The 144179-nt window shown below is 36.3% G+C and overlaps 3 protein-coding genes and 2 long non-coding RNA genes across 11 annotated transcripts; 4 read left to right on the top strand and 1 right to left on the bottom strand.

Moving 5' to 3' along the window:
• The first annotated feature begins 66863 nt into the window (after window positions 1–66863).
• LOC128223631 (uncharacterized) lies at window positions 66864–69676 on the top strand. Its single transcript, XM_052932906.1, has 4 exons — window positions 66864–67000; window positions 68028–68124; window positions 68454–68531; window positions 69521–69676. Exons 1-4 carry the CDS (start codon window positions 66864–66866, stop codon window positions 69674–69676), a joined length of 468 nt encoding a protein of 155 aa, XP_052788866.1.
• An 807-nt stretch (window positions 69677–70483) lies between these two features.
• On the top strand, window positions 70484–71739 carry LOC128222695 (uncharacterized). The gene is made up of 3 exons (XR_008259208.1): window positions 70484–70590; window positions 70922–70971; window positions 71637–71739. It is a non-coding gene; the product is annotated as an uncharacterized LOC128222695 (long non-coding RNA).
• Window positions 71740–75894: 4155 nt separating this feature from the next.
• On the top strand, window positions 75895–77340 carry LOC128222694 (uncharacterized). Its single transcript, XR_008259207.1, has 3 exons — window positions 75895–75919; window positions 76232–76387; window positions 77156–77340. It is a non-coding gene; the product is annotated as an uncharacterized LOC128222694 (long non-coding RNA).
• Window positions 77341–79389: 2049 nt separating this feature from the next.
• Window positions 79390–101399, top strand: LOC128224815 (A disintegrin and metalloproteinase with thrombospondin motifs 19-like). Its single transcript, XM_052934876.1, has 17 exons — window positions 79390–79490; window positions 85692–85779; window positions 86266–86362; window positions 91987–92064; window positions 92880–93031; window positions 93320–93360; window positions 93685–93790; window positions 94223–94375; window positions 94705–94849; window positions 95615–95731; window positions 96224–96275; window positions 97587–97828; window positions 98867–98998; window positions 99245–99296; window positions 99880–100032; window positions 100302–100439; window positions 101203–101399. The coding sequence occupies exons 1-17, from the start codon at window positions 79463–79465 to the stop codon at window positions 101316–101318; spliced, it is 1890 nt and encodes a 629-aa protein (XP_052790836.1). The 5' UTR covers window positions 79390–79462; the 3' UTR covers window positions 101319–101399.
• A 194-nt stretch (window positions 101400–101593) lies between these two features.
• LOC128224846 (uncharacterized) lies at window positions 101594–140478 on the bottom strand. 7 transcript variants are annotated; one of them, XM_052934925.1, is made up of 13 exons: window positions 140317–140478; window positions 138985–139166; window positions 116335–116409; window positions 114541–114706; window positions 111909–111986; window positions 110937–111116; window positions 109662–109763; window positions 109236–109348; window positions 108260–108301; window positions 107448–107623; window positions 103478–103656; window positions 102895–102972; window positions 101594–102561 (listed from the first exon to the last, which is right to left on the bottom strand). In XM_052934925.1, exons 2-13 carry the CDS (start codon window positions 139159–139161, stop codon window positions 102407–102409), a joined length of 1521 nt encoding a protein of 506 aa, XP_052790885.1. In that variant the 5' UTR covers window positions 139162–139166; window positions 140317–140478; the 3' UTR covers window positions 101594–102406. The 7 variants fall into 7 exon arrangements, with proteins under 7 accessions (XP_052790885.1, XP_052790886.1, XP_052790890.1 ...); XM_052934926.1 differs by lacking the exon at window positions 108260–108301 and having other exon boundaries at window positions 140317–140476; XM_052934930.1 differs by lacking the exons at window positions 138985–139166; window positions 140317–140478 and adding an exon at window positions 135457–135480.
• Window positions 140479–144179: the final 3701 nt, after the last annotated feature.

Here is a 144179-nt window from a genome sequence, read left to right as displayed (position 1 = left end):
ACATTTAAATTATTATCAGTACGCCTTTGGAATTATTAAGTATTGTCAGCTAGATTGAACTTTTACTTCGTCTTTGGCGGTGAAGAATTTTAAAACTTTTTTTCTTAATATGACAAAATGTGCCAAATAAATGCGTGTTCACAAAGGCGAACGCCGCATTGATTGGATAGTAAATAATGGCCCTTCAGACCTTTGATAATGTTGAGATGGTAAGAATACGACATTTTTATACATATCTTGGTGTTTTTTTTCTATCAAACATCCAAAACGAAATGATCCAATTCAACAACACATATTTCAAAATATAATGCAGATATTTAATAATATTTACACAGCTGAGAAGGGTTATAAGCGTACCTACAAAACAAATGTATTTTTCATGATAATTCCGGATTAATGGGCAAGGATTCTTCGCATTAAACCGTTTATTAAACTCGAATTAACAAACAAATAGTGCGCATGCGTTACATATTAAGCCCTATATTTGACTCTCTTATTTACTTATAAAATAGTATAACAAATTAACGTTTAATACACAGGAGGCAGAAATATATTATTTTCTTGTATATATATATATATATATATATATATATATATATATATATATATATATATATATATATATATATATAATATTCTATATATATATACATATACTCTAGGCTTAAATAAACAAAAAATAATTTGTTTCTGCTCCCTGTGGTTTAATAGCAATGATGATGATGATGATGATAATGATGATGATGACGACGACGGTGACGACGACGACGATGATGATGATGATGACGACGACGACTATGATGATGATGATGATGATAATGGTGAAGTGGTAATATCAACCACTAATAAGTGGTAATAGTAATTGCAAAACGTGGTAATAGCAAACAGTAATAGTAATACGTGGTTATAGCAACTAGTAATGGTAATAAGTCGAAATAGCAACTCAAAATAGTATAAAGTGGCAATAGCAACTAGCTATATGCGGTAAATCAACTAATAATCGAAATAGGTGGTACTAGTAACAGCTTATAGTAATTAGTGGTAATGGCAACTAGCAGTAGTAATAAATTGTAAATGGAACAAGTAATAGTAATATGTTGATAATAGCAACTAATAATAATAGTAAGTGGTTATAGCAACCGGTACAAGACATAAGTGATCATAGCAACTAGTAATATTAATAGTGCTTATATCGGAAAGGGAATGTTTAATAATTTGTGGCAATTGCTATTATAGTAATGATGTTGATGATATTGGTTGTAATAGTGTTAATGTTAAAAAAATTGATATTTTCGGTATTATTTTATTTGTGTTGCTCTTTATAGTTAAAAAGTTATAATTAATAATATTATTACAGGTTTGGTATGTCTACTTCTGGTCCAATCAGCAAAGTCACAATGTGCCTACGAAGATATGAATGGCTACTTTTACACATGTTTGAGCAATATTTCGATATACACGGAGTACCTCTTTCCGTTTATGAATGACACTAATGCTGATGACATGTGCAAGTAAGTTCTAAGTAATTAAGGAGGTTTAGAAACACTTCGTTAATTGGTACTTGTACGTGTGATCATGCTTTTGTGCACAACGCCATCCAGGTATGTGTACGAAACTACATGTACGACAGAACGAGGAAAGTGATCTATGCGTTAACAAGGGCAGTAATGTCAAGAGCGTCCAGGTTTCCAAGCTCATTGTTTGGGGAATAAAATGTCCTCGATTTAGTTAAAGTTTACTAAATTACTAAGCGAAACCTATCAGAAAAGAAAGGGAAACATTTGCCATATAAACATTGTTTTCAATATGATAAAACGAGATTTTTTTTCGAAACGACCTTGTGATTATGTTATAAGTGAGACACGGTTAAGTCTTTAATTGAATTAGCATTTACGTAAGTAGTGACGAACCACATTCAAGACGCGGTTCAAAAAATGTACACCTGACATTACTGCCCTTGATTAAAAGCGGGTCTGCTAGTACAATTGTACAGATAAATTTTGCATACGACTTCTTAACGAAGCTTCTCACACAAGTTTAGGTACAGTGCTGCATATCCCTACTTGGGATAGAGCAGTGCTATATTTCCCTGTTCGGGAAAGAGCAGTGCTGTATTTCCCTGTTTGGGGTAGAGCAGTGCTGTATTTCCCTGTTTGAGATAGAGCGAAACATTTTTCTGTTAGGGAAAGAGGAGTGCTGCATTTCCCTGTTCAGGATAGAGCAGTGCTGTATTTCCCTGTTTGAGATAGAGCGCAACATTTTCCTGTTAGGGATAGAGCAGTGCTGCATTTCCCTGTTTAGGATAGAGCAGTGCTATATTTCCCTGTTTAGGATAGAGCAGTGCTGCATTTCCCTGTTTAGGATAGAGCAGTGCTATATTTCCCTGTTTGGATTAGAGCAGTGCTGCATGTCCCTGTTTGGGATAGAGCAGTGCTGCATTTCCCTGTTTAGGATAGAGCAGTCGGGATGGTACGGAATGCCGTTAGGGCTATCGCCTATGAATGTGTTGATCTCAAACGAGATACTCGAAAGTACGATGATAAAAACGCAAATTCACGAAACTACGATGGTGAAAACGCGACAGTACAATGATGAAAACGCGACAGTATGATTACGAAAACGTGATAATACGACAGTACGATGATGGTACTGGGATAAACTATAGTGTTTTCACCATCGTAGTTTCGCGTTTTCACCACCGCAATATCGTGATTTCGCGTTTTCATCATCGTGGCAGTGGCAGTAGCAGAAGCAGTAGTAGTCGTAGTAGAATAATAATTCATAAAAAAGACAGGTGCTTCTATTAGGTTTATATGACTTGGCGTCATTTTATTTCAGGATGTGTCATTCGCTTGAACGCTGCGCTTTTGTTAGTGTTTTTGTTCTAAACGACTGGAGAGCTTACGAGACGTTTCTTATACGCCTTTGTAATTGTCATTCAGTTGGTCGTTAATATGATCGTACATTTACAATAATGGCAGATCGTAAAAATGCTATGAAATGCACCCCTGCATTCGACATTTTGTCACATGGAGGGCAATTTTCTTCTCTGGGCATGCGCGCCGGAAGGCGATAGTACGATGATGAAAACACGACAGTACGATGATGAAAACGCGACAGCACGATGGTGAAAACGCGACAGCACGATGATGAAAACACGATAGTACGATGATGAAAACACGATAGTACGATGACGAAAACGCGACAGTACGATGATGAAAACACAACAGTACGATACTACGATTTTGAAAACAAAATCACGAAACTTCGATGGTGAAAACGCGACAGTACGATGGTGAAATACTGTCGCGTTTCACCATCGTTGTTTCGTGATTTCGCGTTTTCATCATCGTACTTTCAAGTATTGCGTTTCAGATCAACACATACACAGGCGATGGCTCTAACGGCATTCCGTAGGATAGAGCAGTGCTGCATTTCCCTGTTGGGATTAGAACAGTGCTTCATTTCCCTGTTTAGGATAGATCAGTGCTGCATGTCCCGATTCGGGATAGAGCAGTGCTACATTTCCCTGTTAGGGATAGAGCAGCGCTGTATTTCCCTCTTTGAGATAGAGCAATGCTGCATTCCCCTATTCGGAATAAAGCAGTGCTTCAATTCCCTGTTAGGAATAGAGCAGCGCTTCATTTCCCTGTTTAGGATAGAGCAGTGTTTTATTTCCCTGTTTGGATTAGAGCAATGCTGCATTTCCCTGTTTGGGATAGAGCAGTGCTACATTTCACTGTTAGGGATAAAGCAGCGTTTCATTTTCCAGTTTAGGATAGAGCAGTGTTTTATTTCCCTGTTTGGATTAGAGCAATGCTGCATTTTCCTGTTTGGGATAGAGCAGTGCTACATTTCACTGTTAATAATAAAGCAGTGTTGTATTTCTCTGTTCGGGGATAGAACAGTGCTACATTTCACTGTTAGGGATAGAGCAGTGCTGCATTACCCTGTTTGAGATAGAGCAGTGCTATATTTCTCTGTTTGGGATAGAGCAGTTCTTCATTTCCCTGTTTGGGATAGAGCAGTGCTGCATTTTCCTGTTTGCGATAGAGCAGTGCTACATTTCCCTGTTTGCCATAGAGAAGTGCAACATTTCCCTGTTTGCCATAGAGAAGTGCAACATTTCCCTGTTTGTCGTAGAGAAGTGCAACATTTCCCTGTTTGCGATAGAGCAGTGCTACATCTCCCTGTTTGCCATAGAGAAGTGCAACATTTCCCTGTTTTTCATAGAGAAGTGCAACATTTTCCAGTTTGCGATAGAGAAGTACAACATTTCCCTGTTTGCGATAGACCAGTGCTACATTTCCTTGTTTGAGAAAAAGCAGTGCTACCATTTTCCGTTTTAAATAGAACAGTGCTACATTTTCCTGTTTTCGATAGAGCAGTGCAACATTTTCCTGTTTTAGGTGGAGCACTGCTATATTTCCCTGTATGAGATAGAGCAGTGCTATATTTCCCTGTATGAGATAGAGCAGTGGTATATTTCTATGTTTGAGGTACAGCAGTGCTATATTTCCCTGTTTGAGGTACAGCAGCTATCTCCTGTTTGAGATAGAGCAGTGCTTCATTTTCCTGTTTGCGATAGAGCAGTGCAACATTTCCCTGTTTAGGTAGAGCACTGCTACATTTCACATTTTGAAATAAAGCAGTGCTATATTTCCCTGTTTGAGATAGAGCAGTGCTACATTTTACAGTTTGATAAAGAGCAGTGCTACATTTCCGTTAATAAGATATGTCTGTGTTACAGTTCCCTGTTTAAGATAGAGCAGTGCTATAGTTTTCTGTTTTGGATAGACCAGTGCTGCATTTCCCTATTTGAGATAGACCAGTGCTACGTTTCCCTGTTTGAGAAAAAGCAGTGCTACCGTTTTTCGTTTTAGATAGACCAGTGCTGCATTTCCGTTTGAGATAGAGCAGTGCTACATTTCCAGGTTTGAACAAGAGATATTGTGAGACATTTGTAAAACGCCTTACGAAATATTATATTACAGTCAAGGAGGATTATATACAGCGTTCACTTGCCTGCAATCCAACATAACCACATACGACTGCTATAACAACGATACCAAGTTTGCTGCGTTCTTTGGTGACGGATCAAATTTAATGACCGCCTACACCTACCTGTGCACGGAGTATGTTAATAATGCACGTAAGTCTTATTTCATTAACTCCCACAATGGTCGTAATATAGTTTACCTCGTGAACACTAAAAGTAAACAGCTTTTGTGCTAACTCGGTTATTGAAATAGAAAGTTATTATTGGTTTCAGTGTAAGATAGTTATATATTTCACTGAGTGAGCACCAACAGCTATATTGGCTTTCGGCATTCACGATGTGAAATATTGTGTGATCTAACAATAATAGGTTTAAAAAGGATATGTTTCATGCTCGGTGAAATATAAAGTTTTATCAGTGAAATAACAACAGTGAAAATATCAATTTTATGCTTTCACTGAAAACTAAGGAGTGAGGATATCAACTTTAAGAACAACGTTAAAATCCGTTGTAGTAACAAATGCTGCCCAAAAATAATATTCGATTTTTGCATCAGTCGAAAAAGGTATATTTGGAAATAAACAATTTACCGTTTATTAGAAACATGGTTATCCTATTTTTAAACGTTTTCTTGAACTTTGAAGCCGAATGTTCGATCGTTTGCTTTCATACAAACCAACAAAAGAAATTACAGACGAAAATTACTGCTCGAACATAAGTACGATGTTTTATCATCGCTTAAATATGTTTTTGAACTGTTTGTCGTTTTTACGAAGTTCAAGAAAATTCACACATTAAAGACAGATTAATTGATGATTTTTTTACCCCACTCACGACACAAAATTTGTCAATAACCTAGGTTTTCACGAAGATTTCCAAAATGACGTTATTAAAATTGTATCATATCCTTGTGAGCGCTGACATTTAATTTGGAAGTGAAAGCGGGCTAAAATGTAAACAGTGAAACTATCATATTGATATTTTAACTCCTTAAAATAGTGAACAATTTTATTTCACTGAAAAATCACTATATATTATAGATAACGATATTCGACGGGAACAAACAAGTATCCTCTATATCATGAATGAACCATCGCATAAAGCTGAAGGTCACAATATAGGCAAAAACAGAAACAAAAATAGAAAATCAAAAAAGTAATCCAATATAATGTTACATATATTTCGACCTGCCTCGATCAACCAAATCTGTAAAGTGTTCGTTCAGTTTATGCTTTGATTTATGCTTTGAATTCAGCCTCGGTTTGTAATTTTAAAAAATAATATCTCGTGAGTTTGGATCCAATTAAAGGGCATTATTTGTTTTGAAAATTCATTTCTTATCATGTATGTGCCAGGGTATATAAAACATGATTTTAGAATCATTTAAAAAATACCAATGAGGCTCTAAATCGCTCACATATTTTCAAACCATCGTAATGGTAAAGCAATGAACAAAATTACTATTTCGTTGTTTTGCGAAACAATAACGTTATTGTAGCACACGCACACACACACGCACACACACATGCACACACGCATACACACACGCGCGCGCACACACGCGCGCGCACACACACACACACACACACACACACGTGCGCGCGCACACACACACACACACACACACACATGCACACACGCACGCACACACACACACGCACACACACACACACACGCACACACACACACACACACACATTCACGCACACATACGCAAACATACACCCGCACACACGTACACACACACACATAAACACAAACACACACACACACGCGTGCGCAGGCAAGCACGCACACACACGCGCACACGTACGCGCGAACGCAATTACATAATATATGACAGCATCAAGCAGATTGTCGTGGATCCTTCTCATTTGTATTGTGGCAACTTAAAAAATTGTTTTTGCATTTTAGCCGGGCCATTCGCTTGTTCCTTACTAGTTGATGACTATTCCGTCAAAGGAAACGTATCCGACTTTGATTTCAACGTTGACTCCTTGGACAATTCCACGTTCACACTTGCTGACATTTGTTCGTAAGTTGTTCAATGTTTGTTGCAATACGTTAAAGTTGTCATAATGCTTGTTAAATGTCGATTAACCAATTGAAACACAAATACAAAATATTCGTTTGCCCGAATGCGGATTGTCAATAAGTGCACATTCGCCCAACTCAGACAAAGCCTAAAAGAATTACTTCGGTAAAATGGCAGCTATTCGTTCAGTAAACGGTTAATGGTTTGCTCAGAGGGCATGTGAAAAAATAATTATAAGGGAAATCGGTACATTTCTATAAGCTTTTAGAACTTAAAGGGACACCAGAGGTTCCCAAAATCGGCAAATAAAGTATTTTCTCAAAACAAACATAAAATTGTCAATACAAAATAATATGAGGCCTATAACATTTCTTTACATGATTAAAATAATATTTTGTCGCTGTCTCAGCTGAGTTTACCTGTTTAAACATAGCGCATACTGGTTTCCCAGTTTATAGTGTGTATATTAGGCATCTGAAAATCACGTGATAAGTACAGATGAACACACCGACGTTATTTTTAAATTTACTGGTATCTACGTGGTAGACGAACCAAGTAAATTTCGAAGTGGAAAAACACGCCAAAACTGCGAAAGATACATGTGTCGTAGGCGATGTGATACATCAGTAAATAAGATTCAATGCGTTGTACACAACGATATCAATTTTAAGAGTTTTTGCAACTTTTTTTCAGTTCTATCATTTGGTATCTAGTCTTATGAATATATGATTCTAAAGGAATGTTGAAATAATTCTTATGTTTACATAGTCTCAAAGTAGGACATTCAAAACTCTTTAAGTGAATATTAATGATTTAGACAATGACTCATTTATATGGTTAAAGATTAGTTTCGCATTTGTTGAGCTTATTTCAGACCAAGCTAGTGATAGGTTCAGTAAATAATACTAAATATTATGATGTGTTCAGCAATGGTGATTATTGGTTCATAAAGCTATTAGAACATACATAAAAACTATCGTTAAAAACATCGTTCATGTACCTGACAATACGTATAATTGACCTTTTATTTCGTTCTGATGTAAAAAAGCACTATATGGGTAAAATCAGAACGGTTTGTTACTTTGTTGGAGCATTTTGGCATGCCCATGCGGTATGCTGTTTTCTGGACATCATTTATTATATTAAAAATAGTTTGTTAAATAAATATAGGTACAGAATTATTCAATTTATCACCGAGTCTCTGGATAGAGCTATACGTTAGGACTATGACATTTTTTATCATTTGAAATGATTTATTGGGTAGGTAGATGATAAATGAACTTTATACCGGAAACTATTCTATACACTACTGTCATTGAACGACTGCAAAATAGGCCAATTCATGTCCAGTTTCATTAGAAACAAAAAGCAAAAATACAAACTGCATTAACTTCGCCTGTAATTTCTTAAGCCATTTAGTTTGCTAATGAGTAATAAAGAGCACAACCCTTCCAAATGATATCAATACGTAATGGGTCACTAGAAAAAAATGCCAATGGCTAGATGAACAAGACATACTTGTACAAACTTTTACATAAGCAACTTGCAATAATTATTGTTTTGTTTCCTTCAGCTATGCTGATACCCTGGTTGCTACCTCCATGTCGGATCTTGGTGCAGTTTGCGACAGCGCAAATTTGACAGTTTGGCAAACTTTCTTCGATTTTGTCACCGCGGCATGCAATGATTCAACAGCCTCTACTAGCGGAACCTCAACCGCCACTGGCGGAACAACACCTAGCGGAACCTCAACCGCCACTGGCGGAACAACACCTAGTGGAACCTCAACCGCCACTGGCGGAACAACACCTAGCGGCACCTTAACCGCCACTGGCGGAACAACACCTAGCGGAACCTCAACCGCCACTGGCGGAACAACACCTAGCGGCACCTCAACCGCCACTGGCGGAACAACACCTAGCGGCACCTTAACCGCCACTGGCGGAACAACACCTAGTGGAACCTCAACCGCCACTGGCGGAACAACACCTAGCGGCACCTCAACCGCCACTGGCGGAACAACACCTAGCGGAACCTCAACCGCCACTGGCGGAACAACACCTAGCGGCACCTCAACCGCCACTGGCGGAACAAGACCTAGCGGCACCTCAACCGCCACTGGAGCCACTTCCACGCACAGTTCTAGTACTACAGTACAATCAGGGGCTAGCAAAAACGCGGCAGCCAACATTGTATGCGGAAAACATGTCTTGGTGACAACATTTCTGAGCATGACTATTTTGTTGTGTATGTAATCTCTTCTGTGATAATTCGAACATCTTTGATTAATAAGCATTTGTTGAATTTTCGACTTTAGACATCTTATATGGCTAACGATCAATACATAAGTATTAAAAAAGAAGATAAGGAACGCTTATTCGACAAAATAGTATATACTAATTTTGTGTTTAAAATAGGTCAAAATGACCATTGATTAACAATTTCAACAAAATTAAATGCATATAACAAAATGACGAACAACTATTTGTTTAAAAAACTTTCAAAATACAGAGAAATAACCACACACTGGTTATTAGATTCCGTACCTTACATGTCTAGACATGAACTATTTTCTAGATCGAACATTTTGTGTACTTTTTCGGTTCAGCTTTACGGATTTATATTTTATCAAATATCAATTGACCTGTATATTAAGTAAATTAAAACGATAATTAAATGTTACATGTTACTCTTTTTGTTTGTTGTCACTGTGTAACCATTGAAAAGATATGTCAGACACAATCCCGATTTGCCTATTATTGTTTATATACAATGCATCTACTATTTCACCGTGTCATCACTAGAGCAACAGTCCCCACTACTTCACTGTGCCTTCACTAGAGTAGTTGCGCCATCACTACTCCACAGCGCCAACACTACCCTACTGTGTGTTCAATAGAGCTACAGCGCCACCACTACCACCCTGCGCCTTTCCTAGAGCAGTTGCGCCATCACAACTCTACAGCGCCAACACTACACAACTGTGCCTTCACTAGAGCAACAGCGCCACCACTACTCCATTGTGCCTTCACTAGAGCCAAAGCGCCACCACTACTCCACTGTACCTTCACTAGAAAGCAACAGCGTCACCACTACTCCACTGTGCCTCTACTAGAGCAACAGCGCCACCAATACTCCACTGTGCCTTCACTAGAGCAACAATGTCACAACTATACCACTGTACCTTTACTAGATCCACTGCACCAGTACTTCTCCACTGTGCCTTCACTAGAGCAACAGAGCCACCACTACTCCCCTGTGCCTTCACTAGAGCAGCAGCGCCACCACTACTCCACTGTGCCTTCACTAGATCAACAGCGCCACCACTACTCATCTGTGCCATCACTAGAGCAACAGCGCCACCACTTCTCGAATGTGCTTTCACTAGAGCCACAGCGCCACTACTACTCAATTGTGTCATCACTAGAAACAGCGCCACTACTACTCCACTGTGCCATCACTAGAGCAACAGCACCCCACTACTGCACTTTGCTTTCACTAGAGCAACAGCGCCACCACTTCTCGACTGTGCTTTCACTAGAGCCACAGCGCCACTACTACTCCACTGTACCATCACTAGAGCCACAGCGCCATCACTACTCCACTGTACCTTTTGTGGAAAAAATGACGAAGAAAACGGACTTTTGTACAATTCGCCAAATAGCGCGCGACGTTGTTTACTGACGTCATAAAGCGCAGTAATTGTAAATAACTAAAACTCGCGTTTTTTTACGATTATTCATTTTCAAATTCAATGAAAAGTCTTGCATACATAATTATATATTTGATTGCGCTTTATTGAAATGGCATAATATACTTTTCATAAACCATACAATAAAAGATATAAGAAGTGGCGCGTTGTTGCGCGTGACTCATCTAACATGGGGGTGTAAGATGAGTTTTTCGAGCACCGGTCACATGACCGGAAACACACGTCCGGTATGCAAGAATCAGTAATCTCTACAGTGCATTCACTAGATCCAATGCACCATCACTACTCCACTGTGCCTCTACTAGGCCATAGCGCTATCACTACTCCACTGTGCCTTCACTTGACCCACAGCGCCATCAGTACTCCACCGTGTCATCACTAGAGCAGCAACAGCGCCACGTGTACTTCACAGTGCCTTCAATATAACTCATGCGCGATCACTCTTCAACAGTGCCTTCACTAGAACCCAAGCGCCAACACTTCTCCACTGTGCCTATTCTACTCAAGTTTACTATTTATTCACCACATTTAACGAAACATTGCGCAGTCTACGACGCTTACATAACCCCGCATTCGGTCTTTTACCAGACAATGATTGAGAGTTTATTTTCCTGAAACACTTCGACAAGCCTTTTTTCCAAAACCACCGCCTTATGATAATAAGACGAAGACGGAACTCTTTAAGCATCATAGCCTTTTTCCAAAACCACCATCTAATGGAGCACTTGCAAAACATTATTTCGGAAACAGGTTTGAAGAAGTGTTTGAAGAAACCATTCACCTCATTAAATTCCGATAATAAGACGAAGACGGAACTCTTTAAGCATCATAGACTGCCCTTTGTTTCATTTAAAATGGCGAAGAAAAGAAAAGTTATCGTTGTTTTGAGTCATCATTTTAAGCAAAATGTTGCCTTCCGAAGAAGCATTTATGACGTAATTTATCACGTGGTATACACATACTGCCACTGCAAAAACATGTCAGTTCCCGGATTGCCCAGCACAAGAACGCTTATACCAGGTAAGAGACCACTAAATATTTTTCCTATATATTCTAAAGCTAACTGAGAAATTGCATACGAATTGTGACCAACAACAATACGCATGGATCTGGTTTACTGAAATGATTTTATTAAAAGTTAGACATGCAAATATAAGTAGGCACTTCCGAATTAGTGTTATTTGTCCACGTACGAAGTCACCATGTCGGAAAGGCATTTGGCGAGTGTTTGCATGGCAAGGGACCAGGTACACACCTGCATAACTGACCCATATACGTTAACATAAACTAGTTATATCTCATAAGAAATTATTACTGATTAAATTTTTAACGCAAAACTACAGAAACAAGCCCAGAAGTCGAGAGTTTAAACATTAACCCACAGGGTCAACGCTAATAACATGAAGCACAAAACACACACACACCAGAAACAGGGAACAACAACTTTAAACTCCACAAACAACACATTACATATATATCATGTTAAACTAGGAGTGTTTATCAAGGATTGTTAGCGGCTTCACTAAAATAAATTAGCACGATTACATATATAGTGAACCTTCACTCAAGGTAAGTATCTTTATATACAGCAGAGAAATCACTCGCAAATAGGCGAAACTCGTGGATTATTCAATTTTGCATTTTTTTATAGCGAAAGAGTTTGCCTTACAGAGTATGCAGATGTATTCAAAGCAAAGTACTTAAAATTAGCAATCAAAATAAAAGGGAAACAACCTTCAGGAAACAGTCAACAGTTTAACGTCTTAAAGGTTAGTCACAACTTAAGTTAACACTTTTTCAATCAAAGACTAAACTGTGTTTCATATGACATGACAATATATTATGTTAAATATATTCATTTAATCAAGAATATACAGATTTACGAAAATATGTATTCGATTATTGCAAAATATGTATTCACTAAAAATATTTGTTGACAAAGAACTATTTGTTCAATATGATAATATATCAATGTAACAATTATGTTACAATTATATCGAACGTTCAGTAAAATATTAAAATATGGTTCAAATAAATATTATGGCTATATTTAGCATCATGGGATAATACCTTTATCTTATAACAGCAGTTTTGATTGGTTAAGCCAAAATAATATGGCAGCGCAAAATCTAGTAGCTTGATGAGAGGAGCTCATACTTGTCCGTCTAGCCATAATAAATCATACGTTCGGCTAGTTGAATCGATTTATAATGGATTAATTGACTAATATGAACTCGTGTCATCAGAGTTGTGACCTTGTTTCCATGAATCACGTTATAATCGTGTAAGATGCAAAATTGAGTTCGGCCAGCCAATGAAATTCCTTGTTACAATAAAACTGATTTCATTTACGCATTTTAAACCCAATTTTCGTTTTCTACCTGTCACAAATGTATATACCTACTTCATAAAATTATACTGCATATTAATATTTCATTGAACAAGTACTTTTTTTGACATGCATCATATACCTTTTTATGTTCACAAATATTTTTGAGACAATGAATGCCATGTTTTTTTAGTTCTAGTCCATTACTATTTTCATTTAATGGATTAATTGAATTTTTTATACAAATAGGTTGTTTTTAGTTTGAATATATTTTTATCGAAAAAATATATATGACATAAATTATCCCAACGTTTGTCAAACGGAAGTCACAACTTACTATTCCACCTCCTTAATATTTAATAACGGTTCTATTTTAAGCTGAGAGCTTTGAGGCACCTTCTTAACCTTCTTGTACGTTTTATAGTACACATACATGGATAAGGATAAACAATCGACGCCTTTGAATCCTTATAATATTGATTATAACTGCATTGCGTATGCTTCCAGGGAAGAGTAATATGGTAAGGATCCCACAGGACGTTTGGAGTTTAATGGCTTTCTAATGGACGTTTCGGGGCGGCAGTATCGTTTCCGGCCCAGGAGACGTTTGGACGTTTGGATCCTAGAGGAGATTTTGGAACTTATTCACATGATGTCTTATGCTTAACCACGGAATAATAAGACATTTCAACAGCTTTTAACACCAGAAGGTGCTCAAGTCAAGATTAGGACTGAAACTATATTTCATCACGAAATATATTTTTAACATTTTAACACTGTTTTATCGTAACGGTTGTGACTCAAACACTTATAGTGACCAAGAACATTCAATGCTGCTGTACCAAAATCATTACCAGTCTACCAGTGAGAGTGTACATTTATTTGAACTTTACATATAGTGCAGTAACAGTATAATATAGTTAATAATGTAATATCCAGTATATAAGGTAAATACGATTTGCTGCTATTTTTGTTCTGTCAAGCCGGGTCGATGAAGCAGTGTGTGCTGGGGCATTGTCCATATGCAGTAAAAACTGATCTAAGTGGATGATAAAGAAATAACATAATAAAACGATTGCATTTTTGTCAACATATCGTTTCAATTTCAATTGGTATTAATAATAATAATAATAATAATAATAATAATAATAATAATAATAATAATAATAATAATAATAATAATACCTTCGCAAAGTAATCTGCAATGACCATTTGACCCTTAGGTAAAACGTGGCTAAGAAGCATTCCCTGTCTGTCCATGAACATGATGAACATGTACTTGGCTCCAGACTTGTTTACTCTGGCCTTTTCCGGGGCTGATGAAAAGGCTCTCTTGCAAAAAGATGAGTGTTGCTTTGTCTCCGGATCGTAAAACCATAGCCAGGTTTCATCGCTCGTAAAGATCTGGTTCATAAATTGTTCACCTTATCTTGCATATATTTGCAGAAATGTTTTTGAGTCACGCACACGTTTTTCTCTCTCGTCCTCACTTAACAATCGAGGGACACATCTCGCACACACTTTTCTCATGCCTAAATCGTCTGTTAAAATCCTTTGCACATTTCCGTACCCCGCCTCGACAGCGCTTGCTACACCACGGACTGTCAAACGGCGATCTCCTTCAATGACGTTCATGACCGACGTCACTAACGTCGTACCCCTCTTCTTATTCCATCCTCTTCCCTTATCGTCGTTTAAGGAATCTCGCACTTCCCTATACTATAGCGTTAATGCCAGCATATTAATGAACTGAACACAGGTTGTTTCATTTTCGCCTTGGCCATCATTTTCATAGCCTGTGTCGGAGTTTTTCCCAATCAAATGCCAAACTTGATCACCACTCGCGCTTCTACAAAGTCTGATGACGCCATATTGTATCCCAGACTGTGCTTGTAATCAAGTCAGAAAAGCATGCTGTGATAGATACATTAAAAGTTTGTAAACGTACATTTTAGACTGTGCGCCGACCGGGCGTTACTGTTATTTTGAAAGCCGTAATATTTTAATATTCATTTAATTTACAGACCTAAAATTCTTCTTGTCTTATTAAATCTCTTATAATATAAGCTATAACATATTTTAGTAAGGTTAACCCTCCGTCCGTCTGTCTGTTCTTCCGCTGATGACGTAGCTGTTTTTATTTCCTATTTCCGGTTTGTTGAGAAAAAAATCTCTGATATTCTTTTTTATAGTTAATTTTTCGCTCGTTTTTGGTGCAAGGATTTCATGAACAATAATCAATGAAGTTTTATTTGAGCGTCTATGTTCCAAAAAATAACGAAACACTTAACGGGGACTAATACATAACCAAATTACTACGCCGCCATATATTGAATGAATATTTGAAAGGTCGAACGTGTAAGCAAAACGAATGCGGATAATCATTGGATATAAAACACTTTTCTTAGTTTTACAGTGTGTTTAATGATACATGGGTATTCAGTCATCTCACTGCCTGAGACCAGTCTGTTTTGCTTGAAGACAGGTCGTTTTCCATGTAAAGAGTCAAGACCACGCTAGGTTGTTGACAAATTTTGAGGTGTGGGTGGGGTAAAATAAATATCAGTTAACCTGTAAATTGTTGTGTGAATTTTCCAGGATGTTTGTATTACGTATTACAACAAACAGTTCCAAATATATTTGAACAATAATTTAACATTATATTTATGTTCGAGAAGTTCTTTTCGTCTGTTTTTTGTTTGGTATGAAAACAAATGTTCGGACATTTAGTTTCAAGATCAAAATAACATTTGAAAAACGGAATAACCATTTTTCAAAAAAAGGGAAGTTTTTAATTTCCAAATATGTCTTTTTTTAAGGTATGTGAAGTTGGCTTGTACATTGTACATCGTAGTTCAGCTTGTAGTTCGCCAATTACAAGCTTGTAGTTTGGTATTCAGCTTGTAGTTCGGCTTGTACATTGTACATCGTAATTTAACATGTAGTTCGACGATGACAAGCTTGTATATCGGTATTCAGCTTGTAGTTCGGCTTGTATATTGTACATAGTAATTCAACTTGTAGTTCGCCAATTACAAGCTTGTAGTTGGGTATTCAGCTTGTAGTTCGGCTTGTGCATTGTACATCGTAATTTAACTTGTAGTTCGCCAATTACAAGCTTGTATATCGGTATTCAGCTTGTAGTTCACCCTAACTGCACCAGCATTCAAAATATTTGAATTACAAGCTTGTAGTTGGATATTCAGCTTGTAGTTCAGCCCAGATACATCAGCATACACAATATTTGAATTACAAGCTAGTAGTTGGGTATTCATCTTGTAATTCGGACAAATACATTAGCATAAATTATATTTGAATTACAAGCTAGTAGTTGGGTATTCATCTTGTAGTTCAGACCAAATACATCAGCATACGTTGTATTTGAATTACAAGCTAGTAGTTGGGTATTCATCTTGTAGTTCGGACCAAATACATTAGCATAAATTATATTTGAATTACAAGCTAGTAGTTGGGTATTCATCTTGTAGTTCGGACCAAATACATCAGCATGCATTATATTTGAATTACAAGCTAGTAGTTGGATATTCATCTTGTAGTTCGGACCAAATACATCAGCATACATTATATTTGAATTACAAGCTAGTAGTTGGGTATTCATCTTGTAGTTCGGACCAAATACATCAGCATACGTTGTATTTGAATTACAAGCTAGTAGTTGGGTATTCATCTTGTAGTTCGGACCAAATACATCAGCATACATTATATTTGAATTACAAGCTAGTAGTTGGGTATTCATCTTGTAGTTCAGACCAAATACATCAGCATACGTTGTATTTGAATTACAAGCTAGTAGTTGGGTATTCATCTTGTAGTTCGGACCAAATACATTAGCATAAATTATATTTGAATTACAAGCTAGTAGTTGGGTATTCATCTTGTAGTTCGGACCAAATACATCAGCATACATTATATTTGAATTACAAGCTAGTAGTTGGATATTCATCTTGTAGTTCGGACCAAATACATCAGCATACATTATATTTGAATTACAAGCTAGTAGTTGGGTATTCATCTTGTAGTTCGGACCAAATACATCAGCATACGTTGTATTTGAATTACAAGCTAGTAGTTGGGTATTCATCTTGTAGTTCGGACCAAATACATCAGCATACATTATATTTGAATTACAAGCTTGTAGTTGGGTATTCATCTTGTAGTTCGGACCAAATACATCAGCATACATTATATTTGAATTACAACCTTGTAGTTGGGTATTCATCTTGTAGATCGGCTTGTACATTGTACATCGTAATTTAACTTAAAGTTCGCCAATTACAAGCTTGTATATCGGCATTCAGATTGTAGTTCACCCTAACTGCACCATCATTCATAATATTTGAATTACAAGTTTGTAGATGGGTATTCGGCTTGTAGTTCGGCCAAGATACCTCACGATACATAATATTTGAATTACAAGCATGTAAATGGGTATTCAGCTTGTAATTCGGACCAGATACATAAGGGTTAATTTGCAAAAGCGTTTAATTAAACACTTTTGGCATAGAAGATCCTATTTTCGAATATCTAAATGTGCTTCCATGAATTTTACACTAGATCCTCTAGTTAGCAATGTTATTTTATGGTTATGACCGCTATAAATCAATAAACTTTTATTTCTGAAACATTTCTTTGAAGAAGTGTCATTTTCACCAAAGTCAAAATGAGGTCCATTAATCAGTCGTTTCTTCCACTTATTGCAAAATCATTCCGCATGACTAAACATGAGCGGCAGACAATACAACAAAACACACATTGTTGGTAATGTCCAAATGGGATTAAGATTAGAAGGTTATCTTTGCTACCATTGGCTGAACAAACTTCGAGTATTGTTAAATATAACTTAAACATTTGAGATGTAACGTCGACCGTCCGAGACATATTTATAGAAGAAAAATTCCGTATATTTGATGTAAGTACTTTTACTTTTATTTTGGTCTTGATTACAATATGAAATTAACATTAAAGTGTAATGAGGATAATCAGGAATTTCTATAAGAAAAAGGTACTTTAGCCTCTTATGCAGTTAAACCAGTTAATTGTATTAAAAATGATCGTCTTACCGGGTATATGAAATAAACTGTAAATGATGCCGATTGAAAATAAAACAATAATTTATGTGCAGAAAGAAATTCTTTGTGTTTCTGTTTGTACAATATGGTTAATTTGTTTCTATTTCTTTAGGTCCTTTGCACGAAGGAGTAGTTTTTGGCATCCACTCATATCGTGTTGAACACATTCCGGTAAGTGTTATCTTTGTATTTATGCACTAATCATTTGTATATTTTTGAAAGTTCTATAAGTGTAACTAAGACATTCTTTTTTTTCGTCATTATTTTTCGGACGTTTTACTGGTGAACTACGTTTCTGTGTAGTTACAATAACTGATACGGCGACACTTTCAGATGAGGTTTATTAGAGATAATGTGAAAAAGTACATTTCGAGCTATATGAAATTTCACAGTTTGGTTCAACAGTCTGAGCCCCATTAACGATCGAGTTATATGGATAACAAATTTTCCGTTTATTTTATGAGATTTTTGGGTCTGTATGTAAGAAATTCATCTGCTTTAAATATTAATGATAAATAAGTCAAAGCCCAAAATAGGTAAAAGCTAACAGCTAGGCGGGGATTCGCAACCGGAACCTCGATTTCAAAATACAAGCGCGTGTTGTCATTTTATTCTATTTAGAAATTAGAAATAATATGCAATATATTTGAACCCATGTTGAACTGGATGACATCAGCGAATCCACAAGGACAGTGTTGATTATCTGCAACGGTGATAATCCACCATATGTTATATTTTGATTTATGCTTCGGTCACATATGGAGCTGCCGCCGTAAGATTTTTTTAAAGAGAAACTCATCGTAGAAATCAGTGGCCGTACTGCCATCGGCTCATTTTTGTCCTGTTTTTATTTGAGCGGTCATCATAAATCTTGCGATTATCGTTCAGCTGTTGACGTCGCACAGTTTGAATTATGAATGCCGCCGTACGGACCCAAGTGATAGTGATTTTGTCTGGGATCAAGGAGGCCCGTGTCTCGAAAATGAGTATAACACGGAGTGTGAGTTTAGCATTGAAATAACTTAAGCATTAAGCCCATTGTTTACATAAGCAGATTAGAGATTATATTTAGTAATTTTCCATAAATATAATGATATAACGAAGCCTAAGTAAGTATATCTACCGATATGTAATAAAGGAAATTCAGCTTCTATAACAGGAGTGCTTATATCCTTGGGGTGAGAACGCCCATTTAGAAACACACACACACACACACACATGCACACGCACGCACGCACACACACACACACACACACACACGCACACACACACACACACTATTTGGTTAAGGCGTACTATATCCCGGATAAAAACAAATTGAAACAGCAGATCGTTATGATAATAATGACGCCAGATAGTTCTATGTAAACAACATGTTTTGTTTGCAAAATCAAGATGTGTTTTCAAAAACACTATGCCCCCGTAATGTCAGGAAAGTCGACGTTAACATGTAATAGATCAAAATTGTTTGAAATGACAATTTATCCCCTAAAATATTATAAAAAGTTAGGAAGAAGACAGCGAATCAATACTTTAGTTTTGACGAAAATAACTATATAGAGATGTAAAACAACGTCCTAAACAAAGATTATTTTCAATGAAACAAAGATCTACATATCTTGTATGGTTTTAAAATCTGCGGCTAAACGCGCGAACGAATATTTCATGTTTATTTATATTATACAAAAGTACTTGTAGATCTATTTTGTAAGATGAAAACCAAAATATGCTCTGATGAAAGTAAGGCCGGACTGACAGTCAGCTTATTGTAGGTTCACGATTTTTCACAATTGACATCGCCGATCAAATAGAACTCTTCCGACACCGCACAATCATATGATGAACGGAATCGTCTCGAAAATGGCCGATGGGCCGTGAATGCAAAAATTTGTCCCGTGTAATTTTCAGCAATGTGGCAACGTCAAAATGACGTTAAAGTATGGCATCAGAATTCACCTTAAACTTTAAAAAAAATGATAACTTATAATTCATTTAGCTGTGTGAAGTTAGCTCAACATACGACATTCGACATTCAAGAAGATCGAATATTGAGCTGGCACGACATTCGACATTCAAAAATGAATGTCCTGCTGGCACGACATTCGACATTCGAAGAGATTGAATGTTGCACGACAATGGACATTCAAAAGATGAATGTCTGGCTGGTACGACGTTCGACATTCAAGAAGATCGAATATTGAGCTGGCACGACATTTGACATTCAAAAATGAATGTCCTGCTGGCACGACATTCGACATTCAAAGAGATTGAATGTTGCACGACAATCGACATTCAAAAAGATCGAATGTTAAGCTAGCACGGCATTCGACATTCGACATTCAGAAAATGAATGACCTGCTGCACGACATCCGACATTCAAAGAGATTAATTAATTACAAATATTTCTTTCAGAATTAATATTTTATTATTTTAAAATACACAGGAGGGTAAATAAACGTTACTGACCAGAGGATACCAAATTCACGAAAAACTAAAAACCAATACAAAATATGAGTCAATTTTTAAATGCGTTTAAACGCATTTGGTCAATTGAACCCATATTTTCGAAAATTTGAATGTTTTACCGTGAATTTGACACAATATCATCCTGTCAGCAAAGTTATCTTAACGTTAAATGAAGATAATTAATCAGAAGAATTTTAATTCTGAGACAACTTATTAAAAAAAATGTCATTTTCACCAAAGTCAAAATGAGATTCAATTCATATCTGTCAACATAGCCGCCACTTTTAAGTTTGGCCGCGAAAAGTTTGTATTTTTGAGAACTAACTAAAGTACGAGCGTTTATTCCACAAATTGAATTTGTTTCTTTATCTTTGAAAGGCAAGGAATTACTAGAGCATTTATACACCAACAATAGCTTGAAATACTATTTAACTGCCATAGCAGTGAATGAAACGGTTGTGGTAGGGTAGAATTACCAAAAAGTCATTTATTTCTAAGGATAATCCAGGCGAATTTCACAACATGATGAGTCATATTTTAAACGCATACTCGTCGAATGTGATTTTTCTCACTCCTTTAGACAATGTACGCCGGCGAGCATCTATTGTTTTAGCTCACCTGAGCACAAAGTGCCCAAGGAAGCTTTTGCGACTGGTCTTTGCCCGTCGTTCGTCTTCGTGCGTCGTGCGTCGTTCTTTTCATTGTCACTTAAACGACATCTTCTTCTAAACTTCTGGGCCAAAGTGGATTAAACTTGGCAGTAATGTTCATTGCATAAAGGCCTTATAAATTTTTTCAAAGAATTCCATTCCATGAAGAACTCTGGTTGCCATGGTAACCGAAAGAAAAAAAAAACTTAAAATATCTTCTTCTCCGAAACCGCAAGGCCTAGGGCTTAGATACTTGACATGTAACATCATCTAGTGGACCTTTACCAAGATTGTTCAAATTATGCCCCTGCGGTCAAAATTGGCAAGGCCCCGGGGGTCAGTCGTTTTCTCTATGTGTATGTAGTAAAAACTTCTTCGAAAACCACCAAGCCTAAGGTTTTAATTTGGACCCTATGTGCAGTTGGAGATCTAGAATTGAACCTTGTTTTAAGCTTTCCTAGATTTTGACCTAGTCACCTTCTTTGTTATTTTACAGCGTCACCCTTGAAATTTGGACCATATGCACAACTTTAAATGTGGAATTGTACTTTAATATCACCTGACCAAGATTTTGACCTAGTGACCTACTTTCTTGTTTTACAGCTACAGCCATGAAATTTGGACCATGCGTATAGTTTTAAATGTAGAATTATACTTCGATATCAGCTGGCCTAAATCTTGACCTAATCACCTATTTTCTAGTTTACAGAGCTACAGTATTGAAATTTCTAAATATTAAAACTCTTTTAAACTACCTTTATCAGCCGCTTTTAACTTACGCGATTCTTTATGACTTCTCAGGTGGGCGACCCAGGGTCCTCTGTAATTCGGGACGTATAATGGTATACTGCTGTCCGTCCGTCTGTCCGTCCGTCCGGGCGGGCGTCTGTCAGCGGACAATTTGGTTTCCGCACAATAAACTTCAGTTAATTTAAACCCATTGGAATCATATTTGGTATGTAAGTTTATAATACTAAAATACAGGTCAAGTTCGATTTCGATTACAATTCATTCATTTATTGCGGAGTTATGTGCCATTGAATTGTTAATTTTGCGATAATATTTGGTTTCCACACATAACCTGACATTGCCTTAATCAAATGAATTTGTTTTTGATATGCAAGTATATAATGCTAAATTACAGGTCAAGTTTGGGTACAATCCAACAATTTTTTGCCAAGTTGCGTGCCCTTAGATTTTTTAATTTTGTGATAATATGTGTGTTCCGCGCAACAACTTTAGAAAATCGTAACCAATTTAAATCGTATTTGTTTTTGAACTTGCTTACTTATTCTGGTTATATTTTACTACTGTTGAACTTGCTATCCATTTACATATGAACTTTAAAGTACATCTTGTATTTGACTTTTGAAGCAATACACTTGTTACACTTGTTATGTGATTTATGTGAAATAATACTTCGCAAAATATTGCTGTTCCAATAAAGAATTCAGTTAAGTTGAACCAACATTGCATTTTGTGGCCAAGTTTTAAACCATTTAAAAGTTCTACAATTGCATTCTTTTGAACTTTGCTTCGGGCGGATTTAGCCCCGCCTCAACGGTGCTCTTGTTTAAACAACGTTTTCATAAACGCTTACCTACACTATTGCATATTGCAGTTTGATGACCATTTACTGGATACTGGAGACTTACTACGTCGTTGTACTATTGTGGTGAAATCTTTGGAAACATTTGGCGTATGTAGTTTCAAGGTAAGAATCAGATGTAAACATAGGTTCCATGCATGAAGTCGGATAGATAGTGACAAAAATATAGATAACAAGCTGGTACATGTTTTTCTTCATCCATCGGTACAATTATTGTTTTTCGATATTTGTGACTGCTTTCAAGAAATTAATAGCACACAAATTTTAATTATGCCCCCACCTCCTTCGAAGAAGCGGGGGTATATTGCTTTGCATTTGTCCGTCGGTCCGTCCGTCCGTCCGTAGACCAAACCTTGTCCGATCAATAACTAAAGATCCCTCAGGCCAATGGTCCTCAAACTTGGTGGGGAGGTTGTTCATGACTAGTAGATGACCACTATTGATTTTGTTGTCAGTAGGTTAAAGGTCAAGGTCACAGTGACCTTTATATCGAAAACGTTGTCCGATCAATAACTAAAGAAACCTTAGGCCAAGGGTCCTCAAACCTCATGGGGAGGTTGTTTATGACTAGTAGATGACCACTATTTTTTGGTCAGTAGGTCAAAGGTAAAGGTCAAAGTGACCTTGATATCAAAAACCTTGTCCAATCATTTACTTGAGAACCCTCGGTCCTAGGTCCTAGTGTCCTCAGACTCGGTGGGTAGGTTGTTACTGACCAGTAGATGACGCCTATTGATATTGAGGTCCAGGTCAAAGGTCAAGGTCTCAGTGACATTGTACATTGTAGGGTCAAGTTACCATTAAATTACAAACCTTGTTAAACCAATAACTATAAAATGTTGATCCTAGAATAACTTTGCAACTGCTGGACATGTGGTAGAGACTTATTAGCTTGCATCCGGTGGGGGCATACATGTTTCACAAACATTTCTTGTTCAGATAGTACCGATGGGTACAACCAATTGAGTTGAAGGTTGTTAACTATGTTTGCTTCAGAATGCTATCAGTCGTAACATATTAGTGAAACACACAGTTTTTTGTTACAGTTGACTTAAGTTTGATTCTCAGCCCTGAATTTAATATACTCAACAATTACTATTATACAATTCGATTCCTCTTGATAAATTCACTTCAAACATTTCCTGAACTTATGACGTGATTGAGTGTCAGTTTAACCAGGATAAGCGTGTGTTCCATAAAATACTAGTATTAGATCTTTTCGTGGACTATGATAATTGTAAAATAGAAATATAGAAGTTAACAAATTAAAGTTTCCTGTGGTATATTGACACATTTAGTTTACATCAATATATTTTGTATATTCCAGCCCCAAAGACGTATCCTAAGCGAAAACGCAATAAATTGAATGAGGTCCCCGAGATGGTCCAGTATGTCAGAAAGAGAAAACTTGAAAAAAGGAAGCGAGGCGCTATGGCCAGTATACAGGTCGGTGAATACAATTCAAACACTTGCTTCATGTCTGAAAGCCTTGAAACATTAAATTCTAACAAAGAGGATGCACCAAGCATATATGCAAAACAGAACCAAAGAGAGAAGCAAAGTTGCAATGACATGGATTTGAAAAGCAAACCTAAAAGAGTTTACAAACCTCATCTTCACGATGAAAACCCGACAAGAGATCATAGTGTTTCAAAAACGAAACAGAAACAAAGAGACAAGAAAAATAGAGATAATGAAGAAAATGTGAATTATATAGACTTAAGTGTTGAACAACATCCTGACAAAGAAAAGCCGACAAGAGAATACAGTAAGACAAAAACAATAAAGCAACAAAATGTCATGATAAGTCAAAGTAATGAAGAAAGTGTGACAAATGTAGGCATTGGTGTTGAACCACATACTGACAAAGAAAACCCGCAAGAGAACAAAGTAAAACTAAAATAACAAAGAAGCAGAGAGACAAGATTGGTCACGATAATGAAGAAAGTGTGAATTATATAGACAGCAGTGTTGAACTACATCCTGATGAAAAAAACCAACAGGAGAACCTAACAAGAAAAAAAACGAAGAAGAAACAAAGAGAGAAGATAAGTGGAGATAGTGAATAAAGTGTGAATCATGTAGACAACAGCGTTGAACTACATCCTGACAAAGAAAACCCGACAAGAGAACATAACAATACAAAAACGAAGAAGAAACAAAGAGACAATACAAGTCAAGATAATGAAGAAAGTGTGAATTATGTAGACAACAGTGTTGAACTACATCCTGACAAAGAAACCGCGACAAGAGAACATAACAAGACAAAAACGAAGAAGAAGAAACACAGAGACAATAGAGGTCAAGATCACGAAGAAAGTGTGACAAATATCAGAAGTATCAAACCTCATCTTAAACAAGAAAACCCTACAAGAGAACATAGTAAGACTAAAACAAAAAACAAACAAATAGTCAAGATACGTGAAGATAATGAAGAAATTGTAAATAATTCAGGCATTAATGTTGAACCACATCCTGACAAAGAAAACCTGACAAGAGAACATAAAAATACAAAAAGAACAAGAGACAAAGAGACAAGATACGTGAAGATAATGAAGACATTTGTAGAAATGCAGACATAAATGTTGAACCACATCCGGACAAAGAAATCGCGACAGGAGAACTTAAAAAAGACACAAAGGAAGCAGAAACAAAGATACAAGATAAGTGAAGGTAACGAAAAAAGTGTGAATAATATCATTATTGTTGAACAACGTAATGATAAAGAAAACCCGACAAGCAATATTAGGAAGACTAAAACGAAGGAGAAAAAAGATAGGATAAGTGAAGATAATAAAGAAAGTGTAAATAATGCAGACATAAGTGTTGAACCACACCCCAACAAAGAAACACCAAGAGAACTTAGTAATACAAGAATGACAAGGAAATAAAGAGACGAGATCAGTGAAGATAAAATGCACACTTCGGACACACGTGGACAGGACGCTCAGCTCAATACTGACGAAATTATTTTTGACTACTCAGAGCTACAATTTCATGACGAAAGGAACGATGGAAATCGTGACTTTACATTTTATATACCCAGCCATGTATGGGAAATCATCAAGCCAGAAGTAAAGTTATATGGCAGAAGACAGTTACCACGTAGACGACTGCAGAAGAAATGGACTGATGTATTTTCAAAGCATATAAGCAGTTTCTACCCAGGCTGCGTTTTAGCTTTCACGGCACACTGGGTTAAATCAAGTGGAAGCAGGAAGTCGCCGGCTCCATTTATTGGCGCTAGTGCTAAATGCAAGGGGGAAAACTGCAGTGGCCAATTCGAAATGAACATACCAAGCGAGGATATATGTACATTGTAGGGTGAAGGGAAACATTCAGCATGATGTATTTGAAGTAAATAGAAGAAACATAACTGGTCAAGACAGGTTTAAAATGGCCAAACGGATACAGCAGACCACCCCAGCTGTAGTCTTCAACGAAAATCTTTCATGTGCTTGCCCTGAGGAAATGGAACTAGGCAACTTTAGCAGTGTCCCAAACCAAGGTGTCCTACGAATGATGGTTTCAGAATTTCTAAAAAAGGAGGACATGCATTCTAACATGATAATTGAATTGCAAATTTTAAAGGAGAATGATGAATTAATGGGACACCCCTACATACGTGAAATAGGTCTTGATCCTCTAGTAGTATTAATGTTTTCGGACGAACAACTGAAAATAATCCAACATTAGTCATCGGCCAAAACATTGGACTTGTACTTTGATGCCACCGGTAGTGTAATAAGGAAAGTCCACGGACAGAAGAGGCCACTACTCTATTCACTTGTGGCAGAGTTACAAAACAGTGCGGTCTCTTTGGCTGACATGCTTACGACCCAACATACAATTCCAAGAATCAGTCACTTTTTGGGTACTGTGAAAAGACATCTGAGCCTTAAAGGGCACACTGTAAACAGTGATCATAACACTCATTATCCAGTTGGTCGAAAACTATTGTTATAATTAAGCCACATGCAATACCAATGGATATATACACTTAGACAACAGCTACCTCCAGCCGGCCAATCATAGGCCTGCAAGTGTTTGATAAATCTCGTACACAACTGTTTTTCTGTCGGATATTTCAACTGATAAATCTCGTGCAAATCGTGCACCTACTTATGTTACAATGACGTTCTTAATACTACAGAAATGTTTGTTTCCTGTGCTTTATTGACATTTTTCTCATACAAATGTATGGTATCGGACTGAGAAACAAGCAATACACTTTCTGTTGTCTAAGTCGGAAATATCAAACGGCTACTCGTGATCTATCCTATACTACATTCATAAACATAATCTTGAATAAAGACTGACAAAACACGGGCCGAATGTAATAGTTCGTATTTTTTTTTGTAATTCTTTATATCTGGAATAATAATAAGCGGATACTTCTTCATATTTGCAACTTGCATAACTTCAGTAATGTCTTAAGCCAATACTAAATTCTTACATTTGACTATTGTCACTATATTTTAGCACCTTTATTGTTCCACGGTTTGGCTAATCATAAAAATGAGGCACCTATACAAGCCAGTCAAGTTGTGATAACCATATATTAGATCAAAGAGACATCGATTAATTATAAGCCGAGTAAATATGACAATGTCAGATGTTGACAACTAAGACTCCAATTTAGTATTTAAACCCATGACTTCTCTCAGTCCAGGTTGTCATTTAACCTTGGCCAATAAACATTGGAAATTTTATTTGGGTACTTGTCAGTTATTTTATTAAAAGCATGAAATTAAATTAAGTTAATTAAATAGGTTAAAAAATGTTCTGAATATTATTGTTACAATTGGTTGCAAGTACATACTGTTGACCTTATATATATATCATTTGTACTTTATAGGTCATAAAAGTTGTGCTGTTTGTAGAGTTGTGTGATGTTCTATGTTTCTTGTTTGTGAATTTGTGTTCTATGTCTTTGGCGTTGCCTATTGCCACTAAACCGGGTTTATGTTTAAACCTTTTGCTACTGAGCATGTTTCTGTAGCTTTTTGCATATATATCTTTATCAAATACATTCATATTATTAGTACCTTTCTAATTACTAAGCGTTTTATTAAAAATATTCCCAAAATATTGTTAATATTTTTAGATGTCAAATATTCATACATTTACATCATTATGCTGATTTACTTTAATATTTAGTTTATTTGTGATTTAACCTTGGACAATAAACATCGAAAGCCTTATTTAGGTACTTATCATCTTAGGATGTTACCTAAGTTAAGTGCATTAATCAAATTGTTGTGGAATTAAGCGTTTATAAAAAAACAAGGAGTCATTGATATTCTGTAAATTGCTACTTGGCCGAAATCATGGCTACTTGTGTATGCTATCTTTTATGAGCAAGTGCTACTGGGAATGTACACCCTGCTCGAAATTACAACAACAATTGTTTATTTGTGCTACTTACTTATGGTGCTACATTGCTTATATTGCTGTCGCCACTGGCGCCATTTTATAATGTCATTTTATCGACATTTTCTAATTCGTCATGTTATTTCCTACTAAGGAGCGCGCAAGTTGTTTATATTGACGACATTGTAGAAATATGTACTTGTATATCAATTCGGTTTTCAAAACGGATAATCAATATCAGACTGTACTTTTATTTTACAGTCGAGTATTTCAAGAACTCTTAGTGAAAAGGAAAAATTGTACTGTGTCTTCAAAGATTATCAACATTGTTTTAATCGCATTGATCACTCGTATTTATGGCATAAGTTATTTAATGAAAATGTACGTACCAAGTTCGTTAATGCGCTTAAAGTTATGTATAATTGTGTTAAGTCGTGTGTTAGATGCAGGTCCTCTATGTCCCAGTTTTTCGACGCTTTTGTAGTGATCTGGGAACCAGTCACTTTATCTATTACAATCTATTTAAATAACCAGTCTAATAGAAGCCTATGTAGGGAACCAGCTAACAGGAAACAGACAAACTTCGATCGACGACGACTGTGACCTGACGTACATTAACATCCTGACTATCACTTTTTACATCCATCATCATCCTTTACAAGATTCCACGTTCGAGCTTATCTTTATTCAGGTATGTTATTTGGATGTTAGTTGATATGTCGGAATCACAATATTGGCGCTGCGACTTAAACTGGTGCATATTTCCTGCTTTTAAATAGTTGCCAAAAAAGTCTCAGATTTGTGGGTGGCAGCCATCTTGATTTTCAAATCATTTTATTGCAATTGTTGTTCAATGACATAAGAATACATTTGATTTATGTAATATTTATGAATCGCAATTGGTTTGAACCAAGTTTTGATATTTTTGTCAGTTATTTCAGGATTTAATATTCTGATACTTTCACTTTGAAATTTATCGGAACATGCTTCCGTTGTATTTTCAAATATGTTATTCTGTAATAACTGTTCAGTGTAATGTTGAGAATACATTGAATTAAGGAATTGCCTATGACATGCAATTAAAATAGACCCAATTATTTGGCCTTTTATATCAAAATTGGGAATTTTGATATTTTGAAATTTGCCGGGAGAGTTTTCAGCGGTCGGTGGAATTACCGAAATCCCCGTAAATACCGAAATCCCCTTGCATTCTCTGAGGTATATAGCGTTTTCTTTAATACGCCCGGATTTACTACTTTATTGTGTTCGAATGTTGTATGCCGTAATTGTTGGAGGTTGGAGAGGGATGGGGAAGCCTTGCGAGGAGGTTCTTACGCCGTTCCTTCAAAACTGCATTGTGTTTTAGTGGGTTGTATGATGTATATCTTGGTGGTTGGAGAGGGGTGAGGGAGTGATTAAACCCCGGGAACCCCATTCATATTTCTAAGTACATACACAAGAGTATGCAGTATGGTTTAAAACTGTATTGTGTTTAAGTGGGTTGTATGTCGTGGTTGAGGTTGTTTGGAGAGTGGTGGGGGAGTCGGAGGAGGGGGTGGTGGCTACGAAGAAGTCTCAAATTCTACTTTCACATATCTCAAGAGGGTAGGGTCGTACCTTACCGTATACAAAAGAGTATGCGAGGGTGTGTACGGCGATATTTAATACTTCATTTTGGTCGTCCTGTATGCCAAAATTGTTGGTGGGTGGAGGGGGGTGTGGAAGTCGGACGAGGGGGATGGCTAAATCCCGGGAAGTCCTTTTAATTTCATATATGTTAATGTTTTTACGACTAGTTCAATATCACATTTTATTGTGTTTGATTGCTATTCGTATTTTAAGTATATCGTATATTGAATGTTTTAAAGGTGTATTATTTGTTATTGATATTTCCTGTCATAAGTTATCCGTTTATTTCGTGGTAAAGCGCCTTTGAACGTGTGGTTAAAAATGGTGCTGTATAAGTTAATCGATAAATAATAATTGTGTATTGTGAACAAGTTGTGTGTCGAGAAAGGTGAATAATTGGTATCAAGCGGGAGTTGATTATATTCAAAGTCAAAGTCAAACACGGTTTATTCTCTCATACCATAAACATGGCAAATGAGGTCATATACAAAACATATATACATGGCGGCAGATATAATGTAAATTTCTAACTACAATTCATATGATGCCCAATACGAGTATCGGACGGTCATTCACATGAAGCCAGAAAACATTATAGTCAAATCACAATGAGGTTGTATCAATAGTAGAAATATTACATTTGAATCACTTGTACATAAGAAAAAGAATATCTAACAAGTGTGTGCCTAATTTATACAATTGTTCTTATGTGTATCATAACGATTTGTATGTGTCTCAACTGTTATGTGGAATCGCTTGGTATGTTTCATTGCACAATCTCGCGAAGAAAGAAATGCAAATTGTACAATTTCACATAAATACCATCACTGTACCTAAATAAGAATCATCAACATATTTTAACATTTGTCATGACAATGATAGGAAAGTGTATTTAATGAATAAAGGCTTAATATAAGATTTAATATCATAAAGCATACCATTTAAATTCATACATGAAATACTCGTCTCAATATCGATATGGACATGTCATTGTGAGATGTTGGTCCATGTCTGATACCTATCAGTAATGACACCCCGCTGTGACAGATTCTTATCGTGCGGTCAGTACTTGGAACCATACTGTCACTGATGACTGTAATACGATGTGTATTGAACCCCAATGGCGGTCAGGTTCAAAACGGGATGCTCCTGTGAACCAGAAATTAAATCTTGTATTTACACAAAGGAGTATTAGAAATCAACTTTAAATATTGACTTATAATTATAATAGTTTTGTTCATCCTCACCTGATGTGAATATTTTTTAAATGTATTTATGATTCTATTTAATATTATGTATAGCCTATGTCATACCATGTGTTTATTTATTATTCATTTGTGGTTAAGAAGATGATGTACGTTGTACAAGTCTTAATAAAATATCTGTTCTGTTCTATTTACACGAAGGTAACAAGTAAGAGTACGCGGTGTATGAGAGAAACATCTGAAGTCGGAATATTTATTTCTTAATGCAATGCAGTTCAAGAGTACATGTTTTATCAATTATATTCGTATTGTTCTTGGTATAATAATAGTACAATATAGATTAAGTGAATACATTTTAAGAAAAGCGTTGTCAGCATTTGCTTTTAAAAAGAAAGGTGAGGAATATTTGGGGAAGAGTTGAAAGCAAATATGGATTTTAAAATTGGCTAATTAAAGTCGGAACACCTTGAGAACGTGATATATTAAATTTCACGTGTTTGGTAAAAAGGTTCGATTTCGCAGTACCTAATGAAAGCGCTTGTTGATATATCAAAGTTAGAACCGTGTAATGAGTGTTTGTAGCAGAATTAACACCTTGGCATGGCTTGAGCACAATCCTCAGATTGTCAGTATATATAAAGGTGTGTTCAAATATATTGCATGTATGTTGTGTTCACTCTTGTAATTAAAAATGAAGAAAGTTGCAATTTTCGGGGACAGTCACGTCTGGCGACTAGGCGCATTCTGCAATGAGGACCTCAAGATGCGTTGTTTTTTCATGTTCACTCACTATGTACAGTAAAACCTAACTTCCTATTTAGTTAGCTTACATCGGCGATTATACGTGTTTGTTTCTAGTTGTCATATGACGACATGCCAATATACTCGTACTAAAAAGTTTTAGGATGATCAATCTGTGAGAGTGCAGCTTGTAGACTTTTTGTAAACATCTACTGTCACGATTTAATGACTCAACCTAATTAAGCGTACTAAATATTAGGTCTGAATGTACAATGATATATTATGTATTCATATGTGATGTTTAAGCACTTTGCACACTGTGAAATGTTACAGTCATAAATTGTGTAGTAATTCTATAATTGAAAGGCCGCATATATATTCTGTTTTGTATATATTATGTTTTACTTCAATTGAATATATACGGATGACAATTATTAAAACAATGTTGCAATGAGGTGAATTGAAAAGAATATTACAAAGGCAACGACTGTGAAGCCATTTACAATATTAAATGTATTTATTCGTTTAGGTGCCTATAGAGGTGCGTTTCTTTGGTGCGGGCGGGATGAAAGCTTCCAAACCCAAACCAGGACTTTTGAAACAGGTGAAGATGTACGGGGCGGACTTGGTGGTAGTGAGTTTGGGCGGCAATGATATCACAACTGCATCCGTACCGAAGGACATAGTGGCGGCCGTACTTGACATTGCCCAGGACTTCCTTGACAGTGGTGTATCTACCATCCTGGTGTTGGAGATTGGGGAGCGTGGAGCATTCCGGGACGGGTTGGGGTACAGGTCTTTTGCAAGCCAGCGCGCACGAATTAACCAGTTGCTGGGGAAGAGAGAGCTCGTTGAAGTTTTGCGGCTTCCCCACATACGTTTTCCAGCCGAGTTCATGCGGGACAAAGTACATTTAAATGAGAAGGGACTGAAAAAGTTGTTTTATAGAATTAGGTCGGCAGTGTGCCGGTACATGTAATTGTGCTCGTTTCATTCGTCAATAATGTTAATTTGTATCTGTGCATGTGTTCAGCATAATAAACATTGCAGGATTGCTTCTTAAAAAACTGTTATATGCCCGATTAAACACTTTTAATCTGGAATGCAGTTTGTCTTCATTTATTGTACTTTTGCCACTGACTACAGTCAAAGCAGTTGTGCGTGCGTGCGAAACCAATTTGCCGTACAGAAAGCGAAATCCCTCAGCTTGTGATTAATAACGCGATTTATTCTAGCCAAGCGTAATCACAAAGAAGTATGGTAGTAGCAGTTCACTGCCACAAAACCGATACACATTCCCTGCAATGTGTTGTTTTCAAAGACAGTTATATGAGCTGAAATTAAATCATGATGATTAAGAATGGGCGAATTGAGTGTATAATCCAGCTATTACTCAAAACAAGATGACGTGTCACCAGTGTACAAATAATATGAAAGAACATTGGGGAATATAGAAATGTATTTGTATAGGTCCTGAAGTATGCGACCATTAAGGTAGCACACCCCTAATAAAACCTCCACTCGATACTCAATGCTTTAGCCTGTAGTGTTAAGCACAGGGACTAAGAATATTTTGAGGGTTTCATGATAGTGGTTCGAATCCAGCCAGAAGCACATTGCAATATTTTTTTTTATTTTTTTTTTGGTTTCATTACCTAACATTTCTATACAAAAGTTCAAATTGTATTTTAATTAAAAGTAATGAGATAGATGTTTACACATATTAATATATTAGCTTCTGTGACGTTTTTTGACTCGCAATTACGGCTGAAATAGATGTTTGGCAGGCGCGTAGCTGCCTTTACGCCAAGACGCCCGGGCGTGCACATTATTTTCACGAGTTTACTTTTATTGAATAAATAAAAGTATTTTTTTTTAATAATTTAAACGAAAAAAGTGTGTAATACTTAAAGTAAAACGGCACATCAGGTCAATTACACGCCACTCTGGGTGACCCGGTCGATAACTGTGTCATACTATGACGTCACAACTAGTATGTCATCCACTACATATGAAAGTGACGTCAATATATTTTTAATATTTTATTAATTCATGGCGGTCGTCCTCGGGCTGTTGTAAAAAATGAAAAAAACAAAACCTATGACACTGGACAAAATGTTCAAGCGGATGTTTGAAACCGCGACAGCGACTGCGTGCCCAGAAGCAACCGGCACGGCACCTTCGGAGCATGCAAACAGCATGGACCTAGATCTATCTGCCACAGAATCTGACAGCACCAAACCTGGACAGGCTCAGCCAGTTAAGTCTACCCACAGTGGTCCTTCATATCCTGTTATAGCTACTGCGGCAAGTGGAGAACTTGAAGCAAAGTGGAAATGGTCGATATTGAAAGACACATGGACTGACTGCCATATGTTCAACTTTCCCTCAAGGTAGGTTGTGTTGTCTTTTGAATGCAAAAAAATACAATTAAGTGACACGCAGATTTAAAAATCCCCAACTCAAGTAAAAATTTAAAATGCAAATTTCCAGTTTATTTTCAATTATACTTCATTGCAACATGGCATGCTTGTGTAAAACGTTGTTTAACATTTGAGCATACACAATTTCATTGAAGTGTTGTGGGTACAAACCGAGAAATCTGCCTTTGAATTTATCACTCTAATTTGATATTTTCCTAAGAAGCTTTATGAATACGCCCCCAGTCTGACAGACCTTTAAATCTCGATCACGTCGTCGATATTAGTTAAGTATGTAACATATATGTTTAGTCATGCTTTTTACCCTTAGCCGGGCGGCTACGAAAATTGTCGTCTGCTAAAAATATCGTCTACTTCAATTTTAAATATCGTCCGATTTTCTTCAAATTTGGTATACCCTTTTTCTAGTATTAAAAAAAACTTGGATCCAGATGAGATACTCGGCGTCTGGTCTGGATTCAAGCTGTTTGAGTAAGCATGAATAGTCGCGAATAGCAGGTACAGGGTTAGGTAAACAAAATAGTGTAGACCCTAGTTGCATTATATTTTAAACATTTATAGGTTATGGTAGTTGCATCAAAAAAGAGCTTTGGTAAATTTATAATACAATTTACCGGACACTTCTTGGTGAAAACTGTTCCTTGATAGAAGTCAGAACCAGGTCAACTAATACATCTTTTGTTTTCTCTTTTGTAGAAGCATCCATGGGAAAATGAGAAAGCTGTCATCAAGCTGGTTGACAGACCACCCCTGGCTCAGATACTCGATTTCTACAGATGCCTTATTCTGCGCCCCCTGTTTCGTATTTGGACGGAAAGATGCGAAGGAAAAAACTTTCATCAGTACACCAGTGAAGGATTGGTCCAACCTAGCCAAGTACGTCAAGAGGCACGAATTAGCAGAGTCAAACCATCACAATGTTACAGCTATGGCGGAACATTTTCTTGATATACAATCAGGTAAGATGGAACCCATCACAAGTTCTGTATCGGACAGTCACAGACGCCTAGTGGAGCAGAACCGCCATATTCTCAGGAAAATTATAGAAGTAATCGTCCTTTGTGGTAAGCAAAATATCGCTATCAGAGGTAATACAGAAGAACGAAGCAATTTTTTAGCCATACTGCATTCAAAGGCAGCAGATGACCCTATCCTAGCACAGCATCTAAATGTTCCAGAAAATCGTAGGGCAACATACACATCGCCCGACATACAGAATGAACTGATCTGTTTGTGTGCTGAGCAGATACAGATCGAAATTGTGCAGGCATGCAATGATGCAGTCTGTTTCGCTCTTATAGCCGATGAGTCGACCGACAAGTCAACAAAAGAACAGGTGTCCGTGTGTCTGCGATTTGTCCAACGTGGAAGCGGTTCCCAGCAATTTAGAGTCCGTGAAGATTTTCTTGGATTTGTTCAAGCAAGTAGAACAACTGGCGAGGTACTTGCAGAACTACTCTTGACCTCTCTTGAAAATCATGGAATCGAAGTAGATAAGATGCGGTCTCAGGCTTATGATGGTGCCGCAAATATGTCTGGAAAGCACAGGGGCGTACAGGCACGAATTCGTCAACGGGTGCCGTCTGCGCTGTATGTACACTGTAGAGCCCACTGCCTCAACCTAGCAGTTATGCATAGCAGCAAGGACCCATGCATAAGGTCAGTGATGACAACTGTGCAAGAGGTAGGGTTTGCATTTGATTATTCGGCCAAAAGACTAAACTTCTTTGTTGATGAACTTGCTGCTGACCAAGACGCACAGGAAAAGCTGAAGAAACGCACCAAACTGAGAACTCTGTGTGAAACTAGGTGGACTAGCCGAGCCGATGCCCTCTCAACGTTCAAGTCAGCATACAGCGTTGTTGTTCATGCCCTTGAACAGCTACAGGAGGATGGCGATGACAAGGCAGGCCAACACTTGGCGTCGATCATGAAGTTTGACTTCATAATCGGACTGGTCGTTGCTGAGCACGTTATGCAAAGTACAGTTCCGTTGTCTTATCTTCTTCAGGCAGTCGACTGCGATTTGCTTGAGGCAACGCGAGAAAGTCAAACCCTCATCCGCCAGTTTCAAAACGAAAGGGCAGACCCTAATGTCTGGGAAGCATTGTTTCAGAGCGCTAAAGATATTGCAGCAGAATTTGAGATTGAACCTTCAATGCCCCGTCTTGCTCAACGCCAACGAAACCGGGCAAACCCACCGGCCAATGATCCACAACAGTATTGGCAGCGAGCTCTCTACTTCCCTTTCTTGGACCATTTGTGTCAAGAACTTAGCGACAGATTGATTGTGGCCGAGGAAAGATTCCGTGCACAGTACTTGATTCCATCCAAGTTGAACCTTTGCACAGACGGAATGGTGGATCTCATTTTTGCGGGGTATTCGGTGGACCTACCTCAGGGAAACCAGTCATTCCATAACGAGGTTAGGCGGTGGAAGGCTAGATGGCAATTGATGGATGAAAATGACAAACCAAGCACATTGGGTGAAACTGTAGCATCAACCAATCCGGATCTTTACAAGGCAGTTTATACAGTACTCACCATTCTTCTGACCATGCCGGCATCATCTGCTACTGCTGAACGGAGCTTTAGCGTTATGCGCAGGGTGAAAACCTACCTGAGGTCGACGATGCGGACAGAGCGCATGACAGGACTTGCCCTGATGCACGTATATCGGGATGTTAACATTGACATTGACCAGGTAGTGTCTAAATTCGCTGGAAGCAAAAGCCGAAGGCTTGACTTTGTTTAATGAATGTGTTCACAAATAAATAAATCAGATGTGAAAAGAGAAATTTGTTTCAGTATTTTAAGGCAATAATACGTTTCCAAAATGCGTCAGATGTCACCATTTACATTCAACAGTTTCAAAAAATTCCGGGGGGGCATGCCCCCAGACCCCCCTAGCACTTCGGCGGCTTCGCCGCCTCAATGGGCGTCCACATTGATTTTGATCCAGCTACGCGCCTGTTTGGGATTCACAAACTTAATTTGTTAAGAATGAGACGGTTAAACATTTCGATGTTTTGGCATAATGTTCTCAGAAGACAATTCTTAATACTAAACTACATGAGTATTTCAAGATTTCAAGTGTTGTTTTTGTCTAAATATCGATGCTCCAATTTTAGTTAAACTTGAAATGGCCATTTAAGTAAAGTATCATTATATTTGTTGCTGATGTGATCAATACTCTAAACTTCTGAAATCAAATATTTCTTCGTATAATTATTATAATTTTGCAAGAAATAATAAAAAGGGACTGATCTTGTCATTCGGGAGATGGTGTACGGTAATTCAAATTGAAATAAAAGTGCTTTTTTGACGGTAAATTTCTTTTAAATTCTGATTAAGAATCCAGAAAATGATATACTAAAAGAATTTAACAAGCTGATCAAAGTTACGGAAGATGTTAAGATATCACCAAAATTAGTGGTAACACTGCCAGAAATCAACCGTTTCATCTACATTGCTTCACTGGTACAACTGAGACCATGAGAAGCGGGTTATCTGAGTTTCCTAATACTTATTTTGAGTTTACTTGAATGATCCAGTTCTTTGACAATTACCAGCTAGCAGTACTGTAGACAGTTCCAACGTATGGGTTATTAATTAAATCGGATTCTCCATATCTTAAAAGTGTCAAAGGCTGCAAGTATGAATAATTCCAATTTCATTTGGGATGTAGCTGCTGAAATTGTCAAATACCGAAACTCAACAGTTCAAGACATCTGTAGCATAACTATGGAAAATACCAGTCGCTTATATAAATTGTAAACACCAAGGGGATTGGAAGACAGATAAAAAGCAATAACTCTTATTCGTTTCATATAATTTGCATATAACTCATTGAGTTTTGGCGTTTGTGCGTGGTGATTGATATTCAATTTTAATGTGATATAACCCAATGGTTAGGTCAAACTTTTACATTTAATTTTCATATAACTCATGTGTATGGGCGTTTATGCATGGTAATAAATATCACCATTGTTATGTGATATAACTAAATGGTCAGCTTTTTTTCAAGTGAGTAATACTCAATTGATATCTGTAAATATCAAACATTTCAAATTTATGGGATATCAACCAATGGTTCGGGGTTCTAATGGTTCTAAGTGATCTCTTAAGAAGTAATTTGTGAAGTTTTACAAATTAAAGTTCCCAATTGTTTGGGTGCATGTTTAGCTTTGTAATTATGACGTAAAGACTGTTTTACTATTTTAATATTTCTATGGATAACGAAACATCTCGAAAAATATAATTGGGAGGTGTGTGGTGATCTGGGAACCAGACATACTTTGATCGACGACGACTGAGACTTGGCACCAGACAGACTTTGATCGACGACGACTGAGACTTGGCGAACATTAACGTCCTGACTATCACCTTTTACATCCATCATCATCCTATACAAGATTCGACGCTCGAGCTCATTTTATTCTATTATATTATTTGGATGTTAGTTGATATGTCGGAATCACAATACTTCTTCCACCGGGGTGAAACAGGGGGGCCCCAGTTCACATCTTTTGGCGATGTTCTTTATCAACGATTTAGTAAATAATGTAAATCCAAATTTTCCGGGGGTGAATCACTAGAGATGATTCAAATATATTGACGGTTTGATGCTGATGATATGGTACTTTTTGCAAACTCGCCTGAATCCTAAGTCTAATGCAAAAAGATGTGAAAAACTATTGTAATATGTGGGGTCTTAAAGTTAATGTATCAAATGACAAAGGCGGCTATAATCTTTGAAAATGGTAGATCATCACATACAAACTTTAAACACAAGACAAGGCAGTAGAATTGTTAACTCGTTTAGATATTTGGGAATTAATTTGTTCCAGAACGGTAACTTTAATAGGTCACTCAAACTTATCGCTCAACATGCATCCTTCTCATAAAATCAACTTTTCCTTATATTAAACAACACGGAACTTCCCATTTATCCCAAGAAAAAACTTTGACGTCTAAGTGGGCTCAGTGCTCAATATTTCTGCTCAAGATATTCGGGGTATGTATGCATGCAGCCACTGACATAGAAATTGTTCATGTAACATTTTTGCGCTTTTTACTTAGCGTAAAATCTACAAACCTAAATGCCCTGTATGGCGAACTAGGGAGAGTACCAATGTCAACACACAGGACAATCAATCTAATTATGTACTGGAAAAAAGATAATTACTTCCAAAGACGAACAGTTGAATCAAAATCACCTATCAAGTATTAAGTGCAGACGACTCAAATAATAAAACATAGAAATAAAAATTGGGCAACTCACGTCAAAACTATTTTAAATGACCATGGTACTTCCGATATTTCGTTAACAAAAGCTATCGATAATAATACGTTAGAGATTATTAAAAATAATTATTAGATACATACTATCAAAGCTGGTATGCAAGCATCAATAAGTCACCAAAATTAAGAGCATACGCTTTATTCAAACACACTTTCACTAGAAAAAAATATACTTACATATTATCCATGAAAATAAATTTCGTACCGCTCTCTCATGATTTCGAGTTCCTGCTCACATATTAGCGACTGAGACGGGTAGATAATTTTAGCGGCAAAATATTGTTGCTAGGAATATTATAATATATATTATAATATATATAATATATATATAATTATATTTCAGGAATAATTTACAAAGTGCATGTATGCTAAAAATTGCACATGTTAATTATTACATGGTTTATAAAGAGTTTTTGAGGATAAATACGTATATTTAATACCTTTCCTCTATATTTCCTTTCAATGACTTACAAATGTCCCCAACACAATTTGAATATCCTAAAAATACAATGAAAACAACAGGGACAGTTCGAGAAGACAACATTGACCAGAGTTGACTAGGGGTGCTGACTGTTACAAATGCCCACAGTGGCATTAATGACACAACTGGATTATCGTAAATATACAATGATAACAACATGGATAGTCACATTAGTCAAAGTAACAAGTGTTATACTGTATATGCCTTAGGCAACATTAATGTGGCAAATACAGATGTAACAGACAGAAAATATACGAATATAAAAAGTACATTATTAAGGAAAAGCAATTAGAAATAAAAAATATCATGAATCAAGCCTCGTTTCAGAAATATATTGAAGTTCTTTTTGAAGTATTATGGATAACAAAATAAACCATGCAATACGTATATCGTTTCCAGTTTTAAGATAATAAACTGACACGAACAAGTTGTATAATGCGCCTTTCATACCAGCTGGACTGTTTCAATTTATTTTTTGTGCATACACCATTATCTTCATAACTCGATGAATCCCTTTCAGTTCGCAACGGTTTTATCGCAACGGTTTAATGCAACGGTTTTATCGCAACGGTTTAATGCAACGGTTTTTATCGCAACGGAAAATGTTGCGCGCACAATGTTTTACTAGCAGACCGTTGCGTAAAACTCGACAGGGCTTCATCGCTTAAGAGACATATCAATTCGTTTTGATATTTCCCCAAGATCGAAGAGTGTCTTATCTTATTTAATTGTTGTTTTTCTGTCGACCCAGAAAAAAGGCAGAAACATAGGAATTACCTTTTTGCGTCCATATATCACATGTCTATTTTTCATTCAAGCATTTTGGTGTTTATACTCAAGTTGTGTACAAACTATAATATAGATCTGAATAAATATTGAACATCAGCCTTGTCAAACTTGATAAGGCAATATTTACAACTTTTATTCTCTACTTTCTTCACATGGAAGTACTAATCGGCGTATACGCCCAGGATAGATACACTATAATTAATTATTACCATAGCAAAGACATTCAGAATTCTATACATTGATAATTAAAATATCATCATAATTCAGTGTTTTTGTTGGTATTTGAAACATTGGCGTTAATCGGCTTCGATAATGTCGTTTAAATGCATGCTGTAAATTAGAATTGCAATAATACAACAGCATCCGTGAAATGAATACGTGCCTAGCAAAGGTTTTTGGAGAATTAATTTTGGCAAATGATGAACTTGATGGAGAGTTTTTAAAGATTGTTAAATGCCTCTTATACTTGTACATGTATATGCGTGTATAATGCAGTAGCTATACAGTTAACAGCAAGCACATGTTTTACTCAAAAAATTACGCAGGAACACATGGAGTTTTTGAAAAGCACAATAGCATGGGCAGTAATGTCAGGTGCAGCAGGTTTCCTGGTTTGTTTGGGCTGGAAACGTCATCGATTCGATGAGTATTAGCATTGTTTTCGATATGTTTCAACGATATATTTTATTAAAGGCTTTGTGCACCGAATGAAGAAAGTGTATTGCTTTCACGAAATATTTTCATACAGACATAACTTTCAACTAAAACAAGCGTCATCGTAAACAAGCAATAGCTCGTTTCTAGGAAATATCGTTGAAGCATATAGAAACTGTGTTGAATAGGCCTTGAGAGTATTATTCGATGTAAAAACCGTGAGGATGGATGGCAAGAGAAGGGTCTGTAACCATTCAAACAAGGCACACCGGGAAACATACAAATAGTGAATAATCAAAAACGTGAATTCTGAAATTTTGTCGGCATGTTTATATATTATACAATCGTAAGTTTTATATTCATATTTAAGTTGTAGAACAGATAATATCAGTAGACATTTCGATAATGTGTTTTATCCTACATATTACACCATACACAAGAACATCGCCAAACACAACGGCAACATGTGTAAAGCCTGAAACCGTAACCTCGGCAATATTGTACCCGCCAAGTATGACTGCTACACCACCTTTGGTGTCAACACGGGACACCAGTTCTAGCAACACTCATGATACGAGAAATGACATGAAATATGTGAACTTTGTAAAAACAGTCATATTGGGAAAACGGGAGAATGCCGTTGCTTTCGTTGTAAAATAATGCGAGTACTATGTGCACCAACCGTATGTTGGTATTGTGGCGCCAATTAAATACGCCCTTGGGTTCTGTGAAGCTCTATATTCCTAAACATCTTAAACGATATAAGCATATTTTTACATTGTTCTTGCATTTCCGAAATACTCCGTTAAAAATTACAGGTAATTTTAAATAGTCCGACAGCTTGGTACTGATTAGCTTCGTGTAGAATGTTTCATACAAAATGCAAAAAAAGGCTGTTAGACAAAACATTTCATAACGAACAAAGATTGATTATAGCCCAGACCGTTCTGTGGATGGCACTCCCCCTAACCTCTGTGAGCCCTTCACTAAAATCTGGTATTTCAGCTTCTGTCTTGTTTTGTCTTGTATTGTGGAATCTTGCTGCTTTGCTAGAGTAACAAACACCGGCGTGAGTTCTACAATTTCCCGCATATTGCATTCGCTTCCAATGGCTTTATATGTAAATTTATGCAGTTAAATAACCTGTACATGTATAAGGATTCAGATAATTACTCAAATTTACTTACATGTATTCTAAATAATATCGAGACAAATATATTCTTAAAGGGACTTAACAATTGTAAACGATACAATATCGCGTGTGTATTATATAAGCATGGTAATATACAATACAACTGTTCTTTGTAATTTGACTTCTTTGTAATCTGCCTGCAGTGAATCCACGTCATACAAGTCATTGTATTCATCATATTGAACTTGGTACACACCATTCACGGCACCATCAACGCCCTTCTCAACAGACGACATGGTTCCCTTGTACCAGTAGCTGGATCCGTCACCCTCAATCCACTAATGGTTGATCCTCCGGCCAATACACTTCAGCTTTCTTTGTCTTGTCCTGTATTTTCTTAACTCATAAAAAAAACATGAAAATTGGGAAACAAAAGTAAAACATGTGTTTTTTGCTATTTTTTTTTCATTGACATGTGATGGTGTTAATTATATCTCACGATTTATGAATTATATATTAACCCAGTATCCTTTCTGTAAAAGGTGTAGCAGTTTGCAATCATATGTCTGATTATGATGGTTGTCAATCTGTGACACTGCTTTGTCCTGGTAAGTCTACGTGCTGTTCTTGGCTTCTCCTCTGATAAGTACCAAAGTTTTGTTGAAGTGCATGCGTTTTATGAATCACAGGGCATTTAAAATAAATTTATACCACAAATAAGTTTTATTCATCTTTAATAAATAGTTTTATGCCCCCCTTCAAAGAAGAGGGGTAAATTGCTTTGCACATGTCGGTCGGTCGGTAGACCAAAGCTTGTCCGAGTGATTACTCAATAAGATTACTCAATAATTCCTTGACGTATCGCCATCAAACTTGACATGAAAATAGGGCCTGACCAATAGATGACCCTTATTGGTTTAAGGGGTCAAAGGTCAAGGTCACATTGACCTTAAATGGTAAAAGGATTTTAAAGCTTGTCCGAGTGACTAAATAACATTGCCTACACCTATGGTAATCAAACTTAACATGGAGGCTGGGCCTGACAAGTAGACGACCCCTATTGCTTTAAGGGGTCAAAGGTCAAGGTCACAGTGACCTTGAATTCTAAAAGGTTGTCCGATTGGTTATTTGACAATGCCTGCACCAATGTCCCTGAATCTTAATATGGAGATAGGGTCTGGCCAGAAGATGACCCCTATATATTTTGGGGTTCATCGGGCCAAAGGTCAAGGTCATATTGATCTTGAATGATAAATGGTTGTCTGAGTGATAACTCGACAATGCCTTCACCCATGGCCCTCCAATTTGACTTGGGAGGTTTGGCCTGACCAGTAGATGACTCCTATTTATTTTGGGGGTCATTCCTGGACCTATGGTCATCAAACTTGACATGAAGGTTGGGCCTGACTAGAAGATCATCACTGTTGATTTGGGTTTCATCGGGTCAAAGGTCAAATTCACAGCGACCTTTAATACAAAAAGGTTAACAAAGCTTCTCCCAGTGATATCTCAACAAATACTGGACCTATGATCATCAAACTTGACTAGATGGCTGGGCCTGACCTGTAGATGACCCTTTTAGCTCGACTATTCGAAGAATAACATGGGCTATACTACTCACCCCAGCGTCAGCGTCGCCGCCGGCGTCCGTTTAAAGTTCTAGGACAAGTTGGGATTTTCACTTATAAGTCCAATACCCTTTTTTCAGTTGTCTTAATACCTCACACAGTTGTTCAAGGCTATCACATAATGAGGTTAGATAACTCCATATTATCTTTTATACAAATTATGGCCCCTGATTGACTATGGAACTTGGTTAATGTTTTAGGACAGGTTGGGATATTTATTAATAACTTCTATTCCTATCGTTCAATTAACTTAATACTTCACACAGTTGTTCAAGACCATCACACAATGAGGTTACATAACTCCATATTATCCTTAATACAAATTATGGCCCCTGATTGACTTGGGCTCAAGTTTAAAGGGCAGGTTAAGTTTTAAGGCAAGTTGGGATTTTCACTTAAGTCCAATACCCTTCATTCAATTGACTTAATACTTCACACAGTTGTTCAGGGCAATCACATTATGGGGTTAGATAGATGTATAGATGGTTTATTTTGAGTACATGTTCAATAAGCCACATGGCCCGAGAGAAAAACAAAATACACGATTTAACATTTACAAATGACATAGCAAGTGGAGCACGTAAGGCTTGTTTAAATTTTACGAAAGATTTTATAGGTAACGAAGGACATGATTAAAGACAACGTAATACATAAAGGTGCAAGTCGACATCATATACGGAGAAGGTGTTCATATACATATATTACTACGTACAGTGCCAACATAGTGCAACATAGAAATCTGAGAAAAGTGAACTTTTTACACATTATACATTTACACATTTTAAAAACAAAAATATTGATCTTCAATACATACAAATCAAAGGACAAATTTACCAATACATAAAATGAAATGTAAGGCAACATATTTTAACGAACAAAAACAAATGAAAAAAAAGGTTGTTTTTCTTTGTAAACTTTTTCTAAATTTAAAAGCCTTATCTACGTATGTGCATAACTTCCTGAGTTTAGAAATATTAGTACTTTCGAAGAGTTGTTTCAGTTTCAGTTTCAGATAACACCATATTGTATTCAAATGACTTAATACTTCACACAATTGTTCAGGACCATCACACAATGAGGTTACATAACTCCCTATTATCCTAAATACAAGTTATGGTCCCTGATTAATTTGATTAAAGTTTTAGGGCAGGTTAATCTTTAAGGGCAAGTTTGGATTTTAATAAAAAAAACAACTTCTATACCCTCCATTCAATGCGCTTAATACTTCGCAGGATTATTGACGACCATCTTACAACAAGCAACATAACTCCATTTTAGCCCTAAATACATATTATTGCCCTTGAATGTTTTTTTATTTATTTTTTATTTTCTTTTAATTTCTTTTGAAAGGCACATTTTTATATTTCTAACCACATTTTCATAAAGAGAAAACGAGATTTTTTAATGACTTGCGTCATTGTTTGGGCGGGCTGGTGTAAGGGCAGCGTCAAAGTCGCCTTATGTTTCGAATAATTATAGCTAGGTTTGACATAAAGAGACCAAACTTGGTATATACAAAGAGTTTATGGAGACCTTTTATGGAAATGCGTTTGAGGCCCCTAGGATTAAGGTCAAGGTTACTTTTAATAGAAAAAGGGTTGGTATTGAATAACTTAAGTAAGGGTCTTCATATTGGTACCAAATTTGGTATATAGGAAGAGTTTATAGAGACCTTTCCTGAGATTGTGTTTTGGGCCCCGATAGTTATGGTCAAGGTCAAGGTCGAAATAGATATATGGTTAGTACTGAATAACTCAAGTAAGGGTTGACATAGTGTGACCAAACTTGGTATATAGGACAAGTTTATTCAGAGTTTTCATGGATTGCCTTTTGGCCCCCTAGGGTTAAGGTCACTGTTATTAAAAATAAATTACCGTTTCAGTTTTGGTTGACACATACTGTGACCAAATTTGATATGTAGGAAGAGTTTATGGAGGTCTTCCATGGGATTGTTTGGGGCCCTTAGAATCAAGGTCACTGTTACAAAAAATAGAAGAAACAGTTGAAACTGAATCTCTTCTGCCAATCATTAAAAAACTGGTTTGGTCACATTGCGATTCTTGTTCACTTTTCAATTTGATTGTTTTATTGCTTTTGACAGGCACATAGTACATCGTTATTGAATTCTCTTCTAAGTCAAAGCGGCGTAGTCGAGCGCGCTGTCTTACGACAGCACTTGTTAATTCAAGGGGTCATCGGGTCAACGGTCAAGGTCACAGTGACATTGAACGCAAAAAGCTTGTCTGTGTGATAACTTGGCACTGCCTTTACCCATGTCCCTAAAACTTGCCTTGGAGGTCCATGCATATTTCATTTCATTGTCCAAATAATCCTGACATTATGGCGCTCGGAGAGGGGGGGGGGGAGGGGGGTAATGTTGTTTATTTATAAATTTTTGTACACTGTTGTTGTTTTTTTAATATTCCAAGTACATTTTATGCATGTATACATACATATTCTTCAATTCATAACAATGTATGGTTAAATATTATTAAGCAATCTATAGAAATACACATATAAAGACACATTAGTAACGTACCAATCATAAATAAATACTTCTACATGTATGATGGGGTGATTCGATATGCATACCCTTGGCAAAGCAGGTTTTCTAATCCCTGAAATAGTTCCATGTTTTGGAACTGCAAGTTCTGGAAGAAGGTGCGACTTGTAAAACCTGTTTGGTAACATTATTTTACAAAGTGAGCTGTCTTTGGATATTCTTTCATTAAACAATTCATGAAGGCGTACTAGCCTATCAAATAATTCACACCATTTCAATTCTAGAAGATAAGTATCTTCTATGGCCGAGAGTGTAAGATGGGTTCATCCCGACCCCAGCGTTTCCGCAAAACACCATGCGCGAGGGTTGGGATGAACGTTTCCTACACGAGCGGCTATGGTAGATGCTTTTTCTCCACCTCAGTTAAACAAAATTAAGTAAAAACGTATTGTTTTTGCTGGAACTCTTTTGTGCGTAGTGAAAATAAATGCGAATGAATATGTGATAGTTCGTGGTTGTCATAAATATGCGCGCAGGTATTCAGATAATGTTAATTGTGAACTCGGTCTTTAAATTGTTCTGAGGAGAGTGAAGCATTATGTCTTGAAAGGTGCGTGAAAACCTTTTTATGGTGACATTTGAAGCGAGAAATAATAAGCTATCTTAATATTGCATCAAGACAAGGTTTCTATGATGCTACAGACGACAGTCTTCAACAAGGGAGGCAATTACAATGTGATGACCATTACAAAGGAGTTCCATACGGGCGTTTTATCTTTGCCCGTGGGCAAGAAAAGAATTTCTAGCATGGTTAAATATTTGGATCTACTTATCTGAGGTGGGAGAAAAAGCATTCCTTAAACTTGATAATAACACTTGTTATTTTGCGGTTTTTTATGTTACCATCAACGTAATGTAAACAAAATTAATTTTCTGATTTTGCGGCATCATTTATTGTTGTTGCTTTTTGTTAGTTTATACTGAAGTCTTGATTTGTATTCACGCCCACTTATACCACAATTCCATCACATGATGCTGCAAAATTGGATTCCTTTATCTATTAACAATCCCGCCTGTTGACTGTCTTTCACAGCCTCTTAAAGTGAACATATTCCTTTTTAAATTGACGCAAAGCAATTCATTTTATTATAAAAAATTATTATTATTGATTGACCTACAAACAAATCTACCCATAGATTTCTTTCTTTCCACATGCCAATAATTAGTATTTAATTGTCCTCGTGTTCAGTGTTCTATACTTTTTATCAGCTTTCATCACATTCTTATCAAGAAATGATCATTTTTAACTGATTCCGGGTTTTTTTCTATTTGTTTTTAATTCTATACTCATGATATTTCTTTACTTGTTTAATCTGCCCTTGCGTTTACAATGTGTTGTTGTTGTTGTTTTTTCAATAATATATATTGCAAAACTACTTCATTAACATTGAGATGCAGGATTGGCACATTCAATTGTTGTACGTGACAACCCCAAACTGGAACAAAGTTCAATATATTCATATACACGAAACTATGCCATCTCTATTAATTCGCAGGTAACGAAGACCATACTTTGATTCACATGAAATGAATCCCTCATGAATTATGGTTTTGAAGTCTCATTCCAGTTTTTAAATCATTTATGATTTGAAAGTTCTTTTCCGTCGGTTTTGCCCAACTACAATTAAATTATATTTTGTTTCTAAAACTAATGCGTCATACTTTGGGTCTTGCACCAAAATATGAATTTATGAAATGGTGAAAACTTTTCTTTTGAGAATCAATTTAGGACCAATGTGCTTTAATTTTCCCTACATATGTGAAAATTTGAGAGCCTGCAATTTAAATATAATTTAATGTATTAAGTATTTGCATCCATAACACTCATTTGAATTTAATACAGAAAATTATACGCAAACGAGAAACGCCGCTATGCTACGAAACTAGAACGCTACAGTGAAAGGTCAGTAATACAATCGAGTAGTAAAAAAATATATATATACTATAAATTTCCTGCAAAAGTGTTGTTAGTAAACATGAAAAACAAACGGTTGTAAAAGGTAAGAAGTTATTGATAATGTCGTGTCGAAAGAAAAAAGTATGGTGGACCAAAGGAAACGGTCTCAAATACTTATGTGAAAACTACAGAAACCAGCTCAGTAGTAAATTGTTTAAAGATAAACCCAGTTTAATGGCACTGGGTAAAAGCCAAAAACAAAGAACACAACATCAAAAAATTACAAACAAGAAACATGAAAAACAGCACAAAACTCCACAAACAGCACAGTGCATACTTGAGATAATCTGAAAACTCAACAAATTTATTATCTTAGCCTGTTTTTTGTTTTGAAAGTATTTTAGGTTTTTGTTTAATTTATTGACATTTAATTTGATTTGATTTGATATTTGCCATGGCTATAAACAAGGAAGAAGGCGAAAAAATGGTCAACCAAGTGGACAAAATGCATTAATGAACATCAAAAAGAGACGTGAATGCTTCAAACAGAAAGTACTTAAATACACGAAAAAATATCAACAAATATAACAACCCTATCAAATTGTCAGAAAATAAGTTTCTTCCAATGGAAAATACTTCACTCAACTCGTGGTAAAGCGTTTACCTGTTTTGAACTTGAATAAATATAGATTATGTAGAATATCCGGGTTGAAATCATCAATACAGAAATCAAAATTGACTGGGAATAGAATAATGAATCTTTAACTAATAGAGCATCATGTTAGTGACATAACAACTTGTGTGTGTGTGTGCGCGCGCGCGCGTGCGTGCGTGTGTGTGTCTAAAGGCAAGGCATGTAGTTTAAAAGGGTATGTTACCTTTTGTTCTAATGGCAGAGACTAAAACATGTGGCAATTTAGTATCATAGTTGCACAGTGTCCACTTCAAGTTCAATGTTTCAAACAGTAAAGTTCAAGACAATGGTGTGAAAGAAATGCGATGTTCCAGCTCTCTAGGGCACTTTAATATCAGGTAGAGGTCCTGCCCAGTTAAACGAATTGCTAATAACGAATTGGACATTCCTCAAATGCATGAAGCTATGTTTTCTAGTGTTGAAAAATACAATAGGAAAGTGGGGGTTTAATCTTTTGTAAAATGAAATGAAAAGCTGAAAATGAGGAAAGAGAAAAAGCCATCATGCGAAATGACAAGCACGAGGGTGTTCCTGCAATAACAGTTGTATGTGATGATGGATGGTCCAAGTGTACCCTCAAACACACTTATAATGCACTCGGAGGAGTTGCTGTCATGATTGGTTCAGAAAGTAAAATACTTTTACATATAGGAATAAGAAAAAAACAGTGTATTATATGCTCAGCAGCAGCAAATAAAAATGTAGCCCCCAAAAAACATGATTGTTACAGAAACAAGTCAAGCACATCCCAGAGTATGGAGTCTGACATTATTTTAGAGGGTTTTTTGCAGGCAGAGAAAGAACATGGGTTAGGTACATGCGAATGATTGCTGATGGTGATAGCTCAGTGAACTTAAAAATTGTGGAATGTGTCCCAGTATGAGGTGGGCATGTATATATGTAAGAAAAGACTTAGAAAAGCTAGTTCAAGAAAAACCTTGTTATAAAGGGAAAGGAAAAGTTGAATTCCAAATACATTGTAAGAATAACTACAGCTATTAGGTGTGCAATTCGAATGAGATCTCAAGAACAAAATGCAAAACAACTCAAACAAGACATTACAAATTCAAGTTTCCATGTGCTTTGATATCATGACAAATGTTGTAGTTTCTGTAGGTCAAGAGAAAATGCAATTGAAGAAAAAAACTATGCGATTTTGCCATTCACTTGAATGATGAAACAGCTTTTCCACATAGCAACATGACTTTTGGAAAGAACCATCTGAAAATGATATGGAATCTGCAAGGGTAGCAGCAAAATTAGCTTTTAAAATTGATGACCTTAAATTCATAATTAGGGACGTTTCTGTTAATATAAAGAATATAGGTGCAGAGAAGAATGACCGCCTCATTGGCAATCTTACAACAAATCTAGCAGAAAACTGGATGGCCATTCGTGCTAAGTTTGATGGCGGTAAACAAATATACAGATGCCAGAGATGCTCGTGGGGGCTGTGGGGCGCATTGAGAAAACCATTAGGTCCAGCTTGGTCGCCAATGGTATTTCAAGAAGTAACGGGGTGTGAACCTGGATCTTATTTCTTTAACAATGCTCGCCATCCAGAAAAAAAAATCAGTTTCATGCAAGAAATATAGACAATCAAAGCAAGGCAAAAGAGGAAATTATCTTCAATAAAAACAAAGGCATAAAAAAGCAAAACTTGTTTATGGACAACCGTTAGATGACACTCCTGACATTTCTGCAACAGAGTTGAGTAAATGAGTAAAAAAAAATACACAGAATATTACCAATAAAAACAGGTTCAAACTTTGGTGCTGTGATATCAAAAAGGAAAAAAATAACAACTCAACTTGTCTTGTAAAAAACCTTGATTCAAATTTCAAGGGAAACATCTTCACTATCCGTGGCTTAAATCAGGACAATGCCATCAAAGAATATTCAAAATAAGAATGAAAACTGCCAGGTTGGAAAATGTGGATTAGTGATTTCTAAAAAAACATTCATTTTTGGCAACAAGCCCAGATGGACTAGTAATCGATGTAAATGACAATACAATCGGTTTAAATTAAATTACATTTATTACAAAACAAGAGATGTATGATACTTAAATTATAAAATCTACTATCAGATACAAGGACAACTTAGCATCCTTGATTAGGAGAGATGTGATTTGATTCTAAGGAGGACAAACCCCTATGATATGTTTGTTTAAAGAATATATCGTGATGTTGACATGTGGATTGTTATGGTTCCTAAATTGGAAGCATTTTACTTCAAGTTCATGCTTCCGGAATAAGCTAATCCAAGATATGACACTTCTACTGGCATCCGCAAACCGTGTTTACTATGGGTATGAATCCTGTTCACTGCATTTTTAGCTCGACTATTCGAAGAATAAGGAGAGCTATACTGCTCACCCAAGCGTCGGCGTCGGCGTCATCCCTTGGTTAAGGTTTTGCATGCAAGCACCTTTAAGTCAATATCACAGTAAATACATCATGTATTGCATTGAAACTTCATATACGTATTCCCAACTATCTAACCTCCTAAATTAATGAACTTAGATAACACTTATTTGAGTTTAATACAAATAATAGGCCTTTATTATTCGACTTAGAAATTCTGGTTAAGGTTTTGCCTGCAAGCACACATAGGTTAATATATCCAGCAAGTACTTGAGGTATTGCATTGAGACTTTATACAATGGCACTCAACCAGCCAACCTACTCAATTAACCAAGTTATATAACTCTAGTTTGCATTTAATGCAAATAAAAGCCCTATATTATTCGACTTACAAATTCTGGTTAAGGTTTTGCATGCAAGCACACAAATGTTAAAATCTCAGCAACTACTTGAGGTATTGTATTGAGACTTCATACAATGGTACTCAACCATCCAACCGACTAAATTAACGAAGTTATATAACTCTAGTTTGCATTTAATGCAAATAATAGCCATTTATTATTCGACTTACGAATTCTGGTTAAGGTTTTGCATGCAGGCACACAAAGATTAATATCTCAGCAACTACTGGAGGTATTGTATTGAGACCTCATACAATGGTACTCAACCATCCAACCTACTTAATTAAACAAGTTAGATAACTCTCGTTTGTATTTAATGCAAAATAATTGCCCTTTATTATTCAACTTAGAAATTCTGATTAAGGTTTTGCGTGCTAGCACACAGGTAAATATATCCAGCAAGTACTTGAGGTATTGCCTTGAGACTTTATTGAATGGTACTCAACCATCCAACCTACTTAATTAACCAAGTTATATAACTCTAGTTTGCATTTAATGCAAATAATAGCCCTTTATTATTCGACTTACAAATTCTGGTTAAGGTTTTGCATGCAAGCACACAAAGGTTAATATCTCAGCAACTTCTTGAGGTATTGCATTGAGACTTCATACAATGGTACTCAACCATCCAACCTACTTAATTAACCAAGTTAGAAAACTCTTAATGCAAAATCATTGCCCTTTATTATTCAACTTGGAAATTTTGGTTAAGGTTTTGCATGTAAGCACATATAGATTAATATCTCACCAACTACTTCATTTATTGAATTGAGATTTAAAGGTGCACTCTCACACCTTGAACTTTTTGACAACTTTTTATTGATTGTCTTTGAACGAGCCAATTTATGCGAAAATGCATTGAAGCCAGTGATATAAGACTGCTGACAAAATATCATATCACAGTTTTTCATATTTATGTTCAAAAATGGATGTTTTATGCTTTTTTATTAAACCGTTAGTAACGTTTTTAGCCATAAAACAGTAATTTTTCAACGAAAATATAAAACCCTGCTATCTGATCTCTTGTCAGCAGTCTTGAATCACTGGTTTGCAGATACTTACGCAAAATCTGTGAGAGTGCAGCTTTAATACCACGGCACTCAACGATCAAGCGTACCACATTTAAGTCAATATCTCAGCAAATACTTAGTGTATTGCAAAGAAACTTTAGACACGTCTTTCCAACTATCCAATCATCTTAACTAATCAAGTAAGATTACTTTATTTTGCATATAATGTAAATTATGGCTCTTTGTAATTTGTATCTCTGATGTTCATATATAATGAATTTACATTAAAAAGTTACTAGTCGCTTTGCATGAAACTATAAATTCAGCTGTGTGTGAATTCATGTGTTTGGACAGTATAGAATATATAATTATTATAGAGATAAATATAAAACATTATTTTCTTTGCCTAGTTTAATATTTCTGTTGGTTTAAGCAGTATTTCTTTGAATAGCTTGTCAACGTTTATTAATAATAATAATACAGAAAATGCTTAATAGTATGTCATTATTTAAGACATCATTGAGAAGCGTAAAGCCAGTACAAGGTTTCCGCTTAATTTGTGTTAAATATCTCATAAGTTTATGTACAATGAAAAAAATCAGATGTTTTGCCATGGAAGTACGTACGTAAGTCAATGTTTAAAAGGTCATGGGTTTTAATAACAAAATACCTTTTGCACAAAACTAAACCAGGGGAAATGGAAATAACTCATTTGTTTCTTTCAGCTCAAACTGTATTTCGGTGCACCAATCACATTATTGTTAACTGTGCACCCTTCTGAAGATATACTAGTGATATTGCACAGTTATGACATTAAATAGAAATAACATATTACGTGTTTTAATACATATACTTTTGTTGCTTTCAGAAGCACAACAACTTGAGTCTAACAATCACTTGTCTAGGTTGCTGGTGAAGATGTTTTCTCATCCACTCATCCACTGGTTATAATTGAGAGGACAGATGAAAACACTGAATGTTGCTCGTCAATATCCATTCAAAATGGATAAAATTTCACATTACTAAAAAAAATGAAATAATATCTTATTTGTTTTACTAAACTGGGAAGGTTAATTGGGTAATCACATTTATTGTATAAATGCACGTTTTTGTTTATAATACAACAATAAGAAGCTGCATACATAGGATTTCTTGTAACAGGGTAAATGTTTCAATTATGAAGTTATACAAAGAATGTATTACAATTTTACTTCGTATTACTTGGTTTAATTTTAGCATGTATGTTCCCGGGAATTATATCGTTATGCTTCATTGTATAGCCTATGATTGATTATATTGTAAAACATATGCATGATGATATAATCTTACAATGTGCTATACAAGAATTATATCATTATTTATTTTCAAACATAAAATATGCTTCAAATATTTTAATTCCTTTTCAGCTTATGGTCATTACCTGCTGTCAAACAAAGGTGCCCATACATACTTCGGAAATAGAATGATTTGTCCAGCATGCCTAAAAACATTCAAAAGGCAAAAAACTATGGACGAGCACACTTGCAACATTTGTTCCTTATGCGGGCATAAATTCACAAGGAAAGCAAATTTTAATAAACATCAGTGCTCTAAAACAAGTACATTTATCGGCTGCCATTGTTCAAAGCAGTATAAAACAGAAGCTAATTTAGAAAACATAAGTGCAGCCGTTGCCCACTCTGCGAGAAGGTGTTTTCTTCATACCAATTTTTTTCCCCATAAATGCATTCCAAAGTTGGAATCCTGTAGTATGCCAGAACAGCAGGCGAATGACATTATTACGGAATCTTCTTGCACAGCCCCAGAATCACTACATAGAGTCTCAAAAGAACAATTAGTTGCCGCCAAAAAATATATTGGTAATATACCTCATGGAAATATTGTAACTGGAGAGCACAAACCAGCTCAGTATTTTGAACCAGTGAGGTCCAGTTGGCAAAGGCATCAGTGTGAAATTTTAAATCTGTCTGGTCATGTGACATTTGACTCACAGTGTATTAAGAAACCTATTGACAGATCTTCAGAAGTAAAAAGTATAACAGGTGACGGGAATTGCTTTTTCCGCAGTATTTCATACATGGTTACTGGAAGACAAGCACATCATGCATTATTTCAATCTACGGTAGTCAAACATATGAAGGAAAATCCACAACTTTGTAGGGCATTATTTGATGGAAATCAGTCTGTGCACGAATATTTAAGAACAACAAAAATGGACTCTGATAAGACATGGGCAACACAGGTTGAAATTTTTGCTATGGCCCACCTTCTGAAGACAAACATATTTGTATACTCCCTAATTGAACATTCTAATACTTGTCAATGTTTGCAACATTCAGCAAATTTTATAGATACAAATTTGACATCAGCTCCTCAAAGTATCTACCTAAGTCACAAAAACAGAAATCATTACGAAGTTGTAATAGATGTTGGAGGAACATTATTCCAAATTCCAGACAATTACAAAGAAGAAAGTAATCTTTACAAAGAAATTAATAATCAAGTTAAAATGTTTCAAAAGAAGCAATATGGAAATAAGTCTGAAGAAGTGATCACACCTGACCAAGAACCCAAAAAAGATGAAAAATTATCAAAAAGGGATAAGAACAGATTAAAAAAAAATAGATGAAGAAATATGAATGCAAATAGAGAACTGGAAAATGAAAAAATAAGGGAAAGTATAAATAACAGAGAAAAAGAAAAGGCATATGCAAGAAAAAGACGGGCCTTAGAAGAAATCAGGAATGAGCAGAATGAAAGAAAAAGAGGAAATAAAAAATAGACTTGCAGAAATGAACATTAAAAAACAAAAGCGCACATTTGAAGAGTTTAGAAATGAAGAAAACAAGAGGAAAAGAGGCAGTTTAAAAGGTAGAAAAGTAGAAATTAACATAAAAAACAAAAAAGCGCATCTGTAGAGTTAAGAAATGAAGAAAACAAGAGGAAAAGAGGCAGTTTAAAAGGTAGAATAGTAGAAATGAACAGTAAAAAACAAAACCACACATCTGAAGAGTTTAGAAATGAATAAAACAAGAGGAAAAGAGGCAGTTCAAAAGTTAGAATAGTAGAAAAGAATATTAAAAAACAAAGGCGCACATCTGATGAGTTTAGAAATGAAGAAAACAAGAGGAAAAAAGGCAGTTCAAAAGGTAGAATAGTAGAAAAAAATATTAAAAAACAAAGGCGCACATCTGATGAGTTTAGAAATGAAGAAATAAGAGGAAAAGAGAAAATTTTGATAGTAGGTGTGTTGAAAGGGAAATCAAAATTCAGAAAAGACTTCACATGAAGTAAGAATGTTGGAAAGGAAAAAGAAAAAAACAAGATATAGCATATAGATACAAGGAAAAAGAACACAAACAAAAAGAGCTGACAGTATATACAGAGAAACTGAAAAGAAAAACAAACACAAGTCAAAAACATCTTTGACATTAGAGACTTTCATTAACACATTCCACACCGCAGTTCAATCAGGCACCTCATATATTTGTACGTGTTGTGACCAACTATGGTATCGTGAAAGTGTAAGAGAGAAAAGAAATCTTCATTTATCTATAAAACAGGAAGAAAAAATATTTACTGGCATACTCAGTGCTGATAATAAAGAATGGATTTGTAATACATGTTATTCATATGCCAAAAAAAAAATGCCTCCATTGTCAAAAATCAACATCAGCTTTCCTGTAAAGCAAGAGGTAAAGCATAAGGCCAAACAATGTACGCCAAGCTCTATCTTACTTGGTAAAAAACAGTGATCTTTATAAGGAAGATGGAATTACTGTTGATGAGGATTGGGATGTAGCTACTGAAGAACCTCAAGATGATTCACCAGAAGTTCCAGAAGATGACGATGATAAGTGGGATGAAACACCTCTAGAGCAGCAGACAGCAGGAACACTAGATACAATGTTACAACCAGTTGACCTATTTTTAGAAGAGGAAACCCAGATTTTGTCAATTGCTCCAGCCGAGGGTAATCGGCCACTAAGTGTATTTGTAGATAAATACTCAGAAGAATTAGCTTTTTCTACAATTTTCTGTGGAGAGAAAAGAGAGAGTAGCTACAAGCTATCGTACAACGATGTCTGTAAATCAGAACTAAGAAGATCAGACAGAAGAGTTGCTGAAAATATTCCCAACATATTTTTTAAAATGAAAAAGCTTCAAGCAAAACACATATGAAAAATCGAGCTTGGTGCTGAGAAAACAAAGGGTAATTCCAATAAAACAGCTGCAGAATTGAGATCCCCAGAAAATTTAATGAAATTATGTAGACAAGATAAGGGATACAAAGTCTTCAAAGACCTGAGACGCTCTCCGACTGGGAAAAGACAAAAAAGATCTCTTTGCTTTGCTATGCTGAGAGTTCAAGAAATTCCAACTTGGTTTGTCATTTTCATAAGCAGAGACTAGATGGACCCATTTGTTGCAAACACTTTCACAAATAGTGAGTAATAAAATGCTAACACCAGACCAAATTTCACATCTTACATTTTTTGAAAAATCTGCACTCATTAGAAAAGACCCAGTGACCTGTGCCAGACACGTTGACCACCAAGTTAAAAAGCTTATCAACACTGTCCTTCTAAGTACACTCAGTCCAGTTGGAAAGATTTTTGACTTCTTCAACAAGGTTGAATTCCAGATGAGAGGCTCCCCTCACATCCACATGCTAGTCTGGGTAGAAGAAGCACCAACGCTAGAGGAAGATGAAGGATCTAAAAGGGAGGTTTTGGACTTTGTCAATAGTTATGTAACATGTTGAGATCCACAGCTACAGAACCTTGTGACATTACAAGAACACAACCACAGCCGAACATGTAGGAAAAAGGGTCAGTTGATCTGCAGATTCAACTATCCAATACCACCAATGCAAGAAACATGTATTCTTGACCCCTTGGATGAATGTACAAACTGGAATTATATATCAAAGAAGATAGATGACATGAGAAAAGAAACAGAGGAAATGTACAATTTTAATGAGTTTCTCAAGAAACTGGACTTGACAAAAGAAGAGTATTTGAATGCCATTAGATCTTCGATCACAGCAAATAAAATCTTTCTCAGAAGAGGTGCAAATGAAACAAGAATAAACTGCTACAACAAAACTTTGCTTCAGTGCTGGAGAGCAAATATCGACCTTCAATATGTATTAGATGCATATGCCTGTGCTGTCTATATCGTTACATATATTGCAAAATCCCAGCGTGGCATGTCCAACCTGCTGTTCCACGCTGTGAAGGAAGCTAAGGAAGGTAATACTGATCTAAGGCAAAAGGTTCGCTCAGTAGGCCACACATTTTTAAATCATGTGGAGGTTTCAGTACAAGAGGCGGTCTACTTTATTCTGCAACTGCCATTAAAGCAGTCATCGAGAGATGTGATCTTCATCAACACCTCCCTCCACAAGAGCGAGTCCTGATGTTGAAACATTCTTCCATAATTGAAAGCTTACCTGACGATTCAACTGATACTAGGCCGTCTTACACATCAACATGCAAAACGTATTGTTGACAGATATACAGTAAGACCAAAAAAAAACTCCAAAATATTTGCTTGGCTGATTTTGTGTCACACTACAAAATTGTTTACACAAGTAACAAAACTGGTGTAAAAGATAGAGGAGACGATAATTTTGAGGAAGAAGATAATTTTGAGGAAGAAGAAGTTGAAGATAAATTTGTGCTTCCTGATAAAAATCTTCTGAAAAAGAGGAAAAGACCTATCATCATCAGGTATGTTCGGTACCAGCAGTTGATTGATCAAGAAAATTATTTCAGGGAAATTTTGTTACTTTTTTATCCATGGACATGTGAGCAGTCCATCGTTGGGAAGAGTCAAACCTTCTGTGATCGTTACTTTTCCCTTCCAAACAGTAGCCATATTGAAGATAAGATGAAGGAATACAACCACAATTCAGTGGAGATTGAACAGGCAATAGAGAATGCTGCTACACTTATCAGAGAACAACTGTTGGCAGGTTGGAATATGATTGCTTCTCACACTCAAGCAGAAGAAGAGATGGATAAACAGGAAGGTCAGAGAGAAAGTGTTGTTTTTGGGCCTCTAGCAGCAACATCAGAAGAAATTGAAGGGTTTTCAGAATTTGTTAGTGACAAAAGCTTGCCAAAAATTGAGATCATTCAGAATGCAATTCCAGATTTTCAATACAACTGAAAATACCTTTTTTTGTGATCCTAAGCGGAGGAGCTGGTGTCGGAAAAAACAGTGGTAGTAAACGTGATTTACCAAGCTCTCATACGATAGATCAATTCGAGGCCAGGTTCCAATCCAGATCAACCAAAGGTTTTACTGTCTGCTCCAACAGGAAAGGCAGCTTACTTGATCAAAGGAAATACAGTGCATTCGCTTTTTTCTATCCCTGCTAGTCAGGGATTTTCTTATCAAACCCTCACAAGTGCTAAACTGAAAACTCTCAGATTCAAATTTGCAAGTGTGAAACTTCTTATCATTAATGCGGTCTCTGTGGTTGGTAATCGAATGTTTTCCTTTATAAACTATCGACCTCAACAGATCATGGGATCAAAGAAGATATCTGGAGGCATATCCATATTGGCAGTGGGAGATCTCTTCCAGCTGAAGCCGGTCTTTGACGGTTGGATATTTTCAAACCTACAAGACGAGTATGGCCCACTAGCAGTGAACCTGTGGTGCGACAATTTTCTAATGTTTGAACTCCAACAGATAATGCGCCAAAAGGACAGTAAGGAGTTTGCTGAACTTTTGAATAGACTCAGAGAAAACAAGCAAACTGAACAGGATATTGGGATACTTAAAAAACAACAGATCAAGACAGACTTGCACCATCCAGATTATCCCATACATGTACCTCATGTTTATCTAACAAGAGCTCAGGTGAGCACGCACACTCTAGTGGTGTGTGAAACTCAGCAGGCACACAGGATAAAGAATGGGTGTCTAGATGTGGTTATAAGAGATGTAACACCGGAGATCAAGCAAAGAATACTTCATAAAATTCCAAAAGACTCTTCAAAAACCATGAACTTAAGTGACAATTTAAACACTGCTATAGGTCTTAGAAATGAAATTTCAACAAATGTTGATGTGGAAGACGGCCTAGCAAATGCGGCACCATGCATTCTAATGGCAGTTGGACCTCAAGATAAAACAGGAAGGTACAGATAGTTATGGGTGGAATTTGAACACGGTGAAATAGGAAAAGAATAGGAGCGAAAACAAGAACCTTTACACCAGAGATGTTAGTCTAAATTGGACTCCATTGCACAAAATCAAAAGGCAATTTTCAGTAGGAAAATACAATTCTGCTAAAGTTTTGAGAGAACAGTTTCTATTACGTTGTGCAGCAGCTAAAACATGCCATAGATGTCTAGGAGACACCATGGAGTCACTTGTAGTTGATTTTTCAGGAAAACGTTTTCCACATGCCCATTATGTTGGCTTGTCAAGAGTTACAAAACTTGAAAACTTAATGATTAGAGATTTAAATATGGAAGGTTTCAAAGTGGACCAAGTTGTTGTCACAGAAACGAAGCGTCTGAGATCATCTCCTCTTCCCTTGTCATGTCCCCTTCAAGCTACAAATTTATTCAGTATTGTGTACCAAAATGTATGATCTCTAAGGAAACATTTCCAAAATATAGTTACAGGAAACCACTACAATTTGGCTGACATCAATATTTTCGCTGAAAGTAAACTTGGCATCCGTGATCAGACACAGGATTACTCCATTACAAACTTCAACTTACACAGATTTGACAGTCCAGTAAACAGTAGCTATGGATTATTTGTTTATTCAAAAAAAAGAAATTGATATTACTGTGGAAAATAGCCATGAAGTGTTCCAGAGCAATTATGCGGAAATGGTCAAAATTGAAGTGTACCAAAATTTACTGTAGTTGCTATGTATGTGTCTCTCAAAACAACATCCGAATTCTTGAAAAAATGTTTTAATAATATGTATAGCACATTTTGCCAAAGAAGCCAACCATTTATTGTGAGGGACATGAATGTAGACTTATTAAATATAGATGGTCATTTCATTCAAAACATACTGAATTGTATTCAACTTATCAAAGTTCCAACAACAGATTTTGGATCACTTTTAGATCATATCTATGTTAGTGATAACATGAAAAAAACGTATGAGTGTGGTGTAGTTGAATCTCACTTTTCAGATCACAAGGCAATATACATTTCTTTCAAATAAAAAAGTGTATAATGCACTGCACACAAATAGTGCAAATGTATGTTTAAATTCACAAGCAGTTTTAAGTTGAAGTATATAACACTTTAACAAATCATAGAAATACTGTTAAAAAACTGTTGAAAAACTGTTACTTTGTCTACAACTAGTTTTCAGACTGTTTTTATGGAAATGCATGTGTAACTTTTATTTTGGAATTAATTATATTTGTGTTGATGAATTGTTTTAAACAACAATGCACAGTGTTTGCCAGTCAATGATGTGTTGTAAGATTTCCACACTACACAACAAACATATAGTATATTCAGGAGTCATCAGAATCGGACACTTTCAACCTTAATGGAACAGCACTCAAAAAGTGTAAGAGTTTAAATATCCAGTAGGTCTTGTCTTTGCATTTAGCTATCAAAATTGCTTAATTTTATTATTGTTTAGTTCAACATTAATTTTAATTTACATTTTTCTGTGCACAACCACCAATTAATTGTGTATCCCACCAACTGATAGGAACTTTAAACAATGCTCCACTGTAATTGAGGAAAATACGGTTTCTCTTGCATTATTGTATACAACCTATAATCCTTTATTATTGCATGCTATTTCCATCAAGTCTGTATTTCATTAAAGGATGAATGTTTTTGATTGTTCGAAGGCATTATTCTAATCTAATTTTACAGTGATCAATCTATTTTTCGCCAAACTTTTTTAATCCTTACACCGAAGAGCGGCGGAATAGTCGAGCGCGCTGCGCTGTCTCTGTGACAGCTCTTGTTTAAAGAAAAAATATAATATATATAGTGTTTTCATTTTATAACTGAATACATTCACACTCAAAACACTTAATATTATCATAAATGTTCCCCTTCCCCCAACCCCCAAAAATAAATGAAAATAAAATAAAATAAATAAGTAATAGGTTATTGAAGCTGCACTCTCACAGATTGACCATATTTACAACTTTTTTATGCCCCCGAAGGTGGGCATATTAAAATCGCACCGTCCGTCCGTCCGTCCGGCTCTGTAACTTTCCCTTGTATGGACAGATTTTAAAATAACTTGCCACATGTGTTCCACATACCAAGACGACGTGTGGCGTGCAAGACTCGTGTCCCTACCTCAAAGGTCAAGGTCACACTTAGTGTTTATTCACAATGGAGTGCTGCATATAAGGACATAGAGTATAGGTTGTCGTGTCCGGGCTGTAACTTTCTCTTGTATGGACAGATTTTGAAATAACTTGCCACATGTGTACCACATACCAAGACGACGTGTCGCGTGCAAGACCCGTGTCCCTACCTCAAAGGTCAAGGTCACACTTAGTGTTTATTCACAATGGAGTGCTGCATATAAGGACATAGAGTATAGGTTGTCGTGTCCGGGCTGTAACTTTCCCTTGTATGGACAGATTTTAAAATAACTTGCCACATGTGTTCCACATACCAAGACGACGTGTCGTGTGCAAGACCCGTGTCCCTACCTCAAAGGTCAAGGTCACATTTAGTGTTTATTCACAATGGAGTGCTGCATATAAGGACATAGAGTATAGGTTGTCGTGTCCGGGCTGTAACTTTCTCTTGTATGGACAGGTTTTAAAATAACTTGCCACATGTGTTCCACATACCAAGACGACGTGTCGCGTGCAAGACCCGTGTCCCTACCTCAAAGGTCAAGGTCACACTTAGTGTTTATTTACAATGGAGTGCTGCATATAAGGACATAGAGTATAGGTTGTCGTGTCCGGGCTGTAACTTTCCCTTGTATGGACAGATTTTAAAATAACTTGCCAAATGTGTTCCACATACCAAGACGACGTGTCGCGTGCAAAACCCGTGTCCCTACCTCAAAGGTCAAGGTCACACTTAGAGTTTATTCACAATGGAGTGCTGCATATAAGGACATAGAGTATAGGTTGTCGTGTCCGGGCTGTAACTTTCCCTTGTATGGACAGATTTTAAAATAACTTGCCACATGTGTTCCACATACCAAGACGACGTGTCGCCTGCAAGACCCGTGTCCCTACCTCAAAGGTCAAGGTCACACTTAGTGTTTATTCACAATGGAGTGCTGCATATAAGGACATAGAGTATAGGTTGTCGTGTCCGGGCTGTAACTTTCTCTTGTATGGACAGATTTTAAAAAAACTTGACACATATGTTCCACATACCAAGACGACGTGTCGTGTGCAAGACCCGTGTCCCTACCTCAAAGGTCAAGGTCACACTTAGTGTTTATTCACAATGGAGTGCTGCATATAAGGACATAGAGTATAGGTTGTCGTGTCAGGGCTGTTACTTTCCCTTGTATGGACAGATTTTAAAATCACTTGCTACATGTGTTCCACATACGAAGACAACGTGTCGTGTGCAAGACCCATGTCCCTACCTCTAAGGTGAAAGATACACTAAGTGTTTATTCACACGGGAATTCTGAATATAAGGACATAACAGTGTAGGTTGTCAAGTATGGGTGGTATTTTTTATGTTCAGAGGCAATTTAAAATAACTTGCCATATGCATTTGACACGTAAAGGCAAGATAAACTTTTCATGTACTGACCTTGTTCGTAGGTCAATGTCACATTCGGGGGCATTCGTCACATACTGTGACAGCTCTTGTTATTTTTTGTCTTGGAAAGAGCAAATGTTTGCGTAAATATCTGCAAATCGATGATATAAGATTTCTGACAAAAAAAAACTGATTGTAGATTTTCATATTTCCGTTCGAAAATAAATGAATTATGGCCTAAACCGTTACTAACGGTTTAAGATAAATGCATAAAACATCAAATTTTGAACCTGGATTAAAACTCTGCGATGTAAGTTTTTGTCAGGAGTCTTATTTAACTGGTTTCCATGGATTTTCGCAAAAATTGGCTCGTTTCAAGACAAAAAAAAATGTTGTCAAAACGGTAAATCTGTAAGAGTGCAGCTATAAAACATATAGCATTTACAAGATATGCTATAGTCATCTACACTTTTACTCAAATAAGAAACCATATTATTGGTTCTTGATCACTAAACCTCAATAAACATATAATTATTTTTTTTAGTTTGAAAGTCCATTGTCAGTTGAGCGGAATTGTATACGTGGAAGATCCAAGAAGTTTGATAAGGTATGATGTCTTTAGGTGCAGTCGAAACTCCTATGTCAAACTCTGTTATCTCTGTTAATGTTATGTTGATTTTCTTTCCGGTAAACTTAACACCTTTTGTATTCGGTTGTACCGAATATTCGTTATTTCAAAAAAAACACTGGGTAATAAGGACATGGTCATAGCGAGTATTGCCTGTATTTATTGGTAAGGACGCGTCTCTAACACAGAATAAAATTCACATGCAAATAGCTAATGCATAAGTCTGTTATACATTTCGTATTTTAATTCGTGAAAAAATGCCTGACAACAAATTAGAAAATGAATATAAAAATGTTTTGAAGTACTAAAAAGTGCATTTTCAAGAAATTTCTGTATGTTTAAGGCATGTGACAGCAACCCTTCGTCCCTATGTAGAGTACATGCCAGTCATAAAGTTTCAACACCAGACATCAAAATCATACGTACCGTGTTAAGAGGGTACCCGTGCTTTAAAAAAATATGAGAGAGAGGTTACCTGTGATATAAAAAATCAATAGCAAAGAGGTTACCCTTGCCGCTGTGAAACCGAAAGTAGGGTGTTTTATTGAATCTTACATATATTTTTGACATATTATTGCAATTTGTATGAATATGATATATACATGAATACATGTAGTATGTATGGTGTGTACATAATCATACCAGTGGTTCATTTAAGCCCGCAGAACATGCAGAGGCGGTGGGCGAGGCAAGACATATCGATATTGTGTAGCTTTTTGTTGTGTTGCAGTAATTGAAAAATGGGCACATTACAAAAAAAGACATAGCTATAACATTCCAGTGTTCCGTGGTATAGTTCTTTTGCACATGACATACCTCCTTTCATCAGTAGAATGAAGATTATCTGGACTGTTGTCCATCGCCGATTTGTTTTCAACAGGGAATGACCGGTGCATGGGCAAAAATGGTACCGTTTCAGTAGATTTCGCAAAGAGGGTACCGATATGGATACGCACAGTGAAATACGTTTTCAGAAATGTTGCATTGTTTAATTTCATATTGAGATGGCTTTTCCATTTGATGTTATCAAAACGGCGATTTAATTAAATATTAAGTATTTTCTTTTTGTATTTACGGATATGTTCTTGGATGACAGAACACGGATATTTATTTGGATGACAGAACATAGATATGTACTTTGGTGACAGAACATGGATATGTACTTGGGCGACAGGACATGGAAATGAACTTGGTTGACAGAACATAGATATGTATTTGGGTGACAAAACATAGATATGAACTTGGGTGACAGAACATAGATATGTACTTGGGTGACAGGACATAGATATGTACATGGGTGACAGAACATGGATATGTACATGGGTGACAGAACATGGATATGTACTTGGGTGACAAAACTTGGATTTGTACTCTGGGGACAGAACATAGATATGTTCTTGGGTGACAGAACATGAATATCTACTTGGGTAACAGAACATGGATAAGTACTTGGATGACAGAACATGGATATGAACTTGGGTGAGAGAACTTGGATATGTACTTGATTGACAGAACATGGATATGTACTTGAGTGACAGAACATTGGTATGTACGTGGGTAACAGGACATGGATGAGTACTTGGGTATCAAAACATGCGTATGTACTTTGATGACAGAACATGGATAGGTATTTGTGTAACAAAACATTGATAAATACTTGTGTTAATCATAATACGCGAATATAACTTCATGTTGATCAAAAGTCGTGACTTTCAAATAAAGCAAACTGTTGACTTTTAGAAAATAAGCACCGATGACCTATCCTTCTTTGGTTTTAATCTGTGACCTCAAATGATCTTATCTGTCAGTGACAGATTGAAGGTCACAGTCAGTAGGTTCATTTTCGGTTCAGTTTGGAGTGGGCCATTGTCGAAAATGCATGTCCATGTATTGTTGCTGGTGGCGATATGTCTTTTTGGTAAGTAAGTGTATATAATTGTTATATTTAAATTATGTGGTATCTGTTATTAAACATTAAGCAGTATTTTGGAGCATTGAATGTTCGTTTATGTCGCTATATTTGCAATTTAATATCTCCTTATCTCCTTCCTTTAACAAAATGTTGGCAATGTTTTATGTATATGCCATAGTTAAGCAGATCGTCAAACAGTGATATCATTTTGCGTACAACATTATTCTCTGCAATTGACATAGAAATCACGATGCTAACATATGGAAACACATCAGAACTACTTTTGGTTAGTATTTCATAGATGGAGTTTCGTCTCAGACCTTTTAAGGAAATGATGAACACATTATACCTGCAAAACAAAAGACGCACAGAATTCCGCATATATTGTATTCCAAAAAGCGGCGGTAATTGCGATATGTATGAGCCTAACACTATCGGCAATGATAAATCCATTCTAAAAGTTGCAGGCATTAAGGCGCTGCGTATAAACAGGGCAACGCAGCAACTTGAATTGGAGATTCTCTATGTGGTAGATCATAGCGCTTTCGACAAGTAAGTTGTATTATATAGTTTTGATACCGAAAATTTATTGAAAAAAAATGATGAAAAGTACAGATGCAAGCCCAGTTGAAAATTATTTACGTTAAGATTCAAGCCTAATTTTTAAAACAAAGCTGAACTTGTATGGTCGATTCCGTTCCTAGGAAAAAGTCAATCAATATCATGTTTCAGCTAAGATCAAAACCGAGATATGTTTATCGAATGGCGGACAAAGGTATTACTTGACCAGTTCGTTACTACAATAACCTAACCTTTATGTATTTACCAGTCATAAGATTACGAAAAGCTTACATATATAGTCCGTTTCGATTATTTCTCCTAAAAGTCAAAAGCGGTACAAACTTGACCTACATAGCAAATGCAAGTGTTTAATTTATATAGCCCGGAATTGACTTAACTGGGTTTTCCCATGCCGGTACAAATAAAAGGTGAATATCGAGCTATTGAAATTCATGTAACAGTCCAATGACTCTATTGTCTCCGAAGTAACGTGTGTATATAACAACGGTTTAATTTTGTTTGTACCGGAGGATTAGGCTGGGAAAACCCGAACAACTATAATTCCGGGCTTAAACTATTCAACATGTGGATGTAACATTTACATCATCAACTGACTTTTCATTTTTGTATTCCCTCCATGTCTTGCATGTACCTCCAATAAAATTGGAAGGCATTTCATGGCTAGGCCTTAGAAAATATACTTCTGATTCGGGTTGCCCAACCCAACTTAGAAATAGGCGCCGACCGTAACGTTGTTACAGTCTATTGATAGAAAAAATGAAAGAAAAAGTATTTTAAGTTTGTGTTTTAATATGTAGTTTAAAAACCTTTTATGTTTATACGGAAGATTTCTTTAAAGGCTTTTCCAAATGATGGCAATAACGTTCTTACATAAAGCCTTATAAAAAGCCTACGTACCCCAACTGTGTTTGAAACGGATGTAACTCTAACCAAACCAATTTTGGTCTTATATCATTTCAATAATGTTTGACACTGAGTTATATTTCGTGCATTCCAGGTGGTACCAGAGGGCGGACTCTTCTCTGTCACATTCTGCACGAGTATCGAAGGCAACAGCAGACTTAAAACAGTACCTTGGTACCCTCATACATTCGGTTAGTCAAATCAATTCCTATATGTGTCTTAATTAATGTTACTATGTCTTCCGTATTCATGGGGAGACCTATTGTTTTTTTCACATTTCGGTCAGTCCGTCAGTAGTCAGTCACTCGGTCAGGCCACTGCTTTTTTATTGGTTTACAAAATATAAGGGCAGACATTTTAGGGTCATAAAATATGAAGCTAAATTTATTTTTTAAAAAGTACAAATAATTAGGCAAATGCAAACATTTATTTCATTTACATTTGAATTTCGACACCCACTACAGTCAAACAGCATGGGGGAATTTCGTTGTGAAGCCCGATAGGTCGTCTTTCATTACAGAGCAACAATGTGTATAAGACGTTGGAGCCTCATGGCATCTACATTACACTGAAGATCGTTGACGTGCTTGTAATGCAGGTAAGCATTTAGAATATCAATATACGAAATAATAATTATTTTCGGCTTATTCAATCACAAACGATTGTTTTAAACGTTATATCAACATTTAACTTGCCATGCCCCAAGAAAGTAAGATACGCGAGAAATACATCGTAATGAAAAGATCCAGAGGATGCCTTCTTGTCCGACTTGGCACACAAACATATTAAGCAAACTCACATATATCGGAGTTGGGGGTAGAACCAAGACTTCTCAATCATAAGTGTGTGCGTTAAATTCTAAACATCGCGGAGTCAACGACGTCAAATGGTACGACCATCAGTACAGGTATTTTATAACCGTCATCGATTTTGTGCCTTTCGCCATTGTATTTTTAGCGACTATGTGTGCTCAGTCAATGCATTTTCTTTTTTAAGTTGTAAATGTTTCTGTCCATTGGCTTCGTGTAATACGAATTTGACTGCATTATGTGAATACACAATAGCTGCTCAATGTTTTATTTGAAATAAATAAAGTGATGTCAAATAGAGAATAACAGAGTACATCTGTACTCTAAATATCATTATAGTGTTCTTCAAGCCGAAGTATATGGCATAAGGTTACCTTAATTGGTTATTTGTACTTCATACTAAATAAAAGTCCATATAGTTTTTGAGTTAATGTTACATAGTGTCAAATGCTACCTAGCGCTAACTTTTTCTGCCTTACATTTGACTGTTGTTGACCATAGTAGACAGAACATGTGAAGCAATATAAGGGCATAACTTCTTCATTTTTCATTTTCCTTCAATTTGGTCAATTGGTTTTGAACGCATCTGAGTTCCTGCGAGAGAAATAGGATTGCACAAATATGCAAATAAAATGTTGCATTTTGTAGAGATCGAACTAACGAAACTCGCTCCGCAGGCGGACACTCGTACGCCTCGGTTTCGTTAGTTTAGCACGGCTGTATAATGCCGCTATAAACACGTTACATGATCCATTACCTTTTCCCGTATAATAACCAGACTGCTGCTGCCTCACCCTGGACAGAGAATGTGAAGCGACTAGACGGCAATGAGTATGTCATCGAGCCAAAGGACGTGCTGAATCTGTTCCAGCCCAAATCCATACAGTTGCAAAACAGTTACCCACACGATCACGCTATGTTGTTCACCATGTAAGATGAAGCAGTTTAAATCAATTTTATAAAGTTGTCTTGATAGCTTTGTGGTAAGCACACTTGCTTCGAACCAAGGTGATACGGGTTCGATTCCCTACCTGGACCTACGTGGTTGTTGGTCAATCCGGTAAAGTTGGATTTTTTTTCGGGTATTCAAGTTTAACAACAACACAAGACAACAATCTACTGCCCAAACATAAGAGATTATTATTTTCTTCACAATCGTTGTAAACCAAATCAAGTTTAAACTAAATACAATTGAGTCATTTTAGTAGTTTCAGTAGGATAATTATATTCTTGTTTTTCATTTATTCAAGGTATGCACTTGAACACAACAGTAGTCACAGTACATTTGCTGGTACGTACTTTTGAAAACACACCTTTAGGTAAACAAACAAGTTAATTGAAAATTCTCCTTAAGTGAGACTGGCGGTTTTTCGTGGACAGTTAATGAATGGCTGTTAAAGATATATCCTATGAGAGTGATAATTGTAAAGCGCAGACTGTAGACTTCATGGGTTGATTAAGATGTAAAGCACTTCCTAACATTGCCTTCTATTACTATTATTGTTCTGACGTTTGACTTGCTGACTGTCTATAATTATAATCTGCAAGAAAGGTTTTACTCAAAAATTAGTATTCAATTTTGTTTAATGTATACTTGAAGTGCCGTCAATTCATCAATTACCTTTTTACTTCGAGTAACGTCATTCAAGTAACATATATTGCGTTGTTAATGCCTGAAGGTTCTAATATCTTAATATGTTGAATCAGTTTGGTACCATGTAATGCAATGTTGTTTACCTCAGGGTATGCGAGGATCGAGGCTGATTGCCAGCCAAGAGGAGTGTCTGTTGTTCAGGACCAAGAGGAAATGTACACTGCGGCACTTATGGCCCACGAACTTGGACACAGGTTATTACTATAAACACAAATGTATCCACACCATTGAAGCAAATGTAATATTTTAAAAAGAATTCTCTTCATGAACACCCTTGGGTTATTTTAAGACTACCTATAATTGATAGATTTATACAAACTTTTTAATAATAAAATGCTGAGTTGAAATGACAACGATGTTAAAAAGCCAATGTATAGAGACGAATACTTGTTATATTGTTATTGTTTAAATCAATTTAATAAACGCTTTGTTGTGATTTGGCTATCTTAAGTTGTCATCTCGCTATATTAGACACATGTATTTTAATCGTACGTACTTCTTCAAAATATGCCCATATCTGTTTAGCCTTGGCTGTGAGCATGATGGCAAGGGTAACTCTTGTCCCGTAGGAGCAGGTAATGCTTTTAGTAATCTTAAACCATTTGCCGTATTAAGGCACTGACTGCATAGTATGCAAGGTTTTTTAATCATAGCTTTACATGGTACTTATTTGTAAGCCAAACAAAAATAACATCGGAATTTCTAATTGAATTCAACGATACACGATTCCGTCACAATAACAGTTTGCGGAATTTACACGGCACTCACCAGTATTTCATATGTTCACACAGGGGTTAATTCAAGTTGCACAATTTGATAAATTAGTGAATATTGAATAAGCAAATGTTAATCTTAATAATTTTAATAAACCGTCATCATTTAGCTGGCCAAAACATTAACACGTATTGTGTTACTCGATCCGTAGACATTTGCTGGAATTCTTGAAACAGGATTACATACTACCAATCGAGTAACTGCTATAATGAATTAATTTGTCCTATATTTTAGACTACAAAATATATTTTGCGGCAAAGACAGTTTAGCTCATATAGTGTCTGTCAGATAGTTCAGGGACAACCCTTTTTCGGTTTCAATACGATTTAGTATTAGTATGTCGCTTTTCCTTGAAAATACATATACGTGTTTCGAGTTCTATTTTAATCTAAATGTACTACGTAGCACTTGAAAATTATTGGCCTGATGAAAGAGTTATTTGGTTGGTTATTTTTCATTTGGATAGGGTATAACATGGAGGCTGACTATGTTGATGACAATGTAAGGAAGTGGCAATTTTCTTCATGTTCCGTGGACTATATAAAGAACTACATTCAGTACTTAACAACGTAAGTATTGTATCCCCTGAATTGCCAAAGGTAAAACATTTTCTATTTAACGATGTGGTGAGATCAAATTTCTTTTTAAGCAAGTAAAGTATTGTTCTATAAACATATGAGTTTTAAATGAGATAAATGGTTCATTTACGAACAAATGGCCGTGATATGATAATAATTGCAGACACATTTCAACACCTTTTACGGAAAAGAAACCTCTTACACTTAACAAGGTACATTAGTTTTCAAATGTAGGTTAAACGCGTGACAAGTAAATAAAAGCAGTTAAAAGATGCAATCTTACTCCTAAATAAGATTTATCACAAATAATACAATTGGTTTGATACACTTAAAAGGATAAACAAATGTCGTAAATAATGGTTCCTATGAAGGATACCGCGTTTAATTTAAAAGAAAGGTGCTTAAAACATTGTATTCTTTCCTATCAGCCTAAAGTATAAGACAGTAAATCTTTTAGCATTCACCAATGATTAACAAAATTGCGTTTTCGGCTATTAAATTCAAAGTTACAATCTTGTTATCAGTAATTTATATTTACCATAAATGCTTTATTTAGTAAGTAGTTTAAGGTGTATCACTCAAAATTTATGTTTGTTATACATGTGTTTGTATTGATCTTGAAAAAGAGCGTCGCTTTGAACTATTTTGGTCTCATCTCTTGAAATGCAATTTTCAGTCATCATAAAGATTGCCTGACTACCATTGACAATACACACACCGATTCTGTCCTCTCTACTGCTTCACATGAGTGGTATGGGCAAGTGTATGATGTTGATGAACAGTGCAGGATTGCATATGGGAAAGACTCGTACTTCTGTAGGGTATGTTTTATGTATAACCTATGCATTGTCTATATGCATTGTTCCACATATGAGACCACAGAAAATAATATAGACGTGAGAGAAATTGACCACGATAGGTGAAAACTACCACGTTTAGTGATATTTTACCACGATTAGTGATATTTACCACGATAAGTGATATTTACCGTGATAATTGAAAATTACATAGATGAATTATATTTACTGCGATAAATGATATTTACCGCGGTTAGAGATTCTTAACCGCATATTTACCGCGATAAGTTATATTTACAACGATAAGTGATTTTTATACGATAAATGATATTTGCCGCGATAAATAGTATTGATCTCAGAAACGGCTTATAATACTGACTTTAAACTGTGTCTTAATACCGCAAATGGTTTAAGATAGCTTTAAACCTGGCGTTTCCGGGCGGTTATCTAATTATATATTGATGGACGTCTGAAATGTTTGTTAGTGTACATGCTGCAGTTCCTTGTCAAAGTTATATGTACATGTGCATGTTGAACGTTTTGATATTTAACAAAACATGCGTAGACACAATATTTATATAAGAAAATTAGTACTATGAACATACTCATAGGATAAGACATCGAAATAAAATCGAGGTAAACGTGCAAAAAAAGCTTGGTTAATGACAAACCCTCTTCAAAGGTCTACACAAATCTATTGATAAAACTGTTTAAAAAATACAGTAAATATTATATTGCTGAAAAGCGTAGGTAAGGCTATTGCAAATTTATCAAAGCCTCTCTACAAAATTTTATTTTCGAATAGGTATCTGCCAGTAAATGATTTGTGTTTGTTCATAACGGTAAGTTAAACAAACTATTTCCAACCTGCACTTAAATACCTGGTTTCAGAATCTATACGACGGTGCCGCAGATTATGCTGGCATGTGTATGGCCACGTATTGCAGGACGGAGGCTACAAGCAACTGCCACTCCACCGAAGGAGGAGATGGGACACCTTGCGGCAACGGAAAGGTAAGCTGTTGTTTTTGTTCGTGTATCTATTTTACTGCTTGTTTGTCTTTTATTTGCATTTACATGTATTTCAATCATGAATATATCTTTGATTATAAACTTCATGTCATATAAGACAGATGTATATATCTTACAGTGGTGCATGTCCAATCAATGCGTAGCAAGCAGTCATTTGACTGGTGTAACAGGTAAGTTATAAATAAAAGTCGATTTTTGCAATAAAATGTAAAGGGAGTCTTAAAGATCTGTTTAAATTTATTTGGTATTAAATAAACAGAATTTCATTGATAAAAATATATGACAAAAGTATTCACTAAAATTAGCAGTTGAAATAAACATGGAATGCGTAATTTGCAATAGTGACGAGGAATACGACCCACCCTGAACATGATAAATTCCTTCAGATTTAAATTCATGCTTAAAACCTCTTTAATAGTAAACAATATTGAAACGGTCAACATGTCAATGTTCACTAGAAAAAGTATGTACAATGTTTTATAAATATAAGTGTTAATGTGGAAGTATAAGTTGGTACCAAACCAGTATTTTCTCACGCTTTAAGATGATTGTCCTGCGGGAGACCAACCTGGAGTTGTTTACAATGGCAGAACATGTGACCAAATACGTCAATCAAACCCGACTGACTGTTCCCATAGTTCCGTGAGGCGGAAATGCTGTATGACATGTTTACATCCGGGCACTTCCTCGAATACACAAGCCACTGCCCCACCGTCGCATTCGGTTACAACTCACAGTGGGTCATCGTCAACTAGTGCAGTGACGGATGTTGACGGTTTCTGTGCGAATCAGTATGGAGCAGGGTCGTTCTTTTGCAGAGTAAGCATGTTATGTTTAATTATTAAAGTATTTCGTCTGCGTACTGTATTCGAAGCATGTGTATCCCATTAGTTAGGAGTAAGGTCGCAGTTTATTTCAATTATTTGCAATGTTAAATCGATAACTAATGCAGGTTATAGGAGAAAAATATGTATTCGGATTGTCGTCTGCAACATAACTGTACGTATTTAATCATTTCATGGAAGTGGTATGACCCCGTCGGAAATAGCTAAACGGGATAGGCAAACAACATGATAAACTCGTTGATGACAATTATACGATAATACCGCACAAGATAATGTCAGCAATGAACGAATCATTAATTACAGACAGACCAGAAAGGCATTGTTTTTTGGACTATTTGTCAAATTAAAAAATGTGTTTTGCTTACGTTGGGAAAAAACTTCGTGCCAATGCATGTATTCATTCGAAGGATCAGTATATATGCAGTAGTAATGTTTTGGGTGTATCTGCACCTATAGTAAAATATTAGATCCTAATATCAAGGAATCCGATCCATTGATAAGAATTTCAGATGACTGATGACCTCATGCAATTTAAGTTCCATTTGAGTGGGATGTTGGTGTAAAATGGAAAATGGAAAATGTAATATATTTACAGACAACGTTAGAAGATGTTTTTTTTCTTCATATATTTCAAAATAGACAGTTTATTTCCCATTTCACTTATAGTATACGATCTGTAATAACCATATATGTGGTGTTATTTCGGTCAGTGCTTTAAGTATTACTAAGCAGCAAGCAAATACCTTTCAAATGATACTTAAATTATATGGGATCACCAGGCATCACAAGTTATTCAGAGAACTAGCATATGTGTGGGTCGAATTTCTTAAATACCTCTCTCTTGATTGTGACAAGCACCGAACGCTACATAAGGCTTGTATCCGTTTGGATGCAGGATCTGGTTAATGTTTCAACAATGAGAGCTTTATACGAAAAATGGTACACCCAACGACTTGAGCATTACATTCCTAGTCTTGATAAAAATTAAATGAATTTCGTTTACAGACAGTTACCCGGTATGACAATGTCCAGTATTCAGATATAGTTTGCGAACGACACCATCTGTATTGCCACTACACAGATGGTTCTAACAGTTGCCATGGGGCCACCGCTCCCGAGAAGACAGTCTGTGGAAATAAAAAGGTAGCTCAAATCCGTACATTTAACTGCTTGAGTTTTGGTTCTGTTATCGTCTGTGATAACTATGTAATATATTTCAATAGTGTCTTTTGTTGTTGTTTTTATTGCGTTTTTGTCATGGTTCGTAACGCTAGCTGGGACAAGGCATGTGATTATTGTCGCTTTATTGCAAGAATTGAACTATTTGGGCGCTCTTACTTCGAACTTACGTAAAAAAAATGAAAATATTATTAGATATTTTCGAACTGAATTTCTAATACTATAATTGTCACTATTGTTTATTAGGTTACTTTCTATAATTTCAGTGGTGCATCAACGGTCAATGTGTTCATGACAAAACTGCGCCCTCCGTTCCAGGTATTTGACAACATTGAAAACTTTATACACTGTATGTTTTAAGGAGACAACATTCACTATTCAAATTAACCTGTTAATAGCTATTCATTCAGGGCTGATCCAATTCCGGGTGATGTGAAAGTTTTGTGTATAACAGTTGACATGACCGTGTCTTTAATAATCAGATGTCCGGTATTTGAAAAAAATAAGATGGTGTTTTAACCAACTTTTAGATGACTGTACGATGACGGAGGAGCAACTACACGTGTGTCCGGAAACACGTGTGTTTTGATACAAAATGAACAGTACATTAAAGATTACTAATTGTTTCAGATGACTGCCCGTACGGTGACCAGCCCGGTGTAGTCACTAACGGGTACACCTGTGCTCAGATCGGTACGGACGCCCACAAACACAGGTGCTATGATGCTCACACCAAAAAGCGGTGCTGTGCCTCGTGTGCTGCTGTTGCAAACAATGCTAGATCAGGTTGGTATAATTCTCAGTTTTGTGCTAGTTAAGCCTTTGGTGTATTTGTTTGATTTAAAATCATTTTTCTACTGTTTTTTTTTATGAAACCTAAAGGAATATATGCTACACTATAAACAGTTAAGGGAGTTTTCTTCAGTGATTACCGTACCCTATTTCCAGGCAGAAACGAAAGAAACTGTTTCTTTGCTCCTTTTTTGCGCCACAATCCTAAGAACAATACATAATCTGGTTTTACATTACCTTTATTGACATGGAATAAGTCTTGAAAAGACGCCATTGATTTGTCGACAAATCGGGCAGGCTACAACTTGAAATTTAACGATAATTTTCTATTTTTCGCGATGTTATATTTTTCAAAACGAAAAAGTTGAAATTATGTTGATGCGTCGATAATCGTCGATAATTATCAGTTATAAAAGTAGAAAGAAATATTGAAATACATATTTGTATGATCAGGAGAGATATCTTCCTAATGTCACCATGAGCTGAAATGGTTTTGTTAAAACTTCAGTAGCTTCGTCATTGTCTGGGAATAACTGCTATATTTTGAAATGTTTTCTGACACTTTCTTCCCGATCAAATTCATTTTGTAAAACTTGTGTTGAATGATGGAGACGGTGAGATACATTCACGTCCTACTCCTATAATTACTATGCCCACTACAACGGTGACTTAAACGTTGCTTAAAATCTGCTACAGTTCAGGCGTTGTTGGGAAATAATAACTTTCATTCCAGTGATACCAAAGTCGTTACACTATTTACAGGCTGCGAATGGGGAGACGAATCCACGACCTGCCATCATAACTCATGCTCCCACTACAACGCCGACAAGCTACGGAGGTGTTGTCAGACCTGCGGTGGAACTGCCATAGTCGGGAAATAATGTTTTACCGGGCTGTAACACATCGAGTTGTATGAGTACTAGAAATAAAATAAACAACCGCAGCTATGTTGTCGTTATTGTGTCTCTTATTGTTAAATTGTTATTATCAAACGTTGAACTCCCACTTTTGTTATACACTATTTTGATAATACCTTAAATGCATAGGATGAATCCCGTATGTCACAAGGGAGGACAATTATTGATAATAATGTCCTTTGTATGTTCTGGTTGTTTTTTCCAAAACATCAATTGTTTTATTTTTGAACAGATGAATGAATTAATAACAACATTGCATGTCCAATTTTTGTTGTTGAATTTGTTTGTTTTTGTTGTTGTTGTTGTTGTGGGTTTTTTTTTTGTTTTTTTTGTTGTTGTTTTTTTTTTTGGGGGGGGGGGGGTGCAGTAAGTATGGAATATATTTGTTCATTCTTAAATTAAATCTTAACAGAACGAAATCGCCAATGAATACAATCATCAGCAAGAAAGAAATATAATTTTCTTCGTGTTTGAATTTATGAAGAAGAAGAAAATTATTATCCTTGATTTGATGTAACGTCCAGTAGGTGGCGTGATATTAGTTCTACATGGGTGTTTTAGGCGCTAAATAGCTTCCCTCCGACACAGACATATAAACACGTGCAGCAAAGCATACCTTTTTTTACAATTATTTCTCTAAAACAAATGGACGTAACGACCAGAAGAACTCCCATCATATGTATATCGGCAGTCTCTTTTGAGCAATATACTAGATGTGACAGGAACGAAAATAAACGAACGTAAACGGACACTTTCGGTCATTTACGCGTAAATTAAACGATCTGCTCTATGTATTTTGGTTAGATTCAACAGTGCTGGAATCTCCCGGGACTACGAACGTGAAGCAAAGTCAGCTTTGTAAGTATGTAAGAGGACATAGTTTAGGTAATGGAATTAAAGTTAAGCAATGCAAACGACATATGCAATTTAAACACTTAACAGGTATAATGTATTGTTATTTGGAGGCACTAAAACTAAAAAGTGTTTGTTTTTACTATTGATCAAATACTGAAATATGTGGTTAAGTGAGCTGGCGTAAAAAAACTCTTACACCTGCCTGATATTTCATGTATAATACTATGTCGTGTTTCACTTTGATATTTTAATAGTCTGAATCTGAATCTAGAATTAGCCTTCAGGCCCCAATCTCTCGAAGTCTCTTATAACAGGATTAAGCTAAGCTCACATTTTTTCTTTCTCAATAATTTGCATAATATTTAATTAGTTAAGAATTTTTAAACTTTAGAAAGGAATTATCTTTATAATAATTACAATCAACCATTTTTCTTTTATCCACATTCATCTTAAGTATGTATTTTGACTAATTGAAATACGTTACTGTTTTCAAGCTTAAGAAGTTTCGAAAAATCGTGGCCAGACCGTTGGTAGACATGCGTGGTCATGGGAGTTTCAAGCATGGTAAATTTTGCCGATGAATCTAAGAAGTAAATCGTCATCTTTCACTCAGAGTATTCGTGGGTGTCCGTTTGAGTTCGTTTATTTCCGTACTATTCGGATCTGGTAACTTATTTCCGTCGTGACCTACAGCATTGTAGAATTTTACGAACTGTATGATTGTGCGAGGGCTTATTTTATCTATAATATAACTAGTTTGACCGATATAAATCAGAATGTGCAAATATCAATGAATACGTGCTTTATAACGATTTGATGATTAATTACTGAAATAAATATTCAAGAAGAAATCATCACTTTTTTATTGATAGAATGATGACTAACACAATATAGTTGAGATTCAAAATGTTTTTTCATTGTTTTACTGTTTGTTTGTTTTGTTTTTATCTCTGTTTGATATGTATTTGATCAATTAATCCGTGTCGTCGTCGTTGTCAACGTTGTGTTAATGTTTTTATTAAAAATTATGATTAATTTGAAAAATAGCTATTCAGTTCATTAACATTTACTGTATTTGATTCATATAAGTATAAAGCTCCCTTTAGCTCCGATAAAGGTTCAATTATCGCAAATTCAAAACATTGCTAACTAGTTAGAACTGGAACAAATTTAGTACACGCCTTATCATTTTAACTGTGTCTTGGTTCAAAATAATGTCCTACTTTTGGTCAATGTAATAGTTACAGTCGATATAAGTTAAGAAATAAAGCAGACCACGTCGTGTGCTCCTTGAATCATGTGGTTATTGGTTATTTTGCTATTCGGTAGGTCATATTATTAATGTGTATTGATACATGGATTTTATGCACTACAATGCGCAAAAAGTCATGTAACTAACTCTTCTCTTTTTTCAATTCATATTTTCAAAGTATTTCAATCTGATTCACCAATTTACACATCCTGTGAAATTTTTAGATCCATATTCAACATTTCTTTTCGAAAAATACCTGGAAGTAATGTACGTGCACTTATGTTATATAATAAATGCAGTTCATATTTTATGATAATATTGATTTAAGATGGAAACATGTCGCGTTAAGGTTACACACCACCATTGTTATTCCCTATATAATTCAATGTAAAATTATAATTTTCAGACAACAATTAAAGGCATTTCGAGCGAATGCAGGCTATGATAACCACATATATTCTTAAAGTACAAGCTTTAAATTACGTTTTAAGCCAATAAAAGGGGGGGGGGTCAAGTTATTCCTAAGAAAAATCACTCCACTTGAAAAACAAACTCTAAAAATTGCACCGTCCGCCATGACAGATCTTCCAAAATCACCTTTCAACTATAGGGCAGCGGTTTATGCTTTAATCTCTACTCTAAATGATAAATCAAGCAAGAATAGATACTTAAGGTATAAACGTTTCATGAATAATGATAGTTTTGATTTACAGTGTATTGAGCATGTGAAAACATGTCTATCAATCATAAGAACTTTTTTTTATTGAGTACATATGACGTATTGGTGACGTCATTCCTTAAATGAAATACTCAAATAGTAGAATGCTGCAATTGAGATAAACCTTATAGTGCTGCAAATGGATAAGAATATCTCGCCTATTTCTTGGACTAACCGGTCTGTGTCTTTAAACAAGGGTTTCTATATATATATCAATGTAACGGACTAAGTCTGTAGTTAATGAAAATGCACGTTGCAGTTGTGAAAACAGTTGTACAACATGCTATCCAAGATGGCGTCCAAGATGGCCGCCGAAAATCATTGTTTTGAATATAACTGTCTTTATAACCAAAAACAAAATAATTTTCTGTCAATTTAGTGATATCAATTAAATCTTACAATCAATACATTCACATAAATTAGATAAAAACTTGCAATCAATGGTTAGCTAATGATTGCACCATTTTATTCATATAAATGGAGATAATCCGCTACTAATAAAAGATTATTTTAACAAATGAAAAAGACTTAAATATTAAAATAATTGCACCATTTATTTCAATTTGTTACAAAATGCTTGTACTAAATGGATATCAAATAAATCTAGAATTATTATTTAATTAGCAATTAAGTTTATAGAGAAATAAATGTTTAATTATCATGTCTGATAAAGCTAAACTGCATTTATTATCAGAACATGATCAGCAATTGGAATTGTATTTGTCACTGAAATATCCTTTAAAACTAGTACAACAGAGAATTTATATGGCATTTAAGAAATAACCAAGTATCAGTAATGTTTAAACTAATACAACTTTCAACATACTGGAGCCCAGCATCCCCATAAAGATACCCGATTCCTGCAATTTATACAGAAATTAACAGGTGCATTCCTTCTTTATCAGGTATAATTCCTTGTAATTCATCTTGGTTACACCAAAAAATATTCTAATGGTTTTGCAAGCAGACCCATATCGAAGATTACCGAGGCATAGTGTTGTCCTAAGGCATTCATGCACTCTTTCAATCGCAACAGTACAGTTTATATCGTACTATAATCAGTTGGTGTTGCCATGATTATGGGGATATTGTGATAGCTTTTTCTGCTACATAATTATACATTGTCGCACATTAATACATAGTATTTATAGAGAATTTTATAGCTGATATTTAATTATTAATTGTACTTCTATTTATAAATTCTTAATTATATTTTATCACATCTTTCAAGGCTTTTTTAATTAAAATAATAATTTTTATTTCATACAAGTGTGTACATGAATTATGAAATATACTATCAGTGTAAATTATTAACCTTGGACGTTATTTTTGCCGAAATTACTATTTGTTGATCTTCCTCGGAATCTGCCTGTCAGCTCTGACCTTCAGTGAAACCAGCATATATGTCATGGCATTTGTCGTGCCCTTGCCTTCAGTTGTTTTTTTCGTTGTGATCCCAGTTGTCTGCTACCCCTACAACAAGTTGGCCACCATCACGTTTAAGTTATGCATTGTGTTTTGATTGCATGTTTAGCAGCAGAGGAGAGAAACATTCTGAGTTCCGAATATGAAATTATGTACCCTAGACTTGTCATATCTTCAATTAAGTGGCGGCTTCCAAATTCATTACACAAGTGCACTGTAAGTCCAAGTTGCTTTGGTGAATGAACTGAAGTGACTAAACTTGTTAAAGCACAGGCAAGTGATAGGAGTTTAACTTCTTGTTTACCATTTGGAATTTCAGTAGCATTTTCATAGTCCTTAGAATTTGCCATCCAACTTATCATTTTGTATAAGAGAGGATCAACAAACTTCTTCTGAGATGACAGACACATTTCATCAACAGAAAAATATTCAACATCTAGTGTTTCAGTATTTCGCAAGATGAGTCTTCTTAATACACCAACAGTATTGTGAACTGTATATATGCTTTCATCAGTAGCTAGGTCAATTTCAATGTCCTCATCACTGGCATAATGAAAACTTTGTTCCAACTCTTTGTAATCTCTCAAAGCTTCTCCTAGATTAACATCTTTTTGAGCAAACTAAGTCTGATTTACCATTTTGATACACAAATGTCAATTCAGGCCATACATCTTGGAGAAGAATTTTGAAGTAAAAGTTTCTGTATGTTTCTACATCATTACCAAAGTCTTCTCTTGCAACTTCAATAAATATTTTCCTCAATTCAGTAAGTTTGTAAACCTTCTTTTGTGTCATGATGGAATCTGCATACTCTTCTTTTAATTTAAATGCTCCGATCTATATCTAAATTTCTGAGCAATGTTGCTGTTAATTTGGTCTATCTTTAGGTAAGTGTCATACTATTTGGGTTGACAGCCTTTCTTTCGGTAATAGCGAGCCTCCATAGCCACAAGATCCCCATTTGAAACACTTCTAAGCCTATTTATCAAAGAATAATCATTCTTTATTTCTGATGTTTTCAGGACTTTTGACTATGTACTTGAGACATTTGACGTTTCTACTATGGACCAACTCCTTCCTGATCTTTGATTATTTGCGTCCCTTATTGTATCACACTTTTCACCACGCATGAAACATTGTGACCTCCAGTCAAGTGCAATTGAGGATGATCTTCTTGTTATTGTTACATTTTCATTGTTATTTATTTCAGGATCAGTTTTTTTTTTCAGACATATATGAAAATGATTGATGGCACAGGCTTTTATATGTTGCTCTACAATTATGATGATAACGTAAAGGAAGTGAGCCATCTTTTATGAATTATTGATTGGCCAAAATCTGGCTGCCTATAAAATCGCTTCTTGCTTAACATGATTGGAAAATAGTGTCATGTTAGGGTTAGGGTTGGGGTTAGGGATTAGGGTTACTCTTTTTTTTGAAAAAAGATAAGTGTTTAACTTTATTTCTGGTAATTTTTATGAAAATTGTGCTAAAAATGTACTGCAATTGTATTAAAAAATGTCATTATTGTTTAGGTGAAATATCAAAATTAGTCTATCGGAATAATAATGTGTCCATCATCTGAATGTTAAGAGTATTTAAAAACCATAAATGCTTACCAACAACAGCAATAACATATACCTGGTACACCAAAATAACAGTTTTAATGGTTTAGAAATGTATCCGGTAACTATTGCTTGTCCGAATACTATTCAAATTCAATGGCTTTTTTTTTTTTTTTAAAAGATAAGTGTATAACTTTATTTCTGGTAATTTTTATGAAAATTGTATTAAAAATGTACTGCAATTGTATTAAAAAATATCATTATTGTTTAGGTGAAATATCAAAATTAGTCTATCGGAATAATAATGTGTTTCATTTTTATGTGGGAAAAACCTTTAATTAAACAAAATATAAGCTGTTTATAATGAAAATTCAAAATGACTATTTTATAAAACTTACCTTAGTCAAAAAGATGTTCCATTTTCTTCATTTCTTTGGTGAAAATACATAAAAATGTAATGTTATTGAACAATGGCCTTCTGTTGTTGACATATAAACCATGACAAATGTTTGACAAAGGACAGCAACTCTTTAACTTTAAAACATTTTACTGTCATGGTATGCCATTGCATGCGTAATTGCATGCATCAATTACACTTTTAAATTAGAAGACTTATCTAAAAGTTGTTTTTATAATATATCTCAGTTAACTTTGCTTAAGTTAAACGTTTTATTGTACTCTTTCAGACATATTAACTTTATTTGAAATTTAGTCCGGTCTATTTCTGCAAGAAATCTTAGTTATTATGGGTTGAGTTCTATAATTTTAACACAATAATGTGTTCCTGTTACCAATATTATGTATTAAATAAACTTTTTATGGTATTCTGACTTTATTAACTGCTTTTTCTAGTCATTATGAATATGTAGGCAATAGTTGAAGCTTCTCATAATTTATGGCGGCCATCTTGGACGCCATGTTAAAAACACAATGTTGCACCACTGTGTTCGCAACTGCAACATGCATTTTTGTAAACTACAGACTTAGCCTGTTGTTTTGATATATAGAAATCTGTGTTTACAGACACAGACCGGTATGGTGTCGGATTTACCAACATATTTGCAGGACTATTAAGTGTAGTATATTGGCGCAAACGATCTAGTAAATGCACATGCATGACTTGATGTGCCAAACAAATATTTTAATGAGCTCCTGTAAAATTATGTCAAAGTCAGTTACAGTACAGTTACAGTATAAATTTCGAATTAACAATTGGAGGGTCACCTTTTCAACGCTTGCGTCAATCTAACAAAACTACTTCATAAAACGGAGTACAACGTTTAACTTGAGTATTCCTTTCAATTGTGTGTTTGGTTTTTTTCTCCTGCTTTGTCATACAAACATTTAATCATTTAATGATAAAGATAATATCAATTTCACATTAGCGATATTGTGAGCTGAAAGCTAAATGAATCATTGTCAAGTCCGTTTCCTAAATAGAAACCAGTACTGGTATCCTAAGAAACAGCACGCGAAGGTACCCCTGGTTGGGATCGGACCTACAACCTTTTGGGTGAAAGGCAGATGCCTCTATCACTAGATCATTGCCACACTGGCGGGGATCGAACCTACAACCTCTTGTGTGAGGGGCGGACACCTTTTCCATTAGACCACTATCACCATGGTGGGGATCGAACCCACAACCTCTTGTGTGAGGGGCGGACACCTTTTCCATAAGACCACTGTCACCATGGTGGGGATCGAACCTACAACCTCTTGAGTGAGGGGCGGACATCTTTTCCATTAGACCACTGTCACCATGGTGGGGATCGAACCTACAACCTCTTGTGTGAGGGGCGGACACCTTTTCCATAAGACCACTGTCACCATGGTGGGGATCGAACCTACAACCTCTTGAGTGAGGGGCGGACACCTTTTCCATTAGACCACTGTCACCATGGTGGGGATCGAACCTACAACCTCTTGAGTGAGGGGCGGACACCTTTTCCATAAGACCACTGTCACCATAGTAGGGATCGTACGTACAAGCTCTTGAGTGAGGGGTGGACACCTTTTCCATAAGACAACTGTCACCATGGTGGGGATCGAACCTACAACCTCTTGAGTGAGGGGCGGACACCTTTTCCATAAGACCACTGTCACCATGGTAGGGATCGTACGTACAACCTCTTGAGTGAGGGGCGGACACCTTTTCTATAAGACCACTGTCACCATGGTGGGGATCGATCCTACAACCTCTTGAGTGAGGGGCAGACACCTTTTCCATAAGACCACTGTCACCATGGTGGGGAACGAACCTACAACCTCTTGAGTGAGGTGCGGACAGTTATGTCACTAAACTACTGCCACTCTAGTGGGCATCGAACCTATAACCTCTTAGGTGAGGGGAGGACATCTATACCACTGGACTGGACCTCTCTCACACTCTTAAAGGTTTATGGCAACATATTATTTCACATTGCAATGTTTCTGCTGTTTAATTGGAATGAGATTTGCAATCAATTTATTGAAATGGAAAGTTCAGAGACAACCCTAAATGCCCAGATACATTGTTAACAGGCATCAAAACCAAAGAGAAGGTAAAGCATTTTATTATTCCTTCAAGGGTCATTGACGGCAAGTCATGTTGAAAGGGCTGTACCTCATCTTCAACTTGAATTGTTGGTAGTTGTGGATTACAAAGCCTTTGACAAGTACGTTATTGTTTTTATTTTTACTTTACAAATTGAAAGCAGAAACTTTCGAAGCCTACTTTTTAGAAATGGCATTTTTTAGGACAAAAATCTCTTTTAAATCCTTCTAACAAAGTTTATTCATTATCGTTTAATTATTCAGTGTTTTAGCGAACACGATGTCATCAAATATCGCCAGTTTGGTCAAAGCTAGTCTTAACCTTTAGTAATTGGTTAACATTTATCCAATAATAACTGTTAGCCAATCTAAACGTTTAAATTGCAAACTCACCAAACGATGACCGATGGAGAATTTATCCAAGTTTTACATAATTTGATGCAGTTAATCATCTCATTCACTGCGGACATCCAAACGCATCTGAGCTATATGTATTTGTATTACTAACAAACACTAACGTAGAATGTTCAATACTGCCAATTAACTATTACAACATAACCTTATTGTTATTTTAGTGACCTTGTGTTATTCATATTTTCATATGTCAGGTGGTATCAACTCACCCCGTCAACAGACTCTCATTCAACGCGTGTCTCGAATGCAGTCAACGATGCTAAAACATACGTTTCTTCCTTGATCCACTCGGTGAGTCAATTGTTTTTATCATACGATACATGTATTTATTATTATTGCGGTATAGGATTATTAAAGTACTATTAGGTATAGGTCTGGTTACTCGTGCGTAAATCAGGAGTTTTCCTCGTGCATTTACTGAACTGAATTGGTTATTCGACGCTAAGACGGGATAGAGAAAACATAGCAAAATTGTCAAATCTCGAGTTTGTTCTTAATCTTTGGTATTCACTACGGGAAGATGTCATTTGACTCTGCGGGAATAAATGACCAAGATCAGCTTGAGTTTAGCCATAGGCAGCTTTCGTCTATTTCCTTGGTCCAGTCTATCCAGCCGGAAGACAGTAGCAGGAGACCGGAAGTACAACATGGCAAGGAGCCGGTTTGCACATCTCGTGGCAGGGACTCGGAGACCTTGAATGATAGAGACCCTGGAGCAAGTTACAGCGGAGATAAAGATCGTATGGAGCGGAGGCCAGCACCAGCGGCATCCTTTGGATACCCGGGACGTCCTTCCGGCGCGGGGCCCATCTTCCCCTCACGGCCCTTGGCTACGGGCATGCGGGATCTTTTTCGGACCTACAGTCCCTATCAGGACCAGTATCAACCCCAGCAACCTTATTCTAGAACGCCAGATAAAGTCATCTGCTTCGCATATGGAAAGCGGGGTCACTTCCGGCGCGAGTGCGAGTGGCTATCCAGACTGAACCAGTCAGCCAACCGTGATGTCAAGCCCACAGGAGCAAACTCAGCCACTAAATGATGAGTATTTATTCAATATTTGTATTCAAGATCATTGTTTTGAGTTTGAATCTGATTCTCCCATCAAAACATCTTTGGTTAAAGGCAGCCTTAAAACAATGTACACTATTGGAAGACTATTGGCACAAACCCTGATATAATAGATGTTATTGAAAACGGCTATTCCTTTCATTTCAATGCCGGATACATCGTTTTCAAAAAATAATCAGTCAGCTCTTTCAAATATTGAATTTGTTAAAGAATCTATTGATGACAAGGTAAAATCGGTTTTATAGAACAAACAGATTTTCCACCTCACCTCATGTAATCAGTCCTTTAAGTGTTTATGTAAACAAATCGGGTAAGAAACGACTTATTTTAGATCTCAGAATAGTAAATAAATATATTTGGAAGGAAAAGATGACATTTGAAGATTGGAAAGTAGGAGTCGAATATTTTGGAAAAGACTCGTATTGTTACAAATTTGATTTGTCTAAAGGTTATTATCATATCGATATATTCCCAGAACATAAAACATTTCTGGGTTTCAGTTTAGAAGGAAAATACTACTGCTACTCTGTGGTTGCTTTCGGTTTGTCGAGCACTCCTTTTATTTTCAGTAAGGCATTGTGCGAAATGGATATGTTCTGGAGATTCAACGGTATCAAAATTGTTATGTTTCTTGATGATGGGTGGGGGACCAACAAGAGTTGCGATTTAGCTACACGCGATGCAATATTTGTGAAAGATAGCCTCAATCAGGCAGGGCTTATTATGAATGATGAAAAGTCAATCTGGTTACCGGTTCAAAGTCTAGAGTGGATTGGCTTGTTGTGGAATAGCATTGACTACTTTATTAGCATTCCAGGACGTAGAATTTAAGATTTTGAAATGTTGCTTTTGGAATTTTTAAATTCGCTTCCTATTGTTTCTGCTAGGAGTTTAGCGAAGTGCATCGGGAAAGTAATTTCTATGATGCCGGTTATTGGCAATATTGCACGGCTTATGACTAGATTTATGTACATTCAAATTTGTTCAAGGACTAGTTGGGATTTCCCATTCAGTTTAGAAATAGACTGTCCGTGTATTTCTGAGATTATATTCTGGCTCGAACATGTAGACAATTTAAATTACAGAACATTGGGTAAATGCACTGCTGTAGATACGCTAGAAGTGTATTCTGATGCTAGTAGTTTCGCATGTGGAGCGCATATTGTCAATATGCCAGGTTTTGTATTTCACGACATGTGGTTAGAAGATGACAAGGATAAAAATTCAACTTTACGAGAAATGAAGGCTGTATTTTTGGCACTGAGAGCGTATGGACATTCTTTAGCAAATCATAAGGTGAAATGGTTCGCAGATTCTCAACTTTGTGTTCTTGTTATCAAGGGTGGCAGCCCCATTTTAGAGTTACAGGAATTAGATCTGAATGTGTTTAGACTTTGTTTACAAAACAAGATTGATCTCGATATTCAATGGGTCCCTATGGATTTGCAAATTGCTGATGATATCAGTAAATATAGGAATACTGATGAATGGGAGGTTACACCTCAGTTTTTCGGGTATATGAATAGGATATGGGGACCGTTTACAGTGGACAGATTTGCTAATTATAGTAATAGGAAAATACATAGATTCAATTCTAAGTTTCATGATTTTGAAACTGAGGCAGTCGATGCATTCACACAGAATTGGGCCGGTGAAAACAATTGGTTAGTCCCGCCTATTTATCTAGTAAATAAAGCTGTATTTCATTTAATTGCTTGTTCTGCACATGGAACTTTAGTTGTTCCTAAAAGGCCAACTTTGTTTGAAGCAAACTGCCAGAAGAGAGATTTTGTACTGGAGGTTTTGGAGTTTGATAAATGGCAATCAATATTTGATAGCAGGGGTGATAGCGTATTTAGTTCTAGACGTTTCTCTAGCAAAGTTCTAGCTATTCGTCTTTAATGGCCAGTATTTTAATGTATACTAGACTGCATAAGTAATAAGTAAATTGTGCTTAGTTGTGTTTTTTAGCTTGTGTGATGCACACGATTATGAATTATGGAGAGGAAATGTATAACTTTTCGAGGAAAAGTATATCAAAGATAGTAATGACTATACATGACTCAGCATTGAGTTGGAGGTGTTTACACTGGTTATGCTTATTATTGTAAGCGTTTAATGCTCATGAAGGAAGCGAAAAATATTTTAAATTTGTATTTGCTAATTGTAAAACAGCGTTTTCTGTATATATACATTGATGTTTAAAAAGCACCGTTTATAAAGATCATGATCTTAATATCTATTGTGGCATAAAGGACGATGAAAAGTATAAGAAAGAAAATTGTGAAAATACATGATATGAGTGTGTGTGTGTTGTTTCCCCTACGTTATCGGCATTAATTTCGTTTACTCGGCCTGTCGAGCCGGAGTGCCCATTTGTACCTGGTACAAATGAAGTCGTGTACTGTACACGAAGATTATAAGAAATATGTTTTGAATGGTATATGTGTATGTGAAAGGAAAAATTAATAATTATACACAAAAAGGTGTTATTATGTTATTATATTATACATTTGACAGATGCATTCAAGGTTGGACATTGGAGGAATTTTCACCAAGAATGTCTGTCCGATGATCTCAAAAAACATCATGTTAATTTACAAACGCTGGTGAAACTGTCAAAATCAGATAACACTTACAAACAATACAATTGTTATTTTAAATCGTTTAGCCAGTGGTGCAAAAAATATTATTTTAAACCGCTTCCAGCTTCCGATTATCATGTTGCACTTTTTCTTTCATCCATGAAAGATTCTTCACCGTCAGCGTCAAAAGTGAACGCTATTACTTATAGTATTTCGTGGGCTCATAAAGTTTCAGGGTTTTCTGACCCTTGTAATACAAATCTAGTAAGTTGTACCAAAAATGGTCTGTTGCGAGATTCTGGCAGGCCGATTCAGCAAAAATCTGAAATTTCTAAAGATTTGCTTAAACTTATTGCTCATTTCGGAAATACAACCAATATCTTGGATTTAAGATTCATTTGCATGTGTTTAGTAAGTTTTGCAGGTTTTTTGAGATTTATTGAGCTTTCACATATTAAAAGGTCTGATCTTAAGATTTTTTCTTATTGTGCAGAAATTTTTATTTCTTCTAGTAAAACAGATCAGTGCAAAGCTGGCGAAAAGGTGATCATTTCTAGAACAGGAAAATGTTCTTGTCCAGTTTCTTTCCTTGAGAAATTTCTGTTTGAAGCTGAAATTAATGATAAATCATGTGATTACATCTCGTAAATTGAATAAGCATATTCTTTGCCCGGAAAAACCTATTTCTTACAATAGAGCCAGGGAAATTTTGATAACAAATCAAAAAGCTGTCGGTATTGATAGTAAACAATATGGTTTACATTCGTTTCGTTCGGGTGGGGCCACAGCAGCGGTTGCAAATGGTGTATCAGAGAGATTGCTTAAAAAGCATGGACGTTGGAAGTCCGACAGTGCTAAGGGCAGATATGTTAGAGATTCGGTACGAGTCAAAATGAGTGTATCGAAAAATCTAGGCATTTAGATTATTCATTTTTTCTTTGTATTTGACAAGTATTGAAATTATTTCATTTATTTCGAAATCATGTTAAGGATGGTTTGTTTACAAATATGACGAGAATGGTATTTAGTGTATTGTAAAACGAATAATGTTATACGAAGTATTCGTATGTTTATGTAAAAAGAATTCTTTTTCTTAGTCACTTGCGATGATCTGTAGATCTTTAGTTTAACTGGAGCAAATGTATAATTTGTTTTCTTTTGTTTTAAAAAACATATAGTAAAAGATTCACCGTTCTTTTTCTTTCGATTAAAGTATCCCGTCTGTAGCACACCTACACATGTGTTCGTTTTATTTTATTATCCTTAAGGTAAATATTAAATTATTTATGTTTGGCATGGAATATAATGAAATAGAAAACATAATACAATTCATGTTTTAATTCAAAGTGCTTTAAGTGAGCTTTAACTAGTATACGCTATTATCCTTTAGGTTGTTCTTGTGTTTATTTTGTTTATGATTCTTACAGTACTAAAGCATATATACTCATTAGTGCTATGTGTTTATTATTGGAAATAATCCCCAATACGTATTATATCCGTTTGAATAAAATCACAGTTCTTTTGTTCGAGTGCTTTTAATCTGTAGGAATTTATATGAATATTAAATGTTCATTGGTATGCCCGTACAGTATAACGATGACATTATAAGTGGATGTATTGTAAATGAGTTTGTTGAACAGTTCAGGGAAGAATGAGTGCACAACACTAGTTTGCTTATACATTATATGTCTTAATATATCATACAACAGAAAAAAAAAATAATAATAATCATAGGGAAAACAACAAAAAAGAGTAAAAGAGCAGATTTATCGCAAGAATACGATGTTTGTCTTCTGTTACTTATCAGTGCAGTGTTTTGAAGAAAAAAGAAAACAGTTTGGTTCTGGATTAATAGATACCGCTATGTTGTATGAATATGTTGTTGTTGTTTTTGCGCAGAAGTCAGTTTCCAAATTATATGCTCTGCATGGGTTTCAAAATAGCTGTTTCTTCGATTTAAAGGTTTGTTAATAGCTACTAGTATCAGGTACAATCTTTTATATTGCATAGTGAATGATCTGTTGTTAGAATTAAGAAAAATGACATCGATCATAGCTACAGCACATTTATTAGCAAAACAAATTCTTTCAAGCAGTTGTGTCACTGTGGTATAAACGAGGACTTGCAAAAAGGTATGTACAGTGGAGTGGTGAATCGAGGGCGAAGATTGTACACATAGATGAAGACGGAAGAAAGGGTTACGGGTATTTGATTATAAGATAGTGCATGCATGTGATCTTTATATTTTTTCACTTTCAGAGTAACAATGTCTACAAAAGTCTTCGGAGTCATCAGATATACATCACACTGAAACTGGTCGATGTTTTGGTCATGACGGTAATCAATTAATGTAGAATACTAGTTTACCGACCTCTAGAAACTAACGAATACATAAATGAGGTGCTCAGAACCAGCTCATTTAGCTAATGATTGTATTTTTTAAATCGTTAACTCTGCGAATCAATTCATCATCAGCTGAACGGTGTTCATTCCAAGTCAGAAGGTGTTGGCTTTGCTACTAATCCCATCCTATTCCAGGTTACTGACCATTAAATAAATTTCCTATATATTATGCAGTGAAATAACCTGTATGCCAGCTAACTTAAACTCATTTTTGGTAGTTAACAACCATCAACACCATATATGTAATGAAAGTTCCAGTGGTGTTCTTAACCAATAAGAAAAGGAAGGACAAACAATGCAGTTGCATGTTCAATGATTATTGTTCTACTTTTGGTATTTTTTCCACGCAAATAAACACACTCTTATTTTTTCTTTCGGACAAAAGTGTTCCAAATTAAAAAAAGATATCTTTTTCATGACCAAGGATACTCCGTGGACAGAAAGTGTTAATGTGAATGATTGAAATGCAAGAAACATAAGTGTATGATACAGAACCAAACAGCTGCCTCCGGCTTACTTTAATAGTTTCCTTTAGCCTTTGCTGTGTAAAGGCGACATTGACATTGAAAATAAAATCGCAATTTTGAGCTATTTATCACGCCATAATACAACTTATCATGAGTCCACCACACTGTAGTCAACTCTTCATACTTCGTCATAAACTATCGTCATGCTAACAAGCATCGGGTATGTCGTGAAACCTCGATACTTTAACATTAAATTTTGCCATGTTCGATTTCACTTCTTAGACTGCTGCGGATTCCCCGTGGACTGAACATGTGAAAGTGAGTGGTAACAATGGGTATGTCGTTGAGCCTAGAGACGTACTTCCGCTGTTCCAACAAAAGGCCATAGAGCTTCAGCAGACGGCACCCCATGACCACACTATGCTTATGACATTGTAAGTTTGTAGTATAGAACATTTAACTATACGCATCATTATTCGAAGGAGCACAATCGTGAGCACATCTTATTTGTTTAAATGATGTTTCAAAGTAATACGAAATTCTGTATAACGGGTACAAACGATTGTCGTTACCATGACAATAATGTTTTAAAGACATAAAAGACATAGCAATTACCATGACAATAATGTTTTAAAGACATACACGACATAGCAATTACCATGACAATAATGTTTTAAAGAAAGAAACGTCATAATAATTCGCATAAAATCTGAATATTCCAGGTACCCCCTGCACTACAATGGGAGCAGTTCTACTTTCTCTGGTATTAATTTTAGATTGTTCATTTGTTTATCATATTTTCAATTAATCAAACAGGGTGGAAACTTAGACTTTTTAATTTAAAGAAAAAACAAATGAAAACACAGATGTAGGTCTGTAAAGAGTACAGTATAAATGCAATTAATACTGAAAAACGAAATACGTGTGAAATATCGATTTCAGTGGCTTATGATCTTCCCTTTCTTTTTTATACGTTAAGAGATAAAAGCGGTTCATATGGACAACCACTCTTAGTTCAATAACAAAAAAACACACTTATACTTAAACGGCCTATGACTTCCTGTTATATTAACAATATAACTTTCAGGTTACGCCTACACACAGGCAGAGTGTAAGGCCAAGAGTGTTTCCGTTGTCCAGGACAACGAGGACTTCTACACTGCGCAGTTGATGGCTCACGAGATTGGACACAGGTTTCAAAAAAAATACGTAATGTTAAACTGCAGAAAAAACAACACACGCACATACACACGCACACACATGCAAACACAATATAAATCTTACCTAAGCTTTAAGTATCAAAATTGACAACAGTGCATCCGTTAAGTAAAATGCGCTTCATGAGGAAGCTCTAAAGAAAATTGTGTTGTCAATGTAAAAGGTCACAGAACCATTCTTGTCGTATTATTTAACCTTGCATGTAAATAAAATAAATGCTTTAGAGGGCAATATGTACGTTCGACATGTTTTGTAAAACAAAATCCATAACAGCTGGAAGCTGTCGGCGGGACAAAATGAATGGCTGGAATGGCGTTTTTCCCCACTTGCGGTTTGGACCCATATAACGAGCACTCTTGGTTTATATTTTACACCATTTTCGTGTACATCAACCATGATTGTTTCAGCCTGGGATGTGAGCATGACGGCAATGGAAACTCTTGTCCCACAAACGCAGGTTACGCCATGGAGGCAAACTTTATCCTCGCAAACAAGAAAAAGTGGATATTTTCCTCGTGCTCTGTGACGTACATTAGGAATTATCTAGACTTCCTGAAGACGTATGCATTCAGATAAATGCTATTTTGAATATATAAATTGTGTTAACAATATCTGTAATCACACTTTTTATACCAATTATGTTTAAAACAGTTTGTGTTCCATGATTTATGTTGTCGTTATTGTTTTAATTTACCTTTTTATCCTAAAACTACATAGATACCTCATTAATGATATATATGTGTCATCAACATTCCCTAATTTGTTGAGTGATAAAACTTAAAGTTTGCGAATAAATAGCCATCTCCTAAGATAGACATTTGTATTAAATGCACTAAAATGAATTACTAGTTTGAATTATTATATACAATTATAATGCTGTGTTTTGCAGTCACCACACGAACTGTCTTAATTATATAAACAATAACAATGTTCCCGCGGCGATTACAACAGCAGCCCATCAGTGGTACGGCCAGGTGTACAATCTTGATGAACAGTGCAGAATGCATTACGGTCCCACGTCCTACCTTTGTAGGGTAAGAATTGCTTTGTAGTTTCATAAAAAAACGCAATAAAAAAGCAACCTTTTAGATGTAATAAACGACAATGTATGAACTGTACGACCAGGTGTAAAATCTAGGTCAGGAATGCAGACTGCCTTTTGGTTTCGCAGCCTTTGTAGGTCAAATGATCATCCAATGGGATGTCGCAAACACATTATGCATACTATTATCTTTTTATGCAGTGTTTCAATCAATTTTTATTAGAAGTTTTTAAAACCTCAGATGGATTGAACATGTTGTCAATAACATTATATCTTTTAAACGTGCAATAAGCAACAATATCAACCCTTCAATAGTACTACTTCGTTTAAGCGGTTGACATTTCAATTTTATGCACCAGTCAATTGTAACCATGGCCCCCAGGTCCGGGGAATAGCGGGTACTTTGACTCTGGGTAAAATCCCCAGCAAATATCCCCGCGCCCAAGGGACCCTAGGTAAGGCCCATTCCCCGCTATTTTTTGCGCGAAGTCAAAATCACCGCATTCACCCGGCACTGCGGGTCAACCTGGTAGGTAAAATCACGGCCCATTTCCCCGGCTATCCCCGATATACCCCAGGACCTGGGTGGGGGGAGGATGTGGTTACAATTGACTGGTGCATTATAAGGTACTGTGTAAAATGGCAGTGTGATAGTGACGATATGTTCAAGAACGAGCATATTTCTCAAATTTGACTTTCTCACCTTGGAAAGGATCGATAAGCGGTGGCCTTGTATGTAAATAAATGATGTTTTCAGGATCAGTATAATGGAGATTACACCGGCTTGTGTTTGAAAATGTTCTGCCATGATCCAGTGAAGAGGGGCTGTTATTATCTGGACGGAGGGGACGGCACACCTTGTGGTGACAGAAAGGTAATAATGCAATGACGTTGTACCTAGATCTGATTTTGGACCGATTCATAAAATATAAAAGACGAAAATATATTCCCTTTAAAACAAAAACTATTAACAATCCTTTCTACGTTAAGACTTATGTAAAAAAAAAACTACAGAAACAAGCTCAGTAGCCAATAGTTTAAACATAAACCCCGTTTAATGGCACAGGGTAAACGCCAAAGACATAGAACGAAAAATCAACAACAAAAATATCGCAAACAAGAAACATGGTACAACACAGCACAAACCTCCACAAACAGCACAGGGCATATATACTGTATAAAACCTAGGTATGTTAATCAAGGATTGTTAGGTACCGCCTCTCCTCTTTTATGAAACACGGACTTGGTCTGTTACTTTGTGTATGTTTGATAGTTTCTATATATAAACGAATCCCACAACGAGTAGCTATAACCCGTATAATAACACATGTCGACTCTGAGCGATTTCTGTATGTTTGTATTGCAGTGGTGTATGTCAAATGAGTGCATAGCAAGTACACACGTTACGGGGGTCTCAGGTAGGTAGTATCATAATGGCAACACCTGTTAGAATTGCATTATAGCCCATAATTGGTTCTAATTGCATGGTGGCCCATCGTTGGTTCTAATTGCATGGTGGCCCATCGTTGGTTCTAATTGCATGGTGGCCCATCGTTGGTTGTAATTATACTGTGGCCCATCGTTGGTTCTAATTATACTGTGGCCCATCGTTGGTTGTAATTGAATGGTGGCCCATCGTTGGTTCTCATTATACTGTGGCCCATCGTTGGTTGTAATCGAATGGTGGCCCATCGTTGGTTCTAATTGCATGGTGGCCCATCGTTGGTTCTAATTGCATGGTGGCCCATCGTTGGTTCTTATTGCATTGTGGCCCATCGTTGGTTCTAATTGCATGGTGGCCCATCGTTGGTTCTAATTGCATAGTGGCCCATCGTTGGTTCTAATTATACTGTGGCCCATCGTTGGTTCTAATTGCATGGTGGCCCATCGTTGGTTCTAATTTAAGTGTGGCCCATCGTTGGTTCTAAATGCATTATGGCCCATCGTTGGTTGTAATTGAATGGTGGCCCATCGTTGGTTCTAATTTCATTATGGCCCATCGTTGGTTGTAATTGAAGTGTGGCCCATCGTTGGTTCTAAATGCATTATGGCCCATCATTGGTTGTAATTGAATGGTGACCGATCGTTGGTTCTAATTTCATTATGGCCAATCGTTGGTTGTAATTGAAGTGTGGCCCATCATTGATTCTAATTGCATTATGGGCCATCGTTGGTTGTAATTGAATGGTGGCCGATCGTTGGTTCTAATTGCATGGTGGCCCATCGTTGGTTCTAATTTCATTATGGCCCATCGTTGGTTCTTATTGCATTGTGGCCCATCGTTGGTTCTAATTGCATGGTGGCCCATCGTTGGTTCTAATTGCATGGTGGCCCATCGTTGGTTCTAATTGCATGGTGGCCCATCGTTGGTTCTAATTGCATGGTGGCCCATCGTTTGCGCTTCTCCCTGTAGTGTAGCTTTTGACATAATGAAGATGTTTTGTCACAAAGTCAATCCCGTTGTTTTAATAAAACTTTTTTTACTTAACATTCACATATTGCACATTTTTATTTTTCAATAACGTGAAAATGAAAATGGCCTATTTGGCCAATGTATGTACAAAGTTACACAATTTTAAGTCCTGCTGCACATTATAGTTGACCGTAAAAAATACCTTTGTAGCTACCATCAATCAGCTTTAAAGAAATATTTATTTTTTCTAAACAACTCATTAATGGCATGCTAGCGGAATGTGCCTTTTATGAAATACCAATAATTAAACATGTAGATACCTGTGCAGCGGGCGATCAACCAGGAGTCGTTTACAATGGGAGAACATGCGAACAAATACGTATATCCCATCACAGTGATTGTTCAAGGAGTGAAGTCAAACGTATGTGTTGCAATGCGTGCAGCTCAAACCCAGTCACCACAGCCACGCCAAACATCGTCACACAAACGTATTCGGCTAGTACTGATATTGACGGACAGTGTGTGAACAAGCACGGTGCTGGTTCATTTCTTTGTAGGGTAGGTTGTTTGACAATATACAAGTCCGATAAAGTATAGTTTTATGATATTGTAAATTTAAACATGCCAATTATTGGCACTATATTTTGATGATACATGAATATGTCAGATTATATTTGTCTGCTCCTTTGCAATCATTTTGTTTATGTAAATCTGAGTTTCTGTTATATGTGAATTGGTTGGAGGCCTTAAAGCACATCATATAAGTTGAATATTAAGGGGGAGCTGAGTGTAGGAAAGTACTGGGAAGGGGGGGGGGGCGTAAATAAATGTTATAGTGTTATATGGGAGGGTGGAGATAAATGCAATGAATTAGTAATTATACCACGAAGACTACAGGGACTGGCCCGGTAGTCAGAACATCAAATTTAAACCATGTTTAGAGGCATGAGGTAAGTACCATAACGACACTGAACGAAAGACACAAGCGATATTGGTATACAATAGTATAATAATAACTACAATAGCCAGGCTGTGAGTTGTTACTTTCAGAGGGAAGAAATAATGTGGAAAAGTGGTTACACATTTATCAAAAGGAAAATACATGCTTCTATGATTATCTAACGTTTTGTGTTAAGAATGCCGGGTGTGTTTTTAAAATGATTCAATATAATAGCCAAATATTTGCCTAATTGACGAAGTGTTTGTTCATTGTTTTCATTCATTAGAGATTCGAAACTAAGACTGTTTGTGTTTCTTTGGAATCGCTCTGGAATTTGCTTTTTTCGTAATTGATTAAAAAATACTTTTGAATAAGTAATAAAATTCGTCTCCGACCTCTACAGAGTTACAAACATTGCAAATTATATCACGAAACAACTGACCACACACGAATCGAAATAGCTTTACCGATAACTGATTGGAAATACCGCATTGAAACGGTCAGTGAAACACGAGTTCACAGGAGCATTAGACAATTATACCATCGTATGAGACAGAATTGTCTTACCTGATGTGAACCTGTACATGTAAATAACATTTTGAAAAACCTTTTTATAGTTTTATTCATTTATAATGTTGTTCCACAAACAATTCAAGGGTGCAACAGCGTATGATGGTAAAGCTTACTCAGAAGTGATATGTGGTGACGTACAGTGCCACGACACGACAAGGGACAACTGGTGTCTGTCCTCAGTCGCTGATGACCGCACTTCTTGTGGCAACAGAAAGGTAAATGTTGTTGTTGTTGTTTTTGTTGTTGTTTTATTTTGACACCTGAATATGTACCAAAGTAAGTCATAGTTATTAAATCACTTCTGAAATTTATGTTTCAGTTTTAGTTAGTTGCCTCAATTTAATAGTACCAGCCACATCGATAGTAACACCATACTAGTATGTAATAAAATAACACAGTTTCGATGTAAATGTATGCGCAATATTGTCTTAGTGCATTTGGGGTTGTTTGAACTGTTACAGTGGTGTATACGCGGAACATGCGTCCATGACAACTCCGCCCCGTCCGTTCCTGGTATGTTAATGTACATTTTAATTTGAACAGATTCCATCGGTAAACACTATAGTTGATCCAAAGTTACTATAACGTTTTTCATAAAGTTTGAATTTAACGAAATATTATGAAATCTCAATTTTCAAGAATCGTAACAAGAATCGCCTGTTGTCATTTCCAAGTTAGTTCTCATCTGCATGTGTGTTCAGTTATGGCTGCGGCCAACGGTAACAATGTGATTCCCCGCTTGCAGTGTAAGCGTTGCGATTCAACAGGGGTACAAAAACAAAACAGTTAGCTTACGTGAGCGAATGTTAGCCTTGAACTCAGTGCTGATCTGAGTTCTAATTAGAATAAGTAATGGTAAAAATGCGCTATCTCTGCCCCCTTCAAATGATTTAACCTGTAATTTAACCAATACTGTATTCATCCATACAGATAAAACGATGTATGGAGTAACCTTCTCAACTTTTTGAACTTCACAATTATTATTTCAATCTAAATCAAATACGTATTATATTCAACCCATAAGGCAGCATGTGTATAACTATAAGGTCTACACTGTAATGTAAAGTATATGTATCTCAACAATTTAACCATATAGACAATTGCCCCTGGGGTGACCAAAAAGGCGTGGCGTCCTATGGAATGACGTGTGCCCAGATTGCGCAGCCGCAGCATCACTGGAGATGCTACGACACATTCACACAGAAAGTCTGTTGCGCCTCATGCAATGCAGCTAGAAGAAGTGTATCCGGTAGTTTACATTTCTATATAAGAACCCGGCTGTAATAAGTAAGAAAGTGTGTTTTGCTGGTCAATGGTGTCAGTGGTTGTTTGTTAATCATTCTTACCCTATGGCATTAAGTCAAATTAAGGTTAGTATAATTGTGAAATATAGTGTCTCTACAGTGTCCCATTTTAAAAGTTTGTTTTAGTTCTCATTTCTGCATGTATTGTATCTATGTACGGATTAAACTTTTCTATCAAATGATGGCAAAATGTATAAAAAAAAGTACACTCCAGGCTGTGAATTCGGCGACAAGAGTGACTGGTGTCAGACCAGTATTGACTCACAGGCGGTCAAAAGGATGTGTTACTATGGAGATAATGTACACCTGTGTTGTGAAAGTTGCTCGCATTATAGAAACGCAGCCCATGTCGGTAAGACACCAATCTATAAGGAAGAAATTTGTCTTCATTTTAAATGACCATCACGATATCCAAGCGCATTACTTCAGTTCGGAATGATAAGTTTATCAGCGTACACTTTTGTATCTTTGTTGTATTTGCTACCTTTTAACAAGCAATACTAACATGTGTTGAGTCCACAACATAGTTTAATCAAATACCAGTAACTTCATAATAAATGCGCTTTATTTTGCTTTTTTTAACAATGATGTATTAGGGACAGATCTAGATTTTTGAGTAAAACGTTACGCAATTTGAGGCCTGCAGCTCTGAACATGCGTCCCTACCTATAATATATATTCTTCAAATGTTGGTAGGAGGGCTTAGGAGATCTCCCGCATGAACTTGTTGGTTCTTTTTAATCTCTAATGATGTGTTAGTGTATATTTTGTATTTTTTTCTCCGAAATTTACCGAAACAGTTAAAGTTGGTCCATGCAACCACCGCCCCTAAATCCGCTAGTGAGTATGGAATTATTCGTTTTAAGCCCAAAGTGAATTCCACTTTTTACGCTGAACGTTTCTTGCAAACTACACACGGTGGCTACTTCTTGTTGTCGATCAATACTATCTGTGCTGCACTTTAAGGGAGATCACTGCTTTTGTGATTGCATTTTATGCCCCAAATTGATTGACCAACAATTGATATTTAACGTAAGTTTTATAGCCTGGGTTTGTTTGTCTGTGCGTTTTTACTTTTGATTTATGTACTGCAACTAGGGTATTTTCTGCTGTAGGTTGCGAGTACGGGGACAGAATCAGTACCTGCCAACATTCCCAATGCTCCACCTATGACACTGACACCAGAAACAAGTGTTGTGAAACCTGCCAAGCAACAACCATCGTGGGTTAAGACGAGCATGATTTATTTCTGAATTTATCTTGGAAATATTGGTGTGAGTTTCATGCCAATAAACCATATAACATGTTTCAACAGGTCGTATGTTAAGACGAGCGTTCCCTTTTTGTTTGTGTGTTTGATTTAGTCACTTCTCACGTTTTTTGGACATGTACTACGCGTTAAATTAAGGTAAGTAAGACCGTAGTAAAGAATGATGCAATCTGAAACTGATTCTCAAAAACATTAAGTGAAATAAGAAGGAACTGTGTATGAGTCAATTACCAATATATCAGTTATGTGTTTATTATCAAATATAATGGACGAACACAGATGTTTTTACAACAGTATTAGTTCTTATAGAAGGTTAATATCCGGATATGAACGAAATAGTTAAAATGAAATGTAAAGATACAAGTTAAAATGGAATGTTAAAACACAATATTACATGGCATATTTTAAAAATAATATCAGAAAAAATATATATATTGGAATGAATTGATAAATAAGTTCAACATAAAATCACATTAAACTACTTTAAAAACATGTTTTATCCAGTTGTAGGATAATTTAGAAGGGTAAATTTTTATAGCGCAATATAAGATTAATGTACAACCAAAATTCAAAGTAAAACCCACAACATTACGTCATGTATTGAGGTTGTTTCAAGGGCATGTGCAAGCCTCAGTTGTTGGAATGTACACATAGATCAGTTATATAGAAATAAATGCATAAGTATTATAATAACGCTATTACTTCTAAATATTTCCTAACACTATTTCAAAGCCACATGATATGCAGTAAGAAAAAGAAAGCGTTTGTTCATTACTCGCAAATAAGACAACACTATTTATATAATAAATATCTGGTGACGAAAACCAAAGCAATATGTACGAAAAATAGCACTTTTATATAGCCTACATTCTGTCATTGGTGCTACACATCTATATGTGTTTAACTGGATCGAAGTTTCAGTAATATAATCAAAAATATGTAAACTAAACCATTTCTTTCGTTGCGCAAAATTTCCCTTAATTTTCTCAGTAGGACGATATTTGGCCATAGCAATACTTCTTGTGTAATGGCTTTGTCAATGACCACACTTATTTCTTCAATGGGGCAACATTTTCCACAAAGTGTCCAACAATATTGCCAGCAGGTCTGTAGTTGGCCACGACAATGACCTTGCCATTTGACGTCTTGGCCTTGCCGATACCCATCTCACGCGATCCTTTCCATACCATCTGGGTGAAGTGACCTAGAGAGAACATCCAAACTACATGTATTCAATTATATTTAAATATCATGCACACACTTATGCTTAAGTTTATGTTCAAACGTAGATATGTTACGTTTTATTTTGTGGCATTAAATATCAAATTGTATAACGAATCATTCTGTTGGACACCTATTCATATTCATCATAGTTATGTTTAGATCATAGTACTAGAGAAATAATGGCGACAAACACCTCCATTCGACGGTACTAGAATATTTGTTTGATGCATTTTGATTTTCGGCTTTCTTACTGTGCGATGAAAATCTTGCATAAATACGTAGTGTTAATCTCCTAACTTTCAAATGACGTTACCTGAACCTAGACTCCTTGGCTCAGTTGAAAAGTCATGTTTGGAAATTTCGCTGTACCATTGCTCACAGGCCTCGCGTCCTGAAAACAAAAGAGGTCTTAGTGCATTGTCTCGTACACCCCTTAAGATTGAGTTACTGCTGGAATTGCCCTTCCCTGTATATGTATTGTATTGTTAAGGATAATTGCTGATACATGCAGACATATCAACAATGCTGAACTATTTCCACATACCGTTACATATTATTCCTTAGAATACAATGGAAACTACATCAATATATACTGAGGAAATTGTCCGTTAACACTGCCCCCAAACAATAGGGAAGAAAAGTCGGGATATTTTTATTTATTATGTGATTGAACATCAAACAGCACCAATTGATCTGGAATAAGGTAACCCACAGCGCTCTTTAAAAGAATTAATGTATTAGCGTCTTTTCAAATAAAGAAACCATTAAAAAAGATGAAGCCAATAGGGGAAAAACAATAATGACTGAAAACGATGTCAGATGGCAACAAAAAAGTAGGATCGAGTGTAAAACATTAGGTAAGGCCTTGCTTGACAGATATCAATCATTGCACCCACCGGTGTAGTCAGCCCCCGTGGATGACCATTTGCAACAAATGTTTTCTCCTATCCTCTCGCCACCCAGCATGCAATCACTGTGTTGGAAGGCGTTCTTTGCTGCAAGGTTCTCCGCCCACTTCTGTGCAAATTCTGACAAATCCTTGGCATGCTTCAGCTTGCTAGCACCGTGTTTAGATCTATAACGAAAAAGTACTTACTTTTTAAGCTTTTGGAAAAGAAGACCAGTATGGCCAAAAAAGTAATATAGTATAAGGAATATTACATTTGCAACAAGACCAGTATGGCAAAGAGAAAGATGTTTTATAAGAATGGTTACATTTGCAGCAAAGACCAGTATGTCAAGGGAAAGCTGTTATATAAGGAATGTTACATTTGCAGCAAAGACCAGTATGTCAAAGGAAAGGTGTTATATAAGGAATGTTACATTTGCAGCAAAGACCAGTATGCCAAAGGAAAGGTGTTATATAAGGAATGTTACATTTGCAGCAAAGACAAGTATGTCAAAGGAAATGTGTTATATAAATAATGTTACATTTGCAGCAAAGACCAGTATATCAAAGGAAATGTGTTATATAAGGATTGTTACATTTGCAGCAAAGACCAGTATGTCAAAGGAAAGGTGTTATATAAGGAATGTTACATTTGCAGCAAAGACCAGTATGTCAAAGGAAAGGGGTTATATAAGGAATGTTACATTTGCAGCAAAGACCAGTATGCCAAAGGAAAGGTGTTATATAAGGAATGTTACATTTGCAGCAATGACCAGTATATCAAAGGAAATGTGTTATATATGGAATGTTACATTTGCAGCAAAGACCAGTATGTCAAAGGAAATGTGTTATATAAGGAATGTTACATTTGCATCAATGACCAGTATATCAAAGGAAATGTGTTATATAAATAATGTTACATTTGCAGCAAAGACCAGTATTCAAAAGGAAAGGTGTTATATATGGAATGTTACATTTGCAGCAAAGACCAGTATGTCAAAGGAAATGTGTTATATAAGGAATGTTACATTTGCATCAATGACAAGTATGTCAAAGGAAGTGTGTTATATAAGGAATGTTACATTTGCAGCAAAGGCCAGTATGCAAAAGGAAAGGTGTTATATAAGGAATGTTACATTTGCATCAATGACAAGTATGTCAAAGGAATGGTGCTATATAAGGAATGTTACATTTGCATCAATGACAAGTATATCAAAGAAAAGGTGTTATATAAGGAATGTTACATTTGCATCAATGACAAGTATGTCAAAGGAAATGTGTTATATATGGAATGTTACATTTGCATCAATGACCAGTATGTCAAAGGAAAGATGTTACATTTGCATCAATGACAAGTATGTCAAAGGAAAGGTGTTACATTTGCATCAATGACAAGTATGTCAAAGGAAAGGTGTTATATAAGGAATGTTACATTTGCATCAATGACCAGTATGCCAAAGGAAAGATGTTACATTTGCATCAATGACCAGTATGTCAAAGGAAAGATGTTACATTTGCATCAATGACAAGTATGTCAAAGGAAAGGTGTTATATAAGGAATGTTACATTTGCATCAATGACCAGTATGCCAAAGGAAATGTGTTATATAAGGAATGTTACATTTGCAGCAAAGAACAGTATGCAAAAGGAAAGGTGTTATATATGGAATGTTACATTTGCAGCAAAGACCAGTATGCAAAAGGAAAGGTGTTTTATATGGAATGTTACATTTGCAGCAAAGACCAGTATGTCAAAGGAAATGTGTTATATATGGAATGTTACATTTGCAGCAAAGACCAGTATGTCAAAGGAAAGGTGTTATATAAGGAATGTTACATTTGCAGCAAAGACCAGTATGTCAAAGGAAATGTGTTATATAAGGAATGTTACATTTGCAGCAAAGACCAGTATGTCAAAGGAAAGGTGTTATATATGGAATGTTACATTTGCAGCAAAGACCAGTATGTCAAAGGAAAGGTGTTATATAAGGAATGTTACATTTGCAGCAAAGACCAGTATGTCAAAGGAAATGTGTTATATAAGGAATGTTACATTTGCAGCAAAGACCAGTATGTCAAAGGAAAGGTGTTATATATGGAATGTTACATTTGCAGCAAAGACCAGTATGTCAAAGGAAATGTGTTATATAAGGAATGTTACATTTGCAGCAAAGACCAGTATGTCAAAGGAAAGGTGTTATATAAGGAATGTTACATTTGCATCAATGACCAGTATATCAAAGGAAATGTGTTATATTAATAATGTTACATTTGCAGCAAAGACCAGTATGCAAAAGGAAAGGTGTTATATAAGGAATGTTACATTTGCATCAATGACAAGTATGTCAAAGGAAATGTGTTATATAAATAATGTTACATTTGCAGCAAAGACCAGTATGTCAATGGAAAGGTGTTATATAAGGAATGTTACATTTGCAGCAAAGACCAGTATGCAAATGGAAAGGTGTTATATAAGGAATGTTACATTTGCAGCAAAGACCAGTATGCAAAAGGAAAGGTGTTATATATGGAATGTTACATTTGCAGCAAAGACCAGTATGCAAAAGGAAATGTGTTATATAAGGAATGTTACATTTGCATCAATGACCAGTATATCAAAGGAAATGTGTTATATAAATAATGTTACATTTGCAGCAAAGACCAGTATTCAAAAGGAAAGGTGTTATATATGGAATGTTACATTTGCAGCAAAGACCAGTATGTCAAAGGAAATGTGTTATATAAGGAATGTTACATTTGCATCAATGACAAGTATGTCAAAGGAAGTGTGTTATATAAGGAATGTTACATTTGCAGCAAAGGCCAGTATGCAAAAGGAAAGGTGTTATATAAGGAATGTTACATTTGCATCAATGACAAGTATGTCAAAGGAATGGTGCTATATAAGGAATGTTACATTTGCATCAATGACAAGTATATCAAAGAAAAGGTGTTATATAAGGAATGTTACATTTGCATCAATGACAAGTATGTCAAAGGAAATGTGTTATATAAGGAATGTTACATTTGCATCAATGACAAGTATGTCAAAGGAAAGATGTTACATTTGCATCAATGACCAGTATGTCAAAGGAAAGATGTTACATTTGCATCAATGACAAGTATGTCAAAGGAAAGGTGTTACATTTGCATCAATGACAAGTATGTCAAAGGAAAGGTGTTATATAAGGAATGTTACATTTGCATCAATGACCAGTATGCCAAAGGAAATGTGTTATATAAGGAATGTTACATTTGCATCAATGACCAGTATGCCAAAGGTGAGGTGTATAATAAATGTTATATTTGCAACAAAGACCTGTATGTCAAAGTAGTAATGTTTAATAACGAATGTTACATTTGCAAAAAACGATGAATATGTCAAAGAAACAACTCATACCATTTTACTTTTTGTTGTTTTGTTTAGTTCATATCGCGTTATATGAACGATCACCTTGTGAATGTCAAGCATGGTACAAGTGCCTTTTCCGTTTTCGTAATCGTGTCATATGTATTTAAAGTGACACTTGTATTTTCAATCAATACATACACATGTATAACAAACATAAATTTTGAGTGATAAACCTTTAATTACTTACTAAAAATGCATTTATGGGAAATATCAATTACTGAAAACAAGAATGTAACCGTATATTTAATAGCTGAAAATTTTTACAGTGATCAACTATTATCTCATAAGGGAGAAATACTGTGTTTTCTGCACATTTCTTTCAAATAAAACACGGTATCCTTCATAAAAACCATTGTTTTCGATATTTATTCATTCTTTTCGTCAGATTTAAACAATTGTTTTAATCGTGGTATATCTTGTTTGGGAGTAAGAGTGCATTTTGTAATAATTCTGACTTGAAATGTGAAAAGCACGTTTTTTACACACTTACTAAAGTTTCTTAGAATACTAACATATAGATATCCCGATTAAAATCTTTAAAAACACTATATATTTAAATTCCGTACCTTAGTTCATTATGAACCTTCACAGCCTCATCAATAAAGTCTTTGATTTTCTGTGGTTTATCAGCCTTATCTTTCTTTTTGTCCTTTGATTTCTTTTTCTCGTCGTCAGAAGATGATGAAGAAGAGGAACTCGAGTCTCGCTTCTTGCTCTTGCTTTTTGAACCGTTACTCTTTAACTAAAATATTGAACAGAATAAATGAAATCAAACGCGGAGATGTTTCCTTTAAACAAACATGTTTAATGGGTTCTTTTGAACGAACATTTTTATTAGTAAACTGCCTTTTAATATAAAAAAGGCCTGAAAAAATGCAGGTATACGACCAAATTAAACAAGGTGTTATACTTAGAATATAAGCTAGGAGTATATTACATGATTAAAAATAAAAGTTTAACAAAAAGGAATAAAACTGTATTAATACCTATAGTAAAGACAGACAGTCGAACCCCGTTGGCTCGAACTCCCATGGACCGGCAAAAATACATCGAGCCTTGGAAAATTCGAGCCATGCGGGAAATATTACATAACGTGGGAAAACATCGACCCAACGGGATTCGACTGTATGTTGTTTAAATGTTTATCAATTGCAATATATTTCAAATGGTCCAGAATGCACTTAATTGTTTAACAATTATTTCATATATTTCACACAGTGACTTAAAGAAAACATCATGATGATAAAGCATATTTACTGTTTACTGTGATCTAGGACAGGCTATAAACGTATATTATGCATCTCAAATTTAATTATTAAAATTAATATGCACAAAGTGTATCAAGTTAGCGGTGAAATCAATTAGACGGATACCCTACCTTGTCATCCGAGAGGGCAAGTTTCTCGAAGTCATCGTCACCCTAAATATTGATACAATTATATAACATTCTCATGCAAGGCAGTGAAAAAGGTTACATTTTCAAAGTAGAGCATTGATATTAATGTATGATATTTTCTTAAAGTGATGTAGTCTGATATGGTTTCGCAGATAAACTTGTAAAAAGTAACCCTTGAGCCGAGGTATAAAATGTCAGCGTGGGTTTGGCCTATTAAATAATCACGTGGGAATAGTGCATCAAATGTCCGCCTTAACGGCCAGCCTGTTATATCTGGGGCAGTGTCAGTCACAAATCTAATTCCAGACTCAAGACTCAATATGGCAAAACTTCATTTCATTGTAACTTTCCTTTTAGCAACGCATTGATAGTGAAATTTGTTGAAATATGTTACTATTTAGATTTTGTTTTATTAGTTGCATAAAATTATATTTTTATAAAAGGAATGAAATAAAATGATGCTTTGTTCCTTCATAAAAATGCTTTTCTTAGTTTGAGTCTTGATTTGGAATTGAGACTATTCGTAATTTTGGCCCCTGAAGAAACACACAGACTGTTATTATAATTCTGTGACAATGGATCCTACACTTGATTAAGCTATATCCATGAATGTCATGCCTATATACAAAGTATTAAGTTATACCAGGCTCTACACATTCGGACGCATACATGATACGCAGTACACAGTTGTTATAGGATAGTTAAGCGATTTTGGGCTATACTCTGAGTGAGGGTACATGAATTATTAGCTTAGGTTTTTTCCAAGAATACCATTAAGGCCCTAAATCGCTCACCTATCCTCAAACCACTTTGAGGTAGTATACACAAATAGAAACGTATCTTGCTCAGTACCATGCATTTAATATCAAGATCAGTATACAAATACGAGATATATACATGTATAGTATTGGATATAAGGTATTTTCTAATGCTACATGCCGCAATTTTGAGAACTGACCTTGAAACGTCCAGCGTCACCGCCATCAGTGGAAGTTGTCTCCCGTGTCGTCGTGACCTTGGATCCGTCAGCTTTGATTATGGTTTCCTCTACGATTGTCTTTTTCACTCCACCTTTAGGTCAAATGGACTGTACTTCATATAAGTTAAACAAATTGTTTTTGATTTCAAAGAATAGCGTATAATTCTTGGATATTTTTGTACTATGATATTACAATGAACCCAACTCAGATTCAATGCATTTCAAACTTGGTTGTAAGTACTAATATCTCGTATTACTAAATAGATATAAGTGACACCCTTGTACATGTATGGATAATACAAATACATTTTTTTGAAAATATCGCGTGTTCTGTAATAATTACCGTTGTACTCAATCATTGGCTTAAATAATTATATTATTATGGCGATGTAGGTACAAATGTACCTTCCGTTCGGGTGATTGTCTTGGTGGTTTTTCGCTCGGTACCTCCAGAGGCACCTCCATCGCCGAATCTGCTTGCAAACGGTCCGCCACTGCTGCTGGTGTCTGAATTCAACGAGAGAAATCGTAAATGTTTCTTATCTTTTTTTTAAGATTTTTTTAAAGATATACATTTCATCGGTATCTCTTCTAGCAACTTCCAACAGAACCCTTGCCGGGTGTCCTCGAATCTGCTTGCAAACTTGCTGCTGCTGTTTAATTTCAAAGGAAGGTCATAACAAGTTTGATTTCGTTTGTTTGAAAATATCTTAATCAAGTTATATTCTCTCGGAACCACCAATAGTGTCTGGTTTTCACCGACCAAGGCGGTAACCCCTTATTTACTAATAACTATAATTTGATATTCGTGTTAGGTAGTGTCTGGTTTTCCTTTATCCTTGCTCCTGTAAATAAGATATATCATTAAATGTTTGGTGGCCAGACATGACTCTGAAGTTCCGATTGTTTAAATATTCCGAAGAGACCGTCTGTAAGAAAATGTAAGAGTTCACTTTGTCTGATGTGAACAAATTTGCCCGTTAGGTGCCCCTCGCTTTACTGCATACATAAACACCAGTGATGTGTTGTCCCCGTGACAATTCGCATTATAACAAGCAAAAAGAGGACGTGTACAAAGATGAACTTATGTTTGACGCTACGGTTTGCATCTTGAGGTTTTCGATGTACAATCCTGTTATTTTTGACGTCTGATGAACCCAGATAATTCGGTCTCATTTAATAGGGTTTAATCTGTAGATGACGAATATATTAATATAACATCGAAATCAATAGTACACACACGGTGTTATGGCTTTAGAAGATTGAACAATCGGTCATATTTCATCCGATTTCAGTTGAAATATAGAAAACTGCCATAATTTTATATGTTATGCATTTCTGATCGTTTTACACATGAGTCATCATTTAAAAGAATTAAAAGTTACGCCCAATGCTTCAGTCATTTAAAAACTGCTTGTTACATCGGATGTCTGAATACACTAATATTGTTGTCAGTCTCTACGGACGCTTTAATCATAATCACAACATTTGGCAATGGGAAACGTCTGCTGTTCCCCAATATTACGATGACATTTAATATCCCGGACTAGACAGGCAAAGTGTGTGCCAAATGAACTCCCAAAACGTTTCCAGCAGTACATTTCTTAGACCCATTGCTTTCGGCTTGCATACGTCAAGTTATTTAAAGCTATACTACAATAATTGCTATCAAGAATATACCTTTTTGCACAGGCAGTATAATTTTCCCGTCCTTCGGGGGAAGAACATTTTCAGCAAATTTTCCCCCCATGTTTCCTGCAGGTCTGTAGCTTGCAACAACGATGGTCTTTCCATCCTTTGACTGGGCCTTGCCGACACCCATTTCTTTGCTGCCTTTCCAAACAACCTGAGTAAAATGTCCTGAAAATTATAAAACGGAAACATTTTATTTCTAATGCGACGTTAGCCGATAGTCTATTACATCTCGTTTGAGTGAAACAACTGGAACCAGATGTTGTCTATAATAATGAAAGGTGATGAAGCATGCCTTCTCGTGTGCATACAGCCCGCAACCTTTTCAGAAGCGAACACCCTTTCCACTTGAATGCTCACCGATAGTCGATAGGGTTAGGGTTAGGGTTATAGTCATGTACAGAATGTATGAAAAAACAACATAAGTAGAAATTATGATTTGTTTGAAACTCTTCATTGACGGCATCGGGAGTGTTAAACTGGATACCCTGGCACTGGCTTAAATAAAAGTATTCTTAGTCGTAGAAAACTCCCGGGTCATATTGTAAAACATGCAATGGGTTATGACGTCATCTTTTATTCCAATACTGCGATCAGGTTAGCGTGACGTCATTTAGTCACTGATATTGGACGTTAGCCGTGTAAGGCAGCTATTCTTTAATGCAATAGTACGCTGTCAATTACCTTTTTACAAGTCAGCTGTACAATACTTAATGTATTGTTAATCCTAATGAGCTACTATTTAAAACGTAAATACAAGAATTGATCGCATTTTCTGTGTTACATGCTGTGTGAATGCAGGATGGCATGCGTGCAAATTCCTAATGAAACTAAAAAACCAGAAAACCAAGTAAAAGCATTTATTATAAAACCAAATTATAAAGATAATGTCAAATCAATAGAAAGAATGATTAGAGACGCGCTTATGTCTGCAATATGCCACATTCATCATGGTCTTACCCGAGGATAGGGTGCGAGGTTCACCCCCAAATGTGTGCTGCTTGACCTCGCTGTACCATTGGTCTGTCGCGTCTTGACCTGAAATGGCAAGAATATCAAAATCTGGGAATACTATTTTGATTGATAAAAAGTGCATAGGAAAATTTGTTGCGAATGCTGTGGTGTTGTTTTTTTCGCTAATAGTTTAAATCGATCATTCGTTTCCGCTTTTAAAGAATTTGGTCAGGGGCCGTATTCAATATGTATCTTAGATTTTGACTAAGATTCGCTCTTATCTTAAAATACAAATCTTAAATCGGTCCTTAGATCAAAATTTGCAACTAAGATCAAAAAGAGTAAAACTTAGATTCCGACTAAGATTCGATCTCAAATGCCATTTCGAGGCTCCGTTTCCCAGCGTTAAAAATAGAAATATATACATGCGCGCGAACTGGGTTACTTTGGTCAGATTGACACTTCCAACTAAATGGACGCTATGCAAAATTATTTTTTTGACGGCCTTGACAACAATTTAATGTATACATCATGCATATAAACTAGTCTGTTTCATTTGAATGGTCATATATACGAACTTCATTAAAATACAGATGATTATCCTGAATTTGTATTATACACCTAAAATGCTTGTGAATTTGTAGTTTTTGCTTGGAAAAAGAACATCATTTGAATAGTGTATGATTTCAACATATCTTATAACATCGTTAAATTAACAAAGCTTCACAGATAAATTGGGAAAATATGGGGGAAGATGCAAACTTGACTGTAATGTAAATATATGTTTATGTCTATTAATTTTCAAATTGAGCTAAATAAATGTTATTTGTGTTTAAATAAAATAAAATGAAGCCTGATTTATATTAACTTTAAATATGTAACCTTATATTTACTATTATTTATTTTTTTTGAATTATGCAAACTGCGATTCACATGTCATATTACATAATCCATGGTTGGAAATAAAAGTTATATTATCTTATCATAGCTTATCTTATCTTATCGTATGGCCTTACCCCGTCTAAATCCTCGGGAATACGTAATTCGCTTGTTAAAAGAAGCCATTTAGATATTTAAAATTAAAACACATATACATTCCGTGTATGACCTTTTGCTTTGATACAATAATAAATCCAATGTTAACTATAACTCGTCGTCACTGATTTGTTTTTATTCTATATAACAACTAAAAAATGATTAACGAGTATTTTTGAGTGTTGACAATATCCGGATGCCAGCCTCAAGAGGTTATGTGGTCACACACCGTGGAAAAGTGTACTAGTAAATTAAGGGTTCATTTGTGAATAATTATGTATTAACTTTTGTTGAAAAACTAATCATATTTATTGATAACGCTAAGTGATTTTCAAACTTTTTCAGTGAGGCAAAGATGATTTATATATATTACAAGTGACTGTAATTTGTAGCAAACCATTCAATTAATGTTATTAAGTAAAGCATATATATGGTTTAATAAACACGATATGAAATACATTTATGAAACAGGCGGTTGTTATTTTCTGCTTCATTCAACAACATTCATATAAAATTTAGTTTGAAAAATTATGCGTCTTTAGTAAAAAAAGAATATAGTACATGTACGTTGATTGAAGGTTGTCACCCAGATTCCAATTCATCGAAACTTCTTAAGCATAAAAGTTTTAAATCCCTTGTTCCATTTAGATACATACGTTGCTTATACTTAATATTACGAACATAAGAAAGAGAGTTTAATTTTAAATGACTTCCTGTAATAATTTAAAAACCCTTTAAAATTAGAAAGTTGCGAAAATTATACCAAAGCTAAAATAGTGGGCTTTGGTTAATCCTGTTACAACTTACAAGTGACTTAAGATGTTTCTTGAATATGAGGCCAAATGTCAGTTTAAATGAAACATCATAATCAAAAGGCGAGAAGATAAAACTGGTGTTGAAACTAGTATCAATGTACCTAGGTTTAAATTCAAAGTTATGAAAACAAAATTAATGCCTCAGTCACATTTGCCACAGCGGCCGTAGGGTCTGAAATATCTGCGCCCAATAGCAATACTTTATAGCCGCCGCAGCATTCCTACGGCCTCAAGTCTGCCCTAGGGCGCCTGTGGAATTCCTGCGGCCGCCGCAATTTTGTTGGGGTACGCAAAAGTCAATTATAATGCATGAGACTACCGGGCACGGCAAACGCAAGGCCACCGTACGCTTGACGTATGCTCTCCGTGGAACCGCTCTACGGCATGGCTACGGCATGTCTATTCTACGGCGAACGTACAAATAAACAGGTCATAACTGTGCATCACGGCGACCCTTACGGCCTGTAATTTACAAGACCCTAGGACAGACGCACGGCAAGCACAAGGTCGCATTGTAATCGCTCTACGTCATGGTTCTACGGCAAACGTAGTGATGAAAAACGTAATAACTCCGCGCTGTGGCGACCCTTACGGCCTGTGAACTATTGGGATACGCCGTATAGTTACCCTGCGGCTTGCGTATATCCTCTGCGGTCGCAGCATTTATGTATCGATATCGGGAATCACCGGCCGCCGTAGCCTAGCCGTAGAGCAAATGTGACTGATTATTTGTTTCGTGGCCTGACCCTATAAAACATGAACGAGACTTTTTAAAATGGAATAACTACCAGAATAAGCATCGGGCCTTGACGACCACTTCATGGCAATGTTTTCTCCAAGCCTGTCGCCTTTCAAATCACAATTGCTGTGCTCAAAACTGTTGGTAGCCACGAGGTGGTCGGCCCACTTCTGAGCAAACTCCGTCAGGTCCTTCGCATGTTTGAGATCTTTTGCCTGTAATTGACATAAACAAGTATGCTTGCGTTAATTGACTTAGCAAAAGTAGTAGGTTTAGTAGGTTTAGTATAGTTCTAGTAGGTGGACTAGTAGTATATGTGTCAGGGGCGTAGCTACCCCTCTATCCATGTGGGTTCATAATTGTGCTCGGGGAGTGGGGGATGGAGGGGGTCCGGGGGCATGATGACCCTCGGACAATTTTGAAACCCATGGTGCAACTGGTGCATTCTGTGCGATCTGAGGTGCTTTGATTAGTACGGGAAAATGGAAAACTTTAGGATCATGGAGTCAAGTACGCATAGTGCAACTTTGAGTGATTTTTTTTTCATTTATTGTCATAATCATGTGGATTCAGCCGCGTACAGTCGTATAGGCAGCTACACGCCTGGATGTCCGTACTTGGTTCTACATGTACCCGCGAAAATCTCGCAAAGCGTTCATATCAGCTAAAAAATATCACTACAATCAAGCAAACATGAATTACTATAAACTTGCAATTTAATTCAAGTTGTTCGGTAAATAAGCGTGTGTACACATGAGCAAGAATAATTTAACAGGCTGTTAGTTACTTTTCATAATACGGTGTCCTGAATGATGCGTACACATGTTAACGCTTTGATACCAGACCATTTTCCAGATTTTGGTTTTATTTAGTAAAAAGCTTATGTACGAGAAGGTCCGTCTGTTAAATCATTTGTACGCCCAAATTCCATATTCGCAATAACTTAAACTGATTATGTTCCATGTATTCCATTCATGCAAAGCCCTGCTGTTTTATTATTCAGTCAACAGCTGTTGAGTACAATGATACATACTGGCACATATGTTAAAGAGTGTTCACAATGGGTGCACGTCATATGATCATATTCGATAAAGCTACAGAGATCGTGCAATCTGAAACGGTTATAAAATTCGGTCGAAATATCATTACAAAATTGGTAAAGAATATATTGGAATTGTTCAAGTTAACTGTGCTCTGCATATGCAGGCGATTTTAAGCAGCTGTTAAAATTGACAAACATGATGCACATCACGTGTACATTTTCGAAGACAATCGTTTTGAAAAAAGTCTTCAACTGCAATAATAAACGGCTATATAAATGTGGCTTAATTCTGCCATTACGCATAAAGGTCTGGTTTAAGAAATGTCAGACTTGTCACTTAGGGATGTGCTCATAAACAGGGCTACACCGGTTATGCTTAGACCGATATATCCATATTCATTAACCGGAGATCTGATTAATGATATAGGACCCCAGAGAGTGATAATGATTATCAGTGCTGCAGTAGCTTCTTTGCCACTTGGAAAATGGTGTTGCGAGCTAGGGTATTGCACTCGGATCTCTTGTATTTCATTCTCTTTCTTTAAGTCTTCTAATATCTGGATTGACTGGGAATTACATTCCAGTATATCTAATCCCACTAATAGCATGTAAACCCAAATAAAGTTGTGATGGCGTCACAGCGGGGTCAAGCCATAATGCAGCCAATGGGCGCGGGCAGACCTTTATAAACTCAAATACATAATACAAAAAGGTTTGCTATTGCGTGTGCAACACAACTAGCATAAATCGGCCATGCTTTGAAACTAATGGAGCCCATTATATACTTGAAAACCAGGATACCTGATGTCTGGATCTGTATTCGTTGTGGGCTTTCACCATCTCATCGATAAACTTCTTGTCCGACATCTTCGATTCCTGCAATGACAAAAACAGTGTTTATATATTAATCTAAAATAAGAGCTCTCGGTCTGAAAAATGAGAAGTCACTTCTTGTTGACGTGTTCATGTGATATTACTATTTCCTCTCAAGATAAATCTTCACAGAAGTTTTATCATAGCACATGTCATTTGAATGTTTTGTTTGATATTTCTATGGCATATATATGCTTAAACATTGTATAGAAATATTCTCCACATTGAACATTAAATTAATAACACACTTAATCGACATCTCTCTTTTGCTCAATGAAATAAAACCACAAACATTTCTTTTTCTATAACTAAAAAATATTAGTAATATTAAAATAATTAATATTAAAATATATATATATATATATAATTTAACTATTTACATACATCAAATTCTTCCTGCATTTTTTTATTATTGTTCCAATGATATTCCAAATTAAAAATGTTTCTCTTAAACGGTAATCTATCGAGACTACAGTCACCGTAAATGAGCGGCAGAAACGCGGGAAAGTGTGTAACAGAAGAACATTCAACCGGAACACCCCGGCCTTTATCCAACAGAATCTATCTCGATATGCCGGATATGGCCGAGTTTTTACGATTGGAGAACATTAATTCATTGAATTTGAAAACAGCCCGTTCCCAGAATTCAATACCCTATATTGTTTTGAAAATAATATAAAACCGCTGTAAATATTTGACAATAGTTATGTTTTGCAATAAAATAAAAAAACCTTGAACATAAATTTGATAGTTTGCCACACGCTCATATATTTAAAATTTTAAAGTTCGCTTGGGATCATTTTTGCATCGCAATGAAAACTAATGTGAAAAGCCATCACGCTTTAAATTAAACCAAGAGCTTGGATCGGGATCCAACAGGTATATATACTCACCAAATGGGTATAACCCGAAGATAAGGAAGCTACCCTCTCCCCTGCGCACCTCCCCACCCCACACCCCATCCCCCCACCCCCAAACAAAGATTTAACAGAGAGACATACAACGTCAAAATGCATCAAACACAATACACAGATACTGATATATCGTTATTATAGCATGTATGGATAACCACTTCGTACGATCAGTGAGTACAAATAAAACATTATTTGGATATGTTATCATTCAACTGATATGTATAAGTTTGTTTTCGTATGCATAGTGAAATCAAATATGAGTTTTAAGCTGCACTCTCACAGTGCCAGTCATATCATAAGACTGCTGACAAAAAAATTAGATCGCAAATTTTTATATTTAAGTTCAAAAATTGATGTTTTATGCATTTTTCTTAAACCGTTAGTAACGCTTTTAGCCATAAAACATTAAAATTCGAACGGAAATGTGAAAAAAATGCGATCTGATCTTTTGTCAGCATTTTTTTGTCACTGGTTTGCAGATATTTACGCCAAAAAATGCTCATTCCAAGACAAAAAATAAAAAAAAGTTGTCAAAACGGTAAATCTGCGAGAGTGCAGCTTTATGGGTATATATAAAGATCAAGTTGACTAAATGAGAATAATTTGTGCATTCAGATACTGTTTTTGTATAATTTACGCACTATAAGTTTACAGTGTGGCCATGTGATACTTGCATGTTGATATTGCATAGTATTAACCTTTATTCTGCAGGTATTATATCATTTACATGGTAGTAATGCCATCTGGAAAGTGTGAAATATCAAACGCCCTTTCAAATGTGGTGTTGACGCAGAATTAACGGTTGAGTTTGAAAGGCAGAACAGGATGAAAACCTGATACCTATCTTTGATGGGAACTAACACGCAATCTGTATTAAAATGAGACCGCCGCATACGCTTTTATTATCCGGTTCGTGAATTGAACGTTTTAAATTTATTGGGGCACTAAGTCCATAAGCAAATCTTATTAAATGGCATGTCAGGGCTTTGTTAAAACGGATTTGCCTTCATATGTAACAGTTGGGGAAAATGTGAAAGTTGGTGCTCGAAAATCAGGTTAAACCCCGAGTGCGTACAGTTTTCACTGACCGTAAAAGTTATAATACTCTGACCGTGCAAATTAGGTTACTCTGACCGTGCCAGTTAGGTTACTCTGACCGTGTCAGTTATGTTACTGTGACCGTGCCAGTAAGGTTACTCTGACCGTGTCAGTTAGGTTACTCTGACCGTGCCAGTTATGTTACTCTGACCGTGCCAGTAAGGTTACTCTGACCGTGCCAATTAGGTTATTCTAACCGTGCCAGTAAGGTTACTCTGACCGTGCCAGTTAGGTTACTATGACCGTGCCAGTTAGGTTACTATGACCGTGCCAGTAAGGTTACTCTGACCGTGCCAATTAGGTTATTCTAACCGTGCCAGTAAGGTTACTCTGACCGTGCCAGTTAGGTTACTATGACCGTGCCAGTTAGGTTACTATGACCGTGCCCGTTAGGTTACTCTGACCGTGCCAGTTAGGTTATTCTAACCGTGCCAGTTAGGTTACTATGACCGTGCCAGTAAGGTTACTCTGACAGTGCCAGTTAGGTTATTTTGACCGTGCCAGTTAGGTTATTCTAACCGTGCCAGTAAGGTTACTATGACGTGCCAGTAAGGTTACTCTGACCGTGCCAGTTAGGTTATTCTAACCGTGCCAGTTAGGTTACTATGACCGTGCCAGTTAGGTTACCCTGACCGTGCCAGTTAGGTTACTCTGACCGTGCCAGTAAGGTTACTATGACCGTGCCAGTTAGGTTACTATGACCGTGCCAGTTAGGTTACTCTGACCGTGCCAGTTAGGTTACTCTGACCGTGCCATTAAGGTAACTATGACCGTGCCAGTAAGGTTACTATGACCGTGCCAGTTAGGTAATTCTGACCGTGCCAGTTAGGTTACTATGACCGTGCCAGTAAGGTTACTATGAGTGTGCCAGTAAGGTTACTCTGACCGTGCCAGTTAGGTTACTCTGACTGTGCCAGTTATGCTACTCTGACCGTGTCAGTAAGGTTACTTTGACCGTGCCAGTAAGGGCTTCTCTGACCGTGCCAGTTAGCTCACTCTGACCAAAATGGCTGGTTTCTGTATCTAAAAAGCATAATTTTAAAATAATTAACATTAAATTGCAGATCATGGACTTCATACGGAGTAAAATTTCTGTCCGGTTTTTGCTACTAACTTTAATGACTTCAGTGTCATCAAACATTGGTGCTCTCCTAATTTGTTAATTAAAGCTGACAAACCATAACACTTAATTCACAACTGTCTGTCAGGTGTTCGGAACGATATCATTGATCTGTAAAGATAAAGGGTCAGTGTTATCCTTCATGTCACCAAAACACCCATCGTTATCTCATGTGCCATATTTGAACATATTAATATTCTGATTTTAGTAATACTCTGCGTGATAGGAAACCAAAATATCCCCATTGTAAGCAATTTAATGTCTGTTATCAGCTGAAAAATGTCGATGAACGTGCGGGAAGTATTATGTAATTGACAATCAATGTAAATAAATTTGAACCAAAAAAACAACATCGATTTCACAATTTAACTCCGAAATAGAAGTAGTAGTAGTAGTAGTAGTAGTAGAAGTAGTAGTAGTAGTAGTAGTAGTAGTAGTAGTAGTAGTAGTAGTAGTAGTGGTAGTGGTAGTGGAAGTGGTAGTGGTAGTGGTTGTGTTGATGGTGGTGGTTCTGATGGTGCTGCTGGTGGTAGTGGTAGTGGAAGTAGCAGTAGCTGTATCTGTAGCAGTAGCTGTATCTGTAGCAGTAGCAGAAACAGTAGCAGCAGTAGCAGCAGTAGCAGCAGTAGCAGCAGTAGCAGCAGCAGCAGAAGCAGCAGCAGCAGCAGCAGCAGCAGCAGCAGCAGCAGCAGCAGTAGCAGTAGTAGTAGCAGTAGTAGTAGTAGTAGTTCAACCAGATTATCAAACAGATACTTAAATTAATCAATCAAGTTTGTGCCTGTTTTCATCAAGAAATTCCTCGTGATAGACACAACCTTTCATAATCGTTCAAATGTTCTTAGAACAAAAGCAGCAGAACACAGACACATACATCATCTATCAGTGAATGAAGGGGTTATCGCATTGGAACGGCCAGTGACAATAACACACACCGAAGGAATCGATACGCGGGGACACAACTCTGTGTTCGAGTAGTCAACCTTACATGTAAAACTAGGGTTAAATTCTTGAAGGATCCATACGTATTCTCGTTGTTATGTATTAACTAAAGCATGGGGCATTCCATTCACATTATCAACAAGCGTATTACACGGTCGCTTTTCCATATGTATACTCAATATTTTCTTTATAGTAGCGGAACAATTTTTTAACTGGTCATAAAAGACAAACTAGTTTAGTACGTTGAAACTCCAATTTTTTTTATCTAAATTGTGACACTTCGAATTATGTCATGGACAATATGATATTTGTTTGAATGGATCCCAAAAGAGGGCCAAAATACTAGCATATCGTGTGTAAGTACAGGATTAATAAACAGGTCAAGGTGGTTAAAAACAGCGGTTTAAGCTCATAACAACACGTTTGGAAACAGACGGCCATATCATCAAAGCAGACGATGAAATAAGAACACACATAAATCGACATCCAAAATGGTAATTCGTAGTCTACGACAAAAAGTAAAAGTACAAAGAAAATCTATTACACTGACTACTCGTATAAGTGAAACTTTGATGACACAGCCAGACAGTACTTTTATAACTGTATGTGTTTCGGTCTTAAATATACTGGAAAACAGTCCAATGCACATTCTTGAGAAAAATCCCATAATTCATGCCCTAAAGTCCCTTAAAAAAACAACCGATATTTTCAGCCAATGAAAATGCAGATAGGCAATAAGTATGTATTACGCTTAATCATTAAAAATTTCAACTTTCGCGGCTGTTTCAAAGTCCGACTACTGCCAATCATACGATACACACTCCATGTGTCAGATTTAGCGTTGAAATGTGTCAGTCAATGAAGTTGTATTCTAAGTCAATAAGATTAACTGAAGTAAAATCTTAATGATTAAGAAGGTCTACACACACTCTATCAATTCCTAACCATTAGGTAAAAACGTCATGTCAGCTAACTATTATATAGCAGAACCTATACAATGAATGATTAAGTCTAGTTGCGTCCCTGTTGAGTTATTTATTCCATCGGAGGGATGAACATGGCATTTGTACAATATATAAAACGATTGGAATACCCATGAAAAGTATATTTAACACACATGATCAGGAAGATCACAGTTTGCTTGTAGTTGAATAAAATTCAAACAGAAACAAAAACATACATTTAACTTTCGATATTTAACGTTCTTTGTTTGAACTATTCCGCACTGACTGAACTATTCCGCACTGCCCTTTAAAATCAAGTGTCGAGCCCATGTTAAGTTTCTAGTTTAATGGACAACCCATTGACCACCAGTTTTATAGTATTTTTTCTATGAACAAACTCTATATAAGTGCAAGGTCAATAAAGAATCGCTATTCTATTATTTATGGCACTGTGTTATTGCTTTCATCAACTGCCTTTCAAGGCAAACACAATTGATCTAACCTTCACACACGGCGGTCAAATAAATTGGCTAAAATATCTGCAGTAAGTTTATCGTACGGAAGGGAAATAGCAAATACATCAGCAAGGAAATAAGTGAAATAATAGAGGTAAAACAGACAATTGATAAAAACCTCAATTACAAAGTATATAATATTTAACTACGTGATGAATGAATATTTAACTACGTGATGAATAAATGAATAAACGAACGAACGAACGAACGAACGAACGAACGAAAGAACGAAAGAATGAACGAACGAATGAATGTATAAATGAATCAATTAATCAATTAATCAATTAATCAAATAAATCAACCAATCCATCAATGAATCGATCTATTATGATTTTTTAAATCAATCAACCAATGATAAATGAATCCATTCTAGAGTAAAACAGTATCCACTTAAAATTAAATTTAAATGTTAAGTGACAAAAATTGTTCATACTTGCAAGTGATTATAAGTTTTAAAGTACACTTTAGAGTATAACAGACAGACAGACAGACAGACAGACAGAAAATTTATTCAAGTCTCACTTTTATACATTCATGGGATAAATACAGATAAAACATGCAATAATAATGTATAAAACCACTCCTCATGGAGTTATGAGAGACTATTTGCTCAATAAAAAACAATAAAATATATCAACTTTAAAACATACAATATAACTTAAAATATTCAGTAATAAAAATAAGGTGAGAATAATCATTAGTGTACAAAACATGCAATAAAACATACAAACACTAAATTACTTGTTATACAGATACTGACGTCGGAGTTTTAGGATATCATGACAGGTTTTGGCACTGTGTTTAACGATAGTTTCATTTGAAAGAAGAAATGAAAGTTTTTCGTTATCCGATAATGAATTGAAATTATCATTAATATCAATAACTTTTAACAACAGTAAATATCGTAGATTATTATATAAAGGACAATGTAATAAAACATGACATTCATCTTCTACTATGTTATGACAGTTAAAACAGGTTCTTTGTTCAACATTGAGTGATTCATAGCGGCCTGTTTCGAGTTTTAATGGCGCCACTCCACATCTAAATTTAGCTAACGCACTTCTGTTAAGGCGGGTAATAGATGGGCTCTGAACATAGTATTCTGTTTTATATGTTTGCTTAAAAGTTCTGTATAGCCGCAGTTTGTTGCCTCCATTTATCTGTCGTATGTTTGTATTTACATTTATAACATTACGCCATTGATGGTGAATTTGGTCAAACATAGTTGTATGACACGTATCTATTAATCTAAAGTGTTCAGATCTACGAATTTTAACGTTTATATCTAAGTTATAGTCAGCTATATCTTTCACTGTATTCATTACAATACGAGTCCAACACTTCTTATAACCAGATATTGCTTTAAATACAAAGTTATTCAGTCGATTACTGTCCATATTAGCTAATCGAACCCAATGGGAAATGACAACTTTCCATTGTTTAACAAGAGGTGGGGTCCATCCAATGTCACCATTCACAGCGGCGTTTGGTGTATATTTTCCTAATCCAAGGAAGAAGCGACTGGCTCTATGCTGGACGGCATTCATGCAGGCGTATTCCCGTGTTCCCCATATCGCAGCACCGTAGCTGATGGTTGGCCAGACTACTGTGTCGTAAAGTTTCGTAAAAACGTTAAATGGCATGCCTCCCATGGCTTTAAATTTTGATATAATAAGTCCAAGGGCTCGTGTAGCTGACTGGGCAACGTATTTTGCAGTGATGTTATAATCGAGACTGTCGTTTAGTAGTAGTCCTAGGTAACGATATTTTTCTACGCATTCCAATTCATTATTACTACATTTGAACTTAAACTGTGTTTTCTGTCTAGACGGATTTCTAAAGTGCATAACCTTGCTCTTCTCAATATTAACGGTCATGTCGTTTGTGCAACACCATCGCGATAGTATGTCTAGCAAATATTGAAGATCGTTTTCATTTTCGGCAATTAACACTAAATCATCCGCATAAAATAGGTGACTTATTATCTTGCCGTTAAATAAAACACCTTTATTTGAATGCTCAAATAGTTCGCTGCAGTCATTAAAAAAAAAGTTGAACATTGTCGTGGAAACCAGACAGCCCTGTTTCAGGCCAGTGGATACGTCAAACCAATCGGTTGTATAGTTGTTCACGCGCACGGCACATTTGACCGATTTGTAAATAATATTGATAATTACCAAGCTATAATATCGCCCTTCCGATCACTGTTTAAATACGGAAAATATTGAATATGGAAATACAAAATGTGACAGCTTGTATACAGATCATTTCCATCACTATTACAGTGGATTCTAAAGGCTAGATGTTATACTAAAATTGAAATATAACACTGGTATTATATGTGATAATATAAGCAAATGGTAGGCGTACTTAGTGGCACATGTACACTATCATTATATTATAATGATAGTATACATGAAAGGAAACTGAGTATCTGCAAGTGCTCTAACTAACAGATACTCAATTTCCTTTTGAGCAAATTACAACATTATCTATGTTCAGATTCAATAAAACAATAAAACTGAAAAAAGTCCAGTTGCCTAATATTGAACCAGCATTCGATCCTTTTCTTAATATTTGCTATATTTCTAGAACCACTGTTATATGAAACACAATTAATTACGAGTTACACGAGTTCATTATATTAAATTAGGTAAAGATCTGATATGATTTTAGTAACTAGTTCTTCTTAAAACACTGAACAATGTAGAAATAATTAATAAGTGCACATTTTGTCCTGCAAATAATAAATTTACAGTAAAACCAATCATTTACCCTTAACACAAGTATCAAAATATTCCATCTTTACAACAATGATAAAAAATATTGCCTGCACAATTTTAAAGCAACCATAATAATTCTTCAGTAATACAACATATATCTACCTTGCACTCTTTCAAACTCAAATCCAAATTTTATATTTATTTTAAACAATAAGCACTTCGAAAATTGAAATGTGGTTTACGTATACGTTTCAACTAGTCCTTATTGTTTTCCGCACTTCATATACGTATGTGCTTTCCTCTCGACCAATTGATCTCTAAACATTGATCCTGGTACTGCACTATCGCGAGTTTGTGTCTGTTGATAGTACTTCATTCTAGCCTTAGAATTTATTATTTGTTTCAGGTCAGCTTCTGATTGAAAACTTGTGTGCCAATAGAATGTATCAATATTGGATAAGTCATGTCGGAGTTGAAATAAAATAGTGCAAATATTGGTGTTTTGGGTAAATTGTTCGATATGCTGTAGTATTATATTGGGTGATATTGAACTTGTGATTCATAAGCCTCGTATATTTAACTGATAATATTTTCGATTATTCAAATTTAATATCTCCGAATTAAATTTTGGTGTCCTTTTTATCGAATGGTTCTTCATTTTTTACATAAGGCCGATATCGGACATACGTTGAAATGTTTAACTCGCGAAAGAATAGTCAGTGGACTGCTCAAATGATACGTAAGAGGTTATTTGACTGAATTATTATTTTATTACTGTTTCGCTGATGGCGCTTGACTGCGGATCCGTGTTTTAATGAAATATCGTCAAATATGTTGGGCTTATTTCATATGTTTCCATTCCTTTTACGATATGACAGTCAAGTTCCTCAGTACTATTTAGCTTTCTAATTAATCACTTCGACCACTGACGATAGCTTAAGTAATGCATACAAATGACGGCAAATTAACCTCCTCTACCTCCAACGTTGATGGGTAGAATAATGCAAAGAATGCAATGGAAGCTACGGAGATTAAAGCCAAGAAGACAACGCCAAGTTTTAGTTTCCTTGTCAACAGGGATAAGGACCTTAGACTAAAGTCAAACAGCCAACGCCTTGGTATGATCTTTTTGTCGACTGACAGGACCAGAGACATAAGTCAAACAACAAACGGCTAGGTGTGACGTACTGTGAACTGGCAGAAGAACCAGAGACATTAGTCAAACAACAGACGGCTAGGTGTGACGTACTGTGAATTGGCAGAAGGACCAGAGATATGAGTCAAACAACAGACGGCTAGGTGTGACGTACTGTGAACTGGCAGAAGGACCAGAGACATGAGTCAAACAACAGACGGCTAGGTGTGACGTACTGTGAAATGACAGAAGGACCAGAGACTTAAGTCAAACAACAGACGCCTAGGTGTGACGTACTGTGAACTGGCATAAGGACCAGAGTCTTAAGTCAAACAACAAACGGCAAGGTGTGACGTACTGTGAACTGGCAGAAGGCCCAGAGACTTAAGTCAAACAACAGACGGCTAGGTGTGACGTACTGTGAACTGGCAGAAGAACCAGAGACATAAGTCAAACAACAGACGACTAGGTGTGACGTATTGTGAACTGGCAGAAGGTCCAGAGATCTAAGTCAAACAAAAAACGGCTATGTGTGACCTACTGTGAACTGGCAGAAGGACCAGTGACATTAGTCAAACAACAGACGACTAGGTGTGACGTACTGTGAACTGGCAGAAGAACCAGAGACATAAGTCAAACAACAATCGGCTAGGTGTGACGTACTGTGAACTGGCAGAAGGTCCAGAGACATAAGTCAAACAACAGACGACTAGGTGTGACGTACTGTGAACTGGCAGAAGGTCCAGAGACATAAGTCAAACAACAAACGGCTAGGTGTGACGTTCTGTGAACTGGCAGAAGGGCCAGAGTCTTAAGTCAAACAACAAACGGCAAGGTGTGACGTACTGTGAACTGGCAGAAGGCCCAGAGACTTAAGTCAAAGCCAGTTCACAGTACGTCACACCTAGTCGTCTGTTGTTTGACTTATGTCTCTGGCAGAAGGACCAGAGACATGAGTCAAACAACAGACGGCTAGGTGTGACGTACTGTAAACTGGCAGAAGAACCAGAGACACTAGTCAAACAACAGATGGCTAGGTGTGACGTACTGTGAACTGGCAGAAGGACCAGAGACATGAGTCAAACAACAGACGGCTAAGGGTGACGTACTGTGAACTGGCAGAAGAACCAGAGACATTAGTCAAACAACAGACGGCTAGGTGTGACGTACTGTGAACTGGCAGAAGGACCAGAGACATTAGTCAAACAACAGACGACTAGGGGTGACGTACTGTGAACTGGCAGAAGGACCAGAGACATTAGTCAAACAACAGACGGCTAGGTGTGACGTACTGTGAACTGGCAGAAGGACCAGAGACATGAGTCAAACAACAGACGGCTAGGTGTGACGTACTGTGAACTGGCAGAAGAACCAGAAACTTAAGTCAAACAACAAACGGCTAGGTGTGACGTATTGTGAACTGGCAGACGGACCAGTGACATTAGTCAAACAACAGACGGCTAGGTGTGACGTACTGTGAACTGGCAGAAGGACCAGAGACATTAGTCAAACAACAGACGACTAGGGGTGACGTACTGTGAACTGGCAGAAGGACCAGATACATTAGTCAAACAACAGACGGCTAGGTGTGACGTACTGTGAACTGACATAAGGACCAGAGACATTAGTCAAACAACAAACGGCTAGGTGTGACGTACTGTGAACTGGCAGAAGAACCAGAGACATGAGTCAAACAACAAACGGCTAGGTGTGACGTACTGTGAACTGGCAGAAGAACCAGAAACTTAAGTCAAACAACAAACGGCTAGGTGTGACGTACTGTGAACTGGCAGACGGACCAGTGACATTAGTCAAACAACAGACGGCTAGGTGTGACGTACTGTGAACTGGCAGAAGGACCAGTGACATAAGTCAAACAACAGACGGCTAGGTGTGACGTACTGTGAACGGGCAGAAGAACCAGAGACATTAGTCAAACAACAGACGGCTAGGTGTGACGTACTGTGAACTGGCAGAAGAACCAGAGACATTAGTCAAACAACAGACGGCTAGGTGTGACGTACTGTGAACTGGCAGAAGAACCAGAGACATTAGTCAAACAACAAACGGCTAGGTGTGACGTACTGTGAACTGACATAAGGACCAGTGACATTAGTCAAACAACAGACGGCTAGGTGTGACGTTCTGTGAACTGACATAAGGACCAGAGACATTAGTCAAACAACAGACGGCTAGGTGTGACGTACTGTGAACTGGCAGAAGGACCAGAGACATTAGTCAAACAACAGACGACTAGGGGTGACGTACTGTGAACTGGCAGAAGGACCAGATACATTAGTCAAACAACAGACGGCTAGGTGTGACGTACTGTGAACTGACATAAGGACCAGAGACATTAGTCAAACAACAAACGGCTAGGTGTGACGTACTGTGAACTGGCAGAAGAACCAGAGACATGAGTCAAACAACAAACGGCTAGGTGTGACGTACTGTGAACTGGCAGAAGAACCAGAAACTTAAGTCAAACAACAAACGGCTAGGTGTGACGTACTGTGAACTGGCAGACGGACCAGTGACATTAGTCAAACAACAGACGGCTAGGTGTGACGTACTGTGAACTGGCAGAAGGACCAGTGACATAAGTCAAACAACAGACGGCTAGGTGTGACGTACTGTGAACTGGCAGAAGAACCAGAGACATTAGTCAAACAACAGACGGCTAGGTGTGACGTACTGTGAACTGGCAGAAGAACCAGAGACATTAGTCAAACAACAGACGGCTAGGTGTGACGTACTGTGAACTGGCAGAAGAACCAGAGACATTAGTCAAACAACAAACGGCTAGGTGTGACGTACTGTGAACTGACATAAGGACCAGTGACATTAGTCAAACAACAAACGGCTAGGTGTGACGTACTGTGAACTGGCAGACGGACCAGTGACATTAGTCAAACAACAGACGGCTAGGTGTGACGTACTGTGAACTGGCAGAAGGACCAGTGACATAAGTCAAACAACAGACGGCTAGGTGTGACGTACTGTGAACGGGCAGAAGAACCAGAGACATTAGTCAAACAACAGACGGCTAGGTGTGACGTACTGTGAACTGGCAGAAGAACCAGAGACATTAGTCAAACAACAGACGGCTAGGTGTGACGTACTGTGAACTGGCAGAAGAACCAGAGACATTAGTCAAACAACAAACGGCTAGGTGTGACGTACTGTGAACTGACATAAGGACCAGTGACATTAGTCAAACAACAGACGGCTAGGTGTGACGTTCTGTGAACTGACATAAGGACCAGAGACATTAGTCAAACAACAGACGGCTAGGTGTGACGTACTGTGAACTGGCAGAAGGACCAGAGACATTAGTCAAACAACAGACGACTAGGGGTGACGTACTGTGAACTGGCAGAAGGACCAGATACATTAGTCAAACAACAGACGGCTAGGTGTGACGTACTGTGAACTGACATAAGGACCAGAGACATTAGTCAAACAACAAACGGCTAGGTGTGACGTACTGTGAACTGGCAGAAGAACCAGAGACATGAGTCAAACAACAAACGGCTAGGTGTGACGTACTGTGAACTGGCAGAAGAACCAGAAACTTAAGTCAAACAACAAACGGCTAGGTGTGACGTACTGTGAACTGGCAGACGGACCAGTGACATTAGTCAAACAACAGACGGCTAGGTGTGACGTACTGTGAACTGGCAGAAGGACCAGTGACATAAGTCAAACAACAGACGGCTAGGTGTGACGTACTGTGAACTGGCAGAAGAACCAGAGACATTAGTCAAACAACAGACGGCTAGGTGTGACGTACTGTGAACTGGCAGAAGAACCAGAGACATTAGTCAAACAACAGACGGCTAGGTGTGACGTACTGTGAACTGGCAGAAGAACCAGAGACATTAGTCAAACAACAAACGGCTAGGTGTGACGTACTGTGAACTGACATAAGGACCAGTGACATTAGTCAAACAACAGACGGCTAGGTGTGACGTTCTGTGAACTGACATAAGGACCAGAGACATTAGTCAAACAACAGACGGCTAGGTGTGACGTACTGTGAACTGTCATAAGGACCAGAGACATTAGTCAAACAACAGACGGCTAGGTGTGACGTACTGTGAACTGACATAAGGACCAGAGACATTAGTCAAACAACAAACGGCTAGGTGTGACGTACTATGAACTGACATAAGGACCAGAGACATTAGTCAAACAACAAACGGCTAGGTGTGACGTACTGTGAACTGGCAGAAGAACCAGAGACATTAATCAAACAACAGACGGCTAGGTGTGACGTACTGTGAACTGGCAGAAGGACCAGAGACATTAGTCAAACAACAGACGGCTAGGTGTGACGTACTGTGAACTGACATAAGGACCAGAGACATTAGTCAAACAACAAACGGCTAGGTGTGACGTACTATGAACTGACATAAGGACCAGAGACATTAGTCAAACAACAAACGGCTAGGTGTGACGTACTGTGAACTGGCAGAAGAACCAGAGACATTAATCAAACAACAGACGGCTAGGTGTGACGTACTGTGAACTGGCAGAAGGACCAGAGACATTAGTCAAACAACAGACGGCTAGGTGTGACCTACTGTGAACTGGCATAAGAACCAGAGACATTAGTCAAACAACAAACGGCTAGGTGTGACGTACTGTGAACTGGCAGAAGGACCAGAGACATTAGTCAAACAACAGACGGCTAGGTATGACGTACTGTGAACTGGCATAAGAACCAAAGACATTAGTCAAACAACAGACGGCTAGGTGTGACGTACTGTGAACTGACATAAGGACCAGAGACATTAGTCAAACAACAGACGGCTAGGTGTGACGTACTGTGAACTGACATAAGGACCAGAGACATTAGTCAAACAACAAACGGCTAGGTGTGACGTACTGTGAACTGGCAGAAGGACCAGAGACATTAGTCAAACAACAGACGGCTAGGTATGACGTACTGTGAACTGGCATAAGAACCAAAGACATTAGTCAAACAACAGACGGCTAGGTGTGACGTACTGTGAACTGACATAAGGACCAGAGACATTAGTCAAACAACAGACGGCTAGGTGTGACGTACTGTGAACTGACATAAGGACCAGAGACATTAGTCAAACAACAAACGGCTAGGTGTGACGTACTGTCAACTGGCATAAGATCCAGAGACATTAGTCAAACAACAAACGGCTAGGTGTGACGTACTGTGAACTGGCATAAGAACCAAAGACATTAGTCAAACAACAGACGGCTAGGTGTGACGTACTGTGAACTGACATAAGGACCAGAGACATTAGTCAAACAACAGACGGCTAGGTGTGACGTACTGTGAACTGACATAAGGACCAGAGACATTAGTCAAACAACAAACGGCTAGGTGTGACGTACTGTCAACTGGCATAAGGATAAGAGTCTTAATTTAAACAGAGCATACCTTGGTTTGATCTTCTTGTAGACTAGCATAAAGACGGAGTCTAAAGTAAAAAAAGCAAACGTCTTAGCTTGATCTCAATGTCAATCTTGTCGACTGGCATAAGGACCAGAGACTAAAGTCAAACAGTCAACGCTTTGTTGTGATTATTTTTAAGTGGTACAGGGATTAAATACCAAAGGTGGAAGCAACCAACGCCTTGATATGATCCTCTTGTCAATTGGCATAAACAACAAAGGTCAAAGACAAGCAGTAGGGCTTACTATGATATTCTTGGCAACTGGCATAATGACCAACGATCAAAGTCAAACAGACAACGAACAAGAGACATAGGGGACAACAAACACAGTCAACATAAATATTATGCTATCGTTTATCGATTCCGCTTTGGAATTATTGATAGGAGAGTTCTCCTGGGATGGGATGGTGGAAATCGGATGTCCGGCATCTCAACCTGAAAGTTGAACATGCATAGCCACTGTCTACTAATATATGGACAGTTGAGTCCATCAAAGCACTTAAAAAACTTGCTGATAAATATTCTATACATATGTTTTCGTTAAATGAAGCGCACAAGAAATTATTTCCGATAGGTTTTGATTTACCTAATGAGATGGGGATGGGTAACATCTAACTGTAGAATACAAAAGAAATATTATTATGCCGTCCATCTTAATTTCTTGGCACACGAGTCATCCAGAAGATAAGAAGGCTAAGAAGGCCCGTTGCCAGTGGCAAATGATGTATGTGATTTTAAAGTACCGTTTGGTAAAACTGAAAAACGGGGTTTAATCGTGCGATGGCCTAACATTTTTTCATTAAGTGTCAAAGTATTTGAATAATTTAATCTCGGACAAAGTAACGGGCCATTTATCAGCTGTGAACAGTTTACTCTGGGCTGGCCAAAGATAACGTATATTTTACGTGCAAAAAGTCCTTTTTAACATCAGGACTATATATGGTATGTCCTCAAATAATGCGCTATTTTACTGGCTTAAATAATGAATTGACGCCCAAAAGGCAATACGCCCACATTCTAGTGTTCAAAAAAGTGTTTTTAATAAATCAAAATAATAATAAAATGGCCCGAAAAGTAAAATCAGCTATCCATGTTTCACAAATAGGTGTTGTTTTCTACATCCGGACTCAACCGCTTTAAATACCCAGCTGTCCTAGCCTGAGTAAATATTTGGGCTCATCGCGTGGGCTTGATGGCTTAATACGACTAAAGCTATTCGATAGATGTCGCAACCTCTAACCCAGAATGTTGAAAATCTTGCGCGACAGCAAACATTATCAAATATGAACATCATTTTGTCGTATGTTCTTGTTAAAATTTGTTCCTGTTGACATTGCATTGATCAATAAATGTTTTGGTGTTTGCATTTGTTTTAGATAAAATCTTATGTTTTCACTCAAAAGGGTTAAGTATGCATAAGCCTCGACTATTTGTGTACATAACATTAGGTTACAAATCCAATGTTGCCATTCAAAAACATGTAAGAGGTCTAACTATAAATTTTATATTGTTTAATTTGCAATTCAGTATGTGTCAACGCCTCTACAAAGAAATGATAGACATGTAATGTATTGATACACTGACTAAAATATATGTGACATTGCTGGCATATTCTTTACAATAGTATACAGGGGCGGTATACAAGGGCGGATCCAGGATTGGACGTTAGAGGAAGCGTAACTTATTTATTTTTATTTATTTAAACAATTTCAAGTCCAAAACGGTGCACTTTGAGCGTACAATATTACTTTATTGCTCCTCTATTAAAATAAAAAAGTAAACTTGGACAAAGTTGGGGGGGGGGGGTGCGGGCGGTGCACCATTTTGGAATAGAAAATGTTTAAAATAAAACCTACCAACACTTTAAACCAAATAAATTTCGGTTCTGATGGAGGGTTGCAAGTCAAAAGGTTACGGCCCCGCTAATGTCGAATCCTGAATCCGCCCATGAATTGGTACACAAAATGATATATTCTTTCTCTGTCAACTGGTAGATTAAAACATAAAAAATAGCTTTAAAACAATTATTAAGAAATCCATATTGCAATTAATTGTTTTAAGAAGGTACAAGAGGAAAACATACATATAAAACATGAACAACTCTCGGAATTATTTATAATCAAATGATCAAAGCCGAGTGTCGTGCACTAGTTACATTCCTTGCTTAGTGGAGTACCCCGAATACTGCCATTTTATAGTATTTTTTCCATGAATAAACTCTTTTAAGTACAATGTCAATAACGCAGCGCTATTCAATTATTTACGTGGTACCATTTTATTGCTTTTATCAGCGACCCTCAAGGCTAACAAAATTGATCTAAACTTTACATATGGCGGTAAAATAAGTCGGCTAAATATTCTTCAATTGGTTTATGCTTACTCAAAAAAATCTTTCGACCAATAAGCAAGTAAATAAGTAAAATAATAACAGTAAAATAGACAAATGATTGATAAGATAAATAAATTACATACTCAGCATTTATAGAATATTATATAAATTACAAATTTCATGATATTAAAGATAATACGTTAATAACTATGTGGAAATAAATGAATGAATAAACGAATGAATAAATGGACGAATGAATGAGTGAGTGAGTGAGTGAGTGAGTGAGTGAGTGAGTGAGTGAGTGAGTGAGTGAGTGAGTGAGTGAGTGAGTGAGTGAGTGAGTGAGTGAGTGAGTGAGTGAGTGAGTGAGTGAGTGAGTGAGTGAGTGAGGGAGGGAGGGAGGGAGTGAGTGAGTGAGTGAGTGAGTGAGTGAGTGAGTGAGTGAGTGAGTGAGTGAGTGAGTGAGTGAGTGAGTGAGTGAGTGAGTGAGTGAGTGAGTGAGTGAGTGAGTGAGTGAGTGAGTGAGTGAGTGAGTGAGTGAGTGAGTGAGTGAGTGAGTGAGTGAGTGAGTGAGTGAGTGAGTGAGTGAGTGAGTGAGTGAGTGAGTGAGTGAGTGAGTGAGTGAGTGAGTGAGTGAGTGAGTGTGTGTGTGAGTGAGTGAGTGAGTGAGTGAGTGAGTGAGTTTTGGGTGGGTTTGGGTGTTTTTGTGGACGCTTGGATGGATGGATGGATGGATGGATGGATGGATGGATGGATGGATGGGATGATGGATGGATGATGGATGGATGGATGGATGATGGATGGATGGGTGGATGGATGGATGGATGGATGGATGGATGGATGGATGGATGAATGATGGATGGATGGATGATTAAATAAATTAATAATTGAATCAAAGAACGAACGAACAAACGAATGAATTAATGAATCAAACAATCAGCAAATAAACTAAAGACCCAATCAATCAATCAATCAATCAATCAACCAACCAATCATTTTATCAATCAATGATAAATGAATCCATATCAGGGGAATGAGTTAAAATACTGAAACGAAAAAAACTTTATAAATTACACTTCCTTCATTCAGCTAACGTAAATAATTTACACCATCACTTGTGTTTCATGGTGTCCACTTGAAATACAACTTAACTTTAAAGAGATATAAATCTTACATACTTTGTAGTGAATACAAGTTATGAAGTACACTTCAGAGTATAACAATGGTTATAATTACCAAAGCTATTCTATCGCCCTTCACTGTTTAAATAAGGGGAATATTGAATACGGAAAAATAAATTGCACAAGATTGCATACAGATCCTCTATATCACTATTTTAATTCATTATAGAGGTTTTATATTAAAATTGGAATTTAATATCGGTATTATTTGTGAATTTGTTAGCAAATGGTTGATGCAATAAGTGTCATGTTTATGCTTGACATTAATAAAACTTTGATTTATACTCAGACAAAAAAGGCACTCACTTTTATACAAACACATGATTAATGTAAAGTTTCATTAAAACAGCTAACTTATCGAGCTTAAACGAATTCCAAACAAAAACGAGTTCAATGCTAGTGGAATATTGTATAGATCTGCATATGAGAGAATTAATTCGTTTTCTCTAAAACACTCCATAATATTCTCCTAAAATAATTACATGCAAAACGAGCGAAATAGTGTGCTGAAAACGGTAGATAACAATAACACTAAACCTGCCCTCTTAAGCAATATATTCCATTTTAGAGCAATGATAAAACATATCTGCAAAACTTTAAATAAACTATATTCCTTAGTCTACAGTTATACAAAATAAATCTACCTTGCACACTTTCAAACTCCTTAAACAAATCCTTATGGAAATTAGTTCTTATTGTTTTACGCACTTGAAATGCTAATGTGCCTTTGATGATGGCTTTCCCTCTCGACCAGTTGATCTCTAAACCTTGATCCTGGTACTACAAAGTCGCGATTTCGTCTCTGTGTATAAAGTACTTCATTTTAGCCTTATTAATATTATTCCATCGTCTGGTTCATGTACGCTTCTAAAGGAAACTTATTAGTTTGTCAATAAAGTGTATCTATGTTGTCGGATTTGTAACAAAAATAGTGCAAGTATTGGCCTTTTGACGGCAAATTTCATATGCTGACTGGTGCATATAAGTATTCGGGATGTTGTTGATGTTTGATTTATAAATTTGTCTACTCTATCTCCAAATGTTCAAATATTTAATATATCGAATAAATTTCCGTTGGCCTTTTATTGTCTAATGGTTTGTCCTTGTATAGATAAAGGCTGATATCAGACTTTGGGTGAACATTTATAACTCCTTAAAGAAAAGTCAGCGTGTAAATGGTCGCCACTACATATATGGTACAGTTTGTTTAATTTTAATAATCTGTGTATGTGTGTTTTAGTTCCAGTCGAACCTCGTTGGCTCGAACTCGCTTGGCTCGATGTCATCGTTGGCTCGAACTCGAAAAGGACCGATCTGAGTACAATGCAGTAAACATTCCCGCTTGGCTCAAATTTCCCGAAGCTCGAAGTATTTTGGCCAGTCCCGGGGTGTTCGACCCAAAGGGGTTCGGTTGTATTACGGAAGATCACTGTCTCATTGAGCAAGCTTATAGAAGCTGTTAAGGCTGTCGGGCTCACCCCTTTATAGTCTCCATTGCCATAGATTCTATGGGCATTTTCTTCAGGTAATAATCATATACTAAATTATAGGTTTTAGGTCACCTTTTTAATAATGCATCTGTTTAATAATTATTCCATATGTGCTTAGACGGCTATGCTTAAACTGTTCTATTGGAGACACACACGTAATGTAACCATTATTTATTCTTACATAAGAAACGATAGGAACAAACCATGCTGTGACACAAGGATGAAACGCTAAAGCTATAAGATATCAATAAGAGACACTGGGGCCCAATTTCTGGAACGTGCTTTGCAGCAACAAGCACAACTAGACTGGTTCATAACTTGATCTTTGGGAGAGGGCCGTAACTGATGTTGGTATAACTCGTGGCTCGATCCCTTTGCATGTCAGATAATCACTCATTTGTTTTAAATAATGTATATATATATATATATATGATCCATTTGTATTGCTTTATTGTCAACATACATGCAATAAACTATTATTAAATTAAATTAAAAAAAACTTGATCTTAATTTAACTGAGTAAAAATATTGTTTCCAGTGCTTTTTCACATGAAGAAATATTTATTTTACTCAAAGTCCGACTTTTTGAATCAGGATTCTTCGTCAATAATCCCCCTCGATATACGTCAAAAGCCCCCATTGTCATTCTACGTTTAAAAATCATTTCTGTGTCTGCACATAAAAATGGATCTAGCTACGCACGCAGACATACAAATTCACACAAATATCAAATTTTCATTAATAAATTATTTATGTTGGGGATACCTCATGGCGATTAGCAAAAGTAGAGACTTTATTGAATTGGCGAATTTCAAACTTGTTTAAACATAGCCCTTTTCGACCTGCGATGTAGACGGCCATAACTGTGGTTTGACAATATCAATTTATAAATCAAAGCACCCACGTTTGGAATATAAAATTGGTTGAATTGATTAAAACAAACGTTTCTTTGTCAGATGAGGCGTATTGTGACGCACACGAAATAAGAGGCTTTGATTTTCTTAACGAGATGACCATCATAAGATTACGACCCATACGAAATATTAGCATACTTAATCGGTTATTCAATGACTCTAAAAAGGGTCAATTAGCATATGAAATAAGAAAACTGATCAAACGTCTGTCAATAATGCGCGTGAGATAGAAGAACCACCACAACGCAAAATTGTGTTTTAAAGGTTCATTTCTTTGCCAGCATTATATATGTATCCTTTCTTACACACTTTTACATGAGCAGTTTAGCAGGTGTTATCATTTGAATTCAACCGTCAAGTGCTACACAAATATGGTAAGTTTCAAGAACAGTATAATGCTCAATATATTTACAGTTTAAACAAAATGCCTTGCGGATTAGCCATAATGCATCCCATCAGACCTTTATAACCTATGCAAAGTATTGTGGCTGGTTTTGATTGCTTCTATCAGATGAAAGATATTACCAGGAAGTTATTTCAAGTCAATAAATGGTCAATACAATTCGTGTTTGAAAATATATCATCAAGAAACCACACGACATTGTTTATGCATTACACGATAGTCTGGAGCATTTTTGGCCCAATACATGTTCATATTGACAGAAGATTTTTCTGTTTGATTGCAAACGATTTTCCAACAAATTTCTGATGAAGGTTTCCTTTGTTGGATCAAGGAGACCATAACTCTTTGGCGCATCAAAACACTTTACAAAATTAATGATGTATATTTTACATTTCCAATAACTTTTACCTCAAAAATAAATGGAAATTAAAATACGGTTAAAACTGAGCACGGCCTTTAATCGGCCGATGATCTAACACCTTTTATCCCAAATGTCCAACTATTTGAACAATTCAATCTCGGACAACGTAACGGGCCTTTATCAGTTGTGAATAGTTTACTCTGGGCTGGCCACAGATAACGTGCATTTAATGTGCAAAAAGGCCTTTTCACATCGATAGTACATCACATATATTCTCTAATAGTGTGGTTATTATAACTGACTAAACTTTTTAGTTGACGCCCGAAAGTCTACACGTCCACGTTCGAGTTTTCTACGAGCATATATTACCAGAAACCGAAATTATGCTATCCAGGTTTCGCAAATGGGGGATATTTTCTGCATCCGGGCTCAGACATTTGAAATACCCAGCTGTCATATAATAAATATTTGGGCTCATCGCGTGGGCTAGATGACTATTTAGGGCTTTGCGGTTTGATAGAAGTCGTGACCCTCGAATGTTGAGATTCTTGCGTGACAACAAATAAACAAACAAAACGTGTTGATGTTTAACATGTGGGTGTTGGCATTGCATTGAACAAAACCGTTTTACATTCGTTTTCAATATTGTATCGCTTGAAATTATTAGGGATACGTTACCCATTTGACATTGAGCTTAAGTCTAATGTTGAATTATTTATTGTAAACTTTGATGGTTTAATGGCAGTTCAATTTGTGTCAACGCCTCCTTAAGGACCTTTAAGAAATGTGATTTATTGGCAGTTCAGTTTGCGACAACGCCTTCTAAAGGAAATTTAGACATGAAATATATTGCCTCACAAAGATATAAGCAACCTACCGAGCCTAATTTGTATCATAAATCTGACATAATTTGAGTGAACTGCACAGTCATCAATAGCATCTTGAGAGGTTAACAATGCAATAGAAGAGCCGATGAGAACATTCTTATTTCTAATAGCAGATACAAACACACTGGCATTAATCCTGGTCCCGAAACATACATTTATTAGTGTGGCCTTTGATACTTACATAGTTATAGGCCTCATACCGAGCTCTTCTTTGGCACCAACTTTCGTGTGACCTTGGGCCTTTATTAACCACACCCCCTAGCAACCAAGGTGGCGTGTCCAAAACGGCCGCCAACGCCTCGCATTTGGCGCATCTTCGCTTTGTTAGTATCACTTCCGTAGGTTTTGTAATCGTCATAGTTACTGCAAGAAATTAAAACATTGAACATTTTTGATTTCTGATTATTTTAAATGCAATATATAATATTTTGTTGTCTTTGTAAGAGTCTATATTTTACTAGTTAAGTTTTCTTTTGACGGAGAAGAGCAGTATACTGCCAATAAATGCTAACTTAACAAACTGTTTATGTTACAAGTGTCAGGTAATATAGATCGAGTTATTTGTTGGTCTTCTAAACGATTCAGTCGCTGCTTACTAATCGTTTACAAGACCAAAAATATATCACAGTTTTAGTGTTTGCTGAGTGCTCATATGTGGCATATGATTTAGGCAAAGATATGAAAAAGATAGCTACGTAGCCATTAAGTCCCCATTTAAAATAGCGCCAAATATCGCTCAAAAACCTATACTGTGAGCCTTACATGACTTATTTGAAATTTGGCGGTTGTTTTTGATAGTTAGTGGTCAGCAATTGTTTTTGTCCAATGAGAAGGCAGTATTTCTTAATAGTGTCCATACATTAACTTCAGAAGATTAGCAGTCAGCTGTTATTTATTCAACAAACGTTCAGCGGTAGCTATAAAGAGTTGCTGGTCCATCTAGCAGGTAATATACACAATTAACAACAGACCACTAAACAGTTAAAGTATGTATGCACTTATACAAAATAAATGGTTATGAGACTCTGAGTCGCATCAAATCATTTATTTGTATAAGTACTAACAACGTTAAACCATTATATTTTTTAATGTAAATTTGGCGGTAATCTGCTTAATGGTGTCTGACGATCTCATTGACGGAGGCATGGACGTAAACACTAAATATATGTATACACGCATGCTAATTTTATATCTAGAACATCCGTTTTTCACATAGTTATGTATGATACCTTATATAGATTCAATTTATTTGACTGAAGACCCGGGTATGAATAGTTTCATACATAAAAAAAAGCTTCCGTCTAAGTCGTGCATAATCTATGACTTAAAAAATAATAATTTACAAATAGGAAAGAAAATAATGATATGAGATAAAACAGGAAACAGGACACTCGTTTATAAATAAATACTAGGATGTAATTGTCAATGAAATATCAAAACCGCAAATTTTAGAATGTCTGATGAAATATACAGTGAAACTGATTTCTAACCGAAAAGTGAAAATGATACCTACCTGCGCAAGCTTCTTATCCTGTAATCATTAACGTATAGTTGTAAAAGCTCTTAAGAATATACTCCATTCAATCAGTTAAACATATAAATATTATTTTCACCATTTTCGGAGGAGAAAAACATAACCAAACATTGGGGAGTGTGATGATTTAAAGTGTTAACTTTAAGAAGAAAGAAAGGCTAAATGTACTATAAACTTAGGCGTATACATACATCTACAGTAGGTACATAATGCATTAGGTAGCGCAGAGCATGTCCTTAAGGAGCTGCGAACCGTATCGTTACTGTGTGAAGCTATTTATCAAATGCCGCATTACGTGAATGAACTATATAGCTAGGTATACTCTTGCGGTATTAGTGAATACCTGACTATACTGATTCGCCTTGGCTAATGTTTCTATTGAATAAATAATAAAGATCATTGTTGAAATACTGTAATGATAAATCAACTGCAATGAAATTCAAATTTGAAAACACATCAAAATTATATATATAATGTGAAGTTTCGGTATCAAAGAGTACAAAAAATACAATATAGATGTTTTCAGATGCATTATTTTATAATTATTTAACTGTTTTGTACCAAAATTGCAGAACAAAATACAATTTTTGTATATATACGTTTCCTTAATTTCAAGCAGTGTTAGTTTATTCAACAGTATTATGGGTGAAATATTTATTGAGAAAACTACAAACCGGAAGAAAAAGTAGAATGTTTGTTAAACTGAATGGCATACCCAAATATTTGGGGACTTTGTTTCTATCTATAGCACAACTCGGGGCGATTGGTCTTTTCTAATGCTAGAGCCATAAACTCTGCGTCACTGAAGTTCACATTCCAACCAGAACCTCAGCAACTTGCATGGAGAACAGCAATGTAAGGATTTATATCAGAAATAACGGAGGGCGATATTGACAGAGCACTTCATTTTAACCATATCATAAATTATCTTATCGGAAATATTTATACATGTCAACAGTTTAACTCACTTGACATGAGAGTATGCTATCGTTACAAGACGGTAATGTAAACGATGACTGCGCATTGCATTGTTGAATGCATAAAAGTAAACGACTGACTCAAGATACATAAATTTGCCTCAAAAAATACGTTTTGTCGAAAACAGCAGACCTAATGTAATGCCTATTATGAATAATCCAAGTACGAGGTTTAAACTTAAAAGTTCAGAAAACCCTGTTTTAATTTGTGTTGGCGTGTTTGTGTTTGAAAGACACAATCTATGATTTTATCAAATGTTCTGATAATTAATTTTACGTAAATCGATTCTGACGAAGGCACCAACAAATTTATAGTTTCCTAGCGTATATTTCAGTCAATCCGATTTTCCACCAAGGCTTACTTTAAACTAGTATCAGTTGTAAACGGTAGCATATACTTAAATGTCTGTTTTCTCGGGAATACTACATACATGTATAAAAGAATCGACTTACACTAACATAAGTTCGTACTATTCTAGTATGCTCAAAATAAATTCAATTTTAATTTAATTTAGGTTTAATATATAAATTCATGATAAAAAAATAATGATGCCCTTACTTTACTAAAAACGTTAAAACAGAACATTAGAAATAAATGAATAATTAGTATCTCTTGCCACGAATCTACCAATTTCCATAGGTGTTACCCATTTCCAAATACATGTAGTAACTATTTCTGAACGCTTAACAATTTAAAATTGTAAGAAAAAAAGCCTATTCATGTCAGAAATCTGCTTGTGTCGCCTGCGCATGCATAGCATGGCATGCTTTTTTTGTATACTTCTTGTGTTTCCAGTGCGGATGGGAAAATCCTGCCATAGTGCACGTGCTGAAGCACTCGCGGGAGTAGACACATGTATGGGCCTTTCAGCTCTTATTTTCATAGGCCGGTGAGTTTTATGAAAATAGCTGTATACGTGTCTGAGTTTTAAAGATACGTGTTTGAGATTTACCGTGCGTGTATCGAACATCTATTTGGCCACATTGGACTCTTACGAAACATAATTGGTCCGAGACGTTGTGGAACGCTCTTATCGATTAAATTATCTATTATGACGTATTCAGTAGAATGTGTTAGCGTTTGGCTATCCTCCATTTTTACGGCTATACGCAGGAAGTAAAACGCCGTTCAATCGGACACATGCGTAGTTTTGTAGTGAATATCGGACGGCTGAAATACATGCGGGGAATATCGGACACAACAGTCATTTTAATAAAATATGTTCTGGTTTTATTCGACATTGTGTTAAATGTATTAACCCTGAGAAGTCAGTGAAACAGACGTTTGCTCGTCTGTTTCACTTTTCGGATCGTTCGTCATAATGACTAAATACAATGTACAGAATAGCACCCAGCAGACTACGTTCTGTGCAAACAATTTTTTTTTAGTTGTCTTCACATTTCTATGACTTTGGAAGTATTTTAAAGTTTATTACTATAAGCGACTGTCTTATGCTAAACAAATCTGTTCGAAAGATTGATATGGCGGGAGTGTCAAACAGCTTTGAATCATATCAGACGCCGAGTAGCTTGTCATCTTATATGGATCCAAGCTGTTTCCATATTAATTATATCATCAGCCGGAAAGGAGTTAATATTTCACCTTCTCTGAATATATTCGCAGAAGTCAGTATAAAGCGACTTAAAACAATAAACTAGAAATGAATGGCAGTAAATTTAGAATAAGATCAGACGCTGCTTTGGATGTACGGCATATGATCTGACTCTGCACTGTTAACAACTCAAAATAACCACATGCCGTCTACATTGATAAGTTAAGACCCTGCTCAGATCAGACGACACGTAACGTAGAATACTTAATCGGACAAAAACATTGTCCTACTGCAGTACAATGCTTACATCATCATCATCATCATCCTCATTAATCGCCAAGTAAGATATCAATTTTACCGAGTGCAAAAGTCAGAGGTGTCTTTAGATCATAAAACATAAATAAAAGCCTCCACGACCGTTCATGCAAATCTATGTGGATTGCTTGAATTAATGCATTAAATGAAACTTGACATGAGGACCCTTAACATATTTGCCGAGCGTCTAAAACTTAACAAAACAGGACTTTTAAATTTTAAACTTTATAAATATAGCGTAGATCTGGATCTACAACCTTTTATAATTATTTAAATGAATATAAGATTTCTAAATGATTTAATAACATGTGTGTTTTCTTACTTACCGACTGCCACCGCCCAGACTTACTTTGTGAGAGGTAGCATCGTTAAAAACTCAATCGACCGTACGGAGAAATTGCTAAAATGAATTACCTTGCGAGCTTTTAATTCACTTTCTGCTCACCGGTCAAATTATTTTGCCGAGGTGTTCCAAATTGTAAAAAAATATGGCTGATCCTCCAAGTTCAAAGCGCGGAAAATTTCAAATAAGACTTAGAGGGCAAAGAACAGTTACCAGTTTTTTCACAAGGAGGACTCCGGATTCTGAACAAAAAAGGTAATCTAGTAATTTACAGTGTAATATAATAGACGTTCTCGAATACATATAAGAGATCAAATACACGAGAATTCAGCGGACTACTTGCTTAAAGCAGACACTTTCACTCGGTGTCACTGAACAAACATTAAAGTTTGCCCAATAACTGTATGAATTACTTTTTCAATTTTACCAAGGTCTTTCAATTTATGCGGGGAAATAGGGAGGTGACGATCTATAGGGAGGTGACGATCAGCTTAACGGCGTTACTACGTTACAAAGTGTCTCTCGCAGTTCAAGCTTTGTAAAAACATTGTAAACTATGGAACGCCGGGGCGCAATGCTTCTTGCGAAATGCGAAATACTTCATGCTTTTTGCATAATGCTTAATGTTTTTTGCAAAACGCTTAATGCTTTATG

Source organism: Mya arenaria, chromosome 17 (genome assembly GCF_026914265.1).
Source record: "Mya arenaria isolate MELC-2E11 chromosome 17, ASM2691426v1".
Classification (NCBI taxonomy): Eukaryota; Metazoa; Mollusca; class Bivalvia; order Myida; family Myidae; genus Mya; species Mya arenaria.
Note: the sequence above shows the minus strand (reverse complement) of the source record. Positions and strands in the feature narration are given on the sequence as shown.

Bases quoted from the DNA above. Each gene is read 5' to 3' on its own strand.
- LOC128224815 (XM_052934876.1), top strand. From the start codon at position 79,463: ATGTGGTTATTGGTTATTTTGCTATTCG. The intron at 92,065-92,879 runs GTAATCAATTAA...TTCACTTCTTAG, and splicing joins TCGATGTTTTGGTCATGACG to ACTGCTGCGGATTCCCCGTG. The intron at 97,829-98,866 runs GTAGGTTGTTTG...AAACAATTCAAG, and splicing joins CTGGTTCATTTCTTTGTAGG to GGTGCAACAGCGTATGATGG.
- LOC128223631 (XM_052932906.1), top strand. From the start codon at position 66,864: ATGTATGAGCCTAACACTATCGGCAATGATAAATCCATTCTAAAAGTT. The intron at 67,001-68,027 runs GTAAGTTGTATT...CGTGCATTCCAG, and splicing joins GATCATAGCGCTTTCGACAA to GTGGTACCAGAGGGCGGACT. The intron at 68,532-69,520 runs GTAAGCATTTAG...TATAATAACCAG, and splicing joins TTGACGTGCTTGTAATGCAG to ACTGCTGCTGCCTCACCCTG.
- LOC128224846 (XM_052934925.1), bottom strand. From the start codon at position 139,161: ATGACGATTACAAAACCTACGGAAGTGATACTAACAAAGCGAAGATGC. The intron at 114,707-116,334 runs GTATCCTGGTTT...TGTCAATTACAG, and splicing joins AATACAGATCCAGACATCAG to GCAAAAGATCTCAAACATGC. The intron at 111,117-111,908 runs GTAAGACCATGA...TATAATTTTCAG, and splicing joins ACCTCGCACCCTATCCTCGG to GACATTTTACTCAGGTTGTT.